The sequence below is a fragment of the Engystomops pustulosus genome, chromosome 3 (genome assembly GCF_040894005.1).
Source record: "Engystomops pustulosus chromosome 3, aEngPut4.maternal, whole genome shotgun sequence".
NCBI classification, from domain to species: Eukaryota; Metazoa; Chordata; class Amphibia; order Anura; family Leptodactylidae; genus Engystomops; species Engystomops pustulosus.
In genome coordinates this window covers 106,572,219-106,716,397 of record NC_092413.1, presented here as the reverse complement: position 1 = coordinate 106,716,397, position 144,179 = coordinate 106,572,219, and the positions used below count along the sequence as shown (strand labels likewise).

At 42.2% G+C, this 144,179-nt stretch overlaps 1 protein-coding gene across 1 annotated transcript; it reads right to left on the bottom strand.

The window, feature by feature from the left end:
* Positions 1-61,682: 61,682 nt before the first annotated feature.
* On the bottom strand, positions 61,683-143,099 carry FRK (fyn related Src family tyrosine kinase). Its single transcript, XM_072141743.1, has 8 exons — positions 142,186-143,099; positions 118,332-118,453; positions 91,096-91,259; positions 83,176-83,344; positions 79,521-79,679; positions 69,599-69,780; positions 69,014-69,176; positions 61,683-63,311 (listed from the first exon to the last, which is right to left on the bottom strand). The coding sequence occupies exons 1-8, from the start codon at positions 142,566-142,568 to the stop codon at positions 63,094-63,096; spliced, it is 1,560 nt and encodes a 519-aa protein (XP_071997844.1). The 5' UTR covers positions 142,569-143,099; the 3' UTR covers positions 61,683-63,093.
* Between the last annotated feature and the right edge of the window lie 1,080 nt (positions 143,100-144,179).

The window sequence follows — 144,179 nt, the reverse complement described above, 5'->3', positions numbered from 1 at the left end:
GGGAGTAGCCTATAGACAGGGGCTTGGATTGGCGAAAGCTCGCCTGGCAGCGGAGCGCCAGCTCCATGCCAAGATCCAACTAACATAGTTTTAACTGCAGCACCTTTAATCTACTACTAGTTCACTGCCTCCATACATGGTCCCCTTATCAAACGAGCTGTGTCAGGCAGAATTTTGGGTTGTTTTCATGGCTTCCATGTTAACTTTGTCGCCACCCTGCTGTGTAATCCACAAAATATACTGGCAAACTTTTATCATGTACCGATATTATTTGAGCGCTTCTTGCTCACCTCCTTTGGTTCCTCTCTGCCACCCATTGGTTTGAAGCCTGAGTCCATTTAGGGTATGTCGCCATGACACTCTCTAGCCTGCTGCCGCTGCCTCTGCATGCCGTCCCCTATAGTGTCAGGGTCAATTATTGGATGTTTTAGATGCTATCTAGCTTCATTCTGTCACTCTGTCATGGCCATGCTGTTGCCCATAATTTTGGCATAATGGTGCGATTAGGCAGCCTCAGAGGCATCCATGCATGCTGCCCCTGCTGTTTCCTGTCCATTTCCGTGGTGTTTCCATCCTTTTCTGAGGTTCCCAGGTGTTTGGCCAAGCTTCCCTGTGCAGAGCCTTGGTCCCCTTGAAAAATGCTCGAGTCTCCCATTGACTTCAATGGGGTTCGTTATTCGAGACGAGCACTCGAGCATCGGGAAAAGTTCGTCTCGAATAACGAGTACCCGAGCATTTTAGTGTTCGCTCATCTCTAGTTGCACGCCCTATATTAAAGGTGCATCACAAAATAGTTGGTGAACTTTGTCAGGCCAGTGCAGGGAAGCCACAGATTCATGATTTCTAGCGCACATTCTTAATTAATGTGTCACACCCAGCATTAGTAAATGTGCCCCATAATCTGTGCTCAAAAGCCAAATAGTTTTTTTTCCCTTCTGCATCCTGTTGTGTTCCCAAAGAGCAGTTTAGGCCCGCATGTAGGACACTGTCAATTTAATGTCATAAATGTGGGTACAAACTGTTGTTTGGGCACACAGCACACTCAGATGAGCTGGTTTATAAATGTGATGCTTTTCCAGAACCTTTGAGGTATTAGTATAGTACAATGCACTGTAAATTACTGCAGCAGGAGTTAATCAAGGGGTATGGTAAGCATTTTGGTCTTACCGGTTGTGTTACTTCTAAAAAAAATTATAAGTAAAGCATTGCAAATTTTCCAGAAAGATACCATTTAAGTGCCATATATATAATGCCCAGCTTTTATCAACTGCAAAGATAGATGTATACCAGCAATAACCCTTCATCAGTTTTTGCAGTGTTTGTTGACACAAGGATGCCACAAAATGTTGGGTAGTGCAATGGTCTATTTGTGGACAACATTCACATTGTACATTAACATTTGATAAACATCCCTGAGATCAATATGATCAAGTTACCCTTTCACAAGTCCCATGGGGGGCTGTAAATTGTAGGATATACACTCACTGCCACTTTATTAGGTACACCATGCTAGTAACGGGTTGGACCTCCTTTTGCCTTCAGAACTGCCTCAATTCTTCGTGGCATAGATTCAACAAGGTGCTGGAAGCATTCCTCAGAGATTTTGGTCCATATTGACATGATGGCATCACACAGTTGCCACAGCTTTGTCGGCTGCACATCCATGATGCGAATCTCCCGTTCCACCACATCCTAAAGATGCTCTATTGGATTCAGATCTGGTGACTGTGGAGGCCATTTGAGTACAGTGAACTCATTGTCATGTTCAAGAAACCAGTCTGAGATGATTCCAGCTTTATGACATGGCGCATTATCCTGCTGAAAGTAGCTATCAGATGTTGGGTACATTGTGGTCATAAAGGGATGGACATGGTCAGCAACAATACTCAGGTAGGCTGTGGCGTTGCAACGATGCTCAATTGGTACCAAGGGGCCCAAAGAGTGCCAAGAAAATATTCCCCACACCATGACACCGCCACCACCAGCCTGAACCGTTGATACAAGGCAGGATGGATCCATGCTTTCATGTTGTTGATGCCAAATTCTGACCCTACCATCCGAATCTCGCAGCAGAAATCGAGACTCATCAGACCAGGCAACATTTTTCCAATCTTCTATTGTCCAATTTCGATGAGCTTGTGCAAATTGTAGCCTCAGTTTCCTGTTCTTAGCTGAAAGGAGTGGCACCCGGTGTGGTCTTCTGCTGCTGTAGCCCATATGCCTCAAAGTTCGACATACTGTGCGTTCAGAGATGCTCTTCTGCCTACCTTGGTTGTAACGGGTGGCGATTTGAGTCACTGTTGCCTTTCTATCAGCTCGAACCAGTCTGCCCATTCTCCTCTGACCTCTGGCATCAACAAGGCATTTCTGCCCACAGAACTGCCGCTCACTGGATGCTTTTTTCTTTTTCGGACCATTCTCTGTAAACCCTAGAGATGGTTGTGCGTGAAAATCCCAGTAGATAAGCAGTTTCTGAAATGCTCAGACCAGCCCTTCTGGCACCAACAACCATGCCACGTTCAAAGGCACTCAAATCACCTTTCTTCCCCATACTGATGTGTATATGTTATATACACTCACCGGCCACTTTATTAGGTACACCTGTCCAACTGCTCGTTAACACTTAATTTCTAATCAGCCAATCACATGGCGGCAACTCAGTGCATTTAGGCATGTAGACATGGTCAAGACAATCTCCTGCAGTTCAAATCGAGCATCAGTATGTGGAAGAAAGGTGATTTGATTGCCTTTGAACGTGGCATGGTTGTTGGTGCCAGAAGGGCTGGTCTGAGTATTTCAGAAACTGCTGATCTACTGGGATTTTCACGCACAACCATCTCTAGGGTTTACAGAGAATGGTCCGAAAAAGAAAAAACATCCAGTGAGCGGCAGTTCTGTGGGCGGAAATGCCTTGTTGATGCCAAAGGTCAGAGGAGACTGGGCAGACTGGTTCGAGCTGATAGAAAGGCAACAGTGACTCAAATCGCCACCCGTTACAACCAAGGTAGGCAGAAGAGCATCTCTGAACGCACAGTATGTCGAACTTTGAGGCAGATGGGCTACAGCAGCAGAAGACCACACCAGTTCTGAAGGCAAAAGGAGGTCCAACCCGTTACTAGCATGGTGTACCTAATAAAGTGGCCGGTGAGTGTACTTCATATGCTTTAGAACCTCAATTGGCTTTAATTGCAGTGAAATGATTAAAGTTCATTTGATGTGGCATTGGAGGGTGGAGATTTTAAATGATTGGCTTTTATAAATAGGCCTTTCAATGCCCCGATACAAGAAAATTGGTACCTAAAATTATCAATTTTGATTTATCCTTGAAAATTTTGGAACTTGCTATTTGATTTGTAAGTCTCCTAAAGCTGTAGTAAAATAAAAGAACATGCAAAAATGACACAACCTAAAGCAGTAAGTAAGTAAATTGGATGTTAGAGCCACCTGTCTTAAAAGGTTAGCTTTTAGATTAGAAAATATGCCCTCCTGAAGTTTAGCATGTTCGTTGTCCCTCTACTATCCATCTTAATTCAATATGAATGATGTTGTTGTCACAATTACTCAGGTTACCCTCAACCATTACATTTGCCTGTAAGTTCTGTTGGCTTAGATAAGGTATAGGAGTCCCCCATTCTTTTGTCAGGTCCGGCACTCGATGTGACATGTAATTGTCTTTTGTTGTTGCCAGAAACCTGGTGCCTTTTTGGACCTGCAGGTTTTTGCCATTCAGTCTAGTTAGGTATATTTGAAGTCCACTTGAATAGTACTTCACAATGTTTTGAGACCACATCTATTGTACTAATTGGCAGTTCTTCTGTGGCCTCCATTATACTTGGAACCTTATAACAATCCCCTACTAATATTGTTAGTCCCTTACCTCCACATTTTATTTTTCCTCAACATTGTCATCACACAGTAGATGCTGGTGACATGATTTCAGTAATAAACAAACTCTTACCCTTTTTTATTTGTACTTTATGTGTTTCTATAATGTTTATAACCATCTATATTAATAACCCACTCATGTCTAGCCATGTCTAACTGATAGCTTTCATATCATATTTGCCTGCCAACATTAAGAGTTCCTGTCCCTATAACTTGTTAGTGAGGCTTCTGTCATTAGCGTACATACACTTTATATGGTTTTCCCCTTCCCTATTCCCTTGGTTAATATTCCCATATACCATAACTCTTCCCAGTTCCTCATATATACTGTCTTGCCCTGTACAAGTGTAGTTGCCATCCCCTCAAGTCTTTAGTTTAAACAGTTCTCCAACTTTGTAGCCATTGTTTCCCTCAAAACAGCAGCCCGTCCCTGTAGCCAAACTAGTTCTTCATGAACCCACACTCCTCCTTCCTACACCCACTTTTGAGACACTTGATTAGCGCCCTAATCTCCCACTGACAGTATTTTAGAGAAAACTACATTTGAGGTCCTTGCCATGACCCAGTTTTATCTCTTTCAAAGGAATACTGTAATACAGGTGAACCTATACAGGGACGCAGAAGACAGTGAGCCCAGACACTGAATCCACCAAAGGCCCCACCTGCCTGCATCACATATCTTAGGTGGTACTTGTCAACTAGAAGGCAGTACCTATGACAAAGACAAAGCAAGACTGAAACAAAACAAATGGATAAGAGGGGTAGAGAGAGCCAGGATACAACAGATATGTCAGCCTAGTGCAGAATCTACAGGAGAGTGGTAGAAAAACAAGCCAAAGTCAGGAAATCAGAAGTCCAGAGAATTGAGATCATGACAGCACAGAGAGCAGGACAGGATTGAGCAGGACTATCAAACACAGCAAGTTAGCTACCACTGGACCAAAGCCAGACTTCAGGAAAGTAACAGGTATGGTACTAATACAATCAAGGCAGCACAGCAAGTAAACCCATGTTTTCATTAATGAACAAAAGTAGGATACAAAGGAATGAAATCAGCGCCTCCTCAGCCATACACCATTGACACAGGGGCATAAGTACAGTGGTAGCAGCCATAGCAGCTGCTATGGGGCCCAAAGTGTCAGGGGGCACCGGCATCTGACCTGATACACTAAAGAATGGAGGATGTGCACAATTATATACATATTATGCTGCACATTGCACAGCATAATCTAATATATAAAGCTGTCTGGGCAAAGCCAGGTGCTACAGCTAGTATGTATCTTCCATATTATACAACATGAATCAGCAGCTCAGATAAGAAATGTCATGGGAGAGGGAGGGAACAGCAGAACAACAGGACTAGAAATCTCACATCTTTTATTCCTGCCGCATACTTCCCCCATGTGGTCAGCAGCTACTGGGACAGATCTGTGTAAAGGTACAAATGTATATATGTATCAGTGCATAGATGTGTGTAAGAGTGTAAAAATGTGTTAGTATACAAATATGTATATTTTCTTAGGGGGTAAGGTGGCCCCATTCAGAAGTCTGCTATGGGGTCCTACCTCTACTAGTTACTCCCCTACATGGACACTTCACTAGTCAGCGAATTTTCACATGTGAAAGTTCACAGACTGCAGCATTTTTCTATGCCAGGTAGGATCTAGCATAGAAATATTAGCTGAGCTTTGTGTTTTTGCCCAATCAGTTTTTAGTAGAAAATGATTTTTACACTGTGAGAATACAGAAGAAATTACGTTCATTAAAATATGTACTTATTAGACATGTTAGTCTTTTTGTTAGTAGTTCCCCACATCCATCTATGTTCATATACTGCATCAATAGAACCCATCTAAATAGCATAGTGTATGCAAATAAATGATTTCTCTAATAAACGTCTCCTATTGTCATATCCTTAAACCTCTTTAATGAACAAATTTAAAAAAGAAAAATTAATACCTTTCTGCAAAAATTAACCCCTTCTTTCTTCATAATACCAGAACCAAAAGAGGACTTTTTTCATTTTTACAGCACATATACTGCAGTTTACAATTTACCACAATCTGACCCACATAAAGTAAAAGATATCAAACCTAATGGGACATATTTACACCCTCATCATAAAAAATCAATCTCATGGAGGGATTCTCAGACAATATGGAACTGTTATTCTTTTATAAGAGAGACACATTATAAAAAAATATCAAAGAACCCATACCGGTAAATCAATAATCTGATAAAACAATTTGTAACACAGCCAGACAAAGTCAAAAAGAAATGGAGCCAGTCATAATAAAGTTATCACTTTATTCTGAAATAAACTGAAGGCAGCATTCTGTGCCACTAGGACACGGTGCCATATTTCTTGATTTCTGCTAAATGAGAAGGCAACAAGTAACAGAATCAATATATCATTGTTATGTATTATTTTATACATGTTGTAGAGATCGCCCTGTTAATGAAAGTCATTGGTGTATAACCTTTTATTATTATGACTTCGCTGTGTCCTATTTTCTGACAAAGAAGTAATAAAAATGTGACCCCCACAATGCATCTGTGTAGATAAAGTCCATGAGAACACCACTGAATTCTAGGAATCAGCAGGGGCACAAAACTTACTAGTCTACCTATGCCAGCTGATCCAGAGGTCATTTTAATTTATGTGGTAAGTAGTAATGTAGGAACAAAATCTAAAACCTTGTACTTGCCAAACAGACTGCCAGATAAAAAAGTGTGATTTGCTCCCTCTAGTGGTGTGTTGCTTTTTATTACAGCGCTCCAGGGATGCTTGGTATTGTGCTTGGTTACATAATGCTTGGATGGAGGTTCTCAGAAATGGAAAATTTTTATCCACTGACTGCACTATGAATCTGTAAGTGATCTGCTATTGATGTTGACAAATACACATTCTTTTACAGATATTTGTAATAGCAGGCTAACATCTGAAGATCAAAATTAGAGAAGAATGTGTGATCACTTGATTTTTTTCAGACATAATGTAATCTCTGTTAATCAACATTTGATGGGTGCTTTGCAATGGATACTCTGCCACTAGAGAAGTCTTTATAAAATTACTAAAGAAGATCAATATGAAACCTTTACTTTGCAAAAAAATGTGATTATAATTGGAGACCAATCAGTAGGAAGTGTACAGGTCTTTGCTGTGAAGGACTTCACCACATCTGCAGCCACAGGGCATCACTATTCTCTCACGCTGCTCTGGTGGGATTTTGGTCCACTCTTCTTCCACAGTTCTGTGACTATTGTGACCCAGGAATTTCCAGAGGTTTTGTATAAGGTTTAGATCAGGATTCTGGACTGGCCATACCATTGTTTCAATGTTTTAAGGAACTTCTTTACCCATTTGCTGTGTGACAGGGGACATTGTCCTGCATGAAAATTGCTGGAAGAACCCAAGAAAGGAACCACATGTTGTTGAAGAAGGTTCTGATAAACACTTGCAATCACTCTGCCATGATGCTTTTTGAGAGGTTCAACTCCTGCTGCATCAAACATTTCTCAAACCATAACACTTCCTCCAACACCTCTCACTGACTTCTTGGAGGAGATTCATCACTCATCAAAAGCACCCCCCTGCGCATCATGAGGCTTAGACTTCTGGCCAGGTCCGACCTGGCATAGTTTTCAGTAAAATCAGTGAAAATTCACTGGTGAGTGTTCTCTGATTTTTAAAAAATGTGCAGATTCTGTTGGTTCTGCTAATGAAAGATTTGTTAACTGCAGAGTGGGCGTTCAGTGCAAATGCTCAAAAACATTTACATACTGTATGATGGGACAGATACAGGAACAGAATAGACCTTATGTTCAATGCTGAACTAACGAGCAATTCCATCTGCAGTGTTGAACCGATTACACATGGCGATTCTCTGCATTATCATGTCCTTTGTATTTCAGGGGCACCCAGTTTTCTTTATTTTGATCAGCGATCTTTTTAAAAGATCTCATTTCCATTTTATTGTGATCTAGAAGATGTACATGAAAAGTTTGATCCAATACTTTTTTTACTATTGTACGAACTATAAATCCTCATATCCAAAGCAGAAAAACTTAAAACTAATGTATTGTGTCCTTTTTATTTACTTTTCCTATGTTAAATTGAAATATAGTTGAGAACCAGAGTGTTGTTTTAAAGAAATTATGCACATAGAGATCAGAATTCATGAGCAAAGTCAAAGGCCATAGTGAAAAATAATAATGAAATAATAAATATCAACTAGGGGATTTCCAATTGAAGACATGACGGAACACAGGTCACATAGTGAAATAAAGATGTTCAACTTGGTAGAAGCTTTGATACCTGTCATTGAAAACCAACTACCGTAGGATCAAACTTAGACACTGGCCTGTCGGAAGCAGAGAAAATATATGTTCACCATGTCCTATTTATCTTGTATCTCGAAGGACGATTGCATGGAGTACTTCAAAAATTGAGATGTAGAGAGAATTCTGAATACAGTTTGTGGCTGTATGCAGTGCGATGTATACTGGTACTTGGGCAAGTATAGCATTGAAGTTTATTTTCTTGTTATTAACCAAAAAGAAAATGTCTCATTTTCCAGAAATAGAAACATATGGATTTAATAAATAAAAGGTAGTGTGGATAATTCATCTTAATACACTTCACTGCAGGTATCTTATTACCTAAGGACATGCAGATTGCCCATTTATTCCAGCTGGTAATGTAATCTAAAAAAATAACTAATTTCCACAAAGGATTTAAAAAGACTAGATGAAATTAGTCATTGCATGCTGTGGTGATCAATGCACAACTGCTGCGCTATTCTAGAAAAATAATATCAGTCTGTCATCTTTTATCACACTTTGATGGACTTTAAAACAAACAGACAGGTTGGAAACATTACCAGCTCCTGTTGCTTAATTGAAACCGCTGACAATATACATTGGAGGCTATAGAAAAGAAAAACATCACTAATCATTTTATCACAAATGGGAATTATGTTCAGTTGCATAGGTTCAGCCATGAAAATATTTCACTTGAACTTGCACATTAAAGATGCCCAAGACACAGCCTGTATGTGACTGTGGTTATTAGGAATATTTCATTCATTTTACTTTTATGAAATGCGTAAGCGGTAAATATATTTAGCAGCACGGGACATTCTGTTAAAAAAAATCACAGACTTAAGTGTCCAAAAATATTGTTTTTCTAATGTATGTAGACAGCCTGTATCCTACATATCTACCACAGTATTTAATAATTTTTTGAGTACATTTGTACAACAACATCACTGGTGACCTTGCTGTGCATATATTTAGCAGAGGCCGGGTGTTGGATCCAATGTGTTGCATCCATCCCCCATATGCTCCAACGGCATGCACAAATGATAGATTTTCCCCCACATTAGGGTTTTATTTGGCAAATTTAGTAAAACATAAGAAAAAATATTCATGTATGGTATCCCTGTAATCGTATCGACCCATAGAATAAAGATAACATGATTATTGGGCTATACGGTGAACACTGAAAAAAAAAAAGTAAAAAATCCAGTACAGATATGATTAGAGATGAGCGAACATACTCGTCCGAGCTTGATGCTCGTTCGAGCATTAGCGTACTCGAAACTGCTCGTTGCTCGGACGAATACTTCGCCCGCTCGAGTAAATGGCAGCTCCCGCCGTTTTGCTTTTTGGCGGCCAGAAACAGAGCCAATCACAAGCCAGGAGACTCTGCACTCCACCCAGCATGACGTGGTACCCTTACACGTCGATAGCAGTGGTTGGCTGGCCAGATCAGGTGACCCTGGGATAGACTAGCCGCTGCCCGCGCTGCTCGGATCATTCTGTGTCTGGATGCCGCTAGGGAGAGAGCTGCTGCTGGTCAGGGTTAGCGTTAGTGTGCAGGTAGATTACTGTTAGGCAGGAGTGATTCTCCAAGAACCCAACAGCCCTTCTTAGGGCTACAATAACATTATACTTTTTTTTTTTTTTGTTTGCTTGTGGCTGGGCTTGCTGGCACTAGTAGTGCAGCTAGTACCATATTGTGAGGAATTTGCAGGGGGACTTGCTACCGTTGTGTTTAGCTCTTAGTGACACACATATCCACCTCAAACACCAAAGTGGGAAAATTTATTAGGGGTTTGATTTCAATTAGGCACAGTCTGCCATTTCCTTTTTATTTTACGTTTATTTTTTCATAACTCAGCGTCATCTCATCAGTGTGCTTTCATACTTGGCTAGAAAATAGCCAAAGGAGAATCCAAACGGCTTACTTACGCCTACAATAGCGTTATATATATTTTATTTCTGGTTGATCTGCTGGTGGCTGTCCTTGCTGCAGTGCATATACTAGCCAATTGTGAGGAATTTGGAGTGAGACTTGCAACCGCTGTGTTTAGCGCTTAGTGACGCACATATCCATCGCAAAGACCGAAGTGGGATAATTTATTAGGGGTTGGATTTCAATTAGGCACAGTCTGCCATTTCCTTTTTATTTTACGTTTATTTTTTCATAACTCAGCGTCATCTCATCAGTGTGCTTTCATACTTGGCTAGAAAATAGCCAAAGGAGAATCCAAACGGCTTACTTACGCCTACAATAGCGTTATATATATTTTATTTCTGGTTGATCTGCTGGTGGCTGTCCTTGCTGCAGTGCATATACTAGCCAATTGTGAGGAATTTGGAGTGAGACTTGCCACCGCTGTGTTTAGCGCTTAGTGACGCACATATCCATCGCAAAGACCGAAGTGGGATAATTTATTAGGGGTTGGATTTCAATTAGGCACAGTCTGCCATTTACTTTTTATTTTACGTTTATTTTTTCATAACTCAGCGTCATCTCATCTGGCATAGCAGTGTGCTTTCATAGTTGGCTAGAAAATAGCCATAGCAATAGGATAGCATCGTTTGGTTTTAAAAACTAAAAAACACAAAAAAAAAAAAAACCACAAAAAAAAAGTAAAAAAAAAATTAAAGTTATAACTTTCATTTTCAAAATGTTTAACCCGAGGGCTAGGGGTAGAGGACGAGGGCGGGGACGTGGGCGTCCAACTACTGCAGGGGTCAGAGGCCGTGGTCCTGGGCGGGGTGAGACACCACCTGCTGATGAGGGAGCAGGGGAACGCCGCAGAGCTACACTCCCTAGGTTCATGTCTGAAGTTACTGGGACTCGTGGTAGAGCACTGTTGAGGCCAGAACAGTGCGAACAGGTGATGTCGTGGATTGCCGACAATGCTTCGAGCAATTTGTCCACCAGTCAGTCTTCCACGCAGTCCACCCATGTCACCGAAATCGGCACTCCTCCAGCTCCTGCACCTCAGCCTCCTCCCCCCCAGTCTGCCCCCTCCCAGGAAAATTTGGCATTTGAACCGGCATACTCTGAGGAACTGTTTTCTGGACCCTTCCCACAGTCACAAACCACTTGTCCGGTTGTTGCTGAGCAATTTTCCGATGCCCAGGTTTTCCACCAGTCGCAGTCTGTGGGTGATGATGACCTTCTTGACGTAGTGGCAGAAGTGTGTAAAGAGGTGTCCGACGATGAGGAGACACGGTTGTCAGACAGTGGTGAAGTTGTTGTCAGGGCAGGAAGTCCGAGGGGGGAGCAGACTGAGGGATCGGAGGATGATGAGGTGACAGACCCAAGCTGGGTTGAGAGGCCGGGTGAACACAGTGCTTCTGAGACGGAGGAGAGTCCTATAGCAGAACAGGTTGGAAGAGGCAGTGGTGGGGCCAGACGGAGAGGCAGGGCCAGAGCAGGTGCATCAGCGCCAAATGTGTCACGTAGTGAAGCTCCCGTGGCGAGGGCTCCCGCGGCGAGGGCTAGATTTTCAGAAGTCTGGAGGTTCTTTAAGGAAACACCGGATGACCGACGGACTGTGGTGTGCAACCTTTGCCAAACCAGGATCAGCAGGGGTTCCACCACTACTAGCTTAACTACCACCAGTATGCGCAGGCATATGAATGCTAAACACCCGAATCAGTGGCACCAAGCCCGTTCACCTCCGGCCGTGCACACCACTGCTCCTTCCCCTGTGTCAGCTGATAGTCAGCCCCCTGCCCAGGACCCTGGCACAAAAACCCCATCGTTGCCTCCACGATCCTCCACAGCATCCACCAGCGTTCAGCTCTCCATGCTCTCCATACCCCAGACGCTGGAGCGGAAAAGAAAATATAGTGCAACCCACCCGCACGCCCAAGCCCTTAATGTCCACATCTCCAGATTGCTTAGCCTGGAGATGCTGCCCTATAGGCTAGTAGAGACCGAGCCTTTCGCAACCTCATGGCAGCGGCCGCCCCTCGGTATTCGGTCCCCAGCCGCCACTACTTTTCCCGATGTGCCGTCCCAGCCCTGCACCAGCACGTGTCAGACAACATCATCCGTGCCCTGACCAACGCCGTTTCTGACAAGGTCCACCTGACCACGGACACGTGGACGAGTGCTGCCGGGCAGGGCCACTATATATCGCTGACGGCACATTGGGTTAACTTGGTGGAGGCTGGGACCGAGTCTGACCCTGGGGCTGGTCATATACTGCTGACGCCGAGGATTGCGGGGCCTACCTCGGTCCAGGTCTCAAAGGCCTACTATGCCTCCTCCTCCTCCCACCCCTCCTCCACCTCCTCCTCCGAACTACCATCCGTGGGCATGGCGCCATCAGTCGCTAGCTCTAGGCACAGCAGCAGTGCCGTCGCTAAGCGACAGCAGGCGGTGCTCAAACTGCTGAGCCTAGGCGATAAAAGGCACACCGCCCAAGAACTATTACAGGGCATCACGGCGCAGACTGATCTGTGGCTGGCACCGCTGAACCTGAAGCCAGGCATGGTTGTGTGTGACAACGGCCGTAACCTGGTGGCGGCTCTGCAACTCGGCAGACTGACACATGTGCCATGCCTGGCCCATGTGTTAAATCTGATAGTTCAGCGTTTCCTCAAGACATACCCCAATCTGTCAGATTTGCTCACGAAGGTGCGCCGCATCTGTGCGCATTTCAGGAAGTCCAGCACAGATGCTGCCACTCTCAGGGCAGCGCAGCGCCGCCTCCAACTGCCCGCTCACCGACTGTTGTGCGACGTGCCCACGAGGTGGAATTCAACATTAACCATGTTATCCAGAGTTTACCAGCAGCGCAGAGCGATTGTAGACTGCCAGATGTCAACTTCCACCAGAACTGGTAGTCAGGTCAGTCAGCTTCCTCAAGTCTACAATGAGGAGTGGACGTGGATGTCTGATATCTGTCAGGTGCTGAGTAACTTTGAGGAGTCAACACAGATGGTCAGTGGTGATGCCGCCATCATCAGCCTCACCATCCCGCTGCTTGGCCTGTTGAAAAACTCTCTGGTCAGCATGAAGTCGGAAGCTTTGCGCTCATCACAAGAGACGGGGGAAGAAGATTCCCTTGTTGATAGCCAAAGCACCCTTAGGTCTGTTTCTCAGCACATATCGGAGGAGGTGGAGGAGGAGAATGTTGGCGAGACAGAAGAGGGGACCATTGTTCAGTCCTTCACTGTTCAGCGTGTATGGGCAGAAGAAGAGGAGTTGGAGGAGGAGGAAATGGACAGTCAGGCCAGTGAGGGGAGTGAATTCTTGCGCGTTGGGACTCTGGCGCATATGGCAGATTTCATGCTAGGCTGCCTATCCCGTGACCCTCGCGTTCAAAGAATTTATTCCAGCACCGATTACTGGGTATTCACTCTCCTGGACCCACGGTACAAGCAAAATCTTTCCACTCTCATCCCTGGAGAGGAAAGGAGTGTGAGAATGCATGAATACCAGCAGGCCCTGGTGCACAAGCTGAAACAGTATTTCCCTTCTGACAGCGCTAGCGGCAGAGTGCGTAGTTCTGCGGGACAAGTAGCGAGGGAGAGTAGGCGAGCAGGCAGCTTGTCCAGCACTGGCAAGGGTACGCTTTACAAGGCTTTTGCCAGCTTTATGTCACCCCAGCAAGACACTGTCACCTGTCCCCAGTCTCGGCAGAGTAGGGCTGATCTTTACAGAAAGATGGTGAGGGAGTACGTAGCTGACCATACCATCGTCCTAAATGATCACACAGCTCCCTACAACTACTGGGTTTCAAAGCTGGACATGTGGCACGAACTGGCGCTGTACGCCTTGGAGGTTCTTGCCTGCCCTGCCGCTAGCGTCTTGTCCGAGCGGGTTTTCAGTGCAGCTGGTGGCATCATCACCGATAAGCGTACACGCCTGTCGACTGACAGCGCTGACAGGCTGACGCTTATTAAGATGAATAAAGCCTGGATTTCTCATAATTTCCAATCTCCACCAGGTGAAGGAAGCTCAACCTGAATAATTTATGCACTCCTCCTCCTCCTCATTTTCCTCCTTCTCCTCCTCTTTGTACACTAAAGCAGAGGAAACTGGCTATTTTTTGACAGGGCCCACTGGCTCTAGCTATAGTACTTTATGCATTTAATTTTTCTGGAGGGCCACCTACCCGGTCCTCTGTTTTAAACAATTTTTGGGAGTGCCACATACAGGCACTCAATCTATTCAATTTTTCTGGAGGGCCACCTACCTGCTCCTCTGGTTTGAAAACTTTTTTGGACTGCCACATACAGGCACTCAATCTATTCCATTTTTCTGGAGGGCCACCTACCTGCTCCTCTGGTTTGAAAACTTTTTTGGACTGCCACATACAGGCACTCAATCTATTTCATTTTTCTGGAGGGCCACCTACCTGCTCCTCTGGTTTGAAAACTTTTTTGGACTGCCACATACAGGCACTCAATCTATTCCATTTTTCTGGAGGGCCACCTACCTGCTCCTCTGGTTTGAAAACTTTTTTGGACTGCCACATACAGGCACTCAATCTATTTCATTTTTCTGGAGGGCCACCTACCTGCTCCTCTGGTTTGAAAACTTTTTTGGACTGCCACATACAGGCACTATCCAAATTAAATTGTCTCCATAGCAGCCTCCACACGTTGTCTCCATTGCTACCTCCAAAAGTCGTCCATATAGCTGCCTCCATACACCGTCCCCTTATCAAACGAGGTGTGTCAGGCACAAATTTGGGTTGTTTTCATGGATTCCACATCAAAGTTGTTAACTTTGTCGCCACCCTGCTGTGTAATCCACAAAATATACTGGCAAACTTTTATCATGTACCGATATTATTTGAGCGCTTCTTGCTCACCTCCTTTGGTTCCTCTCTGCCACCCATTGGTTTGAAGCCTGAGTCCATTTAGGGTATGTCGCCATGACACTCTCTAGCCTGCTGCCGCTGCCTCTGCATGCCGACCCCGTCAGGGTCAATTATTGGATGTTTTAGATGCTATCTAGCTTCATTCTGTCACTCTGTCATGGCCATGCTGTTGCCCATAATTTTGGCATAATGGTACGTTTAAGCAGCCTCAGAGGCATCCATGCATGCTGCCCCTGCTGTTTCCTGTCCATTTCCGTGGTGTTTCCATCCTTTTCTGAGGTTCCCAGGTGTTTGGCCAAGCTTCCCTGTGCAGAGCCTTGGTCCCCTTGAAAAATGCTCGAGTCTCCCATTGACTTCAATGGGGCTCGTTATTCGAGACGAGCACTCGAGCATCGGGAAAAGTTCGTCTCGAATAACGAGTACCCGAGCATTTTAGTGCTCGCTCATCTCTAGATATGATGCTTTTCTACTCGTGACCTAAAAAAAGTTCCTAAATTTTCAACAATAGGTGATTCCAACCCCAAAATGGTAACGCTGGAAAAAGCATCTCATCCCGCAAAAAAAATGCCATCACATGGCCCCAATAAAGAAATAGCCTTCAAAAGGGCCGAATGAGGAAACTAAAATCCTGGCAGCTGCAGGGCGCTCCTTCCCTTCTGCGTCTCGCTGTGCGCCCAGAAAACAAGTAACAGGGTCTCTGCACTCGGTAGAAATTTCATAACAAATTGTATGGTGTGAAAAAGGAGCAAGAAAAACACACAAGGTGTCGATTCAGCTCACCCCTTCCAGTTGCTCCGTCACTGTGCAGGTGCTCGCGGATCAGTGTGAAGGCTGGAACACGAAGACGTAGTGGAAAGATTATACCGGCACTGCTCCACAGACTCGCAAGACATTCGTAGTAAAGATTCTCATTTATTGAATACACAATATAATTGTATGGTGGGTTTTCTCTTTTTATCTTTTAGAAATGTGTAAATTTTAGGGGTAAATGAACGTATAACTGACACAATTTGACCATTCTAAATTTCACCTCCATTTTGATTCAATTACTATAAAGATCTCAAGGCGTTAACAATCTTCCTAAAAGCTGTTTCAGATTTGAAAATGGGTTGATTGTATAGGGGGGTTTTAATGTTAAATATGTAAAATTTCATTCAAAACTGTATTTATCCCCAAAATAGTCAATTCTGAAAATACGGAAAATCGCTATTCAATTTGTAAGCTGCGTGACGTCAAAATAAATTATCCAAACATTTCAAAAATTATGAAAATGTAAAGTAGACAAATGGGAAATGTTATTCGGCAAGTTATTTAGGTGGTAAATCTATCTGCCTGAAAACGCAATGATTTTGAATTTCGAAAATGGCAAATTTTTCTAAAAATTCATAATTTTTTCTTTTTTTGTAAATAAACGCAAAACTTATCAGCCAAAATTTACCACTAAAATGAAGTACAACATGTGGGGAAAAAACAGTCTCAGAATCTTTTAGATAAGTAACAGTGTTCAAAAGTTATAACCACATAAAGAGACGCAGGTCAGAATCCAAAAAATGGGACTAAGCCTTAAGCTACAAAATGGCTGCGTTCTTAAGGGGTTAAAACATATCCTACTTGTCATCTTGTGCAACAATGTATAAGGGCTACAAAAAGTTCAGCTCACCTCCCAAATAGGGTATCTTCGACATAAGGACAGCACCGATGTCTGAATTGGGGAACCAGCAGTCATCAATGAATAGTTAGTCCTTATACATTAAGGTAAGAAAAAAGGTGAAATTCAGCTTCCAAATTTTGTAGAGATGAATTGTAGTGAATTAAAAATCCATTTTATTCAAAACGATTAAAAAGTTAGGACGTCACTAATGCATGGTTCTGACGCATATCGAACCTGAAGGTTCTTAGTCGTAGCCTAGAAAGGTATGAGTGAATTAACTATTTAAGCAGTAGAATGCCAAATGCAAATAAGGTTAACACCCCCCATTTGAAGTTAAAAACGGAAAGTACAGAGAAATCTAATTACATATGACTGATACGTATAGATGAGATAAAATATATCAATTGTGGCTAGTATAAATACATGATGTCATTTCTTTGATTAAGGCTGTTGGGAGCTTGTGTTTGTAAGAGTATTATCCACGTAGCCTCACATGAACGCAGAAATCTTGTCCAATCAACACCTTGGGGCGGATGTGAGACCCTTTTTCTATTGGTATGATTTGTAATTGAGATGTGTGGCCATTGTGAGAGTCTCTAAAATGTTTATATAGTCCCGAAATGCCTTGTGGATTGGAGAAAGAGGTTTAGATATGTCAAAAATATGATCTGAGATTCTCTTTTTTAATTTACGTACGGTGTAACCAATGTATTGTAGGTTGCAAGCTGTGTATGTAACCAAGTACACTATATGGTTGCTGGCACAATTAGCATAATTCTTGATATTATAAGATTTAGAGGTGACTGCGAATGAAAAAGAGGTTGTTTTACATATATATTTACAAAGATTACATCGAGAACCACCGCATTTTGTACTACCCTTATATTTTAACCATTATCTACATGGGATTGGAAAAGAGTTGGTGCAAGGATTTTACCTAAAAAAGTGCAACCCAAGCCATACCCAAAATAAGATACAGGTCTGCAACTGATCTCATTGCTTTATGTAACAGTATATGGCAATAAGCTTCAATGAAGACTGAAAAGCAGTTTAGGAGGGAAGATGAGGAAAACCAGAGGAAGTAAAGTGTAAATAACACCGCTCTGATAAGTTATATTACAATGTTTTTTGTGATCTATTATATTACTGATTTATGCAAAGATTGTTGAAAAGAGACAGTTTCAGTTCCTTATAAAATGTCAGTTCTGGAGCACGTTTGCACTTTGTTTTCCACTTGATATTACAACTAGAAATGCATGAATAGGTTACTAGATGGTGGCAGTGGTAAGGATGTTCCTACACGGTTTGACACCATTCAATACAGTGGCGTAACTAGGAGAGACAGGGCCCCCGAGCAGGCTACTGGATGGGGCCCCCCTTCCTACTTAAAAAATATACATATTAGTATACTCACACATATAAATACCCTCATGTGCATATACACATAGATACAGTGCCATATGCAACATACTCACATACAGTGTATACAGACACCATATACACATCACAGATACTGCATATATACATCACAGTATACGTTATATACATATTATGCTGGACATGTGCAGTACAATATAGATATACATTATTGTGTGGCTTTATTGTGTTGCTGCTATGGCTGCTACCGCTGTAGTTACGCCCCCGATTCAATAGGTGCTGACAGTGTCCGGCTGTGTAGAGTCACACCCCTTTGACAAGAGATCATTTCTAGGAGGAATGACAGAGACTGTTATGAGAAAATAACTTCCTATTAGGGTAGTATCAAATGTTCCACTTATACATTTATATATAAGTTCAGTGTATTTGTCTGTATTTAGTAGAGATGAGCGAACACTAAAATGCTCGGGTACTCGTTATTCGAGACGAACTTTTCCCGATGCTCGAGTGCTCGTCTCGAATAACGAACCCCATTGAAGTCAATGGGAGACTCGAGCATTTTTCAAGGGGACCAAGGCTCTGCACAGGGAAGCTTGGCCAAACACCTGGGAACCTCAGAAAAGGATGGAAACACCACGGAAATGGACAGGAAACAGCAGGGGCAGCATGCATGGATGCCTCTGAGGCTGCTTAAACGCACCATTATGCCAAAATTATGGGCAACAGCATGGCCATGACAGAGTGACAGAATGAAGCTAGATAGTATCTAAAACATGCAATAATTGACCCTGACACTATAGGGGACGGCATGCAGAGGCAGCGGCAGCAGGCTAGAGAGTGTCATGGCGACATACCCTAAATGGACTCAGGCTTCAAACCAATGGGTGGCAGAGAGGAACCAAAGGAGGTGAGCAAGAAGTGCTCAAATAATATCGGTACATGATAAAAGTTTGCCAGTATATTTTGTGGATTACACAGCAGGGTGGCGACAAAGTTAACATGGAAGCCATGAAAACAACCCAAAATTCTGCCTGACACAGCTCGTTTGATAAGGGGACCATGTATGGAGGCAGTGAACTAGTAGTAGATTAAAGGTGCTGCAGTTAAAACTATGTTAGTTGGATCTTGGCATGGAGCTGGCGCTCCGCTGCCAGGCGAGCTTTCGCCAATCCAAGCCCCTGTCTCTAGGCTACTCCCCAAACAGCACTTTTGTATAAGATCAAGTGTAGTAGCGTTCTTATAAGTTTAGGATATGCCGGGTGAGGGGAATGTAAACAGATGCGCAAGAAGCGCATGATGCGCATGGAGCTGGCGCTCCGCTGCCAGGCGAGCTTTCGCAAATCCAAGCCCCTGTCTCTAGGCTACTCCCCAAACAGCACTTTTGTATAAGATCAAGTGTAGTAGCGTTCTTATAAGTTTAGGATATGGCGGGTGAGGGGAATGTAAACAGATGCGCAAGAAGCGCTGAAATAATATCCCTAAATGGTAAAAGTTTGCAAGTATATTTTGTGGATTACACAGCAGGGTGGCGACAAAGTTAACAACTTTGATGTGGAATGCCCTGTAATAGCTCTTGGGCGGTGTGCCTTTTATCGCCTAGGCTCAGCAGTTTCAGCACCGCCTGCTGTCGCTTAGCGACGGCACTGCTGCTGTGCCTAGAGCTACCGACTGATGGCGCCATGCCCACGGATGGTAATTCGGAGGAGGTGGAGGAGGGGTGGGAGGAGGTATAGTAGGCCTTTGAGACCTGGACCGAGGTAGGCCCCGCAATTCTCTGCGTCGGCAGTATATGACCAGCCCCAGGGTCAGACTCGGTCCCAGCCTGCACCAAGTTAAGTGTAGTAGCGTTCTTATAAGTTTGGGATATGGCGGGTTAGGGGAATGTAAACAGATGCGCAAGAAGCGCATGATGCGCATGGAGCTGGCGTTCCGCTGCCAGGCGAGCTTTCGCCAATCCAAGCCCCTGTCTCTAGGCTACTCCCCAAACAGCACTTTTGTATAAGATCAAGTGTAGTAGCGTTCTTATAAGTTTAGGATATGCCGGGTGAGGGGAATGTAAACAGATGCGCAAGAAGCGCTGAAATAATATCCCTAAATGGTAAAAGTTTGCCAGTATATTTTGTGGATAACACAGCAGGGTGGCGACAAAGTTAACAACTTTGATGTGGAATCCATGAAAACAACCCAAATTTCTGCCTGACACACCTCGTTTGATAAAGGGACGATGTATGGAGGCAGCTATATGGACGACTTTTGGAGGTAGCAATGGAGACAACGTGTGGAGGCTGCTATGGAGACAATTTAATTTGGATAGTGCCTGTATGTGGCAGTCCCAAACATTTTTCAAACCAGAGGAGCAGGTAGGTGGCCCTCCAGTAAAATGGAATAGATTGAGTGCCTGTATGTGGCAGTCCCAAAAATTCTTCAAACCAGAGGAGCAGGTAGGTGGCCCTCCAGTAAAATGGAATAGATTGAGTGCCTGTATGTGGCAGTCCCAAAAATTGTTCAAACCAGAGGAGCAGGTAGGTGGCCCTCCAGTAAAATGGAATAGATTGAGTGCCTGTATGTGGCAGTCCCAAAAATTCTTCAAACCAGAGGAGCAGGTAGGTGGCCCTCCAGTAAAATGGAATAGATTGAGTGCCTGTATGTGGCAGTCCCAAAAATTCTTCAAACCAGAGGAGCAGGTAGGTGGCCCTCCAGTAAAATGGAATAGATTGAGTGCCTGTATGTGGCAGTCCCAAAAATTGTTCAAACCAGAGGACCGGGTAGGTGGCCCTCCAGAAAAATGGAATAGATTGAGTGCCTGTATGTGGCACTCACAAAAATTGTTTCAAACAGAGGACCGGGTAGGTGGCCCTCCAGAAAAATTAAATGCATGAAGTATAGCAAGAGCCAGTGGGCCCTGTCAAAAAATAGCCATTTTCCTCTGCTTTACTGTACAAAGAGGAGGAGAAGGAGGAAAATGAGGAGGAGGAGGAGGAGTGGATCAATTATTCAGGTTGAGCTTCCTTCACCTGGTGGAGATTGGAAATTCTGAGAAATCCAGCCTTTATTCATTTTAATAAGCGTCAGCCTGTCAGCGCTGTCAGTCGACAGGCGTGTACGCTTATCGGTGATGATGCCACCAGCTGCACTGAAAACCTGCTCGGACAAGACGCTAGCGGCAGGGCAGGCAAGAACCTCCAAGGCGTACAGCGCCAGTTCGTGCCACATGTCCAGCTTTGAAACCCAGTAGTTGTAGGGAGCTGTGTGATCATTTAGGACGATGGTATGGTCAGCTACGTACTCCCTCACCATCTTTCTGTAAAGATCAGCCCTACTCTGCCGAGACTGGGGACAGGTGACAGTGTCTTGCTGGGGTGACATAAAGCTGGCAAAAGCCTTGTAAAGCGTACCCTTGCCAGTGCTGGACAAGCTGCCTGCTCGCCTACTCTCCCTCGCTACTTGTCCCGCAGAACTACGCACTCTGCCGCTAGCGCTGTCAGAAGGGAAATACTGTTTCAGCTTGTGCACCAGGGCCTGCTGGTATTCATGCATTCTCACACTCCTTTCCTCTGCAGGGATGAGAGTGGCAAGATTTTGCTTGTACCGTGGGTCCAGGAGAGTGAACACCCAGTAATCGGTGCTGGAATAAATTCTTTGAACGCGAGGGTCACGGGATAGGCAGCCTAGCATGAAATCTGCCATATGCGCCAGAGTACCAACGCGTAAGAATTCACTCCCCTCACTGGCCTGACTGTCCATTTCCTCCTCCTCCAACTCCTCCAACTCCTCTTCTTCTGCCCATACACGCTGAACAGTGAAGGACTCAACAATGGTCCCCTCTTGTGTCTCGCCAACATTCTCCTCCTCTTCCTCCTCATCCTCCTCCACCTCCACCTCCTCCGATATGCGCTGAGAAACAGACCTCAGGGTGCTTTGGCTATCAACAAGGGAATATTCTTCCCCCGTCTCTTGTGACGAGCGCAAAGCTTCCGACTTCATGCTGACCAGAGAGTTTTTCAACAGGCCAAGCAGCGGGATGGTGAGGCTGATGATGGCGGCATCGCCACTGACCATCTGTGTTGACTCCTCAAAGTTACTCAGCACCTGACAGATATCAGACATCCACGTCCACTCCTCATTGTAGACTTGAGGAAGCTGACTGACCTGACTACCAGTTCTGGTGGAAGTTGACATCTGGCAGTCTACAATCGCTCTGCGCTGCTGGTAAACTCTGGATAACATGGTCAGTGTTGAATTCCACCTCGTGGGCACGTCGCACAACAGTCGGTGAGCGGGCAGTTGGAGGCGGCGCTGCGCTGCCCTGAGAGTGGCAGCATCTGGGCTGGACTTCCTGAAATGCGCACAGATGCGGCGCACCTTCGTGAGCAAATCAGACAGATTGGGGTATGTCTTGAGGAAACGCTGCACTATCAGATTTAACACATGGGCCAGGCATGGCACATGTGTCAGTCTGCCGAGTTGCAGAGCCGCCACCAGGTTACGGCCGTTGTCACACACAACCATTCCCGGCTTGAGGTTCAGCGGTGCCAGCCACAGATCAGTCTGCGCCGTGATGCCCTGTAATAGCTCTTGGGCGGTGTGCCTTTTGTCGCCTAGGCTCAGCAGTTTGAGCACCGCCTGCTGTCGCTTAGCGACGGCACTGCTGCTGTGCCTAGAGCTACCGACTGATGGCGCCGTGCCCACGGATGGTAGTTCGGAGGAGGAGGTGGAGGAGGGGTGGGAGGAGGAGGAGGCATAGTAGGCCTGAAACACCTGGACCGAGGTAGGCCCCGCAATCCTCGGCGTCGGCAGTATATGAGCAGCCCCAGGGTCAGTCTCGGTCCCAGCCTCCACCAAGTTAACCCAATGTGCCGTCAGCGATATATAGTGGCCCTGCCCGGCAGCACTCGTCCACGTGTCCGTGGTCAGGTGGACCTTGTCAGAAACGGCGTTGGTCAGGGCACGGATGATGTTGTCTGACACGTGCTGGTGCAGGGCTGGGACGGCACATCGGGAAAAGTAGTGGCGGCTGGGGACCGAATACCGAGGGGCGGCCGCCGCCATGAGGTTGCGAAAGGCCTCGGTCTCTACTAGCCTATAGGGCAGCATCTCCAGGCTAAGCAATCTGGAGATGTGCACATTAAGGGCTTGGGCGTGCGGGTGGGTTGCACTATATTTGCGTTTCCGCTCCAGCGTCTGGGGTATGGAGAGCTGAACGCTGGTGGATGCTGTGGAGGATCGTGGAGGCGACGATGGGGTTTTTGGGCCAGGGTCCTGGGCAGGGGGCTGACTAGCAGCTGACACAGGGGAAGGAGCAGTGGTGTGCACGGCCGGAGGTGAACGGGCTTGTTGCCACTGAGTGGGGTGCTTAGCATTCATATGCCTGCGCATACTGGTGGTAGTTAAGCTAGTAGTGGTGGAACCCCTGCTGAGCCTGGTTTGGCAAATGTTGCACACCACAGTCCGTCGGTCATCCGGTGTTTCCTTAAAGAACCTCCACACTTCTGAAGATCTAGCCCTCGCCGCAAGAGCCCTCACCACGGGAGCTTCACTAGTTGACAGTGGCGCTGATGCACCAGCTCTGGCCCTGCCTCTCCGTCTGGCCCCACCACTGCCTCTTCCAACCTGTTCAGGTCGAGGACTCTCCTCCGTCTCAGAAGCACTGTGTTCACCCGGCCTCTCAACCCAGCTTGGGTCTGTCACCTCATCATCCTCCGATCCCTCAGTCTGCTCCCCCCTCGGACTTCCTGCCCTGACAACAACTTCCCCACTGTCTGACAACCGTGTCTCCTCATCGTCGGACACCTCTTTACACACTTCCACTACGTCAAGAAGGTCATCATCACCCACAGACTGTGACTGGTGGAAAACCTGGGCATCGGAAAATTGCTCAGCAGCAACCGGACAAGTGGTTTGTGACTGTGGGAAGGGTCCAGAAAACAGTTCCTCAGAGTATGCCGGTTCAAATGGCAAATTTTCCTGGGAGGGGGCAGACTGGGGGGGAGGAGGCTGAGGTGCAGGAGCTGGAGGAGTGGGGATTTCGGTGACATGGGTGGACTGCGTGGAAGACTGACTGGTGGTGGACAAATTGCTCGAAGCATTGTCAGCAATCCACGACATCACCTGTTCGCACTGTTCTGGCCTCAACAGTGCTCTACCACGAGTCCCAGTAACTTCAGACATGAACCTAGGGAGTGTAGCTCTGCGGCGTTCCCCTGCTCCCTCATCAGCAGGTGGTGTCTCACCCCGCCCAGGACCACGGCCTCTGACCCCTGCAGTAGTTGGACGCCCACGTCCCCGCCCTCGTCCTCTACCCCTAGCCCTGGGGTTAAACATTTTTAAAATGAGAGTTATAACTTTTTTTTTTTTTTTACTTTTTTTTGTTTTTTTTTGTGTTTTTTGTTTTTTTTTGAGTTTTTAGAACCAAACAATCCTATCCTATTGCTATGGCTATTTTCTAGCCAAGTATCAAAGGAAGCACACTACTATGCCAGATGAGATGACACTGAGTTAGTGCCTAATAGAAATCCAACCCCTACTGAATTTTCCCACTTCAGCCTTTGCTATGGATATGTGCGCCACTAAGCGCAGAACACAGCGGTCGCAAGTCTCACTACAAATTGCTCAGAATTGGCAAGTACATGCACTGCAGAAACTACAGCCACCAGCAGATCAACCAGAAATCAAATATATAGAACGCTACTGTAGGCTTCAAGAAGCTATTTGTATTCTCCTATGGCTATTTTCTAGCCAAGTATCAAAGGAAGCACACTACTATGCCAGATGAGATGACACTGAGTTAGTGCCTAATAGAAATCCAACCCCTACTGAATTTTCCCACTTCAGCCTTTGCTATGGATATGTGCGCCACTAAGCGCAGAACACAGCGGTCGCAAGTCTCACTACAAATTGCTCAGAATTGGCAAGTACATGCACTGCAGAAACTAAAGCCACCAGCAGATCAACCAGAAATCAAATATATAGAACGCTACTGTAGGCTTCAAGAAGCTGTTTGTATTCTCCTATGGCTATTTTCTAGCCAAGTATCAAAGGAAGCACACTACTATGCCAGATGAGATGACACTGAGTTAGTGCCTAATAGAAATCCAACCCCTACTGAATTTTCCCACTTCAGCCTTTGCTATGGATATGTGCGCCACTAAGCGCAGAACACAGCGGTCGCAAGTCTCACTACAAATTGCTCAGAATTGGCAAGTACATGCACTGCAGAAACTAAAGCCACCAGCAGATCAACCAGAAATCAAATATATAGAACGCTACTGTAGGCTTCAAGAAGCTGTTTGTATTCTCCTATGGCTATTTTCTAGCCAAGTATCAAAGGAAGCACACTACTATGCCAGATGAGATGACACTGAGTTATTGCCTAATAGAAATCCAACCCCTACTGAATTTTGCCACTTCAGCCTTTGCTATGGATATGTGCGCCACTAAGCGCAGAACACAGCGGTCGCAAGTCTCACTACAAATTGCTCAGAATTGGCAAGTACATGCACTGCAGAAACTAAAGCCACCAGCAGATCAACCAGAAATCAAATATATAGAACGCTACTGTAGGCTTCAAGAAGCTGTTTGTATTCTCCTATGGCTATTTTCTAGCCAAGTATCAAAGGAAGCACACTACTATGCCAGATGAGATGACACTGAGTTAGTGCCTAATAGAAATCCAACCCCTACTGAATTTTCCCACTTCAGCCTTTGCTATGGATATGTGCGCCACTAAGCGCAGAACACAGCGGTCGCAAGTCTCACTACAAATTGCTCAGAATTGGCAAGTACATGCACTGCAGAAACTAAAGCCACCAGCAGATCAACCAGAAATCAAATATATAGAACGCTACTGTAGGCTTCAAGAAGCTGTTTGTATTCTCCTATGGCTATTTTCTAGCCAAGTATCAAAGGAAGCACACTACTATGCCAGATGAGATGACACTGAGTTATTGCCTAATAGAAATCCAACCCCTACTGAATTTTGCCACTTCAGCCTTTGCTATGGATATGTGCGCCACTAAGCGCAGAACACAGCGGTCGCAAGTCTCACTACAAATTGCTCAGAATTGGCAAGTACATGCACTGCAGAAACTAAAGCCACCAGCAGATCAACCAGAAATCAAATATATAGAACGCTACTGTAGGCTTCAAGAAGCTGTTTGTATTCTCCTATGGCTATTTTCTAGCCAAGTATCAAAGGAAGCACACTACTATGCCAGATGAGATGACACTGAGTTAGTGCCTAATAGAAATCCAACCCCTACTGAATTTTCCCACTTCAGCCTTTGCTATGGATATGTGCGCCACTAAGCGCAGAACACAGCGGTCGCAAGTCTCACTACAAATTGCTCAGAATTGGCAAGTACATGCACTGCAGAAACTAAAGCCACCAGCAGATCAACCAGAAATCAAATATATAGAACGCTACTGTAGGCTTCAAGAAGCTGTTTGTATTCTCCTATGGCTATTTTCTAGCCAAGTATCAAAGGAAGCACACTACTATGCCAGATGAGATGACACTGAGTTATTGCCTAATAGAAATCCAACCCCTACTGAATTTTCCCACTTCGGTCTTTGCTATGGATATGTGTGCCACTAAGAGCTAAACACAACGGTAGCAAGTCCCCCTGCTAATTCCTCACAAAATGGTAAAAGATGCAAATTAAAATAAAAAAAGTAGAACGTTATTGTAGCCCTAAGAAGGGCTGTTGGGTTCTTTGAGAATCACTCCTGCCTAACAGTAAGCTAATAGAACACCCTAACGCTTTCCCTGACCAGCAGCAGCTCTCTCCCTAGCGGCATCCAGAGACAGAATGATCCGAGCAGCGCGGCCAGCGGCTAGTCTATCCCAGGGTCACCTGATCTGGCCAGCCAACCACTGCTATCGACGTGTAAGGGTACCACGTCATGCTGGGTGGAGTGCAGAGTCTCCTGGCTTGTGATTGGCTCTGTTTCTGGCCGCCAAAAAGCAAAACGGCGGGAGCTGCCATTTTTTCGAGCGGGCGAAGTATTCGTCCGAGTAACGAGCAGTTTCGAGTACCCTAATGCTCGACCGAGCATCAAGCTCGGACGAGCATGTTCGCTCATCTCTAGTATTTAGCTTTGTAAAACCAATGCCCTAGATTCATCTATTTTATAGTTATATTTAACTTGAACATTTGCCCCTTTAAATTATTCCAGTTAGCAAAATTATTAAATATAATCTACTGCCATTAATTAGTCATAACTTTCTATTAAAAGTAATATATTTCCCATCAGCTCCTAAACTGTATATTTAAGTCATCTTGATGTACAGTGTGAAAATTTTTTAACATTGACGCAAAACCTAACAGCCTCATTACTTCTTGGTTTGCATTCAGGACCTTCCTGATTTACAAGGTTACGCAAAACAGCAACTAGATTGATTAGATGAATATGTAGAAAGAAAGATAGATAGAAATACCAACTTGATCTTAGTAGAATATTTGTTGTAAAATCAACTGAGATAACATTTAAGAGGGTCGGAAAGATGGCATGGAAATGGAAACAATTTTAATAATTTATTAAGTCATTAACCTCTGTGACGGCTAGATAGATATGAAGGGCAATTATAATAGATAATATGCTGCTTTTGCTGAAAAGTCCAAATTGCAGAACATTGCAAACAGCTACCCCAGAGACTTTATATGTACAGGGTCAGAGATATGAAAGAACTGTATAATGATTATCAATACTAAATGGGACATTAGATCATCTAATTTATTAATGAGATAACCAGATATTGTTATTAGCAATGCTTGTATGTTGTGTCTGCATGACACAATGTTGTTTTGTCTCTACTTGAGGTCACAATTAGCTATTATACATCAATTAGATGTTCTACATGTGCACTAATCTACCATCTCCACTATACTGAACTTTGAGGGAAACTCACAATTTTAGAGGATCTTCGTCCTAGCTCCAAGTAGTAAATCATGTAGATGTCATTGGACCCCAATCCAATAAGGGGGAAAACAGGAGATAAAGGAGGTAGAGACACAAGGTGTCTGGGTGTTGTAGACGTCACATAGACTCTTAGGTGTATTCTAAGGCTCATTTCACATCTCTGTTAGAGCTACATTTATTTCCTTCAGTTATTGTGAGCCGGTTATTTGCTGTTGGTTAAGGAGTAGATGGGAGTACTGAGCCCCAAGCTACATTTCTAGTGTAGAAGTGAACTTCTCAGGATTCAGCAAAGAGAAAAATGGCAAACTCTATTCAATTTCATTTTAAATAAGAACAATTAAGTTACCCATCATACACATCTCTGTAATTGCATAACTCTAACTGATATTATGAATGGTATCTGGCATCTATATACTTTCCTTATACAGAATGTTAATCATTATATTTCATTATAAGCAATAGCCTGTATTGATCTGCAGTTCTCTCCTTCTCCTTCTATCATACTTGGCTCCCATTGAGAACATCTTTATCCGTGAATGTTCCCCATCGTCAATAATATGACATCCTTGAGCATTACCTCTTTGCACCTTCCCCTTATTTTTAGTACTTACCTAGACCCAATTGGTTCTAATTACATGAATCACATTCATGTACTTAAATGGCATCTAAAGGGCATCTAGATGTCCTTTAAGGCCTGCCCGAGGAAGACATTTTGTCTCCTCTCAGCATCTGTAGCCCTCTTGTAGTATGCCATGTTATTCATTCATAAATTGTGTTTATAAACATTACCTCTAAGCACCTATCTGTTAACTGCTTAATAAAACTAACACCCAGGAACACTATCCTTGGGTATTTTATTTATTTATATCCAGATATATTAATTTATTCCATCATGTTTTTGAATAAATTCGTTTCCATTTTAACTAATCATTTTCTGTTTTAATTGTAAACAATTTATAGTATCTTTTTCATACAATGTATGTATTTATTTATGTAATTGTTTTATGTAATACCGATGTATGTACTGTATCTATGTAAACCACTATCTTAGCCATGTCCATCATATTTTCCACCATTTTGATTTTGAATACAAATGTATTAATATGTTGTGTATGGTCACCTGTATGACCACTTTTTTCTTTTTTAGATCCACTGCAAAAATATTTTTTGACCTAAAAAAAACTATGATAGATGATCACATTGACTATGAGCAGTTGAATAGTACACTTTTTAATACTTTATTATTTTTTTATGTTATATATTTGATTAGTTAATTGAAAATGTTTGCATTCAAACACATTTTAGTATGTTATCAATGAGAAATGACTCTTGAAATAGGGGTCTTAGACTCATATACAAATATTTACTGTGGAATTAACAAAGTTTTCTTATCAGTTTTATAATGATTGAAAAAATAGATGGAAGTATGTATTGATACCATAGTTTTATGAAATCAGTGGCTTCTGTAAGTACGTAAAATTCCTATTTTTCTTCTACTTTACTGTAATAGGATAAAATGGATTGTAAATGTGAGCATAGTTTCTGTTTTCATTTTGTTTTTGTTTTCATTTTGTCCTGAGGTAATAGTACCTGTTACCTCCATGTTTTCTGCAGTGAGTGTACAATAAGTGTAATAATCATGTGTAATTTAGAAAAATTAAATTGCTATTTTGTAAACCATTATTGAAATTGACAAGCGGTATTCTTTTTAAATATCGTCTGTGCTGAATGTAATATGCATTATGATTTAAGTATGGAGAGCTAAGGCTAACTAGCTCCATCAAGTGGTAATAGATGCACTACAGCATCACCATTACAGCACATATTTTCTCATTGCTATGTAACAGTAGATTTAACTCATGATTCTATAAAGATTGTGTTAATGTCTTGCATTAAATTCAGTTTAAAACCTTACAGAAAGATAGACAACAAAATATTGTACTTTACCTGTATATAGGCAATTTGAGCAACATCCTGGGGCTCTGTTCCAATCAACCCCCAAAGGTAAACTTATAGTAACTCTCTCAGGGAGGTGACAAAGCTTGCAATCCCTTAGACCTGAGCAGGCCAGTGCCACCACCATCATTTACCCCCTGCAGAGTTTCTCCTTCTCTGTCTATACATTGTCAGTAAAAGAGCAGGGAGCTGTGGCGACAAGTTGAAGGGGAAAGATTGGCAGTCACTTGCAGAACCTGTGGTCAGTGATGCTAATACAATAATACGTTTCTGACCGACTATATAAGCGGAACACATTCCACCTTGTGAGAAGTCTTGGAGTTATTGGATAGCTGAGACCTACAGCCACCTACAGGACTTTTTGTACATAAGTGTACCAGTGTGTCATTGTACATAACTAGGTTATATCATCCATTTTAGGTTATGCTGGGAGTTATAGTACTTCAGTGTAATTATTCATTGCTAGATAATGCTGCAGCATGTAAACAATAACTACAGTAGATTATTCCTTTCATTAATATTCTAGTCAGTGATTATCGAATGCTAGTTTACCTGGAACTTCCAGTACTTCCAGCGTGCTGGAAGTCACACCAACCCCATAGTGACCAAGCTCATTTATGCCCCAGTGTACAATCCCTAAATTTCAAAACTGGCATTTCAAAAAAGTGGTAAGAACTTGAGAACACTGTAACTTACCCCTGTGGTTTTACAAAATGTTTTGTGCCTTTTTGTACTTCGGGTTAGGGCTACATTTTGGTCGATGTTTTGTGTTAATTTATTTAAAAAAGGAAACATGTGTACTTTATTCTTTGGGTCGGTACGATCGCCAGGATACCACATTTGTATAGGTTTTGTAATGTTTTCATACATTTATAAAAATTAAAACCTCCTGTACAAAAAAAAAATCTTCATTTTGCCATGTTCTGGCACCAATAGCTTTTTCATATTTCAGTGTACGGAGCTGTGGGTAATGTCATTTTTTTGTGACTTTTGATGGCATTTTTAATGATATCATTTTGAGGACTGTACAGCCTTTTGATCACTTTTTATAGAATTTTTTATATTTTTCAAAATAGCAAAAAAGTGGCACTTCCAACTTTGGGTGCTTTTTTCCGTTACAGGGTTAAATGCCAGGAAGAATTGCTATTATATTTTGATAGATCTGACATTTTGGGACGCCATGATACCAAACATGTTTATGATTCTTGCTATTTATTTGTTTTTATATGTGATCTAGGGAAAGGGGGTGATTTAAACTTTTACTTTTCTTACAATTTTTTTATTTTTATTTTTTCATTTTTTTATTATTATTTCAGACCCTCCAGGGTAATTTAACCTTGCAGGGTCCAATTGCTAATACTATATACTGCAATACTACTGTATTGCAATATATATCAATAATACTGATGATTTCTAATAGCCTGCCATCTGCTGGCTATTAGAGATCATTGCACATGACAAGCCTACAAGTCTCAATGAGACTATAGGCTGCCATGGCAACTGATCGCCACCCTCCGATGATGTCACATCGGCCATCCAAGACTGCAGCAGTAACAGGCAGGCGTCAGCCGTATTATACACCCGACACCCGCTGTGTATGGAGAGAGCTCAGCTCGTGAGCTCTCTCCATACACCCTTCACAGCACAAGCTACATATAGTTCATCTTGGGTCGCAAAGGTGTAAAAAATGTTTACAATTTTCAAGAGAATGTTAGAATCAGTTAGTTTAGGGTCCCTTTAAAATCGTTGGGACTTTGAAAATTGTCTTAATAGTATCACCCCCTTTCAAATGAAGGAGGAAATAATCCAACAAAATAGCACAAATTGACACAAAACAGGTAATAGCACAAAAATGTTTACTTTATTATGGAAAAATGACAAATACTGGTTAAAAAATGGTCCCACCACAGAGGGGACACAAGACAATGTTGCATGCCAGACAACGGATCAGGATAGTATAAATGTGTTTACAAAACTGTGAATGTAAATTAGGGCATCAGTGGCCATTACCACATATATAGTACTGATGGGAAGCATTAACAGATATTAATAGAATACAATAGAAAGTAGGGATCAAAAGTAGAACAAAGAGCTTACCCATGTTGCACTGATCGTTGCCTGGAAAGACAACAACCCCTTGTGGGTACAGAAACAACTCATATGTTTATATAATCTGCTATTGGGCACATGATGAGGCACAGAAGGAAAAGAGGGCCATTGAGCTATGCTTGGGCTCCACTTGCAGCAATCGTTTTCAGGAGTCAAGATAAATTATCCTATTTTGAAAACTATACCCCTCAAAGTATCTATCAAGTGGTATTATGAACATTTCAACAAGTTTTAAAGAGTTTATTAACATTGTCCTATGAAAATGACAAATTACATTTTAGGCAAAAACATGTTGCTTAGACCAAAACTTTGCGAAACCTACAACTCCATTTTCTGCTGAGATGATCTGTTGGAACACCATCAATGTGTTTTATCTCCCTTATTCTGTAGATAGAGAACACAGCTCAAAGTTGGTATAAACCCTTTAAAATTACTGCCCTGGACAATGCTCGTTTATTTAGCCATCCTCACAACATTCATATAGTTATTGACGACTGATACTGGTGAAGTGATCTCCACATAAATAACTGACTTAAAAGCAAAGCTTACAGGGATATTATAGGAAAATTATTTCTTGGGTCTAGTACAAGAAAGCTATCTGTGACCATTGTAAGCACTGGACACGTCATAAATAAGGTCCATCACGTAATGAGACACTCTATAAAGAAATATATTCCATAGCGGTTGGAAATTGGTGACTGGTGATCCTGTTCTACTTTGATTAGGTTATTCATTTAGTCTACTCAAATTATATATTCTTACTTATAGTAAACAGGCTGTAAGACATAATTTTTTTTGCAATTTATCATAAAATATTGTAAAATGCAAAAAAGCTGAATGATTAATAATTTGGGCACAATAAGCCTGGGTGATAAAACTTGAATGTATGAAACAAGCATAGTCTGCTGAATAAATCATGTGTGGAGATATTGGACCCTGGGTGTTGATGAATTGTTCTCTTGTTTTAGAAATAAATATACAAAGTATACTGGCTTTTCATGTTCCAAACAGCGACTAAAACAGTATGTTGTATATATATACAGTATACATATATACACAGTATATGTGTATGTATGTGTGTTTGTGTATCCCATATATCTAATTTTTACATTTTGGAAATTACAGGCCTCTATAAATGTTCAGATTTAAATGACACTAGAATTTAGGCAGAGGGACCGAGGGACCCAAGATAATCACAGCAAACATATTTTTCCCTATTTAATGTTGTTTGATTTCATTAGGACTTAAATAGGAAAAAGGTGAACATTTTCTCATAAAGGTCATTGTACCCCTATTTTTTTATAGCCACAAGGGATAAAAATATGTAATAACCCCCCAAAATGTGTAAACCTATTTCTCTAGAGTGTAGAAGTACCCCACATGTGTATATAAAATGTTGTATGGGCGCACAGTAAAAGGGAAGGGGGATGTTTGCCTTTTAGAAGCCAAATTTGACAGAAATGTTTGACATGCATTTGGAGAACCCTAGTGGTATAAAACAAATAAGAATCCGAAAAGTGACCCTAATTTTTGAACGCACACCCCTTAGAGAATTTTGCAATGTGTAATATATGTATTTGCCCCTACAGGTGAATGATCCAATTAGGCACTAAACATTAAAAAGGTGAAAATTTTCCTATGAATGTCACTTTACCCCTCATTTTTGTAAGCCACAAGGGATAATATATTAAATAACCCCGAAAAAGGTGTAAAACTATTTCTTCCGAGTGTAGAAGTACCCCACATGTGCATATAAAATACTTTATGGGCGCACAGTAGAGGAAAAGAGGGATGTTTGTCTTTTAGTGGCCAAATTTGACCGAAATCCTTCACATGTGTCAGGATACATTTGGAAAGCTGTAGTGGTACCAAAACAGAGGAAAACCCGAAAAGTGACCCTAATTGTTGAATGTACACCCCTTTGGGAATTTAGCAAGGTGTAATATTTGGTGTAGGGTAATACACGTGGTGAAATTAGCATTTTGAACATACAGGTGGTTTCCAAATATGATGTGCAATGGAGTCCAAGATGGTAATTGCAATTATTTCTGGAAAGTTCAGTGCCCATTATGTGGTGCCCCTTATGAAATAATGGAGGGTTATAGGGAGCAACGTAACCTAACAGTTGTTACAATTATTAATTTTACCTAAATGAATTCACAACAGCTTGGGCGTGAATTGTGAATGTGTTGCGTATAAGGAGGTAGAATATACCAGGGGACCAACTAAACTTTTGTCACACTTGGAGTTGTCGCAGGTCTCTTAGTAGTATGTCGTGTCCATCCTAACTCCTCTTTTGGAACAGACTCTTTATTGAGTCATACCTTTAGAAGCAGCAGAATTCACCGGGAAAATGCTGTCCTGGCAAAACACAGGAACATCTAAACCAGAGGTACTGGGACCCCGTCCTTCTTGTCCCAATATTAGTTTCCTAATACCTTCCTCTTGAAAACTGAGAAATGATACGGCAGGACGTGCACATTGGAACAGCACGTAAGAGTTGTACAGCATAATCTGTACAATGTGCACGACCAGCGCTTTTGTACCATATCTTCGTTTTCCGTAGGGAAATTATCGCCAAGTGTTGCTCTTATTCACCCTAGCGATGCCCATTGTGACGAATATTGCTGCTTTTGGCTGGACCAAATCGACCAGCAAATAGCGGCAAACATGGACAGAGGGGGGCAGCAAAACCCTTCTGGACCACAAGGCAAAATTGGTGGCAGTCAGGAACAGCCGCCACCCTACCCCGATCACCGTGTCTACAGACGTGATCGGTATTACTAACGTCATAAGTAAATTCGCTTCTATTGGCTGGTCTGAATTGATGAGCCAATAGCAGCGATCATGAACTGGGGGTGTGGGGGGGACGGAACCATTCTGGTCCATTGTTCAACGTAGAGCCACAAAAATGATAAGGGGTATGGAGGGTCTCAGTTATGAGGAAAGATTAAAACAACTAGATTTATTTAGTCTGGAAAAGAGACGACTACGAGGGGACATGATTAATTTATTTAAATATATGAATGGTCCATACAAAAAATATGGTGGTAAGTTGTTTCAGATTAGATCAAATCAAAAGACGAGGGGGCACTGTCTCCGTTTGGAGAAAACAAGGTTTAATCACCGGAGGCGACAGGGCTTTTTACTATGAGAACGGTCAATCTGTGGAATAGCCTGCCTCAGGCGCTGGTCACAGCAGGGACAGCGGATAGCTTCAAGAAGGGTCTAGATGCCTTTTTACACCTAAATAACATTGATGGTTATGTTATATAGAATTGTTTCCCCTAAATCCCTTCATCATCCAATCCCTTCCCTTCCTTGGTTGAACTTGATGGACAAGTGTCTTTTTTCAACCGTAGAAACTATGAAACTAGGATGGATGGCTGTCAGGAACAGCCGCCATCTTGCCCCGATCACTGTGTCTGAACAGTGTTGGCAAGTCACTACCCGCCGCACCGTTCTATAACAACGAGCGTTGGGAATGGGCTATACAATCTTTATTTTTTAAGCAATTTAGACAAATAAGGGCTTATTTTTTGCGAGACAAGATGCACTGTAAAAATTGCATTTGTTTTAGTATTGCCATTTTTATAGCAGCACAACTATAGTATTTTTTGATTGACGGAGCTGGTTGTGAGCTTATTTTTTGCGTGAAAAGTTGTTCTTTTCAGTGGTATCATTTTGGTGCTTGTAACTTTTTCGGATCACTTTTTAGAACATTTTTTGTAAAGCAATTTGATAAAAAGTTTTAATTTTTGGCAAGTTTTTTTGTTTTTATTTCTACCACGTTCGCTGAGCGGGTCCAATTATGATTAGTATTTATTGTACAGATTGTTATGGACGCAGAGATACCAAATAAGTGGGGTTTTTTTTTGTGATTTAGTGTTTTTTATACTTTATTACTTGTGTACAGGGAAATGTGTTGTTTGTGGGGACTTTCACTTTCTTTTATTATTTATTTTATTAAAAAAAAACTTTATTGTTTTAACTTTTTTTTACAGTAACTGACATTTTAGCTTGAACAAGTGATCTTCTGATCACTTGTTCAAGCTCTTTTACAGGTTACACAGTGCGCATGCCCAGTGTCATACAGCCGGGTCCTGCCAGGAGGCACGGACCTGGCACCGGGAGGAAGATCGCGCAGCCCCAGGCACCGGCAGTCCGGGGGCTGCGATCGGAGCTGCGGACCCCCCCGGTAAGCGCCACGGGGGGGTTCGATTGACTTGAAACGCTTTTTAAATGCCTTAGGGGTTAACACCCGCGATCGGAGAAATCTCCGATCGCGGGTGTTAGGAGCGGGTGTCAGCTATAATATATGGCCGACACCCGCAGCTTCTGGCGCCGGCTCCATTCAGGAGCCGGCACCAGAAGCTTGACATAATAGTACTGCATTTTGCGGGAACGCACCTCCCGCCATGCAGTACTATTACGTCAAATGTCGGGAAGGGGTTAAAGAGAAGCAACTACTAATGTAAGCCAGTGCACATGATGACGTCATCAGATCATGTGCGCCAGCTTCATGGCCAGCGCGTACGGGAGGCCCAGGCCGAAGAAAGAAGCAAGCTATAGGCGCTGCCCCGGGGGAACCAGGAAAGGTGAGGGTTTCTTCCCAGAGGGGGGGGGGGGTCAGTGTGTCCGCAGGGGGAGGGGGGTCAGTGTATCCGCAGGGGGGGGGGTCAGTGTGTCCGCAGGGGGAGGGGGGTCAGTGTGTCCGCAGGGGGGGGTCAGTGAGTCCACATGGGGAGGGGGGGTCAGTGTGTCCGCAGGGGCAGGGGGGGTAGTGTGTCCACAGGGGGAGGGAGGCAGCATGTCCACAGGGGGAGGACACTCTCCCTGCACACCCTGCCGGATCTTCGTGCCTTGTGCCTTAGAGAAAGCTTTGTCTCATAGCCTGTGCTGATAATGTAATTTCCTGTTGTGACCCCGGTTCCATTCCTTAATAAGCTCATCCTCTGCCTGCCTTGACCTATTGCTACGTCCACAACTCTGATCCTGTGCTGCCTGTCTCGACCTCCTGCCTGTCCGCGACCACGAGTTTGCCTGACGATTTTGTACTTCCCCTTAGCCGCCACCGCAGACAAGGCCGCGATGGTGGAACGACCTGGTGGTACCATGCTGCATCAAGTCCAACCTGCTTTGCGGCAGGCTCTGGTAAAAACCAGGTACCACTTAGACTCCGGTCACAGGTGTTGGCTTACGTCATCGCCACGGTGGTACAGAGGATCCACAACCACTGATTCTGACAGACATCACTCTGGCATAGAAGTATTTTGAGTAGAGAGGATTTCTATATTACCCAGTTTCTATGGAACTACTGATAACAATGGGGGAGATGTATCTATTTTGGCCTCAAGGACACAGCCGTATTTGCTGTGTGTCGCTGCAAATGGTCATAGCTTTGAAAAACTTTAACATATCCAGGGGATGTTCGGGGTGTTTTCTTGAAAAATTTGTTTAAAATTTAGATTATATCTTTTGTGTTTAGTTATGAAAAAAACGGAAATTTGGCTAAAATTTTGAAAGATTCTCTATTTTTAAAGTTCTAAATTCTCTACTTTTGACGCAGATGTTTTTTTTAAGAATTCACACATTCTACTAGAATGTTATGGGGCTTAGAATTTGAGTGTAATTTTTCAAATTTTTTGGAAAATTGACAAACCTTGTATTTAGAGGGACCTGCTCAACTTTCAATTGACTGTAAGAGGCCCAAATAATAGCAAGACCGCCTAAAAAATTACCCCATTATGGAAACTTCACCACTCAACATACGAAAAAACACTTTTAAGAAGTTTGTTAACCCTTTCAGTGTCTTATAGGGTTTATAGAAGGCAGTGTATTAGTCTGAAGAAGCAGATAATTGCTTGTTCAAGAACCATAGAGGGGGGCAACAAAGAAAAATATTTAAACAATTAATACAAAATGTTTATTAAACATAAAATAAAAAAAAACTATTTTTGATAAATGTTGGCCACTATGAGTCAAGTTTTCCTACTTCTGTATAGCTAGACCACTGCCACCAGTATAGAGTTGGGAATGAGCAGTCACTTTCTTCCTAATCCTGAGCTGTCATCTAGTTGATTATTACTTACAATCTGCATTGCTGCTTAAACCCCAATACTGGTTACATAGGCATTTTTAATTGAGTAACCCTGGAGAGTCACTGCAAAAGTGACCAATGACTGTACTGACATGATACACAGAGTAACTAATTACTACTAAATGAGTGCAAAGCTACGCAAATATAGCAGCAAGACCGATTCAAATTCTTATCACAAGTTTTTGCGTAGTTATATTTGGAATTTGATAGGATATTTGTTACGGTTGTAAGCAGTTTGTTTAATAAATAGAATTCTAATATCCTACACTTCCACAGGTGATAAATAATCCTAGTAACATCATTAAGCCCACTGTATGATTCATATGTTAATTTGCATCTAAAATTTTGGCCACGCTGCTGCCTCAAATAAGAGCAGTCTATCTGTGTAATGAATTTGTAAGTTGTTCTGCTCCATTGAATACTCCTTTAATTGGAAAGTGAAATATGATGCAACATAACTTATTGTCTTTATGCTGAGCACCACAAATTGTGACCATTATTAAAATACTTTGCTTATTCGGGATATTCTGAATTTTCCAACCAATATCAGTTAATTGTTGAGTATATTTAAAAACATATTTTTACTCTGTATCAGGGCTTAAATTCTTTGTGGACATTTCCAGTAAAATGTGGTCTACAAGACTATAGAACACTACTGAAGGTACTGATGTATTTATTGCATATACACTGGAGGTAAAATTAGAGAACAACACACAATTTCCAAAATGTCAAGGTCATTTGATCTGAGCGGACAGTCCCTTTTTAAAAGTTTCAAGCAAGGCTGCCTCATTGCAAGTTGCTGTCCTTGTGCGGCAAGGGCCACGAGGGTCGTACGGTCAGCCATTTCACTTAGCTGAAGCTTGGCAGGATCCATGGCTGGATCTTACTCTCAGGATCAGTGGTAGTGGATCTTCTGGATCACCGCAGATGATGACATAAGCCGACACCTGGGACTGGAGTCTAAGAAGCATCTGGTTTTCACCACCGTGGTACCACCAGGTGGTACCACCAGGTCGTTCCACAGGTGCGACTTTGTCCGTGGTGACAGCCAAGGCAAAAAATCGTGGGGCAGAAGCATGGTCGGGGACAGGCAAGAGGTTGAGACAGGCAGCACAGGTTCAGAGTTGGGGACGAAGCAGAAAGGTCAGGATGGGCAGCACAGGAGCAATGTCAGGAACAGAATTGAGATCACAACGGGAAATCAGGATAATCGCACAGTGCATCAGGAACAAGCTTTCTGTAAGGCTATGAGGCACAAAGATCCAGCAGGGGACACAGGAAGAGGCTGGAATTTATCATGGCAGGCGGCTGGCCAGCACCATGATAAATATTACAAAGCGGGCGCGTATTCCCGTCTTCTAGGACACACGTGTCCTGTCTTCTAGGACACACCCGTGACAACATATTTAAAAATTTTTTACTCGTGTTAGGATATATTCACATAGGGCTACACAATGACCTTGACATTTAGGAAATTGTGTGTTGTTCGCCTACAAGGTGCCAAGGTTTTCACCAAGCTGGATCTGTGGGGGGCATATAACCTCATTCGCATCCGTAAATACGATGAGTAGAAGACAGCCTTCAATACTTGTGACAGGCATTTTGAGTATCTGGTAATGCCCTCTGGACTCTGCAATGCCCCAGCAGTGTTCCAAGAATTCATCAATGATATCTTCAAAGACTTGCTCTATATTTGTGTCAATCTATATTTGTGTCACCATCTGTACCAGGCTCCATCTTTTCCAGCCCAGCCTGAAGTTTTTTACCAAGCTGCTTGCAATCCTTCCTGCGGACCAGCTTTCTTCCACCAGCATTCCAGCCTGTTGAATGTGCTGCTACTGTTTGGCTGTTGCTGCCGCTTGAAGTTGAATAAAGAACTGTAAGTTGATTTGCACAACGTGCCTCTGTGTAATCCCTAGATCAGACTGCTTCACCATCACAGGCTCCCCATCCTTCATCATCCAGGGACTCCTATACACCTTAGGGGGTTCCCCTAGGAGAAATCTATTGCATCAGCTTCTTCCTCCATATTTCTTGCACACACCACCTGCTGTAAACTTGCCAGGCTGTAGGCCCATCCTCCGGTACCAATACCAATCACTGTGACCATAGCGTGCCCCAGGCCGCACCAGCCAGCCACTACGGTATTCTTGACCCCGACTGTCTACAGCCACCAAGGAAAGGCTAGGCCCCGGTGGGGGATGTTGCACTTGATTTAAGTCTCGTATATGCAAAACATCAATTATATCCGTATTTAGGACTCCCCAGACATTGCAGCCAAGGTGCTGTAATATGGATAGAAAAGAGACTAGTTGAGAGTTACGACTCTTTGGTAGTGGCTTTCTTAGCCACGTATTGATTACTGTGTCAACTACCCTTTGTAATTTAGAGTTTCCCACTGGTAAATGTTTTTTATAATGTTCTTCACTTCATCATATTGTTGGCTAATGTTGGTAATAAAAATAATATGATTATGAGGAAATGATCTTTGTGTACTGATTGTATTGCATAAAGGTTTTTGTCTTGGCTTTAATTTAGCTTTCTTAATAGATTGTGAAATAAACTGTGCAGGATATCCACAATCTTATATTCTATGTCAATAAATCTCCTGTGAAGACCAATTTTTTTAAACAAATTTTTTTTTGGTAAGGATAAAGCATACTATAGACAGTGTCGGACTGGCCCACCAAAGTACCAGAGGATCCTCTGGTGGGCCCTGGCTCAAACCAATACTCAACCCCAAAGGTCCATCAGAAAACATCATAATTTGGAGGCTGCTAGAGTATATTTCCTGGGGGATAATGAATGATGAATGATGGGCCCCCAAATTGATTTTCTCTGGTGGGCCTAAGGAAACCCAGTCCGACACTGACTATAGACATGTACAATGCTACAATTAGTGTAAACAACTAGACCATTGATGGTGAACCTTTTAGAGACTGAGTGCCCTAACTACAACCGAAAGCCACATATTTTTCACGAAGTGCCAAATGCCAGTTTAATTAATTATTGCTCCCTGCTGTGTCACAGATTTGAACGTATTGGCGTCCTGAAGACACCAATACAGTAGAAAGATGGAGAAATTTGGATTATTATTGTAGCTTCCCCCTAAGGTCCCCTTAACAGGATGAATCACAGGCCCTGAGAAGGGGCTTCAATGATAATCCAGCTCTGTCCACAGAGAGTGCTCCGAGTGCCACCTCTGGCACCCGTGCCATTGGTTCGCCACCACTGAACTAGACTCTTAGGTAAACTTCAAGCATATCCAAAGGTACTATGTACAATACAAATAAACATTGCAAAAGAGCACCCATTCCCCTTCCCACCCCATGATCCAGTACCTCTGAGAAACCTACAAAATTGTTAGAAACTGTGTGATACAATAAAGTGATCATCTATATGTTCTGATCTGATACTGTTCATCCTATGTATATATTCTTGCATAGAGAAAGGTCAAGGTCTTATTCAATGAACCCAAATGATTTTCCTAATCTGATATAGTGAGCAATGTATACTTACAGCATTTGGTTCCGTCAAGTTCTCTACTTTCAGCAGCCCCAGCAAACAGGTCAGGGAGTAGCAGATTCCACTCTGCATCTGTGACAAGTGGGACATTCTGTGAGCCTCATTTGGACAAACGGTAGCCACTGAGTCCAACACCTTAAACCATTGCTCGTCTCATCTCATTTAGCACAGTTTTTAGCAGGCAAACTTTTTAATGAAGCAAACAGCAGCCAGTTGCATAGAAAGGAAATTAGACAAAAAGAACCAGTGAAACCAGTATCCTATTGTATCCATATGATAAGAATGGGAGATCTGCATGTGCTCAAAGAACCGTGTATTCAGATTTACAATGCCTTTAGATTCCCATATCATGTAGTTTTGGACATCCAATAATTTACATATGCTTTATTTATGCTTTATTTATTGTGTTTCGGACCGCCCGCTAACTGTAGACGTCAGCGGGCGCACGTCTGGAGTCTGCAGAGATGTCTTTAGATGTTGCTTCAGTTTTGTACTGCTCCCTCGCTAGCTTCCGGAGCAGGACCCTGTGACACCCGGAGACCCTATGGAGAAGGGAGATAAGGCGCTGCCGCCGGCTCTGTTGACTCGGCAGTCACGTGACTGCCATGGTCTAAAGAGTTAATCAGAGCTGCTGGTTCTAATTAGACCCAGTCCAGCTCTGATTAGCAGCACCTGTGACAGGTGGTCATTTTCGCTGAGACTCTTATAGATGCCCTAGTTACAGGGGAATACTTGTAAGAGAAAAATAATAAAGTAAAATTTGAAATAAAAATTAGAAAAAAAAGTGAAAATGGCCCCAAGGGGTCTTTTATGACCTCATGAGGGACATATAAAGTGAAAACACACATACGGAAAAAAATATTCATTGTCTTGCAGTGCTAGAGTCCTGGTGTCAGGTTCGCTAGGGAGATTGCTGGGACTTCTGGTTCTTCTGGTGGTGCCAGCAGCGTTCTCCGTACCCCGGCGCGTATCCGCGCAAACTCCACCTCTCGTCCTGGGCAGCGGCTGCTAAGATCTCGCGCTGTCTAGGAGGGGCTGGGACTTTGAACCTCTGCTGGGTGCCTGGTTATTCTGCACCGTGAGGGGTTAATTCCCAGGTACTGTCCAGCTCCTATCAGATTCTGGAGGTGGAGTTCTGGCTGCATAAATTGCAGCTTCACTAGTTCCCAGTGCCAGTGTTTGAAAATCCCTTTCTCCCTGGTTGCTGCTCGTTTGTATTGCTCAGTATCTGTATCTATATTGTTGTTAACTCGGCTAGTTTTTGGACTTTGACTCTTGCTTACTGATTCTGCCTTTGACGTTCCCTCTAGTTGTGACTCCGGCTTGTTTACTATTCTTTCATGTTCTATGTTTGTCAGTCTGTTTGTGTTTGCCCTTATCCACACTTACTCAGTATATTCCGAGTCTTCAAGTAGTCGCCCCACGGTTTAGCGTGGGGGGGCTATAGGAAGGGACAGAGGTTGGGGTAAGCTCAGGGCTCACCTTCCCCTGTCTTGTGTGTACCCTATCCTAACAGAAACACTGGCCTAACATAGGTCTGCATCCTGTATCCGACCTGCTACATTCTCTCCTTCCATGGAGCCTTTGTCAGCTGTGGTCGCTCAGGTCCAGACCCTAACTCAGTTTGTTCAGGATCTAGCTTCCCGTCTCCAAATTCAGGAATCTATGCAGGTTCCACGGCAGACATCACCGCAGGATCCACTGCCACCCATACCTGAACCTAAGGTTCCTCTCCCTGACGTGTTTTTTGGTGACCGTAAGCATTTTTTTTCATTTCGGGAGGGCTGTAAACTTTACTTTTCTTTACGCCCTCGTTCATCGGGCACAGAGATTCAAAGGGTGGGCGTGGTAATTTCCCTGTTGCGTGGGGATCCGCAAAATTGGGCTTTTTCTCTCCCACCTGACTCTCCATCCCGTTCTTCTCTTGACGCTTTTTTTTCTGCTTTAGGCCAGATTTATGACGAACCTGACCGTCGAGCACTTGCAGTTTCCCACCTTAGATCTCTGTGTCAGGGAAAACGGACAGCAGAAGAGTATTGTGCCCAGTTCAGACAGTATGTGACTGACTCGCAATGGAATGACTGCGCCCTAAAAGACCAATTTATGTCCGGACTGTCAGACCGAGTACAGGACTTAGTCTTAGCTTATGCCGAGCCTCAGACATTAGATGATGCTATGACTCTGGTCATCCGAGTTGATCGTCGCCTAAGATCCAGGCGATCACCTCGGGTGTCCTCGGACTGTCAGCCAGCGGCCAGTCCGTCTCCGGGTAGTCCAGAATTGGAATCCATGGAGCTGGATAGCATCTCTCCTGCACAGCGGAAGCAACGTCGAGTGAGACGCCATCTTTGTTTCTACTGTGGAAGTCCTGATCATCAGATCAACACCTGTTCCAAGAGGCAGCAGCAGGAAAACTTCCGCTCCTAAGCAGTAGTCGGGGGGACTGCTTAGGAGCTCAGGTACTCCCTATTGTGGCTAGAATGTATTTACCTTGTACGGTTAAGTTTCAGTCTGTTTCCTGCACTGGTCGCGCCTTTTTGGATTCAGGTGCTGCGACTAATTTAATCGATTATAATTTTGTCTCTCAGTTTGGCATGTCATTGATTCCATTGTCCACTCCTATCCAGATGTCGGGTGCGGATTTGACCCCTCTACAGGCAGGGTTGATCAAATTCCGAACCCCGCAGATGAAGCTTATGGTGGGAGCTATGCATGAAGAATGGTGTTCTTTTCTAGTTATGGAAAACCTGTCTGAAAATGTCATTCTTGGTCTACCCTGGCTCCGGATCCATAATCCGGTAATTAATTGGGAAACTCTGGAGCTGGTTCATTGGGGTCCTCTCTGTAAGGAACACCTGACCAGAGTTTCACTATGTACAGTAGTGACGGAAGATCAGAGTCTTCCAGGTTTTCTCTCTGACTACTCAGATGTGTTTTCTAAACCCTTGTCCCAAGTCCTTCCTCCTCACAGGGAGTTTGATTGTAAAATTGACCTTCTTTCCGATGCTAGATTGCCTAAGGGTCGTATATATAACTTGTCGGTGCCAGAACGGGAGGCACTAAAGAGCTATATTGAGGAGAGTTTGGCAATCGGACATATTCGTCCCTCTGAGTCGCCCACTGGGGCCGGGTTCTTTTTTGTTGAGAAAAAAGATGGTGGTTTACGGCCGTGTATTGATTATCGAGAATTAAATAAGATAACGGTAAAAAACTCAGGTCCCCTCCCCTTGATCCCGGATCTCTTAAATCAGGTTTCTGGGGCCCAAGTTTTCTCTAAATTAGATCTCAGAGGGGCTTATAACCTGATTCGGGTCCGAGAAGGGGATGAGTGGAAAACCGCATTTAATACACCTTTGGGGCACTTTGAATACCTGGTTATGCCTTTTGGTTTGAGTAATGCCCCAGCGGTTTTTCAAGGTTTTATGAACTCCATCTTTCATGATTACATCGGTGTGTTTATGGTGGTGTATCTAGACGATATTTTGATTTTTTCTCCTGATATGGTTTCTCACCAGCAACATCTCCGCCAAGTACTTACCAGGTTGCGCAAAAACCACCTCTTCGCTAAGCTGGAAAAGTGTGTTTTTTGCGTCCAGAAGGTTTCCTTCTTAGGTTATGTTGTGACTCCCTCTGATGTACAGATGGATCCGAGTAAGGTTCAGGCGCTCACGGACTGGGTTCGGCCTACAAATCTTAAGGCCCTTCAACGATTTTTAGGTTTCGCTAACTATTATCGGAACTTTATAAAGAACTTTTCTGTGATCGCCAAACCCCTCACGGATCTAACCCGTAAGGGTGCTGATCCAAACAACTGGTCCCCTGCCGCTTGCTCAGCGTTTGAAACTTTAAAAGCGGCATTCTCGTCAGCCCCAGTTTTGGTTCAACCTGACCTCTCTCTACCGTTTGTTGTGGAAGTTGATGCCTCCGAGGTAGGAGTAGGTGCAGTTTTGTCTCAGGGGTCCTCCACTCTCACCAGACTGAGGCCCTGTGCATATTTCTCTAGAAAGTTTTCCTCTTGTGAGAGGAATTATGATATTGGTAATCGAGAGCTCCTTGCCATTAAGTGGGCATTTGAAGTCTGGCGACACTTTTTGGAGGGAGCTCTTCATCCGATAACTGTGCTCACAGATCATAAGAACTTAGTATATTTGGATACTGCTAAGCGTTTGAACTCACGTCAGGCTAGGTGGGCCTTGTTTTTCTCTCGCTTTAATTTTGTGGTCACCTACCGACCTGGGTCAAAAAATGTGAAGGCTGATGCCTTGTCCCGTAGCTTTGGGACTCCTGAGCTTCCAGCGACTACGGACAGTAATATTTTGTCTCCAGGTGTTGTGTTGGCAGCTGTCTCCTCCCACCTCTCCTCTCAAATTTTAGCAGGACAAAAATCTGCACCCAAAGACCTTCCGGAAGGCAAATTGTTTGTTCCTATTTCTTGTCGTTTGAGAGTGTTGGAGGAGACGCATTGCTCAGTATTGGCAGGTCATCCGGGTATGCGGAGTACCTTGGATCTCGTAAAGAGAAGTTACTGGTGGCCTCACATGACTAAAGATGTGCACACATTTGTCCAAGCCTGTCAGGTCTGTGCGCGAGGAAAGACTCCCAGGAGACGTCCTGAGGGGCCTCTTCTTCCGCTTCCAGTTCCCACCAGGCCATGGTCTAAAGTGTCAATGGATTTTGTCACTGATCTGCCAGCATCTCAAGGCTATACAGTGATTTGGGTGGTAGTGGACCGTTTCTCCAAGATGGGACACTTTGTTCCATTAAAAAAGTTACCCTCAGCTGAAGAATTGGCTGATTTGTTTATACAGAATATTGTACGCCTCCATGGTATACCAGATGATATTGTGTCTGATAGGGGCGTACAATTTGTTTCCAAATTTTGGCGAGCATTCTGTTCTAGACTGGAAGTTAATCTGTCGTTCTCCTCTGCGTTTCATCCTGAGTCTAATGGTCAGTCCGAGAGAATGAATCAGGAGATGATTCAATATCTGCGACTCTTTGTCTCGGACAGTCAGGACCAGTGGGTGAAATTCCTTCCGTTGGCAGAATTTGCTATTAATAACCACTGTAGTTCGTCCACACAGGTATCTCCGTTTTTCTGCAATTATGGTTTTCATCCTCGTTTCTCTTTTTCATCTGTGCCTGTCTCTAACATTCCTCGAGCGGAAGCTATTGCATCCAAGTTACGCTCGCTCTGGTCACAAGTTCGGGAGAGTATTCGGAGGGCACAAGATTCTATGGTCCAACAGACTGAAAGAAGGCTCACTAACTCTGGTACGTTTGTGGTGGGGGATAAAGTGTGGTTATCCACGAAAAACCTTAAATTGAAGGTCCCCTCTTTGAAGTTTGCGCCCAGGTTTGTGGGTCCGTTTGTTGTCACTCATATGGTTAACCCGGTTTCCTTTAAGATTACACTTCCAGCGGGGTGGCGGGTTCATAACACCTTCCATAAAAGTCTTCTTAAGCGCTATGTGGAGCCTGTGTTGCCTCTTCCTGACCCTCCTTCTCCATCTATTGTGGAGGGGAATCTGGAATTTGAAGTGGAAAAAGTGGTGAATTCCAGATGGGTAGGTAACTCCCTGCAGTACCTGGTCCATTGGAAGGGTTTTGGTCCTGAGGATAGGTCTTGGGTTCCGGCTAGAGATGTTCATGCTCCACGGTTGCTCAGGTTGTTTCATCAGGCCAACCCTCAGAAGCCATCTTTAAGATCTAGGGGTCCGAAGGCCCCCCGTCAGGGGGGGGGTACTGTCAGGTTCGCTAGGGAGATTGCTGGGACTTCTGGTTCTTCTGGTGGTGCCAGCAGCGTTCTCCGTACCCCGGCGCGTATCCGCGCAAACTCCACCTCTCGTCCTGGGCAGCGGCTGCTAAGATCTCGCGCTGTCTAGGAGGGGCTGGGACTTTGAACCTCTGCTGGGTGCCTGGTTATTCTGCACCGTGAGGGGTTAATTCCCAGGTACTGTCCAGCTCCTATCAGATTCTGGAGGTGGAGTTCTGGCTGCATAAATTGCAGCTTCACTAGTTCCCAGTGCCAGTGTTTGAAAATCCCTTTCTCCCTGGTTGCTGCTCGTTTGTATTGCTCAGTATCTGTATCTATATTGTTGTTAACTCGGCTAGTTTTTGGACTTTGACTCTTGCTTACTGATTCTGCCTTTGACGTTCCCTCTAGTTGTGACTCCGGCTTGTTTACTATTCTTTCATGTTCTATGTTTGTCAGTCTGTTTGTGTTTGCCCTTATCCACACTTACTCAGTATATTCCGAGTCTTCAAGTAGTCGCCCCACGGTTTAGCGTGGGGGGGCTATAGGAAGGGACAGAGGTTGGGGTAAGCTCAGGGCTCACCTTCCCCTGTCTTGTGTGTACCCTATCCTAACACCTGGGCTCTAGTCCCACCTAGGTCAATATTTGTGAAAGAGTTTGTATGTTCTCTCCGTGTTTGTGTGGGTTTCCTCCAGGTACTCCGGTTTCCTCTCACAATATACTGGTAGGTTGTTTAGATTGTGAGCCCCATGGGGACAGGGACCAATGTGACATGCTTTGTGCAGCGCTGCATAATTTGTGTGCACTATATAAATAAAGAATTATTATTATATTAAAAAGAAATCCCCCTATACACTACAAATAACATATTGCAGTGTAGTGTATATTCGCCCAGTTTTCCCGAGACTATGCATACTATATATCAAAATGCCTGACAGAAAATTGGGAATTCATTAATAATCTCCATTTTGAGTTAATTTGAAAATTAAAAAAAAATATGTACTATAAATGACAAAAAAAACCCTTTTTTTCCTTATAATCCCAAATATACATTAAAAAAATGTTTCAACTTTTATTATAACATTTTAACTAGCTCCATGTGACCCAAAAAAAACACTGCAAAAAAAAAAAAGTTACGTTTAAACTGCTGGTTACCAAAATTCGCTAAATGTCCAGTCACTAGAGCCCTTTCAGGCCGCATCACTAAAGGGTTAATTAGAGTCGAAGCACAGCTTGTTTAGAAGGCTAACTTACCCCGGACTACTCCTACTGCCCTGTGTCTATCTTTAAGATGTCTGTCTGGAGTGAGAGTCAACTATCTTTGCGAAGTCTGTAGTATGCAGAAAAGATCTCCCTCCATCCAGTTTCCACCCCTGACAGCACAGTCGCCTCCTGTGTCCCCGTTCTTCTTCCATAGGGCCGTCAATCCTATTGTTGAATTCGACCATGTTGTTGCCCCATAATGTCTTATTTTGTTTGTATACCTACCACCTGAGGTGTAAAGCGCTACACGATATGAAGATGTATTATTTATTTATCTATTTGTCCACTTTTTTATCTTTATATTTTATTACTGGAACAAAAGAGTAAATATTTCAGAAGCTAAAAATCCATTGCAGGATGGACACAGTGCCAGATGTACCCTATTAACTATAACATGGTCCACCATGTAGTATGGCATTTTACTGAACAGTTCAGCTTGCTTGTTGGTTTTTAACAGAACCCGAAAACAGTGGCTGATATGAACCTAGTCATACAAATCTGCTGCACTTGTAATTGAAAACACATTTTATACAACTGTTCTCTTATTTTACAACATGACATTGATATCTAGAATTGAAGTCAAAACAAAGATTAGTAATTGTAGGCAATATCTGTGTGCTCTGAATAAGTTTACCTTAATAGAATAGTACAAAAGATACACTAAATACAATAAAACTTCTATTCTTTTAGAGATAGTCTACAATACGTTTACAGTGACAACGATATTAGACGATAAGCATTGCACTATTCCTAAATCAGTATATAAGCATAGGTTCAACTTCAACTGCAAAAGTATTAATTAAACTTTCTGAATTATGTCTTTAATGCTAAGCAAATACTATATTTTTTGATCAATAACAGTCCCACCCTCCCTTCCTGAATTTATGTTAGCACAGCTGCATAATGCCCCTTTCACACACGTATGCTATACCCAGATGGGACCCAGGAAGCATACATTTGGCTGGAGAAAGGGAGGGGTAAACGTGCCTCACCCTTCCCACCCCACAGGGAGGCGTTCTGACTTGCCGTACTTATGGGTACCTGTCACCAGATTTTATTAATAAACCTAATGACAGGTTCCTATAGCACTATACTAATTCTTGCCCACACTATTTTTAGCTAAAAATGCATAGTTCCTTAACATGGCACCCTGCCAGAAAGAGCAGCAGGTCCTAAGGGTTGTGTGTCATACATGGCAGTGTGTCTCTCTGTGTCCTATCAGCACTGCAAAGTAGATCAGAGCAGGGGGTGACATCCGACAAATCGAGAGGGGATGAGGGAGAAGCTGTCATGAGCTGAGTGACACACTGCCTCTCATGAATAACACATAAAGTGCTATGGAAATTTGTCATTAAGTTTTTAGTGAAATTCTACTGACAGTGTCCTTTTCAGGTTAAAGTGCTAAGATTAGTGGTTTAAGTTTAGTAGGCTAGTGTTAGTGGCTAGAAGGCCTGGATTATCGGGAGGACTCCTGGGGTGCGAGCTTCAGGGCCTCCACCCTTTTGCTCCTAAGGAGGCTCCATCAACAGCAGCATGTGGCTAACATCAACACCATTGTGCAGCACTCCCAGAAATGGTCTGGAAGTCATGCGCAGCAGCCAGGACTAGCTCATCATTGGTGCTCATGGAGCACCATCACCACACCCTAGCGTGAAGCTCAAACAACGATCTCGGTTTGATATGAAATCATTAGCAATATTTTGCCAGTGAGATATAATATATACCTCTGCTGTGCATCCTCTTAATGATGCAGGAGGCATTGTCATCACTGCACTCCTGCATCTTAACGAAGCCACACAGCAGAGTTATGTATTACACCTCACTGCCGGCATGAAGATGCAAAGGATGGCTGAAAAGACGTGGAAGAGGAGTATATTTTGTTATTATTTTATCCTGCATTGTGGCTAATTATGAGGTGGGTCCTGCGTAACGGATTACTAACTAAGAAGGACCTGTTTAACAGATTACTAAGGGGAGCGCTACCTAACAGATTAGACCCTGCCTAATAGATTTATGACTAAGGGGGGTCCTGGCTAACACATTACATTCTGGTGGGGCCTCAACCAAGTTTTGCACTCTAAGGAGCCACCACCAACCTTAAGCAACCCTAGCCACCAGGCTGGATTAAGGTTAGAGGGATTGGGTTAGTGGTTTAGGATTAGTGGCATAGGGATAGTGGATACAATCAGGTTCTCTGAGGCTGCAATGTGATGATGCTTTTGCATTGTGTTTTGAAACACATTGGGTAAAATGCATTACCAAATGCAAATGCATTTTTTAAACAGCAAAATGTGCTTTTCACATGAATACTTATGACTAACAATGCCACACACATGATGCAACTCAGAAAACTAAATGGGTGTGTTAATGTGTTTTGCCTAAAGTGAACACATCATGTAAACCTAGCCTAAGATAGGTTGAGCACAAACATGTTCAGCCTGTGGATCTAAAGCTATAGCTGTGGATCATTGGAGAGATTATATGGAGGACAGGTAGATCTCCTAATGTTTCTTAACCACCTAAGTTTTTGAATATTAAAAATTGCATAATAAATCCTGAATGGGTTTACATATCCTATTCATAAATTAGAAAAGCCTCTTAGCATTTAAAATTAATTAGGGATACATTACTTTTCTTTAACAGGTCGTGTATACAATGGACTCCATTAGTTTTAGTGTTTTGGCGAGTTTTATTTCATAAAAATATATATTTTTTAAATTGTGTTTGTTCTACTCAATCTTAGTAATGGTGAGGCCTAGTCAATGGCACTCATTACTAAGGCCATGGGCTAGTGTTAGCCACTAGCCCCCTTACAATTACCCTGCTACCCTATAATATATCATTTATAGTTTAAACTGTAAACCTATAAACCGTGCCAGGCTGTTGCTGCTTTATTGTATCCGTCTGCATATAAAAAAATAAGGGGACCCCATGCAAAAAATATTTTTTTTTAACTTAAAGCGAACCTGTCACCAGGAGGCCCCTTTTTAGCATCAATCCCCCCCCCCCATCCCCGTAGAGCATTGTACATACACTGCTAAACATTTTTTGTATGAAAAATCGGTTTTACAGAACAAAAGATAGGTTATATATTACCTTAAAATGACGTGCTCTGTGACTAGTCAAGTTGCCCCCTGGGCGGGGCTGAGGAGGAGTGGTATCCCCCCACCCTCGGAAAACCGCTCCTCCATGTGAGATTTTCAAAAGACTAATCCCGCCCCTCAACCGCCCTTCTCCCATCATTTTAAGGCCCCCTGGCTCCCCCCCCAGCAGACGTCACCCATCCATGTCCTGCCCGCGGTCTCACTGACCATGTTAGGCATTCTCACGCCTACGTGGTCAGCATCTCTCGTAATGTGCACACGGACATGTGAAGATGAAGCAATGCCGGCCCCCACATTCCTCTGCGCAAGCACCACACTACACTGCTGACTCAAAGTAGCTACATAAACAGTGAGGCGTTGGGAGCTACACAAACTTCTTAGCTACTCCATCTCGGCAGTGTAATGTTGCGTACAGCGGGCGGGACATAGATGGCTGACATCTGCTGGGGGGGGGCGTGTCAGGGGGCGTTAAAATAACAGGAGAAGGGTGGGTGAGGGACGGGATTAGTCTTTTGAAAATAACACAATGAGGAGCGGTTTCCCGAGGGTGGGGGGTAAACTACTACTCTTCAGCCCTGTCCAGAGGGTGACTTGACTAGTCACAGAGCACATGTCATTCTAAGGTAATATATACCTTATCTTTTGTTCTGTAAAATCGATTTTTCATACAAAAATGTTTAGCATGCACTCATGCGCATCTCCAGGACTTCTCCCGAGTCGCTCCAATTCTCTGGAATGCCCTTCCCTGGACTCCCAGACTAATACCCACCCTCCAAAGCTTAAAACTAGAGATGAGCGAACATACTCGTCCGAGCTTGATGCTCGTTCGAGCATTAGCGTACTCCCAGGTGACCCTGGGATAGACTAGCCGCTGCCCGCGCTGCTCGGATCATTCTGTGTCTGGATGCCGCTAGGGAGAGAGCTGCTGCTGGTCAGGGAAAGTGTTAGGGTGTTCTATTAGAATAGTGTTAGGCAGGAGTGATTCAACAAGAACCCAACAGCCCTTCTTAGGGCTACAATAACGTTATACTTTTTTTTTTTTGTTTGCTTGTGGCTGGGCTTGCTGGCACTAGTAGTGCAGCTAGTACCATATTGTGAGGAATTTGCAGGGGGACTTGCTACCGTTGTGTTTAGCTCTTAGTGACACACATATCCACCTCAAACACCAAAGTGGGAAAATTTATTAGGGGTTTGATTTCAATTAGGCACAGTCTGCCATTTACTTTTTATTTTACGTTTATTTTTTCATAACTCAGCGTCATCTCATCAGTGTGCTTTCATACTTGGCTAGAAAATAGCCATAGGAGAATCCAAACGGCTTACTTACGCCTACAGTAGCGTTATATATATTTGATTTCTGGTTGATCTGCTGGTGGCTGTCCTTGCTGCAGTGCATCTACTAGCAAATTGTGAGCAATTTGTAGTGAGACTTGCGACCGCTGTGTTTTGCGCTTAGTGACGCACATATCCATCGCAAAGACCGAAGTGGGAAAATTTATTAGGGGTTGGATTTCAATTAGGCACAGTCTGCCATTTCCTTTTTTATTTTACGTTTATTTTTTTAATAACTCAGCGTCATCTCATCTGGCATAGCAGTGTGCTTTCATACTTGGCTAGAAAATAGCCATAGGAGAATCCAAACGGCTTACTTACGCCTACAGTAGCGTTATATATATTTGATTTCTGGTTGATCTGCTGGTGGCTGTCCTTGCTGAAGTGGATCTACTAGCAAATTGTGAGCAATTTGTAGTGAGAGTTGCGACCGCTGTGTTTTGTGCTTAGTGACGCACATATCCATCGCAAAGACCGAAGTGGGAAAATTTATTAGGGGTTGGATTTCAATTAGGCACAGTCTGCCATTTCCTTTTTTATTTTACGTTTATTTTTTTAATAACTCAGCGTCATCTCATCTGGCATAGCAGTGTGCTTTCAAACTTGGCTAGAAAATAGCCATAGGAGAATCCAAACGGCTTACTTACGCCTACAGTAGCGTTATATATATTTGATTTCTGGTTGATCTGCTGGTGGCTGTCCTTGCTGCAGTGCATCTACTAGCAAATTGTGAGCAATTTGTAGTGAGAGTTGCGACCGCTGTGTTTTGCGCTTAGTGACGCACATATCCATCGCAAAGACCGAAGTGGGAAAATTTATTAGGGGTTGGATTTCAATTAGGCACAGTCTGCCATTTCCTTTTTTATTTTACGCTTATTTTTTTAATAACTCAGCGTCATCTCATCTGGCATAGCAGTGTGCTTTCATACTTGGCTAGAAAATAGCCATAGGAGAATCCAAACGGCTTACTTACGCCTACAGTAGCGTTATATATATTTGATTTCTGGTTGATCTGCTGGTGGCTGTCCTTGCTGCAGTGCATCTACTAGCAAATTGTGAGCAATTTGTAGTGAGACTTGCGACCGCTGTGTTTTGCGCTTAGTGACGCACATATCCATCGCAAAGACCGAAGTGGGAAAATTTATTAGGGGTTGGATTTCAATTAGGCACAGTCTGCCATTTCCTTTTTTATTTTACGTTTATTTTTTTAATAACTCAGCGTCATCTCATCTGGCATAGCAGTGTGCTTTCATACTTGGCTAGAAAATAGCCATAGGAGAATCCAAACGGCTTACTTACGCCTACAGTAGCGTTATATATATTTGATTTCTGGTTGATCTGCTGGTGGCTGTCCTTGCGGCAGTGCATCTACTAGCAAATTGTGAGCAATTTGTAGTGAGAGTTGCGACCGCTGTGTTTTGCGCTTAGTGACGCACATATCCATCGCAAAGACCGAAGTGGGAAAATTTATTAGGGGTTGGATTTCAATTAGGCACAGTCTGCCATTTCCTTTTTTATTTTACGTTTATTTTTTTAATAACTCAGCGTCATCTCATCTGGCATAGCAGTGTGCTTTCATACTTGGCTAGAAAATAGCCATAGGAGAATCCAAACGGCTTACTTACGCCTACAGTAGCGTTATATATATTTGATTTCTGGTTGATCTGCTGGTGGCTGTACTTGCTGCAGTGCATCTACTAGCAAATTGTGAGCAATTTGTAGTGAGAGTTGCGACCGCTGTGTTTTGCGCTTAGTGACTCACATATCCATCGCAAAGACCGAAGTGGGAAAATTTATTAGGGGTTGGATTTCAATTAGGCACAGTCTGCCATTTCCTTTTTTATTTTACGTTTATTTTTTTAATAACTCAGCGTCATCTCATCTGGCATAGCAGTGTGCTTTCATACTTGGCTAGAAAATAGCCATAGCAATAGGATAGCATCGTTTGGTTTTAAAAACTAAAAAACACAAAAAAAACCAAAAAACACAAAAAAAAGTTAAAAAAAAATTAAAGTTATAACTCTCATTTTCAAAATGTTTAACCCGAGGGCTAGGGGTAGAGGACGAGGGCGGGGACTTGGGCGTCCAACTACTGCAGGGGTCAGAGGCCGTGGTCCTGGGCGGGGTGAGACACCACCTGCTTATGAGGGAGCAGGGGAACGCCGCAGAGCTACACTCCCTAGGTTCATGTCTGAAGTTACTGGGACTCGTGGTAGAGCACTGTTGAGGCCAGATTGCGGGCGAACAGGTGATGTCGTGGATTGCCGACAATGCTTCGAGCAATTTGTCCACCAGTCAGTCTTCCACGCAGTCCACCCATGTCACCAAAATCGGCACTCCTCCAGCTCCTGCACCTCAGCCTCCTCCCCCCCAGTCTGCCCCCTCCCAGGAAAATTTGGCATTTGAACCGGCATACTCTGAGGAACTGTTTTCTGGACCCTTCCCACAGTCACAAACCACTTGTCCGGTTGCTGCTGAGCAATTTTCCGATGCCCAGGTTTTCCACCAGTCGCAGTCTGTGGGTGATGATGACCTTCTTGACGTAGTGGAAGAAGTGTGTAAAGAGGTGTCCGACGATGAGGAGACACGGTTGTCAGACAGTGGGGAAGTTGTTGTCAGGGCAGGAAGTCCGAGGGGGGAGCAGACTGAGGGATCGGAGGATGATGAGGTGACAGACCCAAGCTGGGTTGATAGGCCGGGTGAACACAGTGCTTCTGAGACGGAGGAGAGTCCTCGACCAGAACAGGTTGGAAGAGGCAGTGGTGGGGCCAGACGGAGAGGCAGGGCCAGACCTGGTGCATCAGCGCCAAATGTGTCAACTAGTGAAGCTCCCGTAGCGAGGGCTCCTGCGGCGAGGGCTAGATTTTCAGAAGTCTGGAGGTTCTTTAAGGAAACACCGGATGACCGACGGACTGTGGCGTGCAACATTTGCCAAACCAGGATCAGCAGGGGTTCCACCACTAATAGCTTAACTACCACCAGTATGCGCAGGCATATGAATGCTAAACACCCCACTCAGTGGCAACAAGCCCGTTCACCTCCGGCCGTGCACACCACTGCTCCTTCCCCTGTGTCAGCTGATAGTCAGCCCCCTGCCCAGGACCCTGCCACAAAAACCCCATCGTCGCCTCCACAGCATCCACCAGCGTTCAGCTCTCCATACCCCAGACGCTGGAGCGGAAACGCAAATATAGTGCAACCCACCCGCACGCCCAAGCCCTTAATGTCCACATCTCCAGATTGCTTAGCCTGGAGATGCTGCCCTATAAGCTAGTAGAGACCGAGGCCTTTCGAAACCTCATGGCGGCGGCCGCCCCTCGGTATTCAGTCCCCAGCCGCCACTACTTTTCCCGATGTGCCGTCCCAGCCCTGCACCAGCACGTGTCAGACAACATCATCCGTGCCCTGACCAACGCCGTTTCTGACAAGGTCCACCTGACCACGGACACGTGGACGAGTGCTGCCGGGCAGGGCCACTATATATCGCTGACGGCACATTGGGTTAACTTGGTGGAGTCTGGGACCGAGTCTGACCCTGCGGCTGGTCATATACTGCCGACGCCGAGGATTGCGGGGCCTACCTCGGTCCAGGTGTTTCAGGCCTACTATGCCTCCTCCTCCTCCCACCCCTCCTCCACCTCCTCCTCCGAACTACCATCCGTGGGCATGGCGCCATCAGTCGGTAGCTCTAGGCACAGCAGCAGTGCCGTCGCTAAGCGACAGCAGGCGGTGCTCAAACTGCTGAGCCTAGGCGATAAAAGGCACACCGCCCAAGAACTATTACAGGGCATCACGGCGCAGACTGATCTGTGGCTGGCACCGCTGAACCTGAAGCCAGGCATGGTTGTGTGTGACAACGGCCGTAACCTGGTGGCGGCTCTGCAACTCGGCAGACTGACACATGTGCCATGCCTGGCCCATGTGTTAAATCTGATAGTTCAGCGTTTCCTCAAGACATACCCCAATCTGTCTGATTTGCTCACGAAGGTGCGCCGCATCTGTGCGCATTTCAGGAAGTCCAGCACAGATGCTGCCACTCTCAGGGCAGCGCAGCGCCGCCTCCAACTGCCCGCTCACCGACTGTTGTGCGACGTGCCCACGAGGTGGAATTCAACACTGACCATGTTATCCAGAGTTTACCAGCAGCGCCGAGCGATTGTAGACTGCCAGATGTCAACTTCCACCAGAACTGGTAGTCAGGTCAGTCAGCTTCCTCAAGTCTACAATGAGGAGTGGACGTGGATGTCTGATATCTGTCAGGTGCTGAGTAACTTTGAGGAGTCAACACAGATGGTCAGTGGCGATGCCGCCATCATCAGCCTCACCATCCCGCTGCTTGGCCTGTTGAAAAACTCTCTGCTCAGCATGAAGTCGGAAGCTTTGCGCTCGTCACAAGAGACGGGGGAAGAAGATTCCCTTGTTGATAGCCAAAGCACCCTTAGGTCTGTTTCTCAGCGCATATCGGAGGAGGTGGAGGAGGATGAGGAGGAAGAGGAGGAGAATGTTGGCGAGACACAAGAGGGGACCATTGTTGAGTCCTTCACTGTTCAGCGTGTATGGGCAGAAGAAGAGGAGTTGGAGGAGTTGGAGGAGGAGGAAATGGACAGTCAGGCCAGTGAGGGGAGTGAATTCTTACGCGTTGGTACTCTGGCGCATATGGCAGATTTCATGCTAGGCTGCCTATCCCGTGACCCTCTCGTTCAAAGAATTTATTCCAGCACTGATTACTGGGTGTTCACTCTCCTGGACCCACGGTACAAGCAAAATCTTTCCACTCTCATCCCTGGAGAGGAAAGGAGTGTGAGAATGCATGAATACCAGCAGGCCCTGGTGCACAAGCTGAAACAGTATTTCCCTTCTGACAGCGCTAGCGGCAGAGTGCGTAGTTCTGCGGGACAAGTAGCGAGGGAGAGTAGGCGAGCAGGCAGCTTGTCCAGCACTGGCAAGGGTACGCTTTACAAGGCTTTTGCCAGCTTTATGTCACCCCAGCAAGACACTGTCACCTGTCCCCAGTCTCGGCAGAGTAGGGCTGATCTTTACAGAAAGATGGTGAGGGAGTACGTAGCTGACCATACCATCGTCCTAAATGATCACACAGCTCCCTACAACTACTGGGTTTCAAAGCTGGACATGTGGCACGAACTGGCGCTGTACGCCTTGGAGGTTCTTGCCTGCCCTGCCGCTAGCGTCTTGTCCGAGCGGGTTTTCAGTGCAGCTGGTGGCATCATCACCGATAAGCGTACACGCCTGTCGACTGACAGCGCTGACAGGCTGACGCTTATTAAGATGAATAAAGCCTGGATTTCTCATAATTTCCAATCTCCACCAGGTGAAGGAAGCTCAACCTGAATAATTTATCCACTCCTCCTCCTCCTCATTTTCCTCCTCCTCCTCCTCTTTGTACAGTAAAGCAGAGGAAACTGGCTATTTTTTGACAGGGCCCACTGGCTCTAGCTATAGTACTGGTCCTCTGTTTTAAACAATTTTTGGGAGTGCCACATACAGGCACTCAATCTATTCCATTTTTCTGGAGGGCCACCTACCTGCTCCTCTGGTTTGAAAACTTTTTTGGACTGCCACATACAGGCACTCAATCTATTTCATTTTTCTGGAGGGCCACCTACCTGCTCCTCTGGTTTGAAAACTTTTTTGGACTGCCACATACAGGCACTCAATCTATTCCATTTTTCTGGAGGGCCACCTACCTGCTCCTCTGGTTTGAAAACTTTTTTGGACTGCCACATACAGGCACTCAATCTATTCCATTTTTCTGGAGGGCCACCTACCTGCTCCTCTGGTTTGAAAACTTTTTTGGACTGCCACATACAGGCACTCAATCTATTCCATTTTTCTGGAGGGCCACCTACCTGCTCCTCTGGTTTGAAAACTTTTTTGGACTGCCACATACAGGCACTCAATCTATTCCATTTTTCTGGAGGGCCACCTACCTGCTCCTCTGGTTTAAAAACTTTTTTGGACTGCCACATACAGGCACTCAATCTATTCCATTTTTCTGGAGGGCCACCTACCTGCTCCTCTGGTTTGAAAACTTTTTTGGACTGCCACATACAGGCACTATCCAAATTAAATTGTCTCCATAGCAGCCTCCACACGTTGTCTCCATTGCTACCTCCAAAAGTCGTCCATATAGCTGCCTCCATACATCGTCCCTTTATCAAATGAGGTGTGTCAGGCAGAAATTTGGGTTGTTTTCATGGATTCCACATCAAAGTTGTTAACTTTGTCGCCACCCAGCTGTGTTATCCACAAAATATACTGGCAAACTTTTATCATTTACCAATATTATTTCAGCGCTTCTTGCGCATCTGTTTACATTCCCCTCTCTCGCCATATCCCAAACTCATAAGAACGCTACTACACTTGATCTTATACAAAAGGTTCTTAGAAGTGCTGTTTGGGGAGTAGCCTAGAGACAGGGGCTTGGATTGGCGAAAGCTCGTCTGGAAGCGGAGCGCCAGCTCCATCCCAAGATCCAACTAACATAGTTTTAAGTGCAGCACCTTTAATCTACTACTAGTTCACTGCCTCCATAATAATAATAATAATCTTTATTTATATAGCGCCATCATATTCCGTAGCGCTTTACAAATCATAGGAAACAAATACAAATGTAATGTAACAGAGCACAACATTTGTATGGAACAACAGGAGTGAGGTCCCTGCTCGCCAGAGCTTACGGTTTATGAAGATGATGGGGTAACACGAGGTAAAAGAATTTTTAATGGTCAAGCCATTCTTCTTAGGGAATAGAACAAAATATAATAAATGGAATTGCTGTCGCTTGAACCACTCAGCCGTCACCAGGTCCGGGGTGAATGGGACTGCATAGAAGTCTGGTGCCTGTTGGTTGCTGGATAACAGATGGGAGGACGACACAGGACGGGTTAGTAGAAGAGTTAAAACTTCATGCAGTTAATGAGTGTTATAGGCTTGCCTAAAGAAATGGGTTTTAAGAGCACGTTTGAAACTTTGGAGGTTAGGTATTAGTCTGATAGTCCGGGGCAGAGCATTCCATAGAATTGGTGCAGCTCTAGAGAAGTCTTGGAGACGCGAGTGGGAGGTCCGCACTAGGGTAGAGGTTGATCTAAGATCACTGGCGGATCTAAGAGCACGGGTTGGGCGATAGACTGAGATAAGAGAGGAGAGGTAGGGGGGTGCAGCATTATACAGAGCTTTATGGATGAGGGTTATTATTTTAAACTGTATTCGAAAGGAGACTGGCAGCCAGAGCAGCGACTGGCATGAACTGTAGGCATACATGGTCCCCTTATCAAACGAGCTGTGTCAGGCAGAATTTTGGGTTGTTTTCATGGCTTCCACAACAAACTTGTTAACTTTGTCGCCACCCTGCTGTGTAATCCACAAAATATACTGGCAAACTTTTATCATTTACCAATATTATTTCAGCGCTTCTTGCGCATCTGTTTCCATTCCCCTCACCCGCCATATCCTAAACTTATAAGAACGCTATTACACTTGATCTTATACAAAAGGTTCTTAGAAGTGCTGTTTGGGGAGTAGCCTAGAGACAGGGGCTTGGATTGGCGAAAGCTCGCCTGGCAGCGGAGCGCCAGCTCCATGCCAAGATCCAACTAACATAGTTTTAACTGCAGCACCTTTAATCTACTACTAGTTCACTGCCTCCATACATGGTCCCCTTATCAAACGAGCTGTGTCAGGCAGAATTTTGGGTTGTTTTCATGGCTTCCATGTTAACTTTGTCGCCACCCTGCTGTGTAATCCACAAAATATACTGGCAAACTTTTATCATGTACCGATATTATTTGAGCGCTTCTTGCTCACCTCCTTTGGTTCCTCTCTGCCACCCATTGGTTTGAAGCCTGAGTCCATTTAGGGTATGTCGCCATGCCACTCTCTAGCCTGCCGTTGCTGCCGCTGCCTCTGCATGAAGTCCCCTATAGTGTCAGGGTCAATTATTGGATGTTTTAGATGCTATCTAGCTTCATTCTGTCACTCAGTCATGGCCATGCTGTTGCCCATAATTTTGGCATAATGGTGCGATTAAGCAGCCTCAGAGGCATCCATGCATGCTGCCCCTGCTGTTTCCTGTCCATTTCCGTGGTGTTTCCATCCTTTTCTGAGGTTCCCAGGTGTTTGGCCAAGCTTCCCTGTGCAGAGCCTTGGTCCCCTTGAAAAATGCTCGAGTCTCCCATTGGCTTCAATGGGGCTCGTTATTCGAGACGAGCACTCGAGCATCGGGAAAAGTTCGTCTCGAATAACGAGTACCCGAGCATTTTAGTGCTCGCTCATCTCTAGTGTTAATCCATCACCCATCACCAGGTTTAGCTACAGATGCAGAGTTTGCATTTACTCAGCTCTGTCTCCCTGCACTTCCTTTTTCCTCAGCCTCAGTTGACAGGCTGAGGGGGGACACAATTCAAATGCCTAGAATTTGTGGCAAGTGAAAGCACAGTTCAAAGACGTAGCATCCAGTGATAATATTACCCTAACACTCATGCTAATAATAAAGTCGATAACATGAAGAATTTTTTACCCCCAATTAGTAACTACATAGCCAAATGCTCTAATATGGAGTTTTTATTTTGTTTTATTAAGCACATTCATTTATGATTCTTTTTATATACAAAATAATTTTTAACTGGCAGATGCAGCCTTAGTAGGCTAACATCAGCATTTATAGCCAAATATCCATCAAAGATTCATTTAATAAGAACATTTTGGCAAAGCCTTTGAACTTTGAGTGCCATCAATTTTCAGTTGAAGCTTTTCTTTCTGGAATACTCCAAGGTTGTAGAGTTTGATCCTGTATAACTGTAAAGGTCAAATCAACAATGAAACAGAAAAAGATAACTTTAACTAAATTTTAGCATTTTTTGTATTCAGCATTTCTGTATTTGACAATCTAAACAAGAAATGTTGTACATATTAAAAACGCCGTCAAACTGAAGATTTATGAAAAATCTACAACTCACAGAATATATTAATATAAAGAATATTAAAAATCAGGCTTTAAAACTGGCCACATATTTTAGAGAGAACTGTGGTTCTTCTCATGCCCTATAACCCCAGCCTGACCTTCTCAACCATTCTTACAATACAAGTTCTGTACCTGATATTCCTCTACCTGTTACCAAGCCAGATCTATTTTGAGTTTCCCTTTAGCCCAGCCCACTAAATGCCGTCTGGTAGATCTCCTTGGGACTGCAGACTGAGAATCCAGTCAGCATAGCCTCCATCTTTTAATGTAACTTGAGGCTGCTAAACAGAAGATACCTTAGACTACAAATCCCTGGTTAACTGGCACCACAGTGTCTAAGCACTATCAAGTATCTCATTTCTCAGTGTGTAACTCTTTGCACAACCATGATAAGTAAAATCCAGTGCAACTAATGCATGTAATTTGCTGAACCAACAGCTCATCTCAGCACCACCATAAAGATGCAATATTACGTTGCACACCTCCAGCAATTACATATGTGCCATTGAGAGAAAATTGGAGTATCCTAATATATAGACAGGTTTAACCAATATTTGAATAATGCATATGGCCAGCTTTAGATTGTTTAAAAAATCATTTCAGATTCAGATATTCTTTGTACTGCTGAATATAAATAATTAGCAAAAACATAAAAAGTTAAGAGTTTCATTAATAATGGAATATAAGAATTAAGTGCATGTTCTATGTACTGAGACCAGCTCTGTTGAGATTATTTAGGGCACCATATATTTTCTTTAACACTCTGAGTGCCTAAAGTATGCCTGTGGAGTGCTTATGTCACATGGAACTGCTTGGTTTTCACATAAAACTTTTATCGTCACGTGAATCATTTCTTCATATAGTAGTGATTAGTTGAAATGATGCTGATTCGGATTGTGCTTCAATAATATTTTCCGTCCTTTATTACTATGAGTCACTAAGTTGTACTAAAAACATAAGAATCAAATCTCATGGATTTCCTTCAGATTATAGATTCTATCCATTTGCAAATGTGTTTGCATCAAGATAAGATGAGGATTCTGTATCAAAATAATCCTCAAGTCTCCACTGTAAGGTCTCGAAGGTTGGTCGATCCTCAGAGTTTGCATTCCAACAATCCATCATGATGTTATATAAGTCCTGGGGACAGCTGTATGGTTTAGGCATCCTATAACCTTGTTCAAGTTTTTCTAGTGCCTGCCTTCCAGTCAAGCCTGCACAAGAGAATAAAAAAGGTTAAAAATAATCCATGTAATTTTAAAATTTACATAAGGGAATAATTTCCATCAATGCTCGCTGTGGGATTCTTTAAAGCACATGATGACCTTGTCTTTTCAGTTAAAGTAAAGAGACCTTGATCAGCAATTAAAAAACATGAAATTGCTCAGCTAGTGAAACTGCAGGTAAACCATACTTGTAATTGCTCTCCGCATGCTGGGTTTCTTATTAAAGAATTTCAAATGAAAGTACAATTTACGGCAAGATGTAAGGAATGCTTTGCTTTATTTTAATAATAGATGGATCATTTCAATTAAATGAAAATGTGATCTCATCATTGTCTGCTCTTTTAGCTTCGCTCAGGATGTTTTATGAGCCACCAGTTAATAACACTCAGACAAAGGACAACAATGCTTAACGTTTCCTCCTTATAGGCAATCAACACTCTGGAATTTTTGATTTATTCTTTTCACTTACACTTTTACTATTATTGTCATTCATTTGCAAATCAGAGATAAAAATGTTCTCAAATAAATGTTGATTTTTAGCTACAACAGTTAAAAACTTTTTAAAATTATTTCTATAGTATTTTCTCCTTTGCATAGTATTTGAGAGAAAACTACATTTAACAGATAAAGTAGCCATGTTAAACAGACAGTCCATCAAGCAATCAGGAATCTTCAAACTATGTTTGTGCTTCATGATCAGTGCACAATGCTGTTGAGGATAAAATAGGTGCCTACATGCTTGTCCTGAGTAAAGGCATATTTTCAATGAAAAAAGTTAAGCATTAAAGGTACATCTAGCCCCACAAACCAAAATGAGTTGCTGTGCATGATAATGTTGAAATGAGTCAGTGGCTCCTGAGAATTATAAAATGACCCCCCATTCAGCATTGTAATCCTGTGGATTATAAAATGAACACTCCCACTTACATGGCAAGTGGGTGTGGAAGGCTGGGCGCTGGGTCGGGGATTGCAACATACACTGGTGCACCATGCACCAGTTAATTATAAATCCCCCAATGTATCTGGTGCATTAAGTGTGTTCCTCTTGTGAACTATGAGGATGTCTCAGGGCACAGTCCTCTTTTTAATTTTTTTTTTAAAGTGTCCCTTTTTATGTTTCATCCATGTGCATGCAGGTGATTGGGTCCTTATCTGTTGCTAGATGAGTTGTAATTATTTGATGGCAGCTTTTCGGAGTGCCTCTAACTACATGTTGTTGACTCTTTTGGTGTTTATTTTTTATTTAAAACTTATGTCATAGATAGCATGTTGTCATTAATTTTTCTGAATTACATAAGACTTGTTGATCCTTTGTTAATCAATAGCACAGGCGGTCCCCTACTTAAGAACACTCGACTTACATACGACCCCTAGTTACAAACGGACCACTGGATATTGGTAATTTATTGTACTTTAGTCCTAGGCTACAGTTACACAGGTGTCTGTAACAGTTATCACAGGTGTCTGTAATGAAGCTTTATTGTTAATCCTGATTCTTATGACAACCCAACATTTTTAAGATCCAATTGTCACAGAGACCAAAAAAGTTCTGGCTGGGATTACAATGATAAAATATACAGTTCCGACTTACATACAAATTCAACTTGAGAACAAACCTACAGACCCTATCTTGTATGTAACCCGGGGACTGCCTGTATAGACGATGTAATATGATGTGTCTATAACTTTTTTTTATTTTTCCATGCACAGAGCTGCATGAGGGCTTGTTTTCCGTGTAACACATTGTACTTCCTAGTTATGGTATTAAATATTTCATGTTTAATATGTTTCATATGTTTTAATATATAACAATATAAAAACCCTTTGCATGGGAAAAAAAATCTTAATTTCACCATATTCTGTGACTATGGCGTATGGAGATGTAAGGTATCTTTTCTTTTTTTGCAGGATGAGATGGCGTTTTTGTTGCTGCCATTTATAACTTTTTATAAGTTTTGTATTTTCTGATATGGAATAATTGGTTTTAGATCTGGATATTTGGGAACCGGCAATACCCATATATTTTTATATCAGTTCTAGGGAAAGGGGCATGATTTGAACTTTTAGGTTCAAAGAGGCCACAATGCCAGATTTCTTTAAATTGTTCCAAAGCATGCCAAATAAAATCTTTTAAGCTCTGCTATTGTGTCTTTCTTTTAGGATGCAGTATATTTTTTGTTATATCTTTATTAAAACCTAGGTTCTAGTGCCTTGTTAGCACTTTGAGATGAGTAGGTAGGTTTTGCATTGCAGTTTGGGGACACAGTCTCTAAAAGGTTCACCATCACTGCCCTAGGAGGTCTGACCATTCCTACTGTATACTAGAATACCATTGTATTGCAGTATTTGGCAGTTTTGCTATGGATCTGTAACAATGTGTCACCAGCATAATGTTACAGATCTGTGTAAATGACCGACCTGAGTTGGATATCATCGCTACCCAATGTTCAATGCTCTTTTAATTTTTTGCACTTCCATTTTTTAGTTGCCACATTCAGAAAACCATATCTTTTTTAATATTTTATTTCATGTAAACTTGGTTTCTGTGAGACCAATAGTACCTCCTAGCAACACCATTTATTAGTTTATGCAATGTACTTGGCATTTGGAATAAAACTCCAAATGAAGTGATATTACAAAAAGATTGCAAGTGTATCATTCTTTTTCAGACTTTGTTTGGGTGGTATACACACTGAATAGAGGAATCATAAAATGCAGAGAAGAAATCTGTTAACAGCCTTTGCTCACACAATGGCCATGTAATTACAGTTATTAAGTAATAACAAGCTTTTCTTGTGTAATATTGGCTGTTAACTAAAATACTTGCTAATCTCTCCATCCTGGATGCAATCCCACCATCCATGGCTATAGAGTCATGCCAAGAATGGAAAAGTGTGCTGTTAACCAGAAATGAAAGGATATCCACAACCAAAATCAAGCATCGTGACTGTTCTTATAATAGATATCCATGACCTCCTTCCTTCTTCTTATTTTAAGATTATGCTTATTAACTGAGCACCATCATGCTCTGTCTTCACAGGCTGTTACACTTTGCCATAGCATTTATCACCCTTAACCTGCTCCCTTTCTCTCACCTCGTATGCCAACCTTTAAAGCTAGAGAACAGAGGTGCTCAGGTAATACCCTTGTAGCACTTCTGACTTATTAGATAAATCTTCAAAAGTAATTTTGGAAAGAAGGTTGTCGTGGATAACAAATAGTCAACAGTCACAGTGCCTGGATCTATGAGTAAGTGTACCTGTTTTATTATGCTTCATTTTGGTGGTAGAATTCCTTTAAGTACAGTGAAATTAGACATGTAAAAACTGTATGAGAAACTAAACTCAAATTGCGAGTCACTAAGGGAAAAGGTGGCATCAGCACAGGCAACACCATGACCTGAACATACAATTGACAAGAATCAATCGTATGTGCATCTTTTTGCACGTATAATGGATTACAAGAGTGGTGCAGTAGAAACTCATGAGAAACTGCATGTTAGCCAGTACCCAGGTGGTAAGTCATAATTTAGATCCGGCCCCATTTAGATCCGGCTCCAGATGCTTGGCAAGCCAGCACTGGGCTCCCGTGGCCTTCTACAGTCGGGCAGGAGCCTCCTTCGGTCCAGACAGGAAGCTCCTGCCAGTCACAGTATAGTGCTTGATGCGGCCAGAAACGGCCACTCGAGCACTATTATTGGAGTGATGTGGCCGGAAGACAACCCCGGCGCACATCGCTCGATGAACTAGGATGCGCGGCCACGCGATGACGTCATCACGCAGCGGCGGGAGACTTAGGTGAGTACAGGGTTTTTATTTTTTATTAAAAAGGGCAGTAAAAAGATTGTAGCGGCCTGGGGCCCAATATACAGTATGACATAATTAATTATGAGGGGCAGCATAGAAAATAATTAATTATGAGGGGCAGCATAGGAAATAATTAATTATGAGGGGAAGCATATAAAATAATTAATGGTGGGGGGCAGCATATGAAATGATTAATGGTGGGGGGCAGCATAGGAAATGATTAATGGTGGGGGGCAGCATAGGAAATAATTAATGGTGGGGGCAGCATAGGAAATAATTAATGGTGGAGGCAGCATAGGAAACAATTAATGGTGGGGGGCAGCATAGGAAATAATTAATGGTGGGGGTATAGGAAATAATTAATTATGAGGGGCAGGATAGGAAATAATGGTGGGGGCATAGAAAATAATTAATTATGAAGGTCAGTCTGGTAATTAATGTGGGGAGAAGCCAATTTATTTTAAAACTTTAGTCCGGCCCTCCAACAGTATGAGAGAGACAGTGGCATAACTCGTTAAAAATAAAAATTACTGTAGAATAAGAATATGTACTTGTATGTATTTATTTAAAATGATTTATAATGAAATAAAAAAGTTACTAATGTGTTAAGGGTGTGTTATTTCAGTGAGTAAAATATTAATTATTCAGACCAAATATTGTGTTTATATCATTATATTAGGAATCAAAGTGCATTGTTTAATATATTACAGTACGATGTGGTCAACTGTGAGAGGTATAATAAATTGCTTATTTACTAAGGGTCCCGTGGCTGCATTTCGGTCAGGTTTTCCGACTTTTCGGGAATCGTGGGACAGGACATTAAGAAGGGCATTGTGTCGCACGCAATCGGATTTTGGTTCATTCGGGACGGCTTTCATGCAACACAAATCAGAGGGCAGGCCGTCGGACAATCCGTCAGATTTGGACAAACCGCGGGATTTAACTTTAAAATTGTGTCGCAAGTCAAGCACTTACATGCACCGGGAAGAAGATGGGTCTCAGGTGCACCTGTGTACCTCCGTCTGCCCTACTGCGCTCACCGCGCTACTTACCTCGGCGGGATCCAGCTGGGATCCAACACGCTCCCGCTGCCTAGTGCGCGCACACGCCGGCTCTGTTAGATTTAAAGGGCCAGCTCACCGGTAATTGGCGCTGGCCAGTTGCCCTTCCTGTTAAATTCCCAGCCCCTTCCTATGTTCCCTGTCGGATCTTTGTGCCTCACAACCTTAGAAAAAGCTTTGTTCCCATGTCCCTTGCATTTATTGTGATTTCCCGTTGTGACATCTGTTCTGTTCCTTACTACACACCTCTGCTGCCTACCTTCACCTGTTGCTACGTCCCCGACTCTGATCCTGTGCTGCCTGTCCTGACCTCTGCCTATCCCTGACTAAGATTCTGCCTGATGTCTGTGTACCTCGCAATGGTTGCCACTGCGGGCAAAGTTGCACCTGTGAAACAACCTGGTGGCACCATGCCGCAGTAAGTCCAACCTGCTTTGGGGCGGGCTGTGGTGAAAACTGGGTGCCACTTAGACTACGGTCCCAGGTGTTGGCTTACGTCATCGCCCCCAGTGGTCCAGTGGGTCCACTATCCCTGGAGTCTGGCATCCTTCCCATACCAGTGGTATCTTTAAAGCTGGTATATATTTATATGTGCGGTATATTCCCTGCAGGCAACATATATGTATTGCTGGCAGTATTCAGCTTGCATAAACACACTACAAATAACAAATATAGTTTCTCCTTGATGACATTCAACCTTTTTCAACAAAAGTTTTCAGATAAAATCTAATTAAAAAACAAATCAGAAAAACAAACAAACTACATAAAAATATGAAGCATAAGTTTCTTTCCAATATAGTGTTGGCATGAAAGACACATTTACCGGGGTATGGCATCTTTCCATATGTTGCTATTTCATAGAGGAGAACACCAAATGACCAAACATCAGACTTAACACTGAATTTGTTACTTCGGGCTGCTTCTGGTGCGGTCCATTTTAAAGGAAGCTTTGTATCTTTTGTGGCATGGTAAACATCATCCTCCTCCTTAAAAAGTAATTAGAAAAGCAGGTTATGAAGTTTGGTATTTCCACAATGTATCTAGCTAATTAAGGCCTCATTCACATGGCTGTGTGCTCGCCCAGACCGGATCATCTGCGAGCACAGGGCTGGTAGGAGGAAGTGGGAGGGGTGGGTGCTCTTCACCACTCCTCCCTCCATAGGTAGACGAGCTGCCATGACTCAATGTGCACCGCACCATTACCTATAGAGGTCTATGGTCAGATGATTTGCACCAGATCACAGCCCCTAGTATGGCCATGTAAATGAGCCCTAAGGGTGTACAGAATATGCTTATGGAATGAATACGCATTTGAAAATGATCTTAGGTACTTTTTAATATTTTACAGATAAAATAATTGTTAAATCTTCTATAAAGAAACAGAATATCTCACTAGTTAAAGCTTTACCTTAAAAACCCTGGCTAGTCCAAAATCGGCCACTTTATATACTCCATTTTCCCCAACAAGCACATTTCTAGCAGCTAAATCTCGGTGGATAAAGTTTTGTCTTTCCAAATATGCCATTCCAGATGCCACTTGCGCACCTATGTCTATCTGTTGAGGAACCTTGATTGTTGCACCATTGTCAGCTGAAATGAAGTATTCAATAAGTAAACAATTCATTAGTACTTTGTATGCCACTGAGAAATAAGAACTTTTGAAGTTCATTTTAAGTTTTTAAATAAAAAAATCACATGTATCCACACATGGATCCATGAATATAGCTGTGTAATTGTAAATAAAATTGTAAAATATATGTGCAAAATTATCAGACATATTCATTGAGCCTTAAAGTGAATAACCCACCCTCATTATACATATATATATATATATATATATATATATATATATATATATATATATATATACACAGGCAGTCCCCGGGTTACGTACAAGATAGGTTCTGTAGTTTTCTGTAGAATTTGTATGTAAGTCAGCACTGTATATTTTATAATTGTAGCTCCAGACCAATTTTTTTGGTCTCTGTGACAATTAGATTTTAAAAATGTTGGATTGTCATAAGTACCAGGATAAACAATAAATCTTCATTACAGACACCTTTAATAACTGTTATAGTTGTTTATTGTAGCCTGGAACTAAAGTACAGTAAATGACCAACATCCAGAGTTACGTTTGTAACTAGGGGTCGTCTGTAAGTCGAGTGTTCTTAAGTAGGGGACAGCCTGTATATATATATATATATATATATATATATATATATATATATATATATATATATATATATATATATATGGATGAGCTTGGGTTTAACACCATATATATGTGTGTGTAGGTATCTGTATATATAAAGATAAAATACTGAATTCATGGAACATTGCTCTTTACAGTGCACAGATCAATTTACGTTCAAGGGATCAGATCTAACCATAAAAGTGACAATAAGTAACTCATGACAAGCAATCGGGTGTTTTTATTATTGGTATAGTGCCTTTCATTTGAGCTGTAAGTAATTGTTATTCTGCTAATAGCCAAAGTTTCGTTATTGCCAAAGAAATTCATTACATTTCTCCAACTTTTCTTTCCTGAAACTGCAATATTTCACATCCTTGTCTAGTACAGAGCAATACAATTTCAACCAGGAACAAATGCATCCACATTTTTCAAGGTAAAGAGACTTTGAACTTGCTGCACTGCAGTCCTTGTGTAATTGTGATATAATTAAAAGGGCTTTTCAGCAACAATTATTCTTTATTGGTTTGACCTTTTAATTAAAAGAGCAAAGTTTCCTCAAATACTCCAATGTGTATTGGCCATTGGAAGAGACCTATTAAAATCTTTTTTACAATACACACTGATTGAAAAACACACTAAAGCAGATAAGCTCGCCAACACTGACTCAGGAAGACCGGAGAGCTCCCCATTTAATGATAACTCCTTCGGCATCTCCGCACCACCATACTTCAGCTCCTCCACAGCCCTCGCCGCCTCTCCATGATCCGCTTTGGCTTTACATTCAACAACTGCCTACCAAGCAGGATTTTAGAGAACTGATCGATGAAGTCAAGGAGACTTGTAGACAGGAAATCGCTGCAGTGCACAGAGATGTACAACAAGTGGCGCACAGAGTTGATGTGTTAGAAGATGACCATAATGCAGCCAGAGCGGTAGTGTCGACTCTACAACAACAAATGTCAACACAGGCCTCAACTATCAGAGACCTGAGACGTCATATTGAAGACCTCGATAATAGAGGACGGAGACATAACATTAGAGTTCGAGGCATCCCAGAACAACAAGGCGAAGAAAACGTGCAAGGATACCTGCAACAACTATTTAACACAATCTTAGACAGACCGGTGGATACCATAATCAAGATGGACCGAGCTCATAGAGCCCTCCGCCCAAAAACCTCTGGTCCTCCTCGAGATGTTATATGCCACATCACCGATTATGTGCTCAAGGAGGAAATCATGAAAAGATCTCGACTGCAGAAATCGGTAACTTTTATGGGAGCCCGCCTTCAACTTTACCAAGATCTTTCGTGGATTACTCTTCAGCAACGTCGCGCTCTGAGACCCCTACTCGACTTGTTGAGAGATCAAGGTATACCCTACCGTTGGGGATTTCCCTTCAGTTTAACAGCCAGAAAAGATGGTCGCTCGGCTACTCTACGCTTTCCAGAGGACCTACCCACTTTTTGTGATACGTTTCAGCTTACTCTTCCGGTCCTACCTGACTGGCCCCAACAACCTGCCCCGGTGGATCTACCCTCTACCTGGCAACCAGTTCACCAATTGAAGAAGCGTCAAAGAGCCCCTGAACCTGATCGCAGATCCTCGTCCGGAAGATGAGTATTGCTGCTACCTCCCCTTGCCCTTCTCTGTCCCTACACTATAACCTGGATCGCCTATGTGGTCCCTTCGTTTATCACATCTCTAAAACCCTCCCCCCGCCTCCCCTACCATCAGCCAACTGACTGGCTACAAGCCGGTATTTTTGTCCCAGTCACCTGCTCACTTCCCATTACTAAGCCCCTGTGACTGATACACATGGACCCTACACTATCGCTCTAGGGCACGCTGTGACTCCTGTATTTTACTTTTGAGTCACGACGGTGGATAAGTACATGTTCTCCCCCATAGTAAATCTTCCTGATTGCCCTCGCTCCTTGTTTATGGAGCTGATGCCCTCGCAGATGGAATGGACTACATCCTGGAAGATTTACGGCGAGACCAGCTATAGGCTAACCTCGCTATTTCAAATTGCCTTTTTTTTCTTATTGGTTTTCTGGTTTATGTGTTTTATGTTGTTTAACAGGTTATCCCATGGATCCCTATATAAGTTGTCTTCCACAGGTTTTAAACCTAGGGCAGGAACAGAATACGGCCGGGTTCCCCCGGGAGGCCCACAGGCCGAGTTTCTGCCAGCCATACAAATTTCCAATATAGACGAATGGTTGATACATATTGATTATGGTTAAATTGCTCTCACTAAATACTAAAGGTTTAAACTCTGATGTTAAAAGGAGGCTTGTACTGAAAGAGTTGCGCCAGGCAAAGGCAGACATTGCATTCCTTCAGGAAACTCATTACACGGCTGCAGGGTCTTTTCATTTTGCTAAGCACTGGTATCCAACAGCGTTCCTAGCAAATGCCCCAACTAAGAAATCGGGAGTAGCTATTCTCATATCCCGACATTGCCCATTCCAACTAGCTGGGGTAGAAGCTGATCCAGATGGCCGCTACATTATTCTCAAGGGCTCTATCCTAGGCATTAACATGATATTATGTAATGTATATGTCCCTAATTCACGACAACTTCCGTTCCTAAACAAGGTTCTTTCGAAATTGTCCTCAACCCAAAATGAACTCTTAATAATAGGGGGAGACTTTAATGCCACGTTCTCAGAACATATGGACCGACTCACCTTACCCCCCCGTTCAGCACCCCAGGCAGCAAAGGTTCTAGCTTTAGGCCTCCGCCGCATAATTCGTAGACACTCACTGTATGATCTGTGGCGGGTGAATAACCCAACGGCTAAAGAATTCACATACTATTCTCCCCTCCACAGAACACATACACGCATTGACTATTTTTTTGGGAACTACCCAGCTTTACGTACTTTAGCTGAGGCGACTGTAGGCCATATCACATGGTCGGACCATGCACCGATCCATTTAGACTTACAAGTTGAAGATACCCCTGCCAGGTCCCCCCATTGGCGCTTAAATGAAACGCTCCTTACTTCTCCTCTCTCGAGGGAATCCCTACGGACGGTCCTTGCTAATTATTTCAAAGAAAATACGCCCTCAGCACCCTCTGTCCCAATTCTATGGGAGGCTCATAAAGCAGTTTTTAGGGGAGAGGCTATATCCCTGGCCACTAAGTTGAAGAGGGATAGAATACTACATTACTCCAGATATAAGCAAAACCTTAGACTGGCTGAAAGGGAGATGGCCGCACATCCAACCCCCTCCCTACTTAGACGGGTACAGATTCTTCGCTCCAAAATTAGGGAATTAGATCTCCTGGATTTAGAACGCATTATCAAATACTCGAAGCGCAAATATTATGAATTTGGTAACAAAGCCCACTCGTTATTAGCGCATCAGCTTAAACAGAAAACTTCCACCCAAAACCCATATGCTATTAAAGATAACCAGGGCACCTTACATCACCATCCCACGAAAGTAGCTGAACTGTTCCATACTTATTATTCAGACCTATACTCCCTTCCCTCTCCTATACCTACCTCCCCTGAGCGGAACACTAAAATAGACCACTATTTGTCTCAATGCCATTTACCTAGACTCCCTACAGAGGCGTTGACTCACTTAAACCAAGAAGTAACAATTGAGGAGGTTGAGGAGACAGTAAAAGGTCTACCAGGGGGTAAAGCCCCAGGCCCTGATGGCTATACTTATCTTTATTATAAAACCTTCCTCACTCTCCTAGGCCCCCACATGGTCACATTATTTAATAGATTCCTTCAAGGTGAACCGATTCCTCAGACAATGCTCTCTTCATATATTACAGTTATTCCCAAACCAGGCAAGGACCCTTCAGAATGTCCTAGCTATAGACCTATAAGCCTACTAAATGCCGACCTAAAAATATTTACCAAACTTTTAGCTAATAGGCTAAGCGAATGGCTTCCACAACTGATCCACAAGGACCAAGTGGGATTTGTTAGATATCGACAAGCAGGGGATAATACACGACGTACTATCGATCTTATAAGCTTAACACAAAAAACTAAGTCGGAGGCGTTGCTTCTGTGTCTTGATGCCGAAAAGGCTTTCGATCGCTTAAATTGGCAATTTATGTTTAAAACACTTGCTCGCTTTGGATTGCGTGGGCCCTTTGTGGAAGCCCTGAAGGGTCTATATGCTACTCCAACGGCACAAATCCGACTCTCTCATGCTCACTCTGCCCCCTTAACTATAAATAATGGGACTCGTCAGGGATGCCCCCTATCTCCCCTACTTTATGTTTTGAGTATCGAACCCCTGGCAGCAAATATTCGAAATAACCCAGACATTAAAGGTATTAAGGTGAGGGACAAGCAATTTAAAGTTGCCTTATTTGCTGATGATGTACTCCTCACACTCGCTGATCCTCTTGTTACTCTACCGAATCTCCATACTACTATTGAGGACTACAGCATAGTATCAGGATATAAAATTAACCACACTAAAACGGAAGCCCTACCGCTGAATCTACCCCCTTCTACACTTAATTCTTTACAAAGTAATTTTCGATACTCCTGGCACCCAACCTCCCTCAAATACCTAGGGATTAAGCTTACCCCTACTATCTCTTCCCTATATAAGGAAAATTTCCCTCCCCTCATACAAGATGTGAGAAAACAGCTACAAAGTTGGCGCCCCTTATATTTATCTTTATTGGGTAAAATAGCAGCAATTAAAATGTCAATCCTTCCAAGATTTTTATATTTGTTTGAGACACTTCCGGTTAGAGTCCCGGTAACATCTTTACGATTGATTCAGTCACTTTTTTTAGATTTTCTGTGGAACTCTAAAAGACACAGAATTCCGAAAACGGTCCTGGTGGCACCAAAATCAAAAGGAGGTCTTGGCCTTCCAGACATAACTATGTATTACTACGCGACACATCTGCGGCATATAGTCTCCTGGACATCCTTACCTGCCTACAATAGGTGGACTGAGATTGAAAAACTCTGGTTGGCCCCGGTACATCCCAGCTCATTAATCTGGGGTCCTCCGGTGGAAATTCCCAACTCATCTTTATTAGCCCCTATGGCCTTCACCAGAGATATATGGAGCAGATGTCGGATTCGTTATTCTTTAGCGACAAATAGGTCACCGCTCACCCCCTTTTTATATACCCCACACTTACCCCAAAGTCTTGGAGCAGACTTTGTTAATTTTTGGAAGCCAATGAACATTTTCCGAATTAGAGACCTGGCCCACCCTACGACTAAACAACTCCTTACTATCACAGATCTCTGTTCTGCATCCGATCAATTTACCCCAGTAACTGATACTTATCCCCAGATCTATCAATTTTGTCTTAAAATATTGGGATCCGCCTCCATACCACCCCTCACAGCATTTGAACGGATTAGTCTAAATAATTCCACATCAAAGGGTCTGATCTCAGATATATACGTTCTACTTATGACACAAACAAACCCAGAACCAGTTAGACACTCATATATGCTTAAATGGGAGGAATGGTTAGGTAAAACATTACCGGAGTCAGTATGGAAGATAGTTTGGGAGAATGCACCCAGAGGAGCTCTGTCAGCCATTTATAAAGAGAATCAGTATAAAATCCTGATGCAATGGTACCATACACCAATGCTACTCCACAGACTTAACCCACTTATTCCTGACATATGCTGGAGGTGCGATGGACCTGGGGCATCTTTATTTCACATCTTCTGGGAGTGTCCATTTATCCAAACTTTCTGGTCTGAGGTTCACATGCTACTACAGAAAACCCTAGACACTACATTAGAAAAAGATCCGGTAGCGTTTCTCTTGGGACTGCCTCCATTAGGACTAGGGAAGCCCCGAACTAGGTTATTTCTACATATCTTGAGTGCAGCAAAAACTCTAGTTCCATTATTCTGGAAGAAGTCGACTCCCCCTACTTTATCAGATTTATGTACGCGTGTGCGGCACATGAGAACACTGGAATATATGACCGCCTCTCTACATGAAAAGACGGACCAATTCTGTACGATCTGGGCCTCTTGGGACGCTATAGAAGACGGCCTTCCTTAGTGAAATAAACCTCATTACTATGGAGACACATAGGAGATCCATGGGTAGTTTCTTTTCTTCCGTATACACTGTTCTTCCTCCGGGAATGTTTATGTTTATTTTTCTTTAATTCCTAAATGCTGATATTTAGATGTGAAGTTTCAGAATAATAATATGAAAGTAGACGCTTAACAGAAAATGGACCTCTTGATGGTCCCTGTTCATTCTTGTCCTTGATAACGACAAGTTATTTGCTGGACCAATACATTGTCTACATGATGTATATGTTCTGCTACCTATTATGCAGGTTCTACAAGAACTTATTGTGAATACAATGTACACTTTTCATGACTATAATGACCCTGTTGTACTATCTGTTATATTTGTGAAACTTTAAACTATTCAATAAAATGTAAGTTGGAAAAAAAAGAAAAACACACTAAAGGACTGCTACAATGGTTAAGCCTGTGTGTGAGAATATATATAAATATATATTGTAGTCAGAAATAAAGATGGGAACAAATGAGTTAAAAATATAAATAAATGAAAAACATCATGTAGGGCAGTGGTGGCGAACCTATGGCACGGGTGCCAGAGGTGGCACTCGGAGCCCTTTCTTTGGGCACTCAGGCCATCGCCCCAATTTCACTAAACAGGACCAAATCCACCATATCTTCCTGCAGTCCCAAACAACTTAAAGGATGCTGCTCTCAGTTCTATTTTAAAGTAACACATGTCTTTGGAGGTCCTCCTGCTGGACCCACCATTCTTCCTGGAGAGAAGCTACAGCGATGGTCTGAATTGCCCACCTTCTTTCAACGGCATTGGTGGCCTTAGGAGAGCCAATACAATTGAATGATGTTGAAGAACTGGTAGCAATAAGTTACTGCTTTAAATGCCATGTTGGCACTTCATGGTAAATAAGTGGATTTTCGTTGTAGTTTGGACACTCGGTCTCTGAAAGGTTCGCCATCACTGATGTAGGGCAATCAGCAAACAGTATGTTATAGAACATGAGTAGCTGAGCAGATTAGAGCGATTAGAGTTTTTTTTACATGCAAATTGTATTTGTAACATATGTTTCCTCCCTCTAGAAAATGATAAACCCCGGATTAGAAGGCGCACCATCAATAAACACCTGCTAAAACATCTAGGTTCATATATAAGGCGCACTGGATTTTAAGGCGCACCTGATTATAAGGATGAATGACCAGCAGGTGGCAGACCAGTGCACAGTTCAAGGCAGCTGTTGTCTGTAAGTATGGTTCATATATAAGGCGCACTGGACTATAACGCGCACCTTTTATTTTTTTGAGAAAATCAAAGGATTTTTTGTGCGCCTTATAGTCTGAAAAATACGGTAACAGATAAAACTACTATCCCTGTTAAAGGGATATTTTAGAAATAAGAATAATGAATATTCAAATGGCACATTAAAATATGATCTAATGTGTAATTATTTGTTATTTAAAATTTATCTCCCCTTATCAAACATATACTGCAATGAAAAATGAAAATGCTAATGGCTCTTCAATTAACCCTGTGACTTTGTCCCAGTGTAGAAGGCACAGGACTGAAGATGGCTGCTGGTCACATGTCCACATCACATGTCCTGCAACTGACTGGGCAGGTCATGTGATTATCACTACATTTGGCTGTAGTTGGTTGGTTGCTTGCAGTAAATTTTTTGTCAGTGAAAGGGTGGAGCCTATCACGCTTAGAGGGCAAAGCCATTATCTAGGGGCATAGGAGCCTCAGATAACTGTTCTGAGGGGTCAGTTCATGGTGGAGTAAAGGTGTGTGAGGCAACACAGGACTGTGTGGGAGAAAGGACAATAGTGATGTCATTTATTGGGGCTGGAGGAACAAGAGAGATGTACTTACATGCCATTGCATATTAGGAGTCTGGGGGGGGGGGGTGTATTAACTTGAAACCATGTTGGAAGGATTCAGTGATTGCCTTACATATAGTAGTGTATGTTGGACAGGTGATTTTTTTTTTCTTATAAAGTAAAAATAAATAAATTACAGTACAGGCAGTCCCCAGGTTACGTACTAGATAGGTTCCATAGGTTTTATACTTGTAGTTCCAGACAAAATTTTTTTTGCCCCAGTAACAATTGTCATTTCAAAATTTTGTGCTGTAGTGGGACCAAAGATTATCAAAAAAAGCTTAATTACAGACACTCTACAGCTGATCATTGCAGTCTGGGACTATAGTAAAGCAACCAGAGAGCTTAGAATTCTAGGTGCAATGTCTTACATTTTCATAAAAAATGGGAAATGCGTGACAGATCCTGCGTGACCGCCAAGTTTAAGGGGTTAACAAGGAATCTCCAATCACAGGTGTTAGAGACGAGTGTAAGCTAGTACCGGAGAGCAGGTACCAGAAGCTAGATGTAGTAGTATGTTGCATGTCGGCAAATCATTGCCGACCGTGACGTGCAGCTACATCCAATGTCAGAAAGGGGTTAAAGAGAACCTGTCATGCAAATTAACCCCCTTAAAATAAAGACTTCATTAAAAACTATGTTTAAAAAGCATTGCCCTTATCCCTAAATAGTTCATTTCCAACTTATATGCAACTCATCTGATGTGAATCCATCAAAATGAATGAATCAATGAATCCCTGCACTGGCACTGTTCTGCCTCCTTGTTCCTGATTGACAGGTCTCAGGGCTATCATATTCTGCTGTATGGAACATTGAGAGAGAGGATGGGGAGGAGTAGAATTTCATAGACGATGGGGAGGAATAGATTTCCATAGAGACTGCTGTGATTTCATGTGATTGGATATATGCATGTTGTACAGTTTGCTAATGTTAAGAGGCTAAAGGACTTGTGATGATGTCACCTTGGTCATATGACATGCTGAGAAGAGTCATTGGACATGGGGAGAAGTAGATGGGAGGGGCTGACTGAGCAGGACAAGCCTTCTCTGGTGCCAGGGAATGTAATATAAAGTTGTCACTAACTGAATATGTGAAAATGTGGTGACACGTTTTCTTTAACTCTCTAGAACTGAAGACTTTTCTGGCTCTGGCAGAATGGTGAAAACTGTTTTCAGTAACATGGGATTAAAATGTAATTCAATTTAATTTTCAATTGTAACTTACTTTGTAGATACACAAGCAAACTGCCATGTCTCATGAGCTCTGTTATAATATAGATTGGTTCTTCCAAACTGCACACTGCATACAACTGGATAAGCTTTGGATGTCTGAGACTCTTCATAAGTTGTGCCTCCCTTAAAAAGTCTTCTGGGTTCATTGACCCTTAGGAAAACAACAAATAAAAAATAAACATATGTTATTTTACCGTGGCTTAAACCATGTCAGAATGAATGATTTTGTTGTTTATGTATCTGCCTTAAAACAAGAGTGGTAAACACATCCTAAATGTGTACATTCTCTCTCCCATCCCAGCAAAGATTTCAGTATAGGACATAAAATATCTCTGCATCAGTTGATGTTGAGAAGTTGGCCCAGAGAGGAAACTTAGACATATCCGTAATTCAACGAAGTAGCTATATAGTCACATCATTAACATGTAATAGCAATGTGATATTGAAACTAAATTTTAGTATAGGCTATAAACAATCACAATTGACACACAATGCAGGACACATGTTCCCGCACACAGTTCACCTCCCCCTGTAGCTGCTCAGTTTAAAAAATAATAATCTAGTAAGCACAGAATATCATTTGTACGCATGCTCTGCAAACCACCGAAATCTCTCTACAAGGCTACAGTCGGGTAATTGAGGTGATGGGTAGAGGATCAGCACAGCAGTTTGATACACAGATAAAACCTACTTACGGTACTTCTGTGTGTGCTTTATCTTCTCAGTTCTCTATACTCCCCCTCCCCCACTGTCCTTGAATGAGGGGAGAGTGATTGCATCTACTAAACAGCCCTGCTAAGGGTTCATTCACGGCCGAATAAAATGAAACCCTTCCTGCTGTAGCCCTTTTCCATTTTTGAATTTCCATTTTATGCTCCCCTTATAAAACAAACCATAACTTTTGTTTAGTTTTCTGTGTACAGAGCTTTATGAAGGATTGTTTTCTGCATAATAAATTGTACTTCCTAGTGGCGGTATTTAATTTGCAATGTTGTGTACTGGGAAGCGATAAAAAAAAAATTCCAAATGCAGTTAAATTGACGTTAAAAAAATGCATTTACACCAGTTTCCTGCAAGCTCTTTTTTCCACTTTCACTGTGTACTCTTCCTTTTTCACTGGGTCGGGTAATCACAGGGATGCCAAATTTACATAGATTTTATTAGGTTTAAAAAAATTTAAAACATTCTGGACAAAAAAATGTCTTCGTTTTGCCATATTTTGAAGCTAAGGACTTTTTCATACTTTGGTGTACAGAGATGTGCAAGGTTTTAATTTTTTGTGGAAAGCAATTACATTTTCATTATTACTCCCATTCTTTGAACTACACAACCATTTGAACACTGTTTATTCTAATTGTGTTGCAAAATTGTGAAAGAGTGGAGATTCAGACATGTGGGAGCTATTTTCCATTACTACAGTATTGGAATAAATGGAGAAATTGTCATGGCACACAGATCTCAGGGAATGACAGTTCCTGCAGTCTTATAAAGACTCCAGCTGACATGCAAATATGCATCTTTACCAGCAGCATGCTGACACATGTGATTGGTGCCAGCACTGATCATGGTTGTTAACAGTAGATGTTTGTTTAATATGCAGCAAACACCTGGGCCAGGGGCGCACCTACCATGAGGCGAGTTGAGATTCTCGCCTCAGACGGCACGCCTCCTGCTGGTTGTGAAGGGCGGCATTTTCAGCTAGGACGTGTCACTGTACAATGTGCCGACACGTCCTGGCTGCCTGTGACTGCAGGAGGAGAGCCTCCACCCGCCTCCCCACCTCATACCCCTCCTAGCCAGCTCCCAGAGGCGTAACAACAGGGGGCCTGAATGGGCACCCGCCCATCTAATCCGCGGGCACTGCACCGGACCTGCCTTCTTCATCCGCCACAGCCCGGCCTCCCCATGTCATCTGTGGCCCTTCACATGTGCAGCCGCCCACCCATTTGATCTTCGGCTGGGCCCGCCCTTCACATCAGCGGCTGCCCAGCCCCTCCGTTCCGCGGCTGTTCCTGTCATGCGCGCCCATTCCCTCTGCGGCCTGGTCTGCTATACATTTGCAGCCGCCGCCCCCTCCATCCCAGGCTGCTGCCCTTCCTTCTCATTCGCGGCAGGTCGGCGCGCTAACCCCATATGCCGCCGGCCACTCTGCTTTTCCACCTATAGCCGCCGGCCACTTCTCATCCGCGGCGAGCACCACCCGTTCCAGCCGAGGACGTTAGGCCCGCCCATCCGCAGCTGCCCGCCAAGTCTTTCTCATCTCTGGCCCAACCTTGCCAGCACACTGCCAGCAAATGTATGTACTTTTTATATTTTTAGAAGGGTGTATATATATATGTATATGCATTGCTGCATGAGTGTATATACTGTAGAAGTGTGAATAAATATGTGTTTATACTGTCTATTTGTGTATATATTGTATGTGTGTAACTCAGCGTCACTACGCCTGACCGACTCAGCCCTACTACACCTGACCAACTCAGCTCTACTACACTGGACCGACTCAGCCCTACTACACCTGACCAACTCAGCTCTACTACACTGGACTGACTCAGCCCTACTACACCTGACCAACTCAGCTCTACTACACTGGACCAACTCAGCCCTACTACACCTGACCAACACAGCTCTACTACACTGGACCAACTCAGCCCTACTACACATGACCAACTCAGCTCTACTACACTGGACCAACTCAGCCCTACTACGCCTGACCGACTCAGCTCTACTACACCTGACCGACTCAGCTCTACTACACCTGACCGACTCAGCTCTATTACACCTGACCGACTCAGCTCTACTACACCTGATCGACTCAGCTCTACTACACTTGACCGACTCAGCTCTACTACACCTGACCGACCCAGCTCTACTACACTTGACCAACACAGCTCTACTACACTGGACCAACTCAGCCCTACTACGCCTGACCAACTCAGCACCGCCACGCCTGACCAACTCAGCCCTGCTGCATCTATATATTGTCCTAACCATTTTGCCACAAATAATAATAAAAAGCAATCATTTGGATGTACAATCTCTAAAATGGTATTGATGGAAACATCATCTTTTCCAGCAAAAAAGCTCCATAAGTATGAAATGGTCCTACATATATGTTAGAATATTTGGAATCTCCCTGATCTCCCTGATCTTAAAGGGGAGATATAATTTGGGGCGCACAGTGACAGCTGTAAAAACAGCCCACAAGAAAATGTCGCAATTGCGTTTTTTTGTGTCAATTGTTCTGCAAATGGAATTTTTTTCCACTTTTCCAGTACACAGCAAGGAATATCAAATGCTGCTGCTGCCAAGTATAATTTGTACTGCAGATAAGGCTGTATTCACACTGCATTTTCTCTATTGTAATGAAACGGTGAGAGAATTCACAATGGATCCCACTGTATATCTTGCGGTAAGGGGGGGGGGGGTCTTTCTGAAGTTCGCCTCAGGCAGCTGAAAGGCTAGATACACTCCTGACCTGGGCTGTATATACTGTATAATTCAGAAATGCCGTTTATAGTAGGTACTCTATAGCACCATACTTGCTATCGATTTCCACTACAAAACCAGTAGCATGTATTGTATAAAACAGTTCACATCAATACTTATACGTATGCCAAGCATTTTTATTCTGGCCCTCCACATACCTTTTTTTAATGTTTTAATAGCCACTGCAATGGTATTGTTCCACAATCCTTCCCAAACTTCACCAAATTGACCCTGTCCCAGCCTCTTCAAAAGCATTAAAGAGTTTCGGTCAATCTCCCAAACATCGGCAGTTTGATAACACAAGTCTGGAGGCAGAGGAATTTCGGCCTGGTAGAAATTATACAAAGAAAAAAAAAATAAAATCAATTAATTAAAATAGATTTAGTATCTGTATAAACCATAAACCAAAATGTTCTACTGTTTCATTGAGCTGATTTAAAGTGTAACTCCGATATGATTCTTACAAAATTGCCATGTGCCACATTTACTAAGAATGTCGGAAACTGCACTAAAAGTGCTCTGCCCATGTATAATGCTGGGTGTGACACTTTCATTAAGAACACGCACCAGAATCTGACGCTTCCCTGCACTGGCCCGACAGAGTTCAACAACTTTTTTGTGTTGCACATTTAACATAGGTCGTGCGACAGACTTTGCATGTTAAATCAGGCGCATACTCAGACTCAGCACCGCCTAATTTGTGTCGGGTGAAGGCTATAGTAGCTGCACCAGAAAACAGTTGCGTGCGACAAATTTGTGCTGCAGACACTTCTTAAATACCTGTGCAAGCAGTTTGCATGTAAAAGAACGTGCAAAGTCGGTCAGAAAACTGGCACAAAGCCCTTTATAAATGTACCCCATTGTCTTCTGCATCCTTTCCTTTACAGAGTTATAGCGATTTCTCTTCTAAAGACACTTGTCAAAACTCTTTCTAAGCAGTAGTGAAGTGATAGGAGACTATGATCTTCCCGTATCTGCCCTGAGCACAACGCTCACCAGCTGTGCAAAACTTCTTTATTCAGTGCTAAATGACAAGAGGTCAGTACAACACAGGAACAAGCTGCACTTCATTAAGGCAAGGTTCCTCATGTGCCTTTTCTGTAGCTGCCCTGAAGCTGAGTCAAATTGATGTTGTCCTCACTTACCATAACACTATGGGGCACATTTACTTACCCGGTCCTGTTGCGATCCCCGAGGTGCGCTGTCTGACAAGGATAAAGTCTGGCGCGATTCACTAAGATTGTGCGCCCGATATCCTGCATGTGCTGCTTCCCCGCTCAGGTCCGCCAGACTTCTTCTTCCCAGTGTATGTAAGTGCATGTCTTGCAACACAATTTGAATTTTAAATCCCGCTCTTAGTCCGAATTAGTCGGGTCAGTCAGTCGGCCACACCCCCCGAATCCGATCGCGTGCGCCAAAAACCCCTGTTAAATGCGGCGCAAATCGGAAATAGTAGGGAAACCTGATGAAAATGCGATGTGCGGACCATTAGTAAATGTCCCACTATGTGTTCTAAGTAAATCCACTGAACACATACATACAACGTGAAATATACATAAAAGCCTTTTTATACTATACACATCAAATAATACAATTTATATTCCATCTTGCATTGCATTTTATTTTCATTTCTGACAATAAATGTGTTATTTTCAGTATGAACATATTTATATGACACAAAGTATATTTATACAAATATAGTGCACATATAACAATATTCCTTATTTACATATAGAAATATACTATTCATTACTATCTGATTTAAATAGGTTTAATATCCAACACAAAATGTATTGTCAGGCTCCAGGGATAGTAGACCCATTGGACCACTGCGGATGATGATGTAAACAGAATCGATATCGGGGACAAACAGGGGGTGAGGACGGGCAGCACAGGATCAGAGTTGGGATGTAGCAATAGGTCAAGGCAGGCAGCGGAGGAGCATAGTCAGGAACAGAACTGGGGTCATAATGGGAAACCACAATAACAGCACAGAGCGTGGAAAAAAGCTTTCTCTAGGGCATAAGTCACAGAGATCCGGTAGGGTGTGCTGGGAGTAGCTGGATTATAAGGAATTCTGGAAAATGGCCAGCACCAATTAACAGTACGCTAGCCCTTTAAATCCTCTGAAGCCGACACACACATGGCCGGCGGGCCGGAGACAAGAGCGGGGACAGGTAAGTTAGAGCTGAGCGGTGCTGGGGCACAGAGAGGGGCACGGGTCAGCGGGAGCACCTGTGACATGTATATTTATATTGGTGACCGAGTTTGTAGTTTCATATCTTTTGCATCTATATGCATCTGATCTATATGTTTCCTAATTTTATATTATTTTTTATCCCCATACCTTTTTTGATTAAAATGCTAATTATGTATCCCTATGCATCTTTTTGTAATATCGAGAACAGAATCTTTTTTTTTTTTCTTATATTTATAATATGGTAGTTTTTTTTATCTTGTCACAAATATATTGATAACGATCCAGGCCGGGCTTTCCACTTCAAATGTTTAACTATCAAAGAGGCATTATGGGCAATGTGGGCTTTTTCTACTGAGGAAGGAGCAGAGAATGGCTCAGAAACACGTTTAGCATCTATAGCATCTATATATCTTATGTGGCTGAAAATGAGATAACATTGATAGCCCATTGGATACAAAGGAGAAGGGTTACAGTCTGAACCAAACCTAGAAAGTATTGCTATTTCTAAGAAACTCAAAACTATCAACATACTGCAGTATTGTATCTGAATATTACCAAATACATCGCAGCTCGGTATCTTTGCATCGCTTCTAATTGATCCAAACATCTGAATAGTGGATTTACTACGGGCGATTAAAGTGAAACACAGTATGGAATCCATTCACACCGAGTTGGACTTTGCAGAAGTGAAAATTTATTAAGCAACCAAATATAGATGTGACTTTCAGTCAATCACTGAGCTTCATCAGACACAGTTTGCTGTACAATGGACTACATAGTTGCTGCTATGCAGGCAATAGGTGCTGTGAGGAAATACTTGGGAAACCGCTCTGCAGTGAACTGGATCGCTGATTATATAGTCCTATATAGACCATTGTACAGCAAACTGTGTCTCATGGAGGTCAGCGATTGACATAAAAGTCACATCTATATTTGTTTGCTTAATAAATTTTCACTTCCGCAAAGTCAAGCTCAGTGTGACTGGATTCCATACTATATTACTTATGGGACTGGGACCCTATCCAGAGCACCTGACTTCACAAACTAATGTGTGCACTACGACTGCTATACGTAAAGCGAAACACACGAGCACAGCTCATCTCCAGATGCGAAGCATGAGTTAATTATGTTTGTGCATGAAATAATCATACTAGATTATTTTCATGCTACAATGTATCAATGTAAATATGCACTTTCACATTATTTACTATCTATATTTTAGCAGATCTTAATAAATGTGTATTTCCAGTAGAAGTTAGTGCTCAGCCTACTTGTAATTATTGCTATTTTCATTGTCAGACCGTTTGACACCCGGACACGAGCTTGTAGTAATCCTTCTACGGTCTCACTCAAATTGCAAGGTTGTAGTGCTGTATAATTTTTTTTTACATACCTTTTCACAAATGTCCACAAGATGGAGCTTGAGACAATTTTAAAAAATGTTAATCACGTAAGTTTGTTCAAAAAGGGAAAGCTTTCACAGAAACCAGTTGAAGAGCAGAAGGTAAAAAAATGATGACATGCAAATTAAAACTGTCAGTTGTCAGAGCTGTATGAGGTCTTATTGCACTTTGCAGTGATGGTATTTATTATTCCATGCCTTGTACTGGAAAGAGGGGAAAAAATTCCAAATGCAGTGAAATCTCTGAAATTTGCACCATTTTCTTGTGGCCTCCGTTTTTAATACAGGTGGTCCCCTACTTAAGAACACCCAACTTACAGTTACAAACGGATGTCTGGTAATTGGTAATTTACTGTACTTTATCCCCAGGCTACAAAAAACAGTTCGAACAGTTATTAACCCCTTCACGCTCCGTGGCGGATATATCCGCCACGGAGCGCAGTGACTTAGCGCTCAGTGGCGGATATATCCGCCATGGCGCTTATGCCGGCTCGGCTCTGGATCAGAGCCGAACCGGCATCGGGAAACACAGGGTGCCGGCTGTAACTAATAGCCGGCACCCCAGTGTAACACCCGCGATCGGAGTTTTCTCCGATCGCGGGTGCTTAATCCGTTAAATGCCGCGGTCAGCGCGACCGCGGCATCTAACAAGCATCTGGGGAGTCTTTCCCCCACGATCGCCCCCCCCGAACCGTTTTCGGGGGGCGCCGATCGTTGCTATAGCAACTCTGGGGTCCGATCTGGACCCCAGAGTTACTTGCAAGAATTGCCGGTAAGATGGCGTCTGTGACGTCATCTTACTGGCACAGTGCCAGCCTATGCAAGTGTATAGGCTGACACTGATAATATTCTGCAATACATCAGTATTGCAGAATATTATCACGAACAAGCAATCAGATGATTGCTTGTTCATATCCCATGGTATAAAAGTGAAAAAGTAAAAAAAAAAGTTATTCAATAAAAAAATAAAGTCATAAATCACTAAAAATGCCCCAAACCCCCAAAACATATAAAGAGACATATAACTAAAAAAAAAGTCTAAATCATAACACAAACCCCACATATATAGTATCACCGCGTCCGTAACAACCCGTAGAATAAAAGTAAATCATTATTGAACCCCCACGATAAACGCCGTAAAAAAAAACTGTTATAAACCCTCCAAAAATTATGATTTTTACCTTTTCAATCCCACAAAAAATGCTATAAAATGCGATCAAAAAACCATATGTACTCAGACATGATACTGGTGCAAAGTACAACATGTCCCGCAAAAAACAAGCCATCAACCAGCTCCATAGCCAAAAAAGTAACAATGTTATGCCACTTGGAAGACGGCAATACATAAATGATAGATTTTTCCCCACATTAGGGTTTTGTTTGACAAATTTAGTAAAACGTAAGAAAATATATTCATGTCTGGTATCCCCGTAATCGTATCAACCCATAGAATAAAGATAACATGATTATTAGTCTATATGGTGAACACCAAAAAAAAAAAAAGTAAAAAATCCAGTACAGAATTGATGCTTTTCTACTCCTGCCCTCAAAAAAAGTTCCTAAATTTTCAACAATAGGTGATACCAACCTCAAAATTGTAACAATGGAAAAAGCATCTCATCCCGCAAAAAAAATGCCGTCACATGGCCCCAATAACGAAAAAGCGAAAATTTTATAGCCTTCAAAAGAGGCCAATGAGGAAACTAAAATCCTGGCAGCTGCAGCGCCCTCCTTCCCTTCTGCACCTCGCTGTGCGCCCATAAAACAAGTCACAGCCACATGTGGGGGGTCTTTGTACTCAGGAGAAATTGCAGAACAAATTGTATGGTGGGTTTTCTCTTTTTATATTTTGGAAATGTGTAAATTTTAGTGCTAAATGAACGTATAAGGGAACAATATGACCATTCTAAATTTCACCTCCATTTTGATTCAATTACTATAAAGATCTCAAGGGGTTAACAATCTTCGTAAAAGCTGTTTCTGATAGCTTGAGGGGTGCAGATTTGAAAATGGGTAGATTATATAGGGGGTTTTGATGCTAAATATGTAAAATTTCATTCAAAACTGTATTTATCCCCAAAATAGTCAATTCTGAAAATCCGGAAAAGCGATATTCTATTTGTAAGCCGCGTGACATCAAAATAAATTATCCAGACATTTCAGAAATTATGAAAATGTAAAGTAGACAAATGGGAAATATTATTCAGCAACTTATTTAGGTGGTAAATCTATCTGCCTGAAAACGCAATGATTTAGAATTTCGAAAATGGCAAATTTTTCAAAAAATTTATCATATTTTCTTTTTTTTTGTAAATAAACGCAAAACTTACAACATGTGGGGAAAAAACAATCTCAGAATCGCTTTGATAAGTAACAGTGTTCAAAAGTTATAACCATATAAAGCGAAGCAAGTCAGAATCCAAAAAATCGGGCTGAGCCTTAAGCTGTAAAATGGCTGCGTCCTTAAGGGGTTAAAGGTGTCTACAATGAAGCTTTATTGTTAATCCTGGTTCATATGACAATCCAACATTTTTAAAATCCAATTGTCACAGAGACAAAAAAATAAAATTAGCTGGAGCTACAATTGTAAAATATACAGTTCCGACTTACATACAAATTCACCTTAAGAACAAACCTCTAGAACCTATCTTGTACATAACCTGGGGACTACCTGTACTTATAAAGTGCGCTCCAAATAACTTCTACTTTATTCTTTAGTTCTGTACAATCATGGTAATACTAAATTTGATAGGTATAATGGTGTTTTAATACATTTTCAAAATTTTAACCTTGTAAACAAAATTATTTTTTGCTTCGCCATCTTCTGACGCTAATAACTTTTTCATAGTTTGATGTACTGAGCTGTGTAAGGTGTCATTTTTGCGAGGTGAGCTGACGTTTTCATTGCTTTTAATTAGAGGACTGTGCAACCTTTTGACACTTTTTGTTACATAGCTTTGGGTGGTATTTTACATAAAGTTTTTTTACTTTCTTTTTTTACTATTTTTCAGACCCCCTAGGGTATTACAGTATGACAGTATATGGGGATTTTCCACATCCTCTATTACAATGTGTAAATTACACATTGTAATAGATGGACTAAAACGAGACAACCTCCGCTCTTTGTATGACCAGAGGATGTCATGGCAACAGATTGCTGCTCCCCGATCAAAACAGATGGTGGCACCCATGTTCTGCCTTCTTTTAAATGCCATTGGCAATCAAAGGGTTAACACCCACGAACGGTGCTAGCAGTGATTATGAGTGTTAGTAGGGGGTGTTTTCTGCAATATGCAGCAAACCCCATGTCTGTATAATGAAGGCTCACCCCATGAGTCCTCTTCATAAATCCTTAACAGCTCCATGACATACAGATATGTCAAGGAGCGTTAAGGAGTTGATTTGGCCGGGAATTTAAATGATGTTCCTTACCATGAATCTACCATGATCCCTTAATAACACACCAGCAGCAGCACAATTTAAAGAGAATCGTCCATCAAAATCAAGCATGATAAACCAGGGACAATTATTAATAGATCTAGGCAGCTTCACTGTTATCATTGTCTTATATTTGTTATAATGTTATGGCCTCAATCCTTCTAAAATCTACTTTTAAAATTATGTTAATGAGCCTACAGGGCTCATGGGGTGTTATCAGAGTGCTGTAGCTTCACAGGCTGTTACAGTGTTTCTCCAGCTCCCTGCACTCACAGCCTTTCCCTCTGCCTGATAATCTCACTGTAGTAGAGGAAATTTAAGTACACAGTGGGAGGGGGAAAAGCTCACTGCATACAGTAACTGCATGTGCATCTACAGCACAGAAGGGCTCTGAGCAATGAGACCCCCAAAAATCATGAAAACGAGGGGTCCGATGGGGTTCCAGTTACCTCAGTCGGATCCCTTATCTTAATAGAGCCGATGTAAATTTCCTGCGACCTGTGGTGTTCCGTTTGAAGGAACACTGTGTGACTCCAAGATCAACAGTGCCAGTCCTTATTTCATGGATTATTATTGTTATAGGTAAGGTAACCCATTTATGTTTAGTTAGATCTCAGACGGGCAGGTGTTTATTTTATGTCTTATGTGCTGCATCTGCATATTTCTGTTGGAGTGAATAAAACTCAACATTTGAACTGTTACCATTGGACTCTGTGTCATTGCCAACCACCCTGCACCACTAGATCCTGACAACATATACAGTTGGTTGCAAAGAATACATGCACCTTGACCTTTTCCTTATTTTCAAAAATATTATTTTCTTAGCAATTTATAGTAATTAACTTGAAACATTCTGTTAAATAAAAATTGATACATAAAATTTAATAGAATCTGTTTATGTTTGTGGCTGCAACGTTTAATTAGAATGAAAACTGATATGGACCTGCATTGAGAAACAATTTGGAAACACATGTCTAGTTGCTTATACACTATTAGGTTGCATAAATGATTAGTATTATGATTTTTATTATACTGTACCTTTATGCATGGTTTTCCCAGCTTACAGCAAAGTCCATCATCCGCTTTCATATAATTTTTTACAAGTTCATCCAAATTTTGAAGTTTTTTTCTTGATGATATATAAAATCCTCCACTGTCAAGTGTTCGAATTCTGTAGTGTTTCACACTGATGCCATCATAAACTGAAACACAAATAAAAAATTAAGAATATTTGATGGTCATGCACCACAAAGACATTTTTGAAATGAACATGCCAGAGGCTATTGGAATAATAATAATAACTCTTTATTTATATAGAGCACACAGATTACGCAGCACTGCACAAAGCATGTCAAATTGTTCCCTGTCCCCATGGGGCTCACAATCTAAACAACCTAACAGTATGTTTTTGGAGCGTGGGAGGAAACAGGAGGACACGGAGGAAACCCATGCAACCACACAGCTCCCTGGGTGGGATTCTAACCCAGGACCCCAGCACTGCAAGGCTGAAGTGCTAGCCACCCAGCCACCGTGCCACCCTAGAGAACCTGTCATTATGTAAACATGACCTTCTTGATTACAGATTCCCTTTAATTATCTGCTATATTTCGCTATAGTATTGAAAACATTTCTTTTAATCTTCACATATTAAATTTGGATGTACATTACAAAAAAGGGGGAAGGGCAGGACTTTATTTCAGTTAGTCCTTAGTATTGGCCTTTTCATTAGGTGCAAGGTAAGCATGAAACACTTATACAGGTACTTCTTTATCCTTTTCATCATAATCAGTACTATATGGTAAAGGGAACAGTATCTGCTGCCCTATGTTTTTGGAAAGTTTTTGTCAAACAAGAGTTGTTATACAGGCAGTCCCCGGGTTACATACAAGATAGGGTCTGTAGGTTTGTTCTTAAGTTGAGTTTGTATGTAAGTCGAAACTGTATATTTTATCATTGTAATCCCAGCCAGAACTTTTTTGGTCTCTGTGACAATTGGATTTTAAAAATGTTGGGTTGTCATAAGAATCAATATTAACACTAAAGCTTCATTACAGACACCTCTGATAACTGTTACAGCTGATTATTGTAGCCTAGGGCTAAAGTACAGTAAATTACCAATATCCAGAGGTCCGTTTGTAACTATGGGTTGTATGTAAGTCGAGTGTTCTTAAGTAGGGGACCGCCTGTATAGGTTTCTTGTATGCCTTACCAATAAAACTCATTTTGTAATGGTATAATGAATCTCTAGACCACACTCACAACCTATTGGACAAACCCCTAGTGGTAAATGTGCTCTGGTAATACCGTGTGCCCCTTGGTAAATATAAAAGAACCGGATAAAAATGTGTACCATGCACTTCTTACTGTTTTTACTCAACATGTGTTTATTGCATAAAATTGCACATCACTAACAATTGTTTTATATATCATAAAATGGACCACAAAATTAAACATAAAATCATATTTTTATATATAATATCATTGGAACATCACCATAGATAGTATTAGGTAAGTAATATAAGATCTTACTTTGTATTGTTATATAACTTGACCCTCGTATAAACCAAAAAGTTTTAAACAACAGAACGGATCTAATGTATTTATACTGAAGGATACATTTATTTATTTTATGTTTTCTGTATTTTCTTTCAGTTATGTTTTACATTTCTGATTACCTACCTGATTATATCAACTGACTATTTTTTACTTGCTTATTTTGCACCAAACAACATGACCATGACACATCATATTTCTGGATGCACATACTATTAAAAGGGGAAGATGTTTTAAATAATATAGCAAAGTGTTGGTAGGTTTTTAGTTCTAGTGTCATGGGCGATAAATTATTTCTCTGTCATCCGTGTGCAAAGTTGGAACCGCACTACACTTCATCATAGGGCATATGGTGTGCTGTTTGCTTTTTCCTTTTCATATCTGCAGAGCCGGATCACGGGGTCCCCACCACTTTGCCTTTAAAAAGGGCCATCGCCAACAATGTATTTGGCGCCAGGCTTCCCTGCTCTGCCATAGACAATCCAATGTAAATAAAGATATGTGACGGTATATGATGTCACCGCGCCGCGACTTACGGCGTGGGCTGTAGCAGGGCGCCGACATCTTCATTCACATCCAATCTCCACCCTGACACCGCGAGGGAGGATAAAGACAGCGTGCATCGTGGGAACGATGGATGGTGAATAAAAGTATTTTATCTAGGACTGTATATAGTTATTATAGGGGGTATATATAGCTGTTATTGGGGGGTTGTATATATTTATTATGTGGGAGGGTGTATAGCAATGATAGGAATCTGTATATGGTTGTTATAGGGGGTGTATATAGTTGTTATAGGGGGTTGTATATAGTTATTATAGGGAGATTGTATATAGTTATTATAGGGGGATTGTATATAGTTATAGGGAGACTGTATATAGTTATTATTGGGGGTGTATATAGTTATTATAGGGGGTGTATATCTATTATAGAGGGTGTATATAGTTTTTATTAGGGGGGTTGTATATATTTATTATGTGGGGTGTATAGTGGGTGTATAGCAATAATAGGAATCTGTATATAGTTGTTATAGGGGGGTGTATGTAGTTGTTATAGGGGGGTGTATATAGTTATTATAGGGGTGTATATAGTTATTATAGAGGGACTGTATATAGTTATTACAGGGGTGTGTATATAGTTATTATAGGGGGGTGTATATATTAATTGGGGAACTGTATATAGTTATTATAGGGGGGTGTATATAGTTATTATAGGGGGTGTATATAGTTATTATTGGGGGTTGTATATATTTATTATGTGGGGGGGGTGTATAGCAATAATAGGAATCTGTATATAGTTGTTATAGGGGGGTGTATGTAGCTATTATAGGGAGGTGTATACAGTTAGTATAGGGAGGTGTATATAGTTATTATAGACAGACTGTATATAGTTATTATAGGGGGGTGTATAAAGTTATTAAAGGGGGCTGTATATAGTTGCTATAGGGGGTGTATATAGTTATTATAGGGGGGTGTATATAGTAATAGGGGAACTGTATATAGTTATTATAGGGGGTGTATATAGTTATTATAGGGGGTATATATAGTTTTTATTGGGGGGGTTGTATATATTTATTATGTGGGGGGTGTATAGCAATAATAGGAATCTGTATATAGTTGTTATAGGGGGGGTGTATGTAGTTGTTATAGGGGGGTGTATTTAGTTGTTATAGGGGGGTGTATGTAGTTATAGGGTGGTGTATATAGTTATTATAGGGGGGCTGTATATGTTTATTAAAGGGGGTGTATGTAGTTATTATAGAGGGACTGTATATAGTTATTATAGGGGGTGTATATATTAATAGGCGAACTGTATATAGTTATTATAGGGGGTGTATATAGTTATTATAGGGGACTCTATAGTTGTTATAAGGGACTGTATATAGTGATTGCTAGGGGAGCTGTATATAGTGATTGTTGGTGGAGCTGTATATAGTGATTGCTGGGGGAGCTGTATATAGTGATTGCTGGGGGAGGTGTATTTAGTGATTACTGGGGGCTGTATATAGTGGTTGCTGGGGGAGCTGTATATAGTGATTGCTGGGGTAGCTGTATATAGTGATTACTGGGGGCTGTATATAGTGATTGTCGGGAACTGTATATAGTGATTGCTGGGGGAGCTGTATACAGTGATTGCTGGGGGGAGCTGTATACAGTGATTGCTGGGGGGAGCTGTATAGAGTGATTGCTGGAGGATCTGTATACAGTGATTGCTAGGGGAGCTGTATACAGTGATTGCTGGGGGAGCTGTATATAGTGGTTGCTGAGGGAGCTGTATATAGTGATTACATGTGGGTAAGGGGTTAAGAACCAGGTCATTTCTTTCACTCCGGTCCACAAAGCTGCTGGAAACTTCCCTATATGCCTTGTCATTGTAGATGCAGCCAACAGTTACAGAATCATTGGAAATTTTTATCCTTAGGTGGCAGATATTTAAGTCATGTCTAAAATCTTTTTACGTAAAAGAGAAAAATCGTCCAGTTGGGATGTATATACCCAATTGTCTAAGGAGAGTAAGTGGTTCTACTGTTTCAACACTCAGATTATTATAATTATATTATAATATTATAATCTGAATGTTGAAAAGTGTATAACCACTTCCTCTCCGTAGATGCCGAGGGTATACCCCGTGGGGAAACGCTACCCTGAATCCAGGTAAGAATATCCCGGGGGGGATTTAGGAAGGACTGGTGTACCCTCTATAGAATCCGGAAAATAGGGGAACCATTCTTGCACATCAACACTCGATAACTGAACTATATGAACTAGTTTTCGTGTATAGAGTATGTCATATGACAACAGTGACCATACAGAATAGCTCTCTGACCTTAAAAAGTGAAACAGATTGGTCCCTGATAATGAAGAAACAAAGATGAGCATATCCCCCAATTGAGCCTAGAAAATTTCATGGAGGTTCTGACTGCTGTCATGACACTCTGATAGTATTAAGAATACATGTGAAATAACAAACACCTACCGAATTGACATAGGTCAATGTTGGCGAACCTATGGCACGGGTGCCAGAGGTGGCACTCAGAGTGCTCTCTGTGGGCACTCAAGCTCAGCACACAGTTCACCAGACAGGACTCAAAGAATCTAACTACAGTTCCACACAAATCAAGATTTACTAATCTTTGTGTTATTTTAACCCTTTAATCTCCAAGGAAGGCTCAGAGGTTGGCACCTCAGTAGTCAAGCCTGTATGAGATACATCCTGGATTATATGATCCATAACTTTGGATCCCTGGCACCTAGAATCTCTTGGCAGCTTGGGACTGAAGGAACAGCAAGAAGGTGTGGAGAAGACTGGATTATCTTTGAAGGTCCTCCTGCTGGCCTCATGACTCTTCCTGTACTGCAAGACCCTGGAGAGAAGCTACAGTGAGTCTGGATTTGCTCTCCTGCATTCAATTGTAATGGTTTCCTCAGGAGGCAGGTATGATTGAAAGTTGTGGGAGAACAGGAGAACAAATAAATAAATAAATAAATTACTACTTTTATTGGCACTCTATGATAAATTAGTGGGTTCTGGTTGTAGTCTGGGCATTCGGTCTCTAAAAGGTTCCCCATCACTGACATAGGTCATCTCCCTACCTAACACGACTTGGAAGCTGTAATATATCACTGACTGTTAATTTTAAACTACATGTTGCATTGGATAAAGCTGTATCCAGCTCTTTACTTTCTAATTTTACATGTACTAATAAAAGTTGAGTTTTAGTGACAATTGGGTATATACGTCCCAACTGGACGATTTTTCTCTTTCACATAAAAACGTATTCTATAAACCCAGTCACAAATTGGTCGAAGTATATAAAGTCTGTTTTTTGTGCTATGTCTAAAATCTGATGTATAGAGGGTGAAAAGAAATGGGGATAGTACAGTGCCCCCTTTTTTCTGACAACTGTATTGGAATGTACTTCCCCTATTTAGAAAAGCTGTGGTCTGTTCATAGTATCATAGTATCATAGTATATGAGGCTGGAAGGAGACGCAAGTCCATCAAGTCCAACCTTCAAGAATTAAATGTTTTATCCCCATAACCCGTGATATTTTTTCTCTCCAGAAAGGCATCCAGGCCTCTCTTGAACATGTACATAGAGTCCGCCATAACAACCTCATGCGGCAGAGAGTTCCACAGTCTCACTGCTCTTACAGTAAATAACCTTTGTCTATGGTGATGGTAGAATCGCCTCTCCTCTAGGCGTAGAGGATGCCCCCTTGTCCTGGTCACAGGCCGAGGTATAAAAAGATCTTTGGAGAGATCCTTGTACTGTCCGTTCAGGTATTTGTACATTGTAATGAGGTCTCCCCTCAGTCGTCTTTTTTCTAAACTGAATAATCCCAAATTTTTTAATCTGTCAGTGTATTCTAGTTCCCCCATTCCCCTAATAATCCTGGTTGCTCTCCTCTGCACCCGTTCCAGCTCTACTATATCCTTTTTATACACTGGTGCCCAAAACTGTACACAATATTCCATGTGTGGTCTGACCAGGGATTTGTATAAGGGCAGAACTATGTCTTTATCATGAGAATCTATTCCTCTCTTGATACATCCCATTATTTTATTTGCTTTAGCAGCAGCCGCCTGGCTCTGGTCACTAAAATTAAGTTTACCATCCACCAATACCCCCAAGTCCTTTTCAGCCTCAGTTTTACTAAGTAATTGACCGTTTAGAACATAATTATTAGAGATGAGCGAACATGCTCGTCCGAGCTTGATGCTCGGTCGAGCATTAGGGTACTCGAAACTGCTCGTTGCTCGGACGAATACTTTGCCCGCTCGAGAAAATGGCAGCTCCCGCCGTTTTGCTTTTTGGCGGCCAGAAACAGAGCCAATCACAAGCCAGGAGACTCTGCACTCCACCCAGCATGACGTGGTACCCTTACACGTCGATAGCAGTGGTTGGCTGGCCAGATCAGGTGACCCTGGGATAGACTAGCCGCTGGCCGCGCTGCTCGGATCATTCTGTCTCTGGATGCCGCTAGGGAGAGAGCTGCTGCTGGTCAGGGAAAGCGTTAGGGTGTTCTATTAGCTTACTGTTAGGCAGGAGTGATTCTCAAAGAACCCAACAGCCCTTCTTAGGGCTACAATAACGTTCTACTTTTTTTATTTTAATTTGCATCTTTTACCATTTTGTGAGGAATTAGCAGGGGGACTTGCTACCGTTGTGTTTAGCTCTTAGTGGCACACATATCCATAGCAAAGACCGAAGTGGGAAAATTCAGTAGGGGTTGGATTTCTATTAGGCAATAACTCAGTGTCATCTCATCTGGCATAGTAGTGTGCTTCCTTTGATACTTGGCTAGAAAATAGCCATAGGAGAATACAAATAGCTTCTTGAAGCCTACAGTAGCGTTCTATATATTTGATTTCTGGTTGATCTGCTGGTGGCTGTAGTTTCTGCAGTGCATGTACTTGCCAATTCTGAGCAATTTGTAGTGAGACTTGCGACCGCTGTGTTCTGCGCTTAGTGGCGCACATATCCATAGCAAAGGCTGAAGTGGGAAAATTCAGTAGGGGTTGGATTTCTATTAGGCAATAACTCAGTGTCATCTCATCTGGCATAGTAGTGTGCTTCCTTTGATACTTGGCTAGAAAATAGCCATAGGAGAATACAAATAGCTTCTTGAAGCCTACAGTAGCGTTCTATATATTTGATTTCTGGTTGATCTGCTGGTGGCTGTAGTTTCTGCAGTGCATGTACTTGCCAATTCTGAGCAATTTGTAGTGAGACTTGCGACCGCTGTGTTCTGCGCTTAGTGGCGCACATATCCATAGCAAAGGCTGAAGTGGGAAAATTCAGTAGGGGTTGGATTTCTATTAGGCAATAACTCAGTGTCATCTCATCTGGCATAGTAGTGTGCTTCCTTTGATACTTGGCTAGAAAATAGCCATAGGAGAATACAAATAGCTTCTTGAAGCCTACAGTAGCGTTCTATATATTTGATTTCTGGTTGATCTGCTGGTGGCTGTAGTTTCTGCAGTGCATGTACTTGCCAATTCTGAGCAATTTGTAGTGAGACTTGCGACCGCTGTGTTCTGCGCTTAGTGGCGCACATATCCATAGCAAAGGCTGAAGTGGCAAAATTCAGTAGGGGTTGGATTTCTATTAGGCAATAACTCAGTGTCATCTCATCTGGCATAGTAGTGTGCTTCCTTTGATACTTGGCTAGAAAATAGCCATAGGAGAATACAAATAGCTTCTTGAAGCCTACAGTAGCATTCTATATATTTGATTTCTGGTTGATCTGCTGGTGGCTGTAGTTTCTGCAGTGCATGTACTTGCCAATTCTGAGCAATTTGTAGTGAGACTTGCGACCGCTGTGTTCTGCGCTTAGTGGCGCACATATCCATAGCAAAGGCTGAAGTGGCAAAATTCAGTAGGGGTTGGATTTCTATTAGGCAATAACTCAGTGTCATCTCATCTGGCATAGTAGTGTGCTTCCTTTGATACTTGGCTAGAAAATAGCCATAGCAATAGGATAGGATTGTTTGGTTCTAAAAACTCAAAAAAAACAAAAAACACAAAAAAAAACAAAAAACACAAAAAAAACACACAAAAAAAAAAAAAAAAAGTAAAAAAAAAAAAAAAGTTATAACTCTCATTTTAAAAATGTTTAACCCCAGGGCTAGGGGTAGAGGACGAGGGCGGGGACGTGGGCGTCCAACTACTGCAGGGGTCAGAGGCCGTGGTCCTGGGCGGGGTGAGACACCACCTGCTGATGAGGGAGCAGGGGAACGCCGCAGAGCTACACTCCCTAGGTTCATGTCTGAAGTTACTGGGACTCGTGGTAGAGCACTGTTGAGGCCAGAACAGTGCGAACAGGTGATGTCGTGGATTGCTGACAATGCTTCGAGCAATTTGTCCACCACCAGTCAGTCTTCCACGCAGTCCACCCATGTCACCGAAATCCCCACTCCTCCAGCTCCTGCACCTCAGCCTCCTCCCCCCCAGTCTGCCCCCTCCCAGGAAAATTTGCCATTTGAACCGGCATACTCTGAGGAACTGTTTTCTGGACCCTTCCCACAGTCACAAACCACTTGTCCGGTTGCTGCTGAGCAATTTTCCGATGCCCAGGTTTTCCACCAGTCACAGTCTGTGGGTGATGATGACCTTCTTGACGTAGTGGAAGTGTGTAAAGAGGTGTCCGACGATGAGGAGACACGGTTGTCAGACAGTGGGGAAGTTGTTGTCAGGGCAGGAAGTCCGAGGGGGGAGCAGACTGAGGGATCGGAGGATGATGAGGTGACAGACCCAAGCTGGGTTGAGAGGCCGGGTGAACACAGTGCTTCTGAGACGGAGGAGAGTCCTCGACCTGAACAGGTTGGAAGAGGCAGTGGTGGGGCCAGACGGAGAGGCAGGGCCAGAGCTGGTGCATCAGCGCCACTGTCAACTAGTGAAGCTCCCGTGGTGAGGGCTCTTGCGGCGAGGGCTAGATCTTCAGAAGTGTGGAGGTTCTTTAAGGAAACACCGGATGACCGACGGACTGTGGTGTGCAACATTTGCCAAACCAGGCTCAGCAGGGGTTCCACCACTACTAGCTTAACTACCACCAGTATGCGCAGGCATATGAATGCTAAGCACCCCACTCAGTGGCAACAAGCCCGTTCACCTCCGGCCGTGCACACCACTGCTCCTTCCCCTGTGTCAGCTGCTAGTCAGCCCCCTGCCCAGGACCCTGGCCCAAAAACCCCATCGTCGCCTCCACGATCCTCCACAGCATCCACCAGCGTTCAGCTCTCCATACCCCAGACGCTGGAGCGGAAACGCAAATATAGTGCAACCCACCCGCACGCCCAAGCCCTTAATGTGCACATCTCCAGATTGCTTAGCCTGGAGATGCTGCCCTATAGGCTAGTAGAGACCGAGGCCTTTCGCAACCTCATGGCGGCGGCCGCCCCTCGGTATTCGGTCCCCAGCCGCCACTACTTTTCCCGATGTGCCGTCCCAGCCCTGCACCAGCACGTGTCAGACAACATCATCCGTGCCCTGACCAACGCCGTTTCTGACAAGGTCCACCTGACCACGGACACGTGGACGAGTGCTGCCGGGCAGGGCCACTATATATCGCTGACGGCACATTGGGTTAACTTGGTGGAGGCTGGGACCGAGACTGACCCTGGGGCTGCTCATATACTGCCGACGCCGAGGATTGCGGGGCCTACCTCGGTCCAGGTGTTTCAGGCCTACTATGCCTCCTCCTCCTCCCACCCCTCCTCCACCTCCTCCTCCGAACTACCATCCGTGGGCACGGCGCCATCAGTCGGTAGCTCTAGGCACAGCAGCAGTGCCGTCGCTAAGCGACAGCAGGCGGTGCTCAAACTGCTGAGCCTAGGCGACAAAAGGCACACCGCCCAAGAGCTATTACAGGGCATCACGGCGCAGACTGATCTGTGGCTGGCACCGCTGAACCTCAAGCCGGGAATGGTTGTGTGTGACAACGGCCGTAACCTGGTGGCGGCTCTGCAACTCGGCAGACTGACACATGTGCCATGCCTGGCCCATGTGTTAAATCTGATAGTGCAGCGTTTCCTCAAGACATACCCCAATCTGTCTGATTTGCTCACGAAGGTGCGCCGCATCTGTGCGCATTTCAGGAAGTCCAGCCCAGATGCTGCCACTCTCAGGGCAGCGCAGCGCCGCCTCCAACTGCCCGCTCACCGACTGTTGTGCGACGTGCCCACGAGGTGGAATTCAACACTGACCATGTTATCCAGAGTTTACCAGCAGCGCAGAGCGATTGTAGACTGCCAGATGTCAACTTCCACCAGAACTGGTAGTCAGGTCAGTCAGCTTCCTCAAGTCTACAATGAGGAGTGGACGTGGATGTCTGATATCTGTCAGGTGCTGAGTAACTTTGAGGAGTCAACACAGATGGTCAGTGGCGATGCCGCCATCATCAGCCTCACCATCCCGCTGCTTGGCCTGTTGAAAAACTCTCTGGTCAGCATGAAGTCGGAAGCTTTGCGCTCGTCACAAGAGACGGGGGAAGAATATTCCCTTGTTGATAGCCAAAGCACCCTGAGGTCTGTTTCTCAGCGCATATCGGAGGAGGTGGAGGTGGAGGAGGATGAGGAGGAAGAGGAGGAGAATGTTGGCGAGACACAAGAGGGGACCATTGTTGAGTCCTTCACTGTTCAGCGTGTATGGGCAGAAGAAGAGGAGTTGGAGGAGTTGGAGGAGGAGGAAATGGACAGTCAGGCCAGTGAGGGGAGTGAATTCTTACGCGTTGGTACTCTGGCGCATATGGCAGATTTCATGCTAGGCTGCCTATCCCGTGACCCTCGCGTTCAAAGAATTTATTCCAGCACCGATTACTGGGTGTTCACTCTCCTGGACCCACGGTACAAGCAAAATCTTGCCACTCTCATCCCTGCAGAGGAAAGGAGTGTGAGAATGCATGAATACCAGCAGGCCCTGGTGCACAAGCTGAAACAGTATTTCCCTTCTGACAGCGCTAGCGGCAGAGTGCGTAGTTCTGCGGGACAAGTAGCGAGGGAGAGTAGGCGAGCAGGCAGCTTGTCCAGCACTGGCAAGGGTACGCTTTACAAGGCTTTTGCCAGCTTTATGTCACCCCAGCAAGACACTGTCACCTGTCCCCAGTCTCGGCAGAGTAGGGCTGATCTTTACAGAAAGATGGTGAGGGAGTACGTAGCTGACCATACCATCGTCCTAAATGATCACACAGCTCCCTACAACTACTGGGTTTCAAAGCTGGACATGTGGCACGAACTGGCGCTGTACGCCTTGGAGGTTCTTGCCTGCCCTGCCGCTAGCGTCTTGTCCGAGCGGGTTTTCAGTGCAGCTGGTGGCATCATCACCGATAAGCGTACACGCCTGTCGACTGACAGCGCTGACAGGCTGACGCTTATTAAAATGAATAAAGGCTGGATTTCTCAGAATTTCCAATCTCCACCAGGTGAAGGAAGCTCAACCTGAATAATTGATCCACTCCTCCTCCTCCTCCTCATTTTCCTCCTTCTCCTCCTCTTTGTACAGTAAAGCAGAGGAAAATGGCTATTTTTTGACAGGGCCCACTGGCTCTTGCTATACTTCATGCATTTAATTTTTCTGGAGGGCCACCTACCCGGTCCTCTGTTTGAAACAATTTTTGTGAGTGCCACATACAGGCACTCAATCTATTCCATTTTTCTGGAGGGCCACCTACCCGGTCCTCTGGTTTGAACAATTTTTGGGACTGCCACATACAGGCACTCAATCTATTCCATTTTACTGGAGGGCCACCTACCTGCTCCTCTGGTTTGAAGAATTTTTGGGACTGCCACATACAGGCACTCAATCTATTCCATTTTACTGGAGGGCCACCTACCTGCTCCTCTGGTTTGAAACATTTTTGGGACTGCCACATACAGGCACTCAATCTATCCCATTTTACTGGAGGGCCACCTACCTGCTCCTCTGGTTTGAACAATTTTTGGGACTGCCACATACAGGCACTCAATCTATTCCATTTTACTGGAGGGCCACCTACCTGCTCCTCTGGTTTGAAACATTTTTGGGACTGCCACATACAGGCACTCAATCTATCCCATTTTACTGGAGGGCCACCTACCTGCTCCTCTGGTTTGAACAATTTTTGGGACTGCCACATACAGGCACTCAATCTATTCCATTTTACTGGAGGGCCACCTACCTGCTCCTCTGGTTTGAAACATTTTTGGGACTGCCACATACAGGCACTCAATCTATCCCATTTTACTGGAGGGCCACCTACCTGCTCCTCTGGTTTGAAACATTTTTGGGACTGCCACATACAGGCACTCAATCTATCCCATTTTACTGGAGGGCCACCTACCTGCTCCTCTGGTTTGAAACATTTTTGGGACTGCCACATACAGGCACTCAATCTATTCCATTTTACTGCAGGGCCACCTACCTGCTCCTCTGGTTTGAACAATTTTTGGGACTGCCACATACAGGCACTCAATCTATTCCATTTTACTGGAGGGCCACCTACCTGCTCCTCTGGTTTGAACAATTTTTGGGACTGCCACATACAGGCACTCAATCTATCCCATTTTACTGGAGGGCCACCTACCTGCTCCTCTGGTTTGAAAAATGTTTGGGACTGCCACATACAGGCACTATCCAAATTAAATTGTCTCCATAGCAGCCTCCACACGTTGTCTCCATTCCTACCTCCAAAAGTCGTCCATATAGCTGCCTCCATACATCGTCCCTTTATCAAACGAGGTGTGTCAGGCAGAAATTTGGGTTGTTTTCATGGATTCCACATCAAAGTTGTTAACTTTGTCGCCACCCTGCTGTGTAATCCACAAAATATACTTGCAAACTTTTACCATTTAGGGATATTATTTCAGCGCTTCTTGCGCATCTGTTTACATTCCCCTCACCCGCCATATCCTAAACTTATAAGAACGCTACTACACTTGATCTTATACAAAAGTGCTGTTTGGGGAGTAGCCTAGAGACAGGGGCTTGGATTTGCGAAAGCTCGCCTGGCAGCGGAGCGCCAGCTCCATGCGCATCATGCGCTTCTTGCGCATCTGTTTACATTCCCCTCACCCGGCATATCCTAAACTTATAAGAACGCTACTACACTTGATCTTATACAAAAGGTTCTTAGAAGTGCTGTTTGGGGAGTAGCCTAGAGACAGGGGCTTGGATTGGCGAAAGCTCGCCTGGCAGCGGAGCGCCAGCTCCATGCCAAGATCCAACTAACATAGTTTTAACTGCAGCACCTTTAATCTACTACTAGTTCACTGCCTCCATACATGGTCCCCTTATCAAACGAGCTGTGTCAGGCAGAATTTTGGGTTGTTTTCATGGCTTCCATGTTAACTTTGTCGCCACCCTGCTGTGTAATCCACAAAATATACTGGCAAACTTTTATCATGTACCGATATTATTTGAGCACTTCTTGCTCACCTCCTTTGGTTCCTCTCTGCCACCCATTGGTTTGAAGCCTGAGTCCATTTAGGGTATGTCGCCATGACACTCTCTAGCCTGCTGCCGCTGCCTCTGCATGCCGTCCCCTATAGTGTCAGGGTCAATTATTGCATGTTTTAGATGCTATCTAGCTTCATTCTGTCACTCTGTCATGGCCATGCTGTTGCCCATAATTTTGGCATAATGGTGCGTTTAAGCAGCCTCAGAGGCATCCATGCATGCTGCCCCTGCTGTTTCCTGTCCATTTCCGTGGTGTTTCCATCCTTTTCTGAGGTTCCCAGGTGTTTGGCCAAGCTTCCCTGTGCAGAGCCTTGGTCCCCTTGAAAAATGCTCGAGTCTCCCATTGACTTCAATGGGGTTCGTTATTCGAGACGAGCACTCGAGCATCGGGAAAAGTTCGTCTCGAATAACGAGTACCCGAGCATTTTAGTGTTCGCTCATCTCTAATAATTATACTTTTTGTTTCCATGGCCCAAGTGCATAACTTTACATTTATCAACATTAAACCTCATCAACCATTTCTCTGCCCATCCCTCAAGCTTCCACAAATCCCTCTGTAATGCTAAACTATCGACCTCAGTATTTATTACTTTACACAGCTTAGTATCATCTGCAAATATTGAAACTTGACTGTGTAAACCCACTACAAGGTCATTAATAAAAATATTAAAAAGAAGTGGCCCCAATACTGACCCCTGTGGCACTCCACTGGTAACATCAACCCAATCGGAGAATGTGCCATTAATGACCACCCTCTGTTTTCTATCACTAAGCCAATTACTTACCCAGATACACAGATTTTCTCCTATTCCCAGCAGTCTCATTTTATATACCAACCTTTTATGTGGCACGGTGTCAAATGCCTTTGAAAAGTCCAGATATACAACATCCACAGCGTCCCCCAGATCCAGTCTTGAACTTACCTCCTCGTAGAAACCAATCAGATTAGTCTGACAGGACCGATCTCTCATAAACCCATGCTGACGCTGGGTTATAAGGTTGTGCACAGTGAGATACTCCAGGATAGCATCTCTAATAAACCCCTCAAATATTTTCCCCACCACAGCAGTTAGACTCACGGGTCTGTAGTTTCCAGGATCGCTATTTGATCCTTTTTTGTATATTGGCACCACATTTGCTATGCGCCATTCCTGTGGAACATAACCAGTCCTCAGTGAATCTTCAAATATTAAAAATAACGGTCTGTCTATCACCGTACATAATTCATGCAGAACCCGGGGGTGTATGCCATCTGGCCCAGGTGATTTATCTATCTTAGTGGTTGCGAGGCGGCGCCGTACCTCTTCCTGGGTTAAACTGTTGACATTATAAAAAGAATTTCCATTATTCCTCATTGTGTCTTCCACCAGGGGATTTTCCTGGGTAAAGACAGTTGAGAAGGCGACATTCAGTAGATTGGCCCTTTCCTCATCTCCTTCCACCATGACCCCCATGTTATTTCTAAGGGGACCCACACTCTCTGTTTTTAGTTTCTTATCATTTATATACTTGAAAAATAATTTGGGATTATTTTTGCTCTCCCTGGCAATATTTCTTTCAGTCTCTATTTTTGCGGCCTTTATCTGCTTTTTACATGATTTATTTTTCTCTCTATAATCCTGTAATGCCTCATCGCTACCTTCACGTTTTAGCACCTTAAACGCTTTATCTTTCTCGCTTATTGCTTTCCTTACAAGACTAGTTAGCCACGTAGGCTTTTTCTTGTTCCTTTTATGCTTTTTCCCATAAGGTATGTGTTTCTCACAGGACTTTTTCAGAATATATGAGAAAAAGTCCCATTTTTGGGGGGGGCTTTTGTCTTTGAGAGCATTATCCCAGTCTATGCCTTTAAGGTCTTCCCTTAGTTGATGAAAATTTGCCCTCCTGAAGTTTAGAGTGTTGGTTGCCCCTTCACTAACATGCTTAGTAAAGCGTAATACAAAATCAATGATATTATGATCACTATTCCCCAGGTTCCCCCCAACCTGTAGTTTTGATACCCTATCAGGTCTGTTGGTAAGGATAAGGTCCAGCAGTGCCCCCCCTCTTGTTGGCTCCAGGACTAGTTGCGACAGGTAATTGTCTTTTGTTGTTGACAAGAACCTGCTACCTTTGAAGGACCTGCAGGTTTCTAAGATAGTCAAAGGTCCAGTTAAATAGGGTGCTGTTTGTAGTGCTCTCATTTTTTCTTTCATTCATACTGATGCTATTGTATTGAATACAGTAAAGAAATTAAAGTAAATGATACTTACTAAGGATCTACTTTGATCTAGGTGTGAGTGTATTATGTGGAATGGGTCAAGACTTCCTCTTTTAGGTGTACTATAAGTACTTTTTCAAATGCCTTCATGGTATGTGAGGTTAAGGCAATATTGTATGATGTTTCAATTCAATTGTGAATTATCACCACCCTCTGCCACCGTTAGATATTGTTGTAAGGTGTTTATGATGTAATTTTCCCATGCATCTTGGCTTTTATTTTACTCCTCCTACCCTATGTGATGTCATCTCCTTTTTCTGCTGTATCTCTGGAGAAAAGATTTTGTTTTGACCTCTATTTGTCAACCCCAAAGGTAAGGAGAATAAACCACCTAAAGCTCTATCATTGTATTTTCTTCACTGGTTCACTATCTACTATTTGCTCGTACATAGATCCTGCTCACAATCTTCAGGGACTTCTCGAAACGTACATAAAAGTACACGTACATGGTGGCAGAATACATGGCATAAGCTGCTATTGAAGAGCTCCGACAGTACATGGCATAACTCACTAGTGTATGTCTTGAGTAGGCGGGGGCTGATACCATTGGGTCCACAAACTGCGTTAGCTTTTAGGGCCTGGACATGTCCAGTACCTCATCTTTGGAAATGTTGTCTTTGGAAATTTTTTACTTGTGCACTGTTTCCCAAGGTTATCTACAGTGGGTTGCAAAAGTATTTATACCCCTGGAACCTTCCTTCATTTTCAAACATGACAGCCACATACTTTAACCGGTTAAGGACCAGGCCCTTTCCTGTTTTTTCATTTCCATTTTTCACTCCCCACCTTCAAAAATCTATAACTTTCTTATTATTAAACATAAAGAGCTGTGTGATGGCTTGTTTTCTGTGTAACACATTGCACATCATACTGATGGTATTGACTATTCCATGATGTATACTGGGAAGCTGGAAAAAAAATTCCAAATGCAGTGGAAATGGTGAAAAAACGCATTCACACAGTTTTCTTGTGGGCTTGGATTTTACGGCTTTCACTGTGCGCCCCAAATGACGTCTACTTTATTCTTTGGGTCTGTACGATTACGGTGATACCAAATTTGTATAGGTTTTATAATGTTTTCATACATTTAGAAAAATTAAAACCTTCTCTTCTGGCACTAATAACTTTTTCATACTTTGTTGTACGGAGTTGTGGGTGTTTCAATGATATCATTTTTAGGACTGTATAAAATTTTGATCACTTTTTATATATTTTTTTATGTTTTTCAAAATGCACATTGTAATGAAAGGTTTAAAACGAGACAGCCTTGGGTCTTCGGAAGACATCACAACGTCATGCGATGGATTGCCGCTCCCCAATAACGTCACGGGGATCGACGATCCTCAGCAAGATGGAGGAATCCATGCTATCGCCGGCAAAGTCAGTATGTCTTACTGGCTATGAAGAGGGCTCAGCGTTCATGAACCAGTTAATGTAATTTATTGATATTTTATGTAATAGAGCACCACAAATTATCCAGTATTATTGAAGTGTCTGGACCTTGACTTGAGTATATATGAAGGGGGGGGGGGGGTTTGGGGGGAGTGTATCACTTTAAAATGTAACTTTTATTTGTTTTTATAATAAAATAACCAAGACTCGTGTACGTCTACATACACCATGAGGTTCCAGTGTGGCAATACAAACCACACTTAATCAATTTCACCGTGGCTATATACTGTAAGCCTGGGACAGTAATACAGGAGGAGGTCCCCTTAGTTTGATCAGTCCTCCTGTAATCCAATGTCACGTCCTCTTAATAATTTTTATAAGAGGACAAGAGGAGACAGTGGTATATCGCTTGCATCATCCAGCGGCAGGTGGCAATATTGTGCACACCACCTGAGAGCACAATGCTCCTATGTGTGAATCAAGACACAGCGGCGCACTGTGTCAGATTCCTTGCTGGTATGGATGCGCTGCGCTTGCTGTAGCTAGTCTCCGTGCGCTATGTATGTATTCTAACACTGTCCCTCAGTTAATTGTCCCTATTCTGTGAACATTGATAAGTGATGAGTGTCCCGGCAAGTGTTTCGCCGGGTCGCCCGACAAGTGTTTCGCCGGGTCGACACGTGTTTATTTTTATGCCACTTAGTTCTAGCATACAGACTAACTCATGTCAACCTTAAACAGTGTTGAATTCACATATGAAAATATGCCTTTAATATTCATTCACCGGCCACTTTATTAGGTACACCTGTCCAACTGTTTGTTAACACTTAATTTCTAATCAGCCAATCACATGGCAGCAACTCAGTGCATTTAGGCATGTAGACATGGTCAAGACAATCTCCTGCAGTTCAAACCGAGCATCAGTATGGGGAAGAAAGGTGATTTGAATGCCTTTGAACGTGGCATGGTTGTTGGTGCCAGAAGGGCTGGTCTGAGTATTTCAGAAACTGCTGATCTACTAGGATTTTCACGCACAACCATCTCTAGGGTTTACAGAGAATGGTCCAAAAAAGAAAAAACAACCAGTGAGCGGCAGGTCTGTGGGCGGAAATGCCTTGTTGATGCCAGAGGTCAGAGGAGAATGGGCAGACTGGTTCGAGCTGATAGAAAGGCAACAGTGACTCAAATCGCCACCCGTTACAACCAAGGTAGGCAGAAGAGCATCTCTGAACGCACAGTACGTCGAACTTTGAGGCAGATGGGCTACAGCAGCAGAAGACCACACCGGGTGCCACTCCTTTCAGCTAAGAACAGGAAACTGAGGCTACTGAGGCGAAATTGGACAGTAGAAGATTGGAAAAACGTTGCCTGGTCTAATGAGTCTCGATTTCTGCTGCGACATTCGGATGGTAGGGTCAGAATTTGGCGTCAACAACATGAATCCATCCTGCCTTGTATCAATGGTTCAGGCTGGTGGTGGTGGTGTCATGGTGTGGGGAATATTTTCTTGGCACTCTTTGGGCCCCTTGGTACCCATTGAGCATCGTTGCAACGCCACAGCCTACCTGAGTATTGTTGCTGACCATGTCCATCCCTTTATGACCACAATGTACCCAACATCTGGCTACTTTCAGCAGGATAATGCGCCATGTCATAAAGCTGGAATCATCTCAGACTGGTTTCTTGAACATGACAATGAGTTCACTGTACTCAAATGGCCTCCACAGTCACCAGATCTCAGAGATTCGCATCATGGATGTGCAGCCGACAAATCTGCGGCAACTGTGTGATGCCATCATGTCAATATGGACCAAAATCTCTGAGAAATGCTTCCAGCACCTTGTTGAATCTATGCCATGAAGAATTGAGGCAGTTCTGAAGGCAAAAGTGGGTCCAATCCGTTACTAGCATGGTGTGCCTAATAAAGTGGCCGGTGAGTGTAGATCAGTGTGGCTAACTAACAAGCTGGGATGTCATGCGGTGACTTGCTGAGCATAGCTGCACTAACAAACTGACAATTTAGAAAGGTCGGAAAGATACGTGTAATAAAAAAAACTAACTAAAGGGGAGCACTTATAGGAGTTACCATCTATAGGCAAATAAACTTTAAAATTGCCAATGCATTTTCCGTAATAAAAAGAATTTATTTAATTTAGGATCAACTTTTTCATGTCATGGGAAGTCCTGGTGCCGGCATGTTACGTAACCAACTGACCAACCAGTTCCAATGACTTTACACAAACTTTACCAGGATAAGAACTATATGGGTCACCTTATAAGGATGTTGTACTTACTCTAGTGAAGTATTGAAATAGTGTCCAACCACTTTAAGGACACTTTAAGAAATCTCATAAAAATTTGATCTAACAGAGCAAAAAGAGCGATGCCTAAGTTTGGTGACAGTATGTGAATATGCATGCATCGACATTTCGGGTGACCCAAAGGGGGAGGTCCCCCTGAAACGTCTGAAAGGATCAAATATATGTCCCTTTGTGTGAATGGGTGAATCTTGGGTGAAAATTGTGAAAGTGATAAAATGCTGTTTAGGGGCAGAAACTAAGATGTGGAAGGAAAGATCAGTTAGCTAATGGGGATGCTAAAGGCTTCCATGATGGCTCACAGCTGCTTCAAGGTCACATTTCACCTTTCGGTTGCAAATTATTTCCATTAATACTTATGAACTGACTTTTCAGACATACTTGTAACAACATCAATGTTTAATCCTCCGATCAGTGCTTTTATGGCTGAACAGTGTATGAGGAAGAAATTATCAAAAAAATAAAATAGGATAATGCATTTCAGCATTTTACATTATCATTTGAACTTGAGACTTTATGGAACATTACACATAATAAAACTTTATGATGCAGTTCAATGAATTGACACAAGATTTTTTTTTATGAATTAAGAATAGATGAAAAAAGATATGGTGATTTCATTTTTATTCAGCAGGCTATCAAAAGACACTATATACACTGTAAAAATGTATACTTCCACTAGGATTTTTTATTTTATTTGGGGTTAATCACATCAGAGGCAGATAAAACATTAGGGTCAAATGGTCCTTTATTGTGCTAACCCTCCCCAATATTTGTGTTTTAATGTGTTTTATTATTGTTTTGCTTGGCTTAAAATGGGTGAGTCTCATGATACTATCCATATCCACATAATAAGGGATATGTATCAGGTATCTGAAGCTGGAATCCGACTGCAGGGACCAGGTAAAATGAGAAATCCTCTTAAATGGCTCATTACTGTACATAGCAATCTTTGCTGATTTCCATCAGGTCTCAGAGATGGTGATCTTGTAGACCCATGCTAGTTGTAGACCCATGTTAGTAAGTGAAGTACAGAGCGAGTATGTCTCGGAAGTGTCAGTTTACTGGAGTTGGTCAATTGGATTTCCATTCAGCAAGATATGTATTTTTGGTTATAAACATTTGTTTTAGGGTGTGTATCTTTATACACATCTACATAATACTTACAAATCAACAGCGTGCAAGGAGCACAGCGAAGTTCAATCACAAAAGAGGGTGGATGCAAAGCTCCTGTTAATTTGACTAAAGGGTTCATTTCAGAACAAACAGTGCAAGGTAGAAGCTGCTGTTTTTTGCACTGTTTTTATAGAAATGTATTTATTATATATTATACATGTACTTAAACAGAAATTGATAAGTTGAGAGGTGGAAAGGCAGCTGAAGACCGATTTGGAATAAAAAATGGAGGTGGGAGATTTTCATGATTTGGGGGTTTTATACCAAGAGAACCTGTGACCAGGGACCTCATTTTCACTAAAGACAGGTTGCAGAAGCCCTTCACACCAGCAGTGCAAAAATGCCTCTCTGCCTTTTCCAAGCATTTGCATTACAATATAATTAAGTGTTGTAACTTACTCTTGCTCCCTGACAAAATTCTGGGGAAGTCACAGGGGCTGGACTTTGGTTTGGATGCATCTTAAAAAACATGTGACTTGTCTGTTACTCACTCCTCAGAGCTTGGCCCCCACATTTGTGCTCCTGTACAGCTCCACCTCCTGGGGGAGGGACATGCTGTACAGGAGCACAAACATGGAGACAGCCTGCAGCAGAAACAAGTCACATGTTGTTTTTTGAAATGCATGCAAACCAAAGTCCAGCCCCTGTGACTACCCCAGGATTTTGTCAGGATGCAAGAGTAAGTTACAACACTCAATTATATTGTAATGCAAATGCTTAGAAAAGGCAGAGAGGCATTTTTGCACTGCAGTTGTAATGGGCTTTTACAATCTGTCTTTAGTGAAAATGAGGTCCCTGGTCAGGTTCCCTTTAAGGCTCAGCCCCATTATTTGGATTTGGACTTGTGTCGCTTTATATGGTTATAACTTTTGAACACTGTTACTTATCAAAGCGATTCTGACATTGTTTTTCCCCACATGTCGTACTTCATTTTAGTGGTAAATTTTGGCTCATAAGTTTTTCGTTTATTTAAAAAAAGAAAAAATGATGAAATTTATGAAAAATGTGCTATTTTAGAAATTCGAAATCATTGCGTTTTCAGGCAGATAGATTTACCACCTAAATAAATTGCTGAATAACATTTCCCATTTGTCTACTTTACATTTTCATAATTTTTAAAATGTCTGGATAATTTATTTTGATGTCACGCAGCTTACAGATCAAATGTCGCTTTCCCGGATTTTCAGAATTGACTATTTTGGGGATAAATATAGTTTTGACTGAAATTTTACATATTTGGCATCAAACCGCCCCCCCCCCCCATCATTTTTAAGTCTGCACCCTTCAAACTATCAGAAACATCTTTTAGGAAGATTGTTAAACCCTTGAGATCTTCATAGTAATTGAATCAAAATGGAGGTGAAATTTAGAATGGTCAAATTTACACATTTCCAAAAGTTAAAAAGAGAAAACCCACCAGACAATTTGTTCTTCAATTTCTCCCAAGCACAGAGACCCCCCACTTCCCCCGCAGAAGGGAAGGAGTGCCCTGCAGCTTCCAGGATTTTAGTTTCTCCATTGGCTCCTTTTGTAGGCTATAAAATTTTAGCTTTTTCATTATTGGGGCCATGTGATGGCATTTTTTTTGCAGGATCAGATGCTTTTTCCAGTGTTACCATTTTGGGGTTGGTATCCCCTCTTGTTGAAAATTTAGGAACTTTTTTTTGAGGACAGGAGTAGAAAAGCATCAATTCTGTACTGGATTTTTTCCTTTTTTTTTTTGGTGTTCACTGTATAGCCTAATATTCATGTTATCTTTATTCTATGAGTACGATTACGGGGATGACATACATGAATAGTTTTTCTTACGTTTTACTAAATTTGTCAAATAAAACCCTAATATTGGAAAAATCGATAATTTTTGCATTGCCGTTTTCCAAGTGGCATAACATTTTTACTTTTTTGGCTACGGAGCTGGTTGATAGCTTGATTTTTGCGGGACATGTTGTACTTTGCACCAGTATCATTCTGGAGTACATATGTTTTTTTGATCACTTTTTAGAGCATTTTTTGTGGAATTGAAAAATCATAATTTTTGCAAGGGTTCATAACAGTGTTTTCTAATGGCGTTCATCGTGCGGATTCAATAATTATTTACTGTTATTCTACGGGTTGTTACGGACGCGCTGATACTATATATGTGGGGTTTTTCGTGTTATATGTCTCTTTATATGTTATGGGGCTTATGGGCATTTTTATTGATTTCTTACTTTATTTTTTATTGAATAACCTTTTTTTTCACTTTTTTACAGTTTCCACCATGGGACATGAACAAGCAATCATCTGATTGCTTGTTCATGATAATACTCTGCAATACTATTGCAGGGTTTAGCAGTGTCAGCGTATGCACATGCATAGGCTGACACTGGGCATTTAAGATGACGTCACTGACGACATCTTACAGGCAGTTCTTACAGTCAACTCTGGGGTCACGATCATGGGGGAAAGACCCCCAGAGGCAAGTTAAATGCCCCGGTCGCAATGACCGCAGCATTTAACGGGTTAAACACCCGTGATCGGAGCCCACTCCAACCACTGGTGTTACACTGGGGTGTCGGCTATTAGTTATAGCCGGCACCCCGTGTTTTCTGATGCCGATTCGGCTCAGATCTTGATCTGAACCAGCATTGGCTTTGCGTCCGATATATTGAATGCTGAGCGCTAAGTCACTGCACTCAGCGGCCGATATATCGGACGCAGAGTGGGAAAGGGTTAAAGGCAAACCTTTTATGGTCCAACATAAACGGAATACTTTGTGAAACAATAAGGAAGCATGAGTTGGTTCATATTGAGGTAGTATTTGATTGCTGATAGTATTTGATTGCTGATTGCCTTAGTTGTGTGGAATAAACAGTAAGGGTGCATTCACATGTGGCTTTTACATTGTGTTTTGAAATGCAATGTAACTGCTGTGGGGAGGAGATTTGCCTAATTGCATATCATTAACATTCTGTTAACATCAAAATACAATGTTAATGTTATGTTAACATAATGGGGATCATTATCTTTTGTCATGACATTTGTGCATCTTTTTTTTTTTGAACGCTTCAGGGTTTTGGACTTTCACTGGTGGGTGATATATCAGGCAGGTGTGTCTGCTAGTTATTTGTTATTTAAAAGTCGCAAAACTTTTACCTATACCTGCTTGGGACTGGAGCTTTGCCATTTTATCGAGATTTTAACTTTAGATATAACTTTTTATATGGCCACATGTAGATTTTACATATTTATGAGGCGCAACACTGAAAAATTCTTAGTTAAATGCTGCAAAATTGCTCACACATCATCTGTAAGAAAAGAAATGTTCAAGGAAACCAAATTTGAGTTATTAAGGGTGTAATGCAGTTTAATGAATTACATGGAGTTCTTAAGAATGATAACAGATGTAGCCTGCTGGTGGATTTACAGATCTGTTACTACTTGGTTTATTTCTTTACAATAGTGTTTTGTAAAACAAACTATTATAATGGAGCAATGCAATATGCATTTGAGCTGTATTTACTTCCTGGAGGAATCTCTTCACAGTTTTATCAGAGCTTTTATGATATGTATGTATCAGAGCACTGACATCTCCATCTTATCACTAACAAATGTGTTCCACCAGTCTGTCTGCAATGTTTCATTTCATCATTGTTAAAATGGAAGCTCCTTCTGGTTTATGTATTATGCTCTTGGTCATTTAATCAGAATTAAACCTAACTCGACTAAAACTTGAATCTATAAAAAATATTAACTCTGTACTCACCTTTCTGGCTCCTCTTCTTTCTTCCGGTGCTACATCTCCGGCTCCCTACACGCTCCTGGTGCAAACTCGAGCAAGCGGCTGATGCCATATTATGTGCCAAGTGTGGGCATCGGCAGCACGCAGAGAACCGGAGCTGGAGCACAGGAAGTAGGAAGGGGATCTGCATCAAAAAGGTGAGTACATAATTTATTTATTTTATAGGCTGTAAATACTGCTGACTATATACTGGGGACAGGGGCTGCTGGCTATATACTGGGTACATGGGCAGGCTGGCTATATATATTTATCCACATTGAACCCCATTTGCCAAGTGGATGACAAAACACTCAGAGGACATTAAGACTGGATTTGAAACCCATTCTTTGTCTAAACACTTTAAAACAGTTAATAATAATTATTATTCTCAGTTTAAACTTTGTGCATTACAGTCGATTGAAAGATCGAGATTAAAATCAAGATGTATCTTTGAATTTGAGACTCTGATACCAAAAGGCTTAAATGCAGAGTTAGAGGTTTTTAGTTTTCTTTGAATTGATGGGGTATACCATGATGCAGCCTACAATAGTCAGGCTGTATACCAGCACTTGTGGCTGCCTTGATCCGTGACAGGTCTTCCAATTAACCAAACATCTTATAAAGATATCTTGAAAACCAATGAGGCAGTACTAGCTTCAAAACGCAAAAAAAGGGTTACAAACAACTATACATAGTGGATCTACAAGTTATCAACCATCCAATACCCAATTTGATCACTTGTTGGAATAAATATTAAAGTATTCATCTTTTCAGGCAAACACACATCAAACACTGAAGATGTTCGGAAACACATATGCTATTTAATGTGTGGAACATATATTCTATAGTAAGTTGGATCTCTCAACCTATTACGATCCAGGATCCAACATCTATCTAACATGCAGCGTGCATGGTCTCCCGACATATGAACTTACCAAAGCAGAGGAACCTAGAAAGAAATAAGATCCGGACACAGAGTTGGAGACAATTTCGGAGTGAATGCCGAATCCATGTGTGCTGGACACAAAGACCGGCCTGACCCACACAGTCTCTAGTCTATTTGCAAATTCACAGAACCGTGAGCTTTTCTTTTTTACTATATGACTTTATTCGGCCACCTCTCTGATACCATAACAATAGCACCAGCAGAATGTATTGCTGTCTATATAAGACTATACAACAGAGATATCGCAGTGATTGAACTAGACTTTGGTGTGCAGTGGCGGATTACGTGTCCCATGGGCCCTGGGCTGTTCACACGACTTGGCCCCCCCCCCCCAACATCCAAACCAACTTGTGTCCGGATGTTAGGATTTAAGTACTACTCTATATCCTTAATCTTGTACAGTTTATACAAATAATTTAATGATGAACTACAATTGTGCTGTTATAACCCATCTATTTAGGAAAGCCAAACACACTCCCTAACTGCATGAAACCCTCCACCGCGGCTGCCGTCCAGACCAGATCTCCCAGACAGTGTAGGAGATGTGGATGCTGCTCCTTGCTGGCCAGGCCTCTGTGCTCTGCAGGTGAACTCCCCCTCATACTCTAAATATTCGCGTTTAAAGCAAACTCCTAATCCCCCCGCCCCAAAAAAAAAAAAACTGGGAAAAGTTATTGACTGGAGTACAAGCCCCTGAGTGGGAAATGCAGTCGCTACTAATTAATAAAATGTCCTTCAGCAGAGCCTGCCTTTACTGAAATGTCCACTGGCAGGGTCCCCCTCTACTGAAATTTCGACAGCAGATGCCTCCCTTTAACAAAATGTCCACAGCAGAACCCCCTTTACTGAAATGTCCACAGTACATGCCCCCTTAACTGAAATGCCCACAGCACATGCCCCCTTTAATGAAATGTCCACCCCAGATACTCCCTTTAATGAATTGCCTACCGCAGATGACACCATTTAATGAAATGTCCACCTCAGTTGCCCCCTATTAATGAAATTTCCACCCCAGATGCCCCGTTTAATGAATTGTCCACCGCAGATGCCCTCTATTAATGAAATGCCCACTCCAGATTCCGCTTCTTAATGAAATGTCTAGCCCAGATGCTCCCTCTTAATGAAATGTCTACCCCAGGTGCCCCCTCTTAATGAAATGTCTACCGAAGATGCTCACTCTTAATGAAATATCCACCCCAGATGCCCCCCTCTTTACATAAACTCCCCACTCCTACCCCCCCCCCCCCATCATTACTGTAATGTCCACAGCAGGGCCTTCTTCAAAGAAAAATTTTTAAAAAAGCTATTCTCACCTTTCGGCTTCTTCTTCCTGGCCCCGTGGCTCTGTCATCCTGCCCGGGGGCATCACAATGATGTGGTGGTGACACCGCCTCGCCATAGTGATGCAACCGGGCCAGAAGACAGAGACAACGGAGCAGCGGGCCGGGGAGAAGAAGCCGGAAGGTGAGTATAGATTTTTTTTAAGACTGATAGTGGATCTTCATATGGGTGGACGTGGCTCCATCCCAAGCCAAAGGCCCTGGACGCCCACCCCTTGAAGATCTGCCATTGTTGGTGTGCCTCCAGCATATAAAAATGCTGCATTTTTCTTAAAATGTTGTACATGCTATAAGGTTGTTTGATTAACCCTCTATTAACCAGAAGTATGGCCCTACTTTCTGGTGTGGAAAGTACATAAAGTTGTATAAAGTTTTTTTGGACAATACTGGAACACAACACAATATTTAAATACAACAGGATGTTAAATTCTAACTGCATATTTATCTATGTACTATTACATTTATGCACCCTACTGTTATAGTATTAATAGCAAATTATAGCATATTATAGAATAAATAGTTTAAAACACAGTATAAAGAAAATCATATAGCACATATGCATGAAAAATCCTAAATATTTCATTTATCTACTTACCAGAAAGAGAGTAATGCCCTTCTTGGCTCTCACTTTCTCGGATAAGAAAAGCCCCAGCAACATTGCCTTGCCGCAGCAGTAGCTTTTCTGCATCTGACCGTTTGATATCACGGAAAAACCACCTACAAAAAGTAATTTATATTTAGTAAAAAAGGCACAAACATCAAAAACCTATTCTTCTACCCCCACCCCAAATTTCATACAATAGCCACAATCAACAGCGACTAATGGCCCCTGAGCTAAGTGAGAGCATGGCAGAGAACACTCAATGGGGGAAGTTGTATCAGTTCAGTAACATCAGTTTTCTGTCTTCAAAATGTCTCACATTTGTCGCGTCTGCCATTTTGCACCATAATTAAGAATTTATGAAAAGTCAATGGGGCTTAAATACTAATGGTCCGTGGCCGCACTGAGGTCGTATTTTCTGACATTTTCGGGGATTACATGGCTCTGACAGGTATTTAGCAGGGCATTGTGTCGCACGCAATCGCATTTTGGCATAGCTGCACCGGCGGCTTTCATGCTACAGAATTCGGACAATCCAACTGATTCGGACTAAGCGCAGGATTTAACATTCAAATTGTGTCGCAATCCAATGCACTTACATACACCACGTGAACTCCGTCGGACCTGAGTGGGGAAGCGACACATGCAGGATATCGGGCTGACGATCTTAGTGAATCACGGCAGAGTGCATTATTGTCAGACAATTGTCAGATGGTCAACTCCTTTGGACGGGTAAGTAAATGTGCCCCAATTCAACAATATTTTGTTACAATTTGCTGGTGATGAACTAATACTAGTGCAAAGTACAACTAGCAAGTCTTATACCACACCAGATTTATAATCTATGATCAAACACCATGATAAAACTGTGCCCTGGCTTACCTTTAGACCTTTTTTACATAGATCTCCCAGTTGTAGGATGTTTTACTGAAAAAAAAATCCAGGTTCAAGGTATAAATGAGTCTACAGGTACCATAATTGACAGAGCCCATAGGACAGAAACAATCAAAGGCAAGGGCTAGGTAGTATGCTATTACTGAAAGGATTTCTTAGGAATTTGCAAATGGATCCCCAGAATGCATACTATTGAGGGTCCTGAGCTATCCCTGTCAGAACTTATATCCACTACTGCATGATTCAAGAACAATTATATACTGTACAACATGCACACTATAATTGTTCTATACAGGTTATATACATATATACAGTTGTATTAACACAAATTTATTTGTGTTACATTAAAATGTTTTTTTTAATACAAAGTTATACATACTGTAAATAATGCTACAAAAAACTACAAATGATTCTCTAAGCCAGTGCACTAATTTCTGATTCCAGAAAGATTCTGGGATATCAATTATATTTTAAAGGGATGGTTCTAGGAAGTCCTCCAGGAAACAGCTATGGTACACAGAAAGCTAATTTCCCTAAATATGAACTATTTGTTTTAGAAATATGTAGTGAATATATAGATGTTTCATATCATGTACCCTTGACAATATTAACCCCTTATCACCGACACTAGTTTTAAACTCAATGACCAGACACAATTTTTCGAATCGAACATGTGTCACGTTAATTGGTTATAACTTCGGAACGCTTTAACATATCCAGTTGATTTTGAGATTGTTTTCTCGTGAGACATTGTACTTCATGTTAGTTGGAAAATTGAAGTGATAAGTTTTACGTTTCATTCTGTAAAAAAATAAAAATTCTTCATTTTCAAAGTTTGAAATGTTCTGCTTTCCAGACAGGAAGTAAAACTATCCAAAAAGCTTGATAATTAACATTTCAGGAATGTCTGCTTTATGTTGATATGATATTTTATGTGTCCTGTCATTTTTCTAGGATGTTATGAGGCTTAGAACTTTAGGTGCAATTTTTCTCATTTTCATGAAAATCGCCAAAACTCACATTTTGAGGGACAACTCAGCATTCAAGTGACTTTGAAAGGCCTAAATAATAGTAAAACCCCATAAATTACCCCACTACAGAAACTTCACCCTCAACATATGTAAAACAACTTCTATTCATTCTATTAACTCTTTAAGTGTTTCTCATGGGTTAAAAACAATATGGACCTGCGATTTAGAAACTTTTGAATTTTTTGAAAAATACATTCATTTAGGCCAAAACTGACGGTTTCATAATGAATAAAATGAAGAAATGCTCTGCAATGATTGATGCCCAATATCTCCCGAGTTTACTGATACCCCATATGTGGTGGTAAACTGCTGTATGTAGAATGAAAGCAGCGCTATTCACAGCAGATTTGTATTATCACATTGTACAGGCTATGAATTGAAATTTTTTTGTTAATGTGCACGTATGAGGACTTATTATTTGCGTGGTGAGATAGAATTATTCATTTTGGGTGTCTATAGCTTAATTATGAGATTTTATTAACTATTTCACGGGGGACACAAACAAAATCATAAAGATTTATTTGGGATTTTTAGCACTTTCCGTAATAGTACGTCACATGTTGGGTCCGGTGCATGGAGAGGGATTGCAGGCCGGCACCGATCGCGGGTGTTCCCGCAAATCGTGACATCATCGGGGAGCGGCGAACTGTCGCCATGGTAGCTTCGGGTCTCACGAAGACCCAAAGCTACTTCAGGTTAACCCATTCATTACCATGTGATATCAGCACATTGTAATGTATGAGTAGTAAAATACACGTATACTGCCATACTGTAGTATGGCAGTATATGATAGAATTGTACAGACATCCTAGGGTTAAAGTACCCTAGAGAGTCTGAAAAATAGTAAAAATAAAAATAAAAAAAAGTAAAAAAATAAATTACAATAAAAAAAAACTAAAAATTCAAATCACCCCCCTTTCCCTAGAACTGATATAAATATAAATAAACAGTAAAAATCATAAACACATTAGGTATCTCCGCGTCGAAAATGCCCGATCTACCAAAATATGATAACGGTTTCTCACTGCGTTTAACCCCGTAACGGAAAATCGCGCCCAAAGTCGAAAATGGTACTTTTTTGCCATTTTAAAAAAAATTAAAAATTCTATAAAAAGTGATCAAAAGGTCGTACAGTCCTAAAAATGATAACATTGTAAATGTCATCAAAATCTGCAAAAAACGACACCCCCACAGCTCCATACACCAAAGTATGAAAAAGTTATTAGCGCCAGAAGATGGCAAAATCCCCCCCAAAAATTTTGTACAGGAGGTTTTAATTTTTTTCAATGTATGAAAACATTATAAAACCTATACAAATTTGGTATCCCCATAATCGTATCGACCCAAAGAATAAAGTAGACATGTCATTCGGGGCGCACAGTGAAATCCGTAAAATCCAAGCCCACAAGAATACGGCACAAGTGCGTTTTTTACCAATTTCACTGCATTTGGAATTTTTTTTCCGCTTCCCAGTACATGGCATGGAATATTAAGTACCACCATTTTGAAGTGTAATTTGTTATGCAGAAAACAAGCCATCACACAGCTCTGGATGGATAAGCAAAAAAGAAAAGCGATGCAATTATAGGGCAACAATTAAGTTTTATTATGACAAATTTGGAAAATGCACACACAAAGAGATACAAAATCAGATAAAAACATTTAAAATGGTGCTACCAAGAACACAACTGTCCCCCAAAAAGGGGCAGGGAGTGAAGTCCCAGACCCAGGGGTAAACCACAGCGGACGAACACCCTCCCTAAGTGTACCCCCAATCCAGCATAGATGAAACAGCAATAACCTAGACAAAACTAGTGTAAACAATATACAACCTCAATGAAAAAAGTGCAAATGCAGTAAAGAAACCTGAGTAGGTATGAGGCAGAGCAGACGGGGGAAGGAGGGTGGGTCGGCTGTGGGAATAGGAACCCCACGCGTTACGTCACATCCTCGTGACTTCCTCAGGGGTAATGACACAGCTCTGTACATGGAAAAATAAAAAAGTTACAGATTTTTGAATGTGGGGAGTGAAAACGCAAAAACAAAAAAGGGCTGCAGCGGGAAGGGGTTAATGACCGCTCTATCAGCTTTTTACGGGTTAATTTTATTTGTGTGGTCATTTGTGGACTATTGAACCATCTATAATGTTGGTGGCATAATGATATTAAACCAGGTGTATACATGAATGAACATGCTAATTTTTACAAGATTAATAAGGATTAATCTTATACATGCCAACTAGGAAGCAATGCATTACGTAGTGTAGTCAGTAGATAATTCATTATAGTTTGAGAAGACAAAGCCCATTATTTCAGTGACAGAAATATTGATCTTCGCTGTATTATAGTAAAAGAATGCAGAACTCATATTTGTTTGTACTACATACCAAAATGAGACTCATTTCTTGAAGTAGACAAGCAGGTTTTAAGGAAGCATTCATGCTTCTAGTAAAACAATGCTGTGTCTGTGTATAACAGGTAAAGCTTTGTGTGTCATTTCCCTTTAAATTGTATGCTCTTTATACAGCTGATCTCTTTGATCATAAAGTGAGCTACATAAAACAACTCATATTCTGCTTAATCTTCATGTAAATGTATTTCAGCAGATTCATTCTTATAAATTAAGGCAGTTATTACCATACTATACCTGACTTATAAATCCAGAAAGCTGTATAAGAGATAACTTGTGTTTTGCAGAGCCCTATATTAGAATCCACATAAACTTCTTACAAAAAGCTACATATGCTACTGGTTACGACTAAGGATGGTGTCCCTTCTGAAACGCGTCAACTATTTTCTGACATTGTGCATACTATCATGGTTTTTTTAATTGATTATGGAATAAAACTCTAATGTTTTCAATAAATTTGCTAGAGAATACTTTTTCCTTTTTCCTGATGAAAAAAGATAACTATATATAACTTTATATATAAACTGCTTAAAAAAACACTAAAATACCATATCCTAGATCTAAATGAATTCAATATTCCGTTATAGTTCTTTGTTCATTACATAGTGAATTAGGAACAATAATGCATACAAATGATCAATGAAAATCAAAATGATTTGAAATTATACTCAAAGTGTAAAATCAAATTTCAGGCTGGTCCAACTTCAGTGGAAATACCTCAAGGCAAGGAATTGAGGCTGATGTCTGTGTAGCTGTCACGGGTGCCCCTGCAACCCATATCCCGGGTCGCAGGCGAACCCGTATACCTCAGTGTGCCCCGGCCTCTAACTTACCTGTCCCTGCTCCAGCGGCGGGACACCTAATGTCTGTGCTCCGACGCGCACTCCCGTGTCCTAGGGCGCACCCATGTCAGCTATGTAAAATTTAAAGGGCCAATATGCTGCTATTTGGCGCTGGCCTGCTGCCTGCTCTGATAAATTCCAGCCCCTTCCTATGTCCCCTGACGGATCTTTGTGCTTCCACGCCTGAGAGAAAGCTGTATTCCAAGCCCTCTGAGATTACCCTTATTTCCCATTGTGACCTTGATTCCGTTCCTGACTACAATTTTGTGCTGCCTGTCCCGACCTACCACTACGTCCCCGACTCTGATCCTGTGCTGCCTGTCTCGACCTCCTGCCTGGCCCTGACCACGAGTTTGCCTGATGATTCTGTACTATGCCTTGGCTGCCACTGTGGACAAAGTCACGCCTTTGGAACAACCTGGTGGTACCACATCGCAACAAGTCCAACCTGCTTTGCCGTGGGCTCTGGTGAAAACCGGGTACCACTGGAGAAAACCGGTCCCAGGTGTCGGCTTACGTCATCTTCTGCGGTGGTACAGAGGATGCACTACCACCGATCCTTACAATGACCTCCATGTTCTAGTATGACCTCCCTACAATGCTTTGGCATGCTTCTGATGAAGTTCTCTGATATTCTTCTGAGAGATCTCTACCCAGACCTGGATAAAAGCATCAGTTAACTCATGGAGATTCTGTGGTGCAACGTAGCATCAGTGGATGTTACGGGACATGATGTTCAGAATGTGCTCGATTGGATTCAGGTCTGGGGAAAAAGCAGGCCAATTCATAGCACCAATACCTTCATCACTCATAACTGCTGACACAATACAGCCTCATGAGGCCTTGCATTGTCATGTATCAGAAGGAACCCAACGCCCATGTACCTGTATATGTTCTCACAATGGTTCTGAAGATCTAATTCCGGTACCTAATGAAAGTCAAGGTAATTCTCGTTAACACATGGAGGGCTGTGCAGCCTGGAAAAACTGCACTACCTGAGCAACATGTATGTGTTTTGGACACCACCTAGTGCTACCTCTAAGGGTGAGAGCAATGGCAAAAGTTATAGCCAAGAAATACGACAACAGAGAAATGGTCTGTGATTCCCACTTTCAAAACTACTTCTTTGTAGGGCTTCTCTTGCTAATTGCCTGTTCTATTAGCTGGAGACATGAATTCACAGTCAGTATTGATTTATGATTGGACAGGTTGATTTCACTGAAGTTTTGCAATTGGGGGAAATTCACTTTGGGCATGTTGGTGAGCGGGACGGACGGGAAGGAAAAACCAGCAAAAAAACTCTGCCAGATCAGGCCTGGTTTTAGGTCCAAACTTGTCGAGTTTGTGGCCATATATAATAATCGGCCAGAGCCTCTTAGTAAATATGGGTGACAGAGAGCCAGTAGGAAGAATTTTAAGACTGGTGTTTAAAATGCCCTTGAGATCTCAGGACCGAAGCCCGGATGTAGCAGGCGTTCAACTACCAGCCTACCCCTACTCCATAATAAGCAGAGACTTCACAAAAGTGTCCATCTGCGCCAACATAGGCTAACAGACTATGCCTGCTTACCACATTTCTACAGACATGCAAACATTACTGCAGACAAATCCAGGGATTTTGCCATGCACCCTTCATCTTCTTGTATGACAGATAGCGGTTCTCCCAAACAACACCTCTCACTTTCTCACAACACATACACACACAATCATTAACATACCCATGATAGAAATGACAGATTGCTACAAAACTTGCCATGCAGTTATACATCAACCATATTTGTACATTACTACTAGTAAAATTCGATAGGACATAGGTTTTGGAACTATTGGGCATGAAAGTGTTATACTCTCTGCCTTATGAAATGGGCTCTCACAAGCAACTTTTGGGTAGTTTACCTTTTGGTGAGAGATAGTTGACAAGTCTGGTTTTTGTCCAGTTTACAGACTTTAAACTTATCAAAATCGTAGAAAAAATGTCAAGCATGCTTCCATTAGAGGATTTTATGATATCTTCAGATGAAATGCTATAAATGTTTATTAAGTGCAGATCTCACCTTGCAAATCTATGTTTATAGCATGTCGAAAATAGAGGTCTGAGGTGGCATTAAGATAACAAGTCACTTCATTATGAAATAAAGAAATAGCCATATGAGAGTTTAGTAGCTACAAAAATGTAGCAAAGCCTGTAAAGTAGCTCTTGTAGGTCACCGTTGTAACTTCCAGTAACACATATTTATTTCAGAAATGTTGTCTTTTAGTTTGGGGTTTCTGCTGATAAAGCAAATGGTTCTGCTTAAACTAATGCAATCTAAAAACATTTGAAAGATACTTCTAGAAATGAATTGTGGTTTTAACTATGTTTCATTTTTGTCTAAATCGGAAACATGTCTTAGTTTATAATCCAAATGTAAAGCCAAATGTATGCTACATGCATCATAAATGCTACAAATAATGTATTTGTATGTTCACTCCACAGTATAGATTCCTATGATGCTAATAATCTGGGTCAGTCCAGGGAATCCTAGTATCACACAGCTTGAACTAAAGTCAATGTTGGATCATGTAATTCAGTAACTCATTCAGAAAAATTAACCAGTTGATGCAAGCACACATGTCTTTCCAAACTGGCAGTAATGTAACTAGATGCCAATCAGCACCCTCAGACTGTTATTACAGGGTGACGAAAGTTGCCATGGCAGAAGGGGCCTTACAGGGGCCTTGTAGAGCCTCTGAGTAGAGAAGAGATTAAAAATCTAACCCCTAATGGCACTAAATAAATGAAAACAATTTCTTACATAAAGTTTGTTAAAAATGTTAGTGACAAAAGAAAACCATATAATAACCTGTACAGTTCATTGCAAAAGTATTCGGCGCCCTTGCCAGACTTCAGATTGCAAATATGAAGATATAAAATTGTCATTTTTTGGTGAAGAATCAACAAGTGGGATACAATTGTGAAGTGGACAAAGTTAATACTTTGTAAGCCACCTTTAGCTGTGATTACAGTTGTAAGTCGCTTGTGGTATGTCTCTATCAGTTTTGCACACTGAGAGACTGTAATTCTTGCCCATTCTTTTTTGGAAAACAGCTCAAACTCAGTGAGGTTGGAAGGAGAGCATCTGTGAACATCAGTTTTCAGCTCTTTCCACAGATTCTCGATTGGATTCAGGTCTGGACTTTGACTTGGCCATTCTAACACCTGGATACATTTTATTGTGAACCATTCCACTGTAGATTTTACTTTATGTTTGGGATCGTTATCTTCTTGGAAGATACATGTTCATCCCAGTCTCAAGTCTTTTGCACACTCTAACAGGTTTTCTTCCAGAATGGTCCTGCATTTGGCTCCATCCATCCTCCTATTATTTTTAACCATCTTCCTGTCCCTGCTGAAGAAAAGCAGGCCATGCCATGATGCTTTTACCACCATGTGTGACAGTGGGGATGGTGTGTTCAGGGTTATGAGCTATGTTGTTTTTAAGCTAAACATATCGTTTGACATTGTGGCCAAAAAGTTAGATTTTGGTTTCATCTGACCAGGGCACCTTCTTCCACATGTTTGGTGTGTTTCCCAGATCCTTTTTATTAAGGTTTTTCATAACAAAAATAAAGAAACATACAACTCCCCCCTAAAGTTTGTGAAATCTTTTTGTATCCAGTGTCCATAATGTGGTAATTTAAGAGTCTAGCTATTATTTAGGCCTCTCACAGTCAATTAGAAGTTGAGCAGATCCATCTAAATACGTATTGGTGATTTTCCAAAAAATGTGAAAAATGGTACCTAAATTCTGAGCCTCATAACATTCTAGTAAAATATGTGGAATCTTAAAAAATCATGGCAACATAAAGCAGACATTTGGGAAATGTAAGTTGTGAATTTATTTGGGTGATGTGACTATCTGCATCAAAAGTAGAGATTTTAGAACTTTGAAAACAAAGAATTTATCCAAATTTCAACTTCAAAGTTGTGTCCCACTTGTTGTTGATTCTTCAACAAACAAAATTACAATTTTATATCTTTATGTTTGAAGTGTGAAATGTGGAAAAGGCAGAAAAGTGCTAGGGGGCGAATAATTTTGCAAGGCACTATTTACATATTTAGTATCACCATAATTTCAGTGCCATGAATTGCCAGAATTGCAGTTTTTCAGGTCATCTTTTCACAGAAAGGGTTGAAAAAAGTTGAAAAACAGGCTTAATGTACCACAAATATGACACAATTCAAAAAAACAGTGGCAATGTAAAAAACAACCGGTAATAAACTGACGGCCACAGTAAAATGAAAAGGTTATGGGCTTAAGAGGACAACAATTAAAGAAAAATGTAAAGAAATGCTTAGTCATTAAGGCGAAAATAGGTTTAAATCACAGACTGATTATACTTGAAAGTCATCAATATTCATTACTGGGATATTATATGAGTGTTGTTCTGTTAAAATCTAACCTTTATTTGGTACATATTAAAATAAATTGTCCATACAAACACAACAAAATGATTGTAAAAACCCATTGGATATTTTTATCTATAGGATTTAACCACTAGCTCAAAGATGAAGCCTTTATTTCTCAAATTCATCTCTTATTCAGTGATATATGTATTAGAATAGGTGGGTTTTATTCCCTCACATTAATGGGGTATACTAGATTTTGGCCACCAGCCTATGTCTAGATATTCTAATGGGTTCTTTATTGCCGGAGTTGTAACACAAGCTTTTCAAGGAACACTCAAACTGGTGGCATATATGAAATGCAATCCTGAGAGACACCTCTGCCGTGTAAGCTTAAAGGGGTATTCTGGGAATATGAACGTCTGACACAAAAACCCATGATGATATAAATAAATGAATACAACAATACTCAATGTCATTAGTCACAAAACGGAGCTTAAATAATTTGATTTTATGATTTGCAAAATTTATGGCCTCTCTAAAGTAGGTGGAGTTATCACTAAGATGGCCGCCACTAGAAACTACAAGTTCCATGATCCTTTAGTTCTCAGTAACTCCTCCTACCACTTATACTCTGCTCCCAGTGATGATGTAACAGGTTTTCTTGCTTTTTTACCATAGTAATGACGTGTAACTGCCATCATCACAACACCGGCCATACTGAATGCACTGCAACCAACCGCCTACAGCCAAATGTAGTGGTGATCACATGACTGGCCCATGCAGGGGCAGGACATGTGATGTGGACATGTGACCAGCAGCCATCTTCTGTCGGACCGCGCGGAGGAAATTAACAAACTGATTAAAGGGCCAGTAGCATTTTAATTCTCCATTACAGTCTATGTCATCAGCATTATCTGCTAACGGGAGCAAAATTTTAAATAACAACTAATTACATATTAGTTTATATTTTGAGTGCCCATTAGTATATAAATTATGCTTATTCCTGGAATACCCCTTTAAATATGCACAAATCCATCCTCCCTTAGTCCTGAGCCTTCTACTTTGTCCTATAGACAGTTTGAAGCAGAAGGTCCTCCTTCCATCTGACAGGGCCGCACCTGGAGCTGATCGGGCAGAGGTGACATTCAGTTGCTAAGGGAAGCTGTCAGAACATTTCCAGCTGGTTACACTCCCAAATAAAGCATTCCAATCACGATAATAATGTCAATCTACAAACAGCGGATCAGCTGTGCAGCAGTGTGCTGCTTTTTAAAGACAGAGCTTTCTGAATTCAAATACTGCCCCCATAATTAGGTAAAGGGCTCATTGTTTTGCAGGTTATTGCAACCTAGACAAGGATTCTCAGAGTGACAGGGATAAAAATACACACAAGGGTTTTTGTGCATATAGAGAGTGACCTGTTTTCGTATTATTATGACTATACGATCCCCTGCTAAAAAGTGCCCTTGTCTTATAATCTGAAAGTCAGAAGGTTGTAGCAATGCCAGGCCTTCTTACCACTGGCCTGGAGATCGGGAAAAGTACTGACATAGGGTTTCATCTGATCTCAGAAACACACATCCTGCCTTCCCAGGACTGCCCACTGTGGAATCGGACGGGGTAGGGCAGCTGCATGGGAGGGCGGGACGGTGATATATTTTTTTTTTTTTTATGGGCTTATGTTATCATTCCTTTAACAAAAATTTAAACCTCCTGTAAAAAAAATATGGGGGGATTTTGCCATCTTCTAATGCTTATAACTTTTGTCATACTTCAGTGTACGGAGCTGTGGGTGTTGTTATTTTTTGGGACATTTGATGACGTTTTCAATGCTCCGATTTTTTGGACTGTACGACCTTTTGATTACTTTTTATTTCTATTTTTATATTTTTCAAAATGGCAATATGCGGCAAAGGCTTACCGGCTATGGAGAGGGTAAAGCCCGTGATATAAATATAAAAATATATAATGGGGCAGATTTATAAAGCTGTCTGAAAGTCAGAATATTTCTAGTTGCCCATGGCAACCAATCACAGCTCAGCTTTCATTTTACCAGCACTCATGAATATTTTAAAGAAGAACTGTGATTGGTTGCTATGGGTAACTAGAAATATTATGACTTTTAGACAGCTTGATAAATCTGCCCTAATATGTTGATATGTTGGCATAAACCTTTTAAGTGTTACAGGCAGTATGGGTCAAAGAGTTGGAAGTGGCAAAACAAACCGTTTGTTTTTCCCTTTGTAATCGATCGGTTAGTGGGATGGGGTCTAGTATTGATATAACCCTTTCCCTGTCAGGAATTTCTGGAAATGTTGTTGTCTTATTGTTTAAAGCAATTTGTACAATTTTGACCTCTACAAATAAAATGGAAATTACAGCATAAAGAATTATACTTTACCCCATAAAACCAAATCTTTTCTGAAAGCAAACACTTGTCCCATAAAACTGATTCAGAATGCTGACAAAGGCATTTTTAAAATGAGCATAGCATAGGCTACTGAAACCTATCAGCAGCTAAAAGTGGCATTTCTGCTGACAGAATCACTTTAAGTTAAAAAAAATTATTACAAAAATACAGCTAAGCAACTCAAAATAAAGAAAATACTTCTCCATTAAGTGTTACATTTTTTTTTACCAATCTCAAAATTCCTACACTCTCTATAAATAGCAAGTAAAGTTGAAAACCTCTATGAGTATTGTTTCTATTTATCTATACAGTACATAAGTAATTAGTAAAAAGTTATAGGCTTACAATTTAGATTTAATTACAGTTGCAAATATGGGTGTAATTCAGAACTGTTAGGGTGTGTGTTCACTATAACCAATTAGGCTTCATCTGCAATATTTACTCATTCCAATAATAGAAACTGTTTGTAGACTAGGATTACATAAGTATCCTTTATAATTTCAGACATTGTGAGAATAGTATCCTCATAAGCAGTTTTTAGACAGGTTTAAAGACATATTATAATCCATGACATAATAGGTGTGCAACTGTTGATGATCACTTTTATGTAACTTGTGTCTGGTATCATACAATATAATATTCATGTAAAATAATATCTCACTTTCATGTATTGACCTGGTGACTATCAAATTTGAGTTATTGAAGTATTTTGTTAGTAAATAAAAGGGTTTGTCACATGACCTTATTAGTATGGCGTCTGCTGGTGCTCCGTAACATACTTACCATTCCCACACAACTCCCATAGTACTGCTTCCTGACACCCTCCACCACCCTCCTGTGTGTCTCCAGACACCACAGGAAACACAGGAGAGGCTGTGCTGCCAATAGTTGGTTGAATGGCCTCCCTTTTACCGTAGTTTCTTGTCTTGTGAGACATAGGAACTGGATTTTGGCTCGGATTGGATGCAGTGCTTCCACAATGGTGGAGGTACAGAGAGTGGTTTACTGCTGTTTTATACTGTCACCAGACCCTTTTAGGACTAATTTTAGAGACCCTTAAAGTTAACTGGTTACATTACAGTGGGGTTAAAATACCAAGATGGGAGCTGTTAAAAAATGAATGTTACATTATGAGCAGAAGCAGTGTTACCCCTCATGCACATACTATGAACTTCTGGTTTTGAAGGTTTGTTGAAAGGTTATATAATTTTTAAATAAGTAAAAGCTAATTTTGTTGAGCCTGCTACAGCATTCACTCTTTAAGCAAGTTCTTGGCACAGGCTTTTTGTTCCCTTGTCTGTAGTTAGAGAGTAGGAGTCACATGAGGATAAAACATTGCATATATGGAACATTTACAAATCTGTGACCAGATGACCTGCCAGGTGATGTGTTTGCAATATAATATCCACAGTGCTTTTTACATTATTTTAACACTATGGAGGATAGAATAGAATTACTGTAGGAAAATTACTCAAACTAAAATAATTTAATTATTTCACCTAAACTGTCTTCACACACAATCCTAAGGACTAGAAATGAGCGGACCTGCCGCTCCCATTTGAATCGGCCACACAACCTAGCCTTTGTGGTAATAGCATATAGGGATCCTATACTGTGGTATGTTTCCCTTACAATTACTTATTTGGTTATAACCATTAAAAGGATTGTCCAGTCACAACAAGTTATCCCATATACACTACTGTGACATCCATGGATCACATGATAGATGGACCATTGTACCGAAAATGAATGGAGGTCAAGCATGCGCTGAACAGCCCAACTCTCACTCTCTATGGCACTGATGGAAATAACTTATTGCTATCTTGCCTATCTCCATCAATGCCATAGAAAGAGACTGCAGAAAAAAAGAAGCAGTTGCATGTGTGACCAGCTGTTTAATTCATTTTGGGGTATCACTGACACCTTCTTGTGATCCTTGGGTTTGCCACCACTGGTAACTCCATCAATCAGCAAGTTATCCTATGTCCTGTTAAAAGATGAAAATGTGTTGTGACTGGACAATAGAGATGCATGGATGCCAGAATTTCTAATTCAATATCGATATCGTTACAAAGTGTAGTATCATGATTCTCAATACAAAAATAACACTTTGGCAAAATAAGAAATAATACGCAGCTCTGTATGGTCATCGTCCTAGCATACCAACAGAAGGAAATGCAGCTCTGTTGAGATAATTAAGCCTCATGCACAGAAATGTATAAAGGAATATGTGCCCTCTGTTTTTTTAGTGGCTAGCACACTGGGAAAAGGTCCTATTCCTGTATCATGAAAAGATAAAATAGAAAAAGACTGCTAACTGGTTGCAATCGAAGCAAATATGAATGATCCAGATCTCCTGGATGAAAACCTCTTCCAGAGTGCTATGGACCTCAGACTGGGCCGAAGGTTCATATTCCAACAAGACAATCACCCTGAATCTGGCGCTCCTGCACTGCCCCGACAGAGTGCACCACTTTTTTTGTGCACCTTTAACATGGGCCGTGCGACACAATTCTGTTGGACTTTGCATGCTTATTCTGGCTCTCGGTCCGACTGAGCACTGGAATGCCCCCTTCTGTGCAGAAATTTGTGTCGCATGAAGAATAGTGCAGCATGTGCCACAAAGTGTTGTGTGTGTCACTTCTGTGGAATGGAAAGTCTGATTGAAAAGTAGCGCAAATTTGTTCCATTAAACAGAGAGAAAAAAATAGTTTAAGCACTATTGTAATGTGGAGGCTACACCAGATTATTGAAGACCTAGCACAATCTGCAGATTAGTGAGGCAAACAACATGAAGTGCTGTTTTCCTCAATAATGATAAATCTGGGCCATTGTGGGAGGGGGCTGTTGACCTCTCCCACCCGCCACTGGATCAGTTTAGGATTTTGGTACTTACACACAATGGAACAAGCTGGAGAGGATGGAGAGAGTGCAGTGCAGAGTACACTACACATTTATTAGTTTTAAAACCTTAAATTTCTGATATCCAACCACTTGATGGGGGAAAGTACTGAAAAAAGTGCTCCCATACTGGACAACCCCTTTTGCAAGAGTGGCCTCTCACAATGCTGGTATGTCTTACAATCCAAATAGTCCAAACAAACAAAAGGTTCTTTCAGCATCTTTTTACCGATGACTTCTTAGGATATATTATGAATCCTCTTAGTATAGACCAATCCAGAGTGTTTTTGTACTATTTTGTGCAACTTTTTCACTCTTCACTAAGCATAGCTCTACAGTATATATTATCTAGGGCCTGTGCTTGGTATTGCAAGCTTTATTTACTTGAATAGGTCATAAGAGGTGATGAGATTGGACTGTTGTAACAAACAGCAGGTTGTGGACCCACTATGTCGTCTAACCAGTTTAGGTTTGAGATGATCTGAAGGGATCCAAATATGTCCCTATTGGTATTAACCCTTAAAAAGAAGCTTTCACCATCTTACACATGTGGAGATGAACATATAACACTGAAGGGGCACTTTTAATTTTTATTCTACTCCCCACCCCCCCATGGTTTCTGGGATAAAGTAAAGATATCTGAGCATTATAACCCTCTACACCAAGGGTGTCAAGCACAAGGCCAGTGGCCCAAACCGGCCCATGGCTTTGTGTTATCTGACCCGGCTTTGGCTCCCTGCCACTATGCTGCGCTCGTTGGGCACCAGAGCAGTAGACAATCTTCTATGACACCAAGCAGAGTGATAAAGACAACTAGGAACAGACAACTTGGGAGAAGGTACTTAAGCGGATACTGAGGAAGGCAAGCCCCAATCACTAGCATATCATAACTGCTTCCAAAAGCTAATTGGAAGGGTGGGACCTATACTGATCTAATATTTGTTACATATCTTCAAAATAAGTGATCAATGTTTAAGTCTTTGTCCTATTATGATACACAGGCTGCCAGACATGGCCCTCTCCTCTGTCAGCAGATGAGGTAGAAATTTCAGCAGGTCAAATAAGGCAAGATGTGGAGAAAAAGGAAGGAGATAATTACTTAGCTACTTTATACAGTAGATTATTATTTATTTTCAACATTAGAATCAAAGATTTCACTTGATGCAACTGTACCCTAATAATTTCTTAACAGTACACTACTATACATACAGCAGCACAGAGCATTTACTTAGCCCACTAGTAATTTTGGTGTGAACTTTTGACCTTGATGTCCAATCCTGTTAGGAATACTGGCTTGTAGACACATTTCCCTTTCCTTTCAAATTACTGATTGTAGGAAACGTCCCTACAGTTGGGGGCAGTCATTTAGGGTAGGTGTTAAGTAGGACAGTTTTGTAGGTTTAAGTGCTAGGGTTCACTACCCCTTCCCATCCTGTCCTAACATATGGTCTGGATAAGGGAGCAATCTTCTTAAAAAGGTGATATCTAGGAGACGTTTCACATGTGTACATCATGGTAGAAAGTCAACTTGGTTTGTAGCATTATTTAGATGCTTTATATCATTGTAAAAATCTCATCGTAAAAAGGCTACATCTATAATCCGTACCTTTGACATCAAAATACCAATTCATTTAGTACTAGCAATGTAAACATAGCAGAAATGCAATGGCTCCATATAGTTCATACATGTAATAAACTAGCTCTTTTGCACTGTAACTGATAATGCCATTATGATTCCAATATCCAAATACGTTCACATCCTGTCACTGAAATGTGTCAAACAGGTGTCCCATGATTAGAAGAGATCACCTATAAACAGGATGATCAGTAGAGGCCATACTACTAAGGCTCCGATCAGGAGGCTGAGGGTCCTGATTCCCCAAAGTAATAAAATGACAGTCAAGCATGCACAATTACACCAGATCAATTCTCTGGTAATCCTTCAGACAATGAGACACATTTATCAATCTAATTACAACAGAATTATTTTGTACATTGCAACAAAACTGTCTGTGCAGTTCAAAGGTTTAAGACAGGTTTAGACTTTAAAGAAGACCTGTGAGGTTGATATGGGACTAACTACATGAATATATGGACGTGAGGAGTAGGGTCCTAAATCGACCTTTCTTAATTCTTTAAGTGTTGAAAAATAAAAAAAATAAATGTGTATTCTTACCTAGACGCGAGTCTGATAAGACACAGCAGCCGCACATTTGAAGATCCTGCGTTGGTGCCTCCTCTCACGGCGCAGCAGGTGAAACCATGATAAGATGATAACCATGATGAGACCTCCACAGATCATGAAAACGAGGGGTCCAATGTAGTCCCACGTACCTCAGTCGGACCCCTTGCTGCTTCATCAGAGTAATGGAACAGACGGCAGCTTTCTTCTCCATTAATCTTTATGGAGCTGACAGAAAATGCAGAGAGGACTCCATCTGACCCCTCGTTTTAAAGATTTGTGGATTTCTCATCATTGAGACCCCCACTGATCAGCAAACTACACCAGATTTTTCATCCAGCATCAGACACAGTAATAAATCTGGTGCAGCATAAGATTCTCTAGTGTAATTGCGCAATTTCTTACTTTGAACACTGTTGATAAAGGTGCCCCAAAGTCTACAGAACATCTCTGTTGACTATGTTGCTTATTTGAATTATTGTCCCTTCAAGATACACTCACCGGCCACTTTATTAGGTACACCTGTCCAACTGATCGTTAACACTTAATTTCTAATCAGCCAATCACATGGCAGCAGCTCAGTGCATTTAGGCATGTAGACATGGTCAAGACAATCTCCTGCAGTTCAAACGGAGCATCAGTATGGGGAAGAAAGGTGATTTGAGTGCCTTTGAATGTGGCATGGTTGTTGGTGCCAGAAGGGCTGGTCTGAGTATTTTAGAAACTGCTGATCTACTGGGATTTTCACGCACAACCATCTCTAGGGTTTACAGAGAATGGTCCGAAAAAGAAAAAACATCCAGTGGGCGGCAGTTCTGTGGGCGGAAATGCCTTGTTGATGCCAGAGGTCAGAGGAGAATGGGCAGACTGGTTCGAGCTGATAGAAAGGCAACAGTGACTCAAATCGCCACCCGTTACAACCAAGGTAGGCAGAAGAGCACAGTACGTCGAACTTTGAGGCAGATGGGCTACAGCAGCAGAAGACCACACCGGGTGCCACTCCTTTCAGCTAAGAACAGGAAACTGAGGCTACAATTTGCACAAGCTCATCGAAATTGGACAGTAGAAGATTGGAAAAACGTTGCCTGGTCTGATGAGTCTCGATTTCTGCTGCGACATTCGGATGGTAGGGTCAGAATTTGGCGTCATCAACATGAAAGCATGGATCCATCCTGCCTTGTATCAACGTTTCAGGCTGGTGGTGGTGGTGTCATGGTGTGGGGAATATTTTCTTGGCACTCTTTGGGCCCCTTGGTACCAATTGAGCATTGTTGCAACGCCACAGCCTACCTGAGTATTGTTGCTGACCATGTCCATTCCTTTATGACCACAATGTACCCAACATCTGATGGCTACTTTCAGCAGGATAATGCGCCATGTCATAAAGCTGGAATCATCTCAGGCTGGTTTCTTGAACATGACAATGAGTTCACTGTACTCAAATGGCCTCCACAGTCACCAGATCTCAATCCAATAGAGCATCTTTGGGATGTGGTGGAACGGGAGATTCGCATCATGGATGTGCAGCCGACAAATCTGCGCAACTGTGTGATGCCATCATGTCAATATGGACCAAAATCTCTGAGGAATGCTTCCAGCACCTTGTTGAATCTATGCCACGAAGAATTGAGGCAGTTCTGAAGGCAAAAGGGGGTCCAACCCGTTACTAGCATGGTGTACCTAATAAAGTGGCCGGTGAGTGTATATAACAGGCATCTGAACCAAAATTGAAAGAGCATTATAAGAACTCCCAAAGGCAAGTGCATACAATTTTTTTTATATCATTTAACATTTCAGACCAATGGGTATCCTTCTTTTCAAATAAAAAAAACTTTTACAGTTTTTACTAGTTCTTCCTGGAGCTTCATCTTGGACCTTTGTCATACCTTATGACTCATGAAAGGACATGAACTCTGCTCTTCTTTTAGTATCATGTGACAGAATGAATTCCTACTTCTCCTAGCCTCAGCTACAGACTCGCAGTCTGCTTTCTAGAAGTATTAAAAGGGATATTATTATTTTAAACAATTATTGAATATCCACAAGATATCTGATGCAGATCCCACCCATAGATGTGAATGGAGAGAGAGAGGCACATGCATGGCCACCATTGCATTTATATCAGTCTTAAAACGTCTGTCAAATGAATGCTGTTCTAAAAATAACTATGGGTCCCTTTGGTGGGACACCCCTCTGGTGTAACATTACCCTGTGGATATAAACACAAACCAGGCGGGGTAGGCACAGCTTAATAATTCATATGTTTAACAGGTCCACACAACAAAAATAACCAAAATAAACACTAAGAAAAAGCAGTGTGCCAATGGACCAAAAAATAGTATAATCTTAATTAATTCATGAAAAGACATATATACACAACATTTAAAATCAATTAAAAGTACACAAGTACTCAAAAAGACACAGGATGGATTAAGTACAATGACCTTACTCCTATCCACCACCCCTGACCAACAGTGTTATAGCAGCTGTGTAAATGGTAAATACCTAATAAGTAGTGGTATAGGTGGCCAAAGTCACAATGATGTGAACAATTGTATGGATATAATACTCCAGTAAATAAATTCTTGCCAAGACCCAATGACTCCAATGTAATAAATATAACATGTAAACACATAAGAATAAAGTGCCAGTGCAATAGTGCAATTACCCTGTGGATATGCCATAAATGTCAAGCGTCAACACTTTAAGTAGGAAATTGATGCCAGTGACTTTGTAGGTTTGAATGGATTAGTCAGGTATTTTCTATAACAAAAATAAAGATTGCAAATATTGTAAAATCTTATTTTTTCCACATGACCCAGCATTTCCTATCTCTTCCTGCTCACCAGTCACATGCTGTATACATGGTAACCCCACCTGATAATACATAGCATGCCTTTATCATCCATCCCATACAGCAAAGGAGATTGTTGCACATAAATGTAAATGCAACCAATTAGTGGACATTACTGGAAATGCATGTTCCTGCCCATTCTTCCATGTAAAAAGGCTCTTACTGTTGACAGTATTGACAGTGTGGCAGATCCTTTAACCAGTTAGGGTATAACAATTTTTGTACACAAAAAAACTGGCAGGTCACAATAAAATCTGTAAAACACCATAGTATTTACTAAATATCGCCATGCAGTGTCTTCCCAATTATGTAAGTAAGTTCTTTCATATACCATCGTCCATAATCATTATCGAATTGAAGTATCACATCGAACAGGCAGCCACTTGACAAATGAGATGTAGTCTGTAGATAATTGTAAAGATGTGCATTAGGATATTAATAATCTGCATGCAATGGATGTGTGAGAGGAGCAAATCTTGTTAAGAAGGACTTGGATGGACTTTAAGATCAGAGATTAAAGCTTCATGCACACAAGAGTTTTTGTGGTTGTAATTAGCTCACAGCCATCACCATGTTATGACCGAGACGGGGAGCCACACCACAAAAGATAGGGCAGGTCCATTTCCAGACAAAATTTGCAGTGCAGTCGTGCATCTCCATCCAGCCGAAATCATTTTTGCACATGGACATGTGCATGTAGCCTAAGGGTGGCTTCACACTTGCCAAGTTTGGTCCATGCACTAAGGACCATTCATACACTAAGGTCCTGCATCACCGACCAAACACAGCCTGGTGATGGGACTTTGAGCACCATATTGATGGCATGGCAATCAAGCTTTCTTGACAGATAGGAGCTGACACTGTAATCATAAGTTTCAGCAATGCTATTTAGTGGGGAAACGGGAACTCCATACATCATATATCAATATGGTGCTCAAGGTCCCATCCCGGGAGTGGGTTCGATCTGTGAAGCAGGACCTTGGACCAGCAAGTGTGAAGCTGCATTAAAGGGGTATTCTCTTTACAGCAAATTAATGTAATTTTTTTATTATAAAAAGTTATACAATTTTCCAATATACTGTATCAATTCCTTACAGTTTTCTACATCTCTGCTTGCTGTCATTCTATAGAAAGCTTCTATGTTTACTACTAGTGGACAGAAATCTGACCATGGTCACTCAGTTGCACGGCTGTGATACAATGAGCTGTGCAAATGTGTGACCATGGTCAGATATTTTGTCCACTAGTAGTAAACATAGGATCTTTCCATAGAATGACAGCAAGCAGACATGTAGAAATCTGTGAAGAATCGATACAAAAAAGTATATTGGAATATTATATTACTTTTTATAATAAAAACAATAAAATTAATTTGCTGTAATGAGAATAACAGAAAGATTTAAAACCGCTGCTTCTATGGGTATTTTCAAGTCATTGGTGTGACCTTATTTACAGTATGCTGTTCAGTTATGGCTAGTAGTTCCTAGAAAGGATGTTTAAGAGTTTCAAAAAGTGGAGGAAAGCCACAAAAGTGCTTAGTGGCACGGGCAATCTTAATAAGGGGGAAGATTATCATTATACCATTTACATAGTTGATTTTATCATTTTTGATATTGAACGTAAAAAATCTACTTTTCATCACAAAAACAAAGTTGTGTGACAGGTGGCAAGGCCTTGTTGGAAAATGTTAATGGAGAACCACTCCTCCCTTCTTAACATAAAATTCTATTTAAAAAGTAAAAGGGGTTATCCGGGTCTAAAAAATTACTGAGGGCCGGGCTGGGGAGGGCTATTTAAAAATAATAAACATGTACTTACCTTGTCCGGTGCCGCCGATGTCCCTCGCCGTGGTCCGTCTCCTCTGCGCGCTGGTTTCATTACAAGGGCGCACAGGGAGCTTCCGGCCGGCTGGGAGCTCCCATCTGACACCATCTCTCAGCGCTTACAACGCTGAGAGATAGTGACGGATGGGAGGAGCCGGCCACACCGCGGACCGGAAGCTCCCTGTGCGCGGTTTCTGTGCCTCTGTAAACAAACAGGGGCACGGATCGAAGGGACCGCGACGCGGGACATTGGTGGCGCCAGACGAGGTAAGTACATGTTTATTATTTGTAAGGCCTCTTGCACACTAGCGTTGCGTTTCACGTCAGGGTGCAATGCGTGAAAAACTGACGTTTTGGCTGCGTTTTTGTTCCATTTTTCCTTGGAGTAATTTGCGTTTTTTTTGCGTTTTCGGCGCATTTTTGACGCGCGATTCAATGGGAGACTCGAGCATATTTCAAAGGGACAATGGTTTGGGATTAAAATATGTTATTTAATTGAAAAATAATGTCTTCTGATAATTTGCAAACATCGGCGATCTATTCTTCACTGTTCCGCGCGTATATTATCTCCCGACAATTTAGCAGATGTGAAGAACAGTGAAGAATAGAATAAAATCATTGTACACAGTGAACACAGTGAACACAGGATCATTTAAGATAAAAACACAGTGCAGAACACAGTGCAGAATAGATTACAGATGTTCGGCACATCTGCTTACTTGTCGGGAGATACGCGCGGAACGGCGCGAACAAAATAGCATGTGAAGAACAATATATATGTGTGTGAAGAACAAATTGCAGATGTTTAAATACATCTGCAATGTGTTCTTCACACATATATATTGTTCTTCACATGCTATTTTGTTCGCACCGTTCCGCGCGTATCTCCCGACAAGTAAGCAGATGTGCCGAACATCTGTAATCTATTCTGCACTGTGTTCTGCACTGTGTTTTTATCTTAAATGATCCTGTGGTCACTGTGTTCACTGTGTACAATGATTTTATTCTATTCTTCACTGTTCTTCATTGTGTTTTTTTAATTAAATGCTCGATCGCGAGCAGGGGAAATACTGTTATTCTGGTCACCTAGCAACCCTTACGTTTAAAACGCATTGCACTCGCATTGCACTTGCAATGATTGCGAGTGCAATGCGTTCTTGATGCATCTCCATAGACTTGAATGGGGCGTGAAAAACGCGCGTGACCCGCAAAAATAGAGCATGCTGCGATTTTGACGCGCGTGCAAACGAACGCAAGCACGCGCGTTAAAAACCACGCTAATGGAGAAAGACCCATTGAATACAATGGGACAGAGTGCAATGCGAGTTCTGAGCGTCAAATGCACGCGCAGAACTCGCGCGTGAAAAACGCCAGTGGAGAAGGGGCCTAAATAGCCCGCCCCAGCCCGGACATAAGAAATTTTTAAAACCCGGATAACCCCTTAAAGGGTTCCCCAGGAATTCCTTTAAAAGGTTTGATCAGTACAACAGCTGGTCAGTAGAAGGAAGAAAGGACTCTGCCCTACTTTGTTGTTTACACAGATATAGCAGGAAGTTTGCACTGGGTATTTAAAGGGATATTCCCATCTTAGATATTTATGGAATGCATAAGTTATATGCCAAAAAAATCTTAGGTTTTGTGGACCCCCAGTGTGCTTAGTCGCTTAACCGGAAGTAAACCTACACAGGTGAACAGAGAGCCACACACGCACCTTCCCATTTACAGTGGCCATATCTGCAGGCAGGATTGTAGGAAAGAAAACACAGTCAGGGAAATAGAAGACAGATCCTACAGATTGTACCTACGCGAACATGTATGGCATATTTTGTAGGTATACAGTGTATTTTGAAGACACATTACCTAATAATGATCTATCCTTTGTATTGGTCATTAGTAGTTGACCAGTGGGGGTGTGACAGCCATACCCCCACCAACCATTTCTGCGTAACAATGCCATCAAGTACCTCCTTTAATATGTTAAACAATCTTTTCATCATTTAGGGGATCCCAAAAACCTCACTGTTCTAAAATTACCTGAATCCCTATAATAGAATAAAACAAATATATATTTTTATACAATTAAACACTTAGTATGAATTGTTTTTTACTTACGGTTTAGATTCAACAGTGTTTTCTGAAGCCACATAGTTTGCTGGAACAAATCCTTCCAACTTTCCTCGAGGTTTCAAAGCTCTAGCTTTCCACCAACTCTCCTGAGTAAAATCTAAGATATACAGTTTGTCCCCGGCTTTAATACTCAGTTCCTCACTTGTGCGAGCGTCATAATTGTATAAAGCCACATAGATATCTACATTGCTGGGACGTTTGGTGTTATTTAAGATTGTGTCTAGAGGCACAGAGTTCTGTGAGTCATCATGCAGTGCAGCAATGTTTTCAAAAGTAAGATCCCTTTTGGTTTCTTTACCATCTTCATTGTCCGAGGACTTATTACACTGAAAGCAACAACACAAATACTTCCTGCAGCTATTCCCCATAGTCACAGTTAAAGTTTCTTACTACTAGTACTCAGATCAAGATTCTGTACAGATCCTTCTTCCTTGTCATTTCGCTGATTTTGTACTATAAGTAAAATGTCTTGTCTCTGTAAAGTCTTCTATACAAATCCATTAATATGCCAAATAATCCTGACAGCAAAGCTTATGGAAAAGGAAAGAAGCATGTAGATGAACCTGGATCTCCACAGCTGCTGAGTTTCCTGATTCCTTCTGCATTTCACATTGAATGAAGCACACCTTGCTGAATTCTGTATCCAGGTTCACTAGAATATCTTGGCACCTTACTTCCTGGTTAAGGTACGCTTGTTTCTTTTAGCAAGGGCCGCCCACTGTACAAAGTCAATTTTTCTTGTTCGTGTAGGTTCACCAGGAAAAGTAAAGCAAGACAACCAGCATTGCTAGTAGAGATGATTTCTCTGTAGACACTTTTCCAGTAACTCAAGTAAGACAATTCTGAATGACTCGCTAGGCAGTTTATGCAAATGAGTTGCAGGTTTCAATGTAGTAGCTGTGTTTACCTTAACCTGTCACAAAGGAGGCTATGAAGGTGGAACTCCCTGGAATGTGACATCATTATATAACCACACAACAAGAGTCTATGTGAAAAGGACAGAGGTGCAGGTGCTGTGATTGAAGCAGGCACCTTTTCTAACTTCAAATAAAGGCTGATGCCTATACTCCTTTACCTGATATATGAAAGATGAGCTTTTCATGTTTGTGGCCCTATGACAAATTGTGTAACCTGTCAAAAATTCAGACTGGGTAAACTTATGTTAGACCATCTAAAATTGTGTCAGGTTAACTAGCCTTAACGTTACTAGATTTTAGTGTCTCTTTAGACTTTTATATAATTCTGGCACATTTAGCCTCTTAAATTTCCACAGTATTTAACAAATATATTAAAAGTTTATTCCTGCTTTTAACAAAATGACAAGTTCTAATCCACAGATTAATGTGCAATTCCCTGGTCGGCAGCACATAACTGAGGTCGGTTTGAGATGGACAGCGCACTGGCTGTTTTTCACAAATCGACCACAATTTAGACAGTCTGGGGGATATTTATCATACGGCGGCACTTGTGTGGCAGCTCATGATAGCCCCGCTGATGCTTTTTCGCAGCACCATACATGTATCCGGAGGGATGCTGCGCAGCGATTATTTCGATGCTAGGCCCTGCCTGGCGAGGAAATACAATCACCCGAATGCCGAGTGCCAGCTGCAGCGAATGCGCAGGGACAGTAACGCCCTGCGCCACCCCACTCCCGGCCAGCCGCCCTTGGCTTGGCCGGCCGTACCCCCCATCCTCTTCACACTCCACTGGTGTGAAGATGGCGACAGCTAAATAATCACAAGTTAGCAATAAGTAGGCAATTAGCAATAAGCTAGCATTTGCGATTATTTCAGGCCTTCTACGCCATTGACGTGGCGCAGAGGCCCTATTAACTATTGCTCCTTTTACTCCATATATCATAGTGATATTTGATGCAAAAGTCCTATTCACAAAATCCTATGTACTGTACACATTGCAACTGTTTTTAGTGCATAAATTGGCAAGTGTTATGAATTATAAAATCAGTCATGTTTTTATTT

Coding starts and splice junctions, on each gene's coding strand:
- FRK (XM_072141743.1), bottom strand. CDS start 142,568: ATGGGGAATAGCTGCAGGAAGTATTTGTGTTGTTGCTTTCAGTGTAAT. Junction 91,260..118,331: donor AGGGCATTACTCTCTTTCTG/GTAAGTAGATAA, acceptor TTTGTGTTTCAG/TTTATGATGGCATCAGTGTG. Junction 69,781..79,520: donor TTTGCTTGTGTATCTACAAA/GTAAGTTACAAT, acceptor ACTTCATTTCAG/CTGACAATGGTGCAACAATC.